The sequence below is a fragment of the Balaenoptera borealis genome, assembly GCF_965194805.1.
Source record: "Balaenoptera borealis genome assembly, chromosome: 6".
NCBI classification, from domain to species: domain Eukaryota; kingdom Metazoa; phylum Chordata; class Mammalia; order Artiodactyla; family Balaenopteridae; genus Balaenoptera; species Balaenoptera borealis.
This window is the reverse complement of record NC_138863.1, coordinates 99,805,669-99,949,847: the sequence shown is the minus strand read 5'-3', so window position 1 is coordinate 99,949,847 and position 144,179 is coordinate 99,805,669. Positions and strand designations below refer to the sequence as shown.

The window sequence follows — 144,179 nt, the reverse complement described above, 5'->3', positions numbered from 1 at the left end:
ACCGATGGGAAGCGAGACTTCTTTGTAGCGCTGATTTGCCTTTCCAGGTTGCTTGGTTGGCCAAAAAGGGCGTATGCGTTTTTTCCTGAATATATTCAGGAAAAAACGCATACGCCCTTTTTGGCCAAGGGCATCATTGTCGAGGTTTTGCCGCTTTTCCTGTGCTTTAAAGGCGATTCGACTCTACCTCCTGAAATCAGTTTCCTGCAATTCTGCTATGCTTTCAAATCCTCTTCGTTGCCTTCCCTCAATATATTTGTGGACGAGAGTTACCATTTATAACTCTGCAGGTTTGTGAATTGCAGTGCCCCTGAGCTCCATTTTTCAACTCGCTTTTTTGGGAGCTGGCCGCAAAAGCACAGGATTGCTTCAGGCCCTGTTCTGCTTCCGGGCGGCAGGCTGAGCCTGTGGTTAATCCTTCTTCCTGATGGGAAAATAGAGTGACATGTGGCTGTCCCAATACCTAGAGCTAGTCTCTCATTGGTTCCCCCTCTTCCCGTTTATCCTCAGGACAAATTGCAACCTGTAGGGAACAGAAGGTTAAAGGGGCTGATTCTCCAAGGAGGGAGATTGCTAGTAAAGCGGCTGTAATGGCCAACCCCAGCACAAGGAGATGAGAAATGAGGTGCGTTTTAGAAACCTTTCCCGATCACACGGTGTACCATCTTCTGGGTTTCTCATGCATGTTTTCGATGTAGGAAGATGCCCTTGAACCTGGAGATTTTGGACCCATGGGATGGATACCACGCAGTATTACTTTAAAGGGTCTGCGTTTGCTCACCCAACCTCACCAAACCTCTCAGCCCCAAGAGTGTCCACCCTTATGACTCAATCAGCTGTGGGTCTAGAGATGGTCAATAAAGGTGGCATCCCAGCCCCTGAACGAATTCTGTATGAATTTCTCTCTCTTTCACTGTCTTTGTTTCACGGGTTTTTAAAAGTAATTGATTATTATAATGGGGTTTAGCTGCTTTTCACTGCTGGGTTTATGCCGCTTTACACCCACTTGACTCACTTACAGAGGGATATCAATACATTGGTTTTAAGAGTCTTACTAGTCAGATATATTCTTGGGCGGTGAACAGGGGGTGTTGAGTCCAGTTCACTGAGCAAGGAGTAGGTCTTGTCTATTACATATTGGGTTTATGGAACGGTATCTGAGCTAATTTGAAACCCTTGTTTTATGCATCACCCCACCTCACCTTTCCCGTTAAGCAGCCATAGTGTGTCTTCTAAACGTGTGACGCTGTTCTGTTTTGTAATTCAGTTCAAGTGTAGCGGTTTTTACATTCCCTCTCTAAGTGATATCTTATGATAAGTGTCTTTTTCTGTGTGACTTATTTCACTTAGAATCGTCGTACCTAAATCCTCTCATCATGCTGCTACTAGCCTTATGACGTTGATTTCATGCCTGAGTGATATTCCATTGTACATAAGGACCACAACTTCTTTATCCATTTTTCTCTTTCCTGGGATATTTAAGGTGTAATGAAGTGGAGGTTCTTGTCAACAGAGCAGCCCTAAACTTTGGGGTGCCTGTGTCTTGCTGATTTTTAGTTTTCCCAATTTATACGCCCATGAGTGGAAGTGCCCTATGCTCTCTAAGCTGAGTGTTTTAGATGTTTCAAGACACACCGTACACTTCTCCAGAGTGGCTGTTGGCAATTTAAATCCCGCCCATCAGCGTAGCAAGGCTCCCGTTTCTCCATGGCCTGTCTTGCATTTCTGGTTTTGACACTTTATTCAGCATGGCCCTTTTGACCGATGGGAAGCGAGACTTCTTTGTAGCGCTGATTTGCCTTTCCAGGTTGCTTGGTTGGCCAAAAAGGGCGTATGCGTTTTTTCCTGAATATATTCAAGAAAAAACGCATATGCCCTTTTTGGCCAAGGGCATCATGGTCGAAGTTTTGCCGCTTTTCCTGTGCTTTAAAGGCGATTCGAATCTACCTCGTGAAATCTGTTTCCTGCAATTCTGCCTTGCTTTCAAATCCTCTTTGTTGCCTTCCCTCAATATATTTGTGGACGAGAGTTATCATTTCTAACTATGCAGGTTTGTGAATTGCAGTGCCCCTGAGCTCCACTTTTCAAATCGCTTTCTTGGGAGCTGGCCGCAAAAGCGCAGGATTGCTTCAGGCCTTATTGTGGTTCCGGGCGGCAGGCTGAGCCTGTGGTTAATTCTTTTTCCTGATGAGAAAATAGAGTGACCTGTGCCTGTCCCCACACCTAGACCTAGTCTCTCATTGGTTCCCCCTCTTCCCGTTCATCCTCAGGACAAATTTGCAACCTGTACAGAACAGGAGGTTAAAGGTGTTCATTCTCCAAGGAGGGAGATTGCTAGTAAAGCGGCTGGAATGGCGAGCCCGAGCACAAGGAGATGAGAAATGAGGTGCGTTTTAGAAACCTTTCCCGATCACACGGTGTACCATCTTCTGGGTTTCTCATGCATGTTTTCGATGTAGGAAGATGCCCTTGAACCTGGAGATTTTGGACCCATGGGATGGGTACCACGCAGTATTACTTTAAAGGGTCTGCGTTTGCTCACCCAACCTCACCAAACCTCTCAGCCCGAAGAGTGTCCACCCTTATGTCTCAATCAGCTGTGGGTCTAGAGATGGTTAATAAAGGTGGCATCCCAGCCCCTGAACGAATTCTGTATGAATTTCTCTCTCTTTCACTGTCTTTGTTTCACGGGTTTTTAAAAGTAATTGATTTTTATAATGGGGTTTAGCTGCTTTTCACTGCTGTGTTTATGCCGCTTTACACCCACTTGACTCACTTACAGAGAGATATCAATACATTGGTTTTAAGAGTCTTACTAGTCAGATATATTCTTGGGCGGTGAACAGGGGGTGTTGAATCCAGTTCACTGAGCAAGGAGTAGGTCTTGTCTGTTACATATTGGGTTTATGGAACAGTATCTGAGCTAATTTGAAACCCTTGTTTTATGCATCACACCACCTCACCTTTCCCGTTAAGCAGCCATAGTGTGTCTTCTAAACGTGTGACGCTGTTCTGTTTTGTAATTCAGTTCAAGTGTAGCGGTTTTTACATTCCCTCTCTAAGTGATATCTTATGATAAGTGTCTTTTTTTGTGTGACTTATTTCACTTAGAATCGTCGTACCTAAAACCTCTCATCATGCTGCTACTAGCCTTATGACGTTAATTTCATGGCTGAGTGATATGCCATTGTACATAAGGACCACAACTTCCTTATCCATTTTTCTCTTTCCTGGGATATTTAAGGTGTAACGAAGTGGAGGTTCTTGTCAACAGAGCAGCCCTAAACTTTGGGGTGCCTGTGTCTTGCTGATTTTTAGTTTTCCCAATTTATACGCCCATGAGTGGAAGTGCCCTATGCTCTCTAAGCTGAGTGTTTTAGATGTTTCAGGACACACTGTACACTTCTCCAGAGTGGCTGTTGGCAATTTAAATCCCGCCCATCAGTGTAGCAAGGCTCCCGTTTCTCCATGGCCTGTCCTGCATTTCTGGTTTTGACACTTTATTCAGCATGGCCCTTTTGACCGATGGGAAGCGAGACTTCATTGTAGCGCTGATTTGCCTTTCCAGGTTGCTTGGTTGGCCAAAAAGGGCGTATGCGTTTTTCCTGAATATATTCAGGAAAAAACGCATACGCCCTTTTTGGCCAAGGGCATCATGGTCGAGGTTTTGCCGCTTTTCCTGTGCTTTAAAGGCGATTCGAATCTACCTCCTGAAATCTGTTTCCTGCAATTCTGCCTTGCTTTCAAATCCTCTTTGTTGCCTTCCCTCAATATATTTGTGGACGAGAGTTATCATTTCTAACTCTGCAGGTTTGTGAATTGCAGTGCCCCTGAGCTCCATTTTTCAACTCGCTTTCTTGGGAGCTGGCCGCAAAAGCGCAGGATTGCTTCAGGCCCTATTGTGGTTCCGGGCGGCAGGCTGAGCCTGTGGTTAATTCTTCTTCCTGATGGGAAAATAGAGTGACCTGTGCCTGTCCCCACACCTAGACCTAGTCTCTCATTGGTTCCCCCTCTTCCCGTTCATCCTCAGGACAAATTTGCAACCTGTACAGAACAGGAGGTTAAAGGTGCTCATTCTCCAAGGAGGGAGATTGCTAGTAAAGCGGCTGGAATGGCGAGCCCGAGCACAAGGAGATGAGAAATGAGGTGCGTTTTAGAAACCTTTCCCGATCACACGGTGTACCATCTTCTGGGTTTCTCATGCATGTTTTCGATGTAGGAAGATGCCCTTGAACCTGGAGATTTTGGACCCATGGGATGGGTACCACGCAGTATTACTTTAAAGGGTCTGCGTTTGCTCACCCAACCTCACCAAACCTCTCAGCCCGAAGAGTGTCCACCCTTATGTCTCAATCAGCTGTGGGTCTAGAGATGGTTAATAAAGGTGGCATCCCAGCCCCTGAACGAATTCTGTATGAATTTCTCTCTCTTTCACTGTCTTTGTTTCACGGGTTTTTAAAAGTAATTGATTTTTATAATGGGGTTTAGCTGCTTTTCACTGCTGTGTTTATGCCGCTTTACACCCACTTGACTCACTTACAGAGAGATATCAATACATTGGTTTTAAGAGTCTTACTAGTCAGATATATTCTTGGGCGGTGAACAGGGGGTGTTGAATCCAGTTCACTGAGCAAGGAGTAGGTCTTGTCTGTTACATATTGGGTTTATGGAACAGTATCTGAGCTAATTTGAAACCCTTGTTTTATGCATCACACCACCTCACCTTTCCCGTTAAGCAGCCATAGTGTGTCTTCTAAACGTGTGACGCTGTTCTGTTTTGTAATTCAGTTCAAGTGTAGCGGTTTTTACATTCCCTCTCTAAGTGATATCTTATGATAAGTGTCTTTTTTTGTGTGACTTATTTCACTTAGAATCGTCGTACCTAAAACCTCTCATCATGCTGCTACTAGCCTTATGACGTTAATTTCATGGCTGAGTGATATGCCATTGTACATAAGGACCACAACTTCCTTATCCATTTTTCTCTTTCCTGGGATATTTAAGGTGTAACGAAGTGGAGGTTCTTGTCAACAGAGCAGCCCTAAACTTTGGGGTGCCTGTGTCTTGCTGATTTTTAGTTTTCCCAATTTATACACCCATGAGTGGAAGTGCCCTATGCTCTCTAAGCTGAGTTTTTTAGATGTTTCAGGACACACCGTACACTTCTCCAGAGTGGCTGTTGGCAATTTACATCCCGCCCATCAGCGTAGCAAGGCTCCCGTTTCTCCATGGCCTGTCCTACATTTCTGGTTTTGACACTTTATTCAGCATGGCCCTTTTGACCGATGGGAAGCGAGACTTCTTTGTAGCGCTGATTTGCCTTTCCAGGTTGCTTGGTTGGCCAAAAAGGGCGTATGCGTTTTTTCCTGAATATATTCAGGAAAAAACGCATACGCCCTTTTTGGCCAAGGGCATCATTGTCGAGGTTTTGCCGCCTTTCCTGTGCTTTAAAGGCGATTCGACTCTACCTCCTGAAATCTGTTTCCTGCAATTCTGCTATGCTTTCAAATCCTCTTCGTTGCCTTCCCTCAATATATTTGTGGACGAGAGTTATCATTTATAACTCTGCAGGTTTGTGAATTGCAGTGCCCCTGAGCGCGATTTTTCAACTCGCTTTTTTGGGAGCTGGCCGCAAAAGCACAGGATTGCTTCAGGCCCTCTTCTGCTTCCGGGCGGCAGGCTGAGCCTGTGGTTAATCCTTCTTCCTGATGGGAAAATAGAGTGACCTGTGGCTGTCCCAACACCTAGAGCTAGTCTCTCATTGGTTCCCCCTCTTCCCGTTTATCCTCAGGACAAATTGCAACCTGTACGGAACAGAAGGTTAAAGGGGCTGATTCTCCAAGGACGGAGATTGCTAGTAAAGCGGCTGTAATGGCCAACCCCAGCACAAGGAGATGAGAAATGAGGTGCGTTTTAGAAACCTTTCCCGATCACACGGTTTACCATCTTCTGGGTTTCTCATGCATGTTTTCGATGTAGGAAGATGCCCTTGAACCTGGAGATTTTGGACCCATGGGATGGGTACCACGCAATATTACTTTAAAGGGTCTCCGTTTTCTCACCCAACCTCAGCAAACCTCTCAGCCCCAAGAGTGTCCACCCTTATGACTCAATCAGCTGTGGGTCTAGAGATGGTCAATAAAGGTGGCATCCCAGCCCCTGAACGAATTCTGTATGAATTTCTCTCTCTTTCACTGTCTTTGTTTCACGGGTTTTTAAAAGTAATTGATTTTTATAATGGGGTTTAGCTGCTTTTCACTGCTGTGTTTATGCCTCTTTACACCCACTTGACTCACTTACAGAGAGATATCAATACATTGGTTTTAAGAGTCTTACTAGTCAGATATATTCTTGGGCGGTGAACAGGGGGTGTTGAATCCAGTTCACTGAGCAAGGAGTAGGTCTTGTCTGTTACATATTGGGTTTATGGAACGGTATCTGAGCTAATTTGAAACCCTTGTTTTATGCATCACCCACCTCACCTTTCCCGCTAAGCAGCCATAGTGTGTCTTCTAAACATGTGACGCTGTTCTGTTTTGTAATTCAGTTCAAGTGTAGCGGTTTTTACATTCCCTCTCTAAGTGATATCTTATGATAAGTGTCTTTTTCTGTGTGACTTATTTCACTTAGAATCGTCGTACCTAAATCCTCTCATCATGCTGCTACTAGCCTTATGACGTTAATTTCATGGCTGAGTGATATGCCATTGTACATAAGGACCACAACTTCCTTATCCATTTTTCTCTTTCCTGGGATATTTAAGGTGTAACGAAGTGGAGGTTCTTGTCAACAGAGCAGCCCTAAACTTTGGGGTGCCTGTGTCTTGCTGATTTTTAGTTTTCCCAATTTATACGCCCATGAGTGGAAGTGCCCTATGCTCTCTAAGCTGAGTTTTTTAGATGTTTCAGGACACACCGTACACTTCTCCAGAGTGGCTGTTGGCAATTTACATCCCGCCCATCAGCGTAGCAAGGCTCCCGTTTCTCCATGGCCTGTCCTACATTTCTGGTTTTGACACTTTATTCAGCATGGCCCTTTTGACCGATGGGAAGCGAGACTTCTTTGTAGCGCTGATTTGCCTTTCCAGGTTGCTTGGTTGGCCAAAAAGGGCGTATGCGTTTTTTCCTGAATATATTCAGGAAAAAACGCATACGCCCTTTTTGGCCAAGGGCATCATTGTCGAGGTTTTGCCGCCTTTCCTGTGCTTTAAAGGCGATTCGACTCTACCTCCTGAAATCTGTTTCCTGCAATTCTGCTATGCTTTCAAATCCTCTTCGTTGCCTTCCCTCAATATATTTGTGGACGAGAGTTATCATTTCTAACTCTGCAGGTTTGTGAATTGCAGTGCCGCTGAGCGCGACTTTTCAACTCGCTTTTTTGGGAGCTGGCCGCAAAAGCACAGGATTGCTTCAGGCCCTCTTCTGCTTCCGGGCGGCAGGCTGAGCCTGTGGTTAATCCTTCTTCCTGATGGGAAAATAGAGTGACCTGTGGCTGTCCCAACACCTAGAGCTAGTCTCTCATTGGTTCCCCCTCTTCCCGTTTATCCTCAGGACAAATTGCAACCTGTACGGAACAGAAGGTTAAAGGGGCTGATTCTCCAAGGACGGAGATTGCTAGTAAAGCGGCTGTAATGGCCAACCCGAGCACAAGGAGATGAGAAATGAGGTGCGTTTTAGAAACCTTTCCCGATCACACGGTGTACCATCTTCTGGGTTTCTCATGCATGTTTTCGATGTAGGAAGATGCCCTTGAACCTGGAGATTTTGGACCCATGGGATGGGTACCACGCAATATTACTTTAAAGGGTCTGCGTTTGCTCACCCAACCTCACCAAACCTCTCAGCCCCAAGAGTGTCCACCCTTATGACTCAATCAGCTGTGGGTCTAGAGATGGTCAATAAAGGTGGCATCACAGCCCCTGAACGAATTCTGTATGAATTTCTCTCTCTTTCACTGTCTTTGTTTCACGGGTTTTTAAAAGTAATTGATTTTTATAATGGGGTTTAGCTGCTTTTCACTGCTGGGTTTATGCCGCTTTACACCCACTTGACTCACTTACAGAGGGATATCAATACATTGGTTTTAAGAGTCTTACTAGTCAGATATATTCTTGGGCGGTGAACAGGGGGTGTTGAGTCCAGTTCACTGAGCAAGGAGTAGGTCTTGTCTATTACATATTGGGTTTATGGAACGGTATCTGAGCTAATTTGAAACCCTTGTTTTATGCATCACACCACCTCACCTTTCCCGTTAAGCAGCCATAGTGTGTCTTCTAAACGTGTGACGCTGTTCTGTTTTGTAATTCAGTTCAAGTGTAGCGGTTTTTACATTCCCTCTCTAAGTGATATCTTATGATAAGTGTCTTTTTCTGTGTGACTTATTTCACTTAGAATCGTCGTACCTAAATCCTCTCATCATGCTGCTACTAGCCTTATGACGTTGATTTCATGCCTGAGTGATATTCCATTGTACATAAGGACCACAACTTCTTTATCCATTTTTCTCTTTCCTGGGATATTTAAGGTGTAATGAAGTGGAGGTTCTTGTCAACAGAGCAGCCCTAAACTTTGGGGTGCCTGTGTCTTGCTGATTTTTAGTTTTCCCAATTTATACGCCCATGAGTGGAAGTGCCCTATGCTCTCTAAGCTGAGTTTTTTAGATGTTTCAGGACACACCGTACACTTCTCCAGAGTGGCTGTTGGCAATTTCCATCCCGCCCATCAGCGTAGCAAGGCTCCCGTTTCTCCATGGCCTGTCCTGCATTTCTGGTTTTGACACTTTATTCAGCATGGCCCTTTTGACCGATGGGAAGCGAGACTTCTTTGTAGCGCTGATTTGCCTTTCCAGGTTGCTTGGTTGGCCAAAAAGGGCGTATGCGTTTTTTCCTGAATATATTCAGGAAAAAACGCATACGCCCTTTTTGGCCAAGGGCATCATTGTCGAGGTTTTGCCGCCTTTCCTGTGCTTTAAAGGCGATTCGACTCTACCTCCTGAAATCTGTTTCCTGCAATTCTGCTATGCTTTCAAATCCTCTTCGTTGCCTTCCCTCAATATATTTGTGGACGAGAGTTATCATTTCTAACTCTGCAGGTTTGTGAATTGCAGTGCCCCTGAGCTCGATTTTTCAACTCGCTTTTTTGGGAGCTGGCCGCAAAAGCACAGGATTGCTTCAGGCCCTCTTCTGCTTCCGGGCGGCAGGCTGAGCCTGTGGTTAATCCTTCTTCCTGATGGGAAAATAGAGTGACCTGTGCCTGTCCCCACACCTAGACCTAGTCTCTCATTGGTTCCCCCTCTTCCCGTTCATCCTCAGGACAAATTGCAACCTGTTCGGAACAGGAGGTTAAAGGTGCTGATTCTCCAAGGAGGGAGATTGCTAGTAAAGTGGCTGTAATGGCGAGCCCGAGCACAAGGAGATGAGAAATGAGGTGCGTTTTAGAAACCTTTCCCGATCACACGGTGTACCGTCTTCTGGGTTTCTCATGCATGTTTTCGATGTAGGAAGATGCCCTTGAACCTGGAGATTTTGGACCCATGGGATGGGTACCACGCAGTATTACTTTAAAGGGTCTGCGTTTGCTCACCCAACCTCACCAAACCTCTCAGCCCCAAGAGTGTCCACCCTTATGTCTCAATCAGCTGTGGGTCTAGAGATGGTCAATAAAGGTGGCATCCCAGCCCCTGAACGAATTCTGTATGAATTTCTCTCTGTTTCACTGTCTTTGTTTCACGGGCTTTTAAAAGTAATTGACTTTTATAATGGGGTTTAGCTGCTTTTCACTGCTGTGTTTATGCCGATTTACACCCACTTGACTCACTTACAGAGAGATATCAATACATTGGTTTTAAGAGTCTTACTAGTCAGATATATTCTTGGGCGGTGAACAGGGGGTATTGAGTCCAGTTCACTGAGCAAGGAGTAGGTCTTGTCTGTTACATATTGGGTTTATGGAACAGTATCTGAGCTAATTTGATACCCTTGTTTTATGCATCACCCCACCTCACCTTTCCCGTTAAGCAGCCATAGTGTGTTTTCTAAACGTGTGACGCTGTTCTGTTTTGTAATTCAGTTCAAGTGTAGCGGATTTTACATTCCCTCTATAAGTGATATCTTACGATAAGTGTCTTTCTCTGTGACTTATTTCACTTAGAATCGTCGTACCTAAATCCACTCATCATGCTGCTTCCAGCCTTATGACGTTGATTTCATGCCTGAGTGATATTCCATTGTACATAAGGACCACAACTTCTTTATCCATTTTTCTCTTTCCTGGGATATTTAAGGTGTAATGAAGTGGAGGTTCTTGTCAACAGAGCAGCCCTAAACTTTGGGGTGCCTGTGTCTTGCTGATTTTTAGTTTTCCCAATTTATACGCCCATGAGTGGAAGTGCCCTATGCTCTCTAAGCTGAGTTTTTTAGGTGTTTCAGGACACACCGTACACTTCTCCAGATTGGCTGTTGGCAATTTACATCCCGCCCATCAGCGTAGCAAGGCTCCCGTTTCTCCATGGCCTGTCCTGCATTTCTGGTTTTGACACTTTATTCAGCATGGCCCTTTTGACCGATGGGAAGCGAGACTTCTTTGTAGCGCTAATTTGCCTTTCCAGGTTGCTTGGTTGGCCAAAAAGGGCGTATGCGTTTTTTCCTGAATATATTCAGGAAAAAACGCATACGCCCTTTTTGGCCAAGGGCATCATTGTCGAGGTTTTGCCGCTTTTCCTGTGCTTTAAAGGCGATTCGACTCTACCTCCTGAAATCAGTTTCCTGCAATTCTGCTATGCTTTCAAATCCTCTTCGTTGCCTTCCCTCAATATATTTGTGGACGAGAGTTACCATTTATAACTCTGCAGGTTTGTGAATTGCAGTGCCCCTGAGCTCCATTTTTCAACTCGCTTTTTTGGGAGCTGGCCGCAAAAGCGCAGGATTGCTTCAGGCCTTATTGTGGTTCCGGGCGGCAGGCTGAGCCTGTGGTTAATTCTTTTTCCTGATGAGAAAATAGAGTGACCTGTGCCTGTCCCCACACCTAGACCTAGTCTCTCATTGGTTCCCCCTCTTCCCGTTCATCCTCAGGACAAATTTGCAACCTGTACAGAACAGGAGGTTAAAGGTGTTCATTCTCCAAGGAGGGAGATTGCTAGTAAAGCGGCTGGAATGGCGAGCCCGAGCACAAGGAGATGAGAAATGAGGTGCGTTTTAGAAACCTTTCCCGATCACACGGTGTACCATCTTCTGGGTTTCTCATGCATGTTTTCGATGTAGGAAGATGCCCTTGAACCTGGAGATTTTGGACCCATGGGATGGGTACCACGCAGTATTACTTTAAAGGGTCTGCGTTTGCTCACCCAACCTCACCAAACCTCTCAGCCCGAAGAGTGTCCACCCTTATGTCTCAATCAGCTGTGGGTCTAGAGATGGTTAATAAAGGTGGCATCCCAGCCCCTGAACGAATTCTGTATGAATTTCTCTCTCTTTCACTGTCTTTGTTTCACGGGTTTTTAAAAGTAATTGATTTTTATAATGGGGTTTAGCTGCTTTTCACTGCTGTGTTTATGCCGCTTTACACCCACTTGACTCACTTACAGAGAGATATCAATACATTGGTTTTAAGAGTCTTACTAGTCAGATATATTCTTGGGCGGTGAACAGGGGGTGTTGAATCCAGTTCACTGAGCAAGGAGTAGGTCTTGTCTGTTACATATTGGGTTTATGGAACAGTATCTGAGCTAATTTGAAACCCTTGTTTTATGCATCACACCACCTCACCTTTCCCGTTAAGCAGCCATAGTGTGTCTTCTAAACGTGTGACGCTGTTCTGTTTTGTAATTCAGTTCAAGTGTAGCGGTTTTTACATTCCCTCTCTAAGTGATATCTTATGATAAGTGTCTTTTTTTGTGTGACTTATTTCACTTAGAATCGTCGTACCTAAAACCTCTCATCATGCTGCTACTAGCCTTATGACGTTAATTTCATGGCTGAGTGATATGCCATTGTACATAAGGACCACAACTTCCTTATCCATTTTTCTCTTTCCTGGGATATTTAAGGTGTAACGAAGTGGAGGTTCTTGTCAACAGAGCAGCCCTAAACTTTGGGGTGCCTGTGTCTTGCTGATTTTTAGTTTTCCCAATTTATACGCCCATGAGTGGAAGTGCCCTATGCTCTCTAAGCTGAGTGTTTTAGATGTTTCAGGACACACTGTACACTTCTCCAGAGTGGCTGTTGGCAATTTAAATCCCGCCCATCAGTGTAGCAAGGCTCCCGTTTCTCCATGGCCTGTCCTGCATTTCTGGTTTTGACACTTTATTCAGCATGGCCCTTTTGACCGATGGGAAGCGAGACTTCATTGTAGCGCTGATTTGCCTTTCCAGGTTGCTTGGTTGGCCAAAAAGGGCGTATGCGTTTTTCCTGAATATATTCAGGAAAAAACGCATACGCCCTTTTTGGCCAAGGGCATCATGGTCGAGGTTTTGCCGCTTTTCCTGTGCTTTAAAGGCGATTCGAATCTACCTCCTGAAATCTGTTTCCTGCAATTCTGCCTTGCTTTCAAATCCTCTTTGTTGCCTTCCCTCAATATATTTGTGGACGAGAGTTATCATTTCTAACTCTGCAGGTTTGTGAATTGCAGTGCCCCTGAGCTCCATTTTTCAACTCGCTTTCTTGGGAGCTGGCCGCAAAAGCGCAGGATTGCTTCAGGCCCTATTGTGGTTCCGGGCGGCAGGCTGAGCCTGTGGTTAATTCTTCTTCCTGATGGGAAAATAGAGTGACCTGTGCCTGTCCCCACACCTAGACCTAGTCTCTCATTGGTTCCCCCTCTTCCCGTTCATCCTCAGGACAAATTTGCAACCTGTACAGAACAGGAGGTTAAAGGTGCTCATTCTCCAAGGAGGGAGATTGCTAGTAAAGCGGCTGGAATGGCGAGCCCGAGCACAAGGAGATGAGAAATGAGGTGCGTTTTAGAAACCTTTCCCGATCACACGGTGTACCATCTTCTGGGTTTCTCATGCATGTTTTCGATGTAGGAAGATGCCCTTGAACCTGGAGATTTTGGACCCATGGGATGGGTACCACGCAGTATTACTTTAAAGGGTCTGCGTTTGCTCACCCAACCTCACCAAACCTCTCAGCCCGAAGAGTGTCCACCCTTATGTCTCAATCAGCTGTGGGTCTAGAGATGGTTAATAAAGGTGGCATCCCAGCCCCTGAACGAATTCTGTATGAATTTCTCTCTCTTTCACTGTCTTTGTTTCACGGGTTTTTAAAAGTAATTGATTTTTATAATGGGGTTTAGCTGCTTTTCACTGCTGTGTTTATGCCGCTTTACACCCACTTGACTCACTTACAGAGAGATATCAATACATTGGTTTTAAGAGTCTTACTAGTCAGATATATTCTTGGGCGGTGAACAGGGGGTGTTGAATCCAGTTCACTGAGCAAGGAGTAGGTCTTGTCTGTTACATATTGGGTTTATGGAACAGTATCTGAGCTAATTTGAAACCCTTGTTTTATGCATCACACCACCTCACCTTTCCCGTTAAGCAGCCATAGTGTGTCTTCTAAACGTGTGACGCTGTTCTGTTTTGTAATTCAGTTCAAGTGTAGCGGTTTTTACATTCCCTCTCTAAGTGATATCTTATGATAAGTGTCTTTTTTTGTGTGACTTATTTCACTTAGAATCGTCGTACCTAAAACCTCTCATCATGCTGCTACTAGCCTTATGACGTTAATTTCATGGCTGAGTGATATGCCATTGTACATAAGGACCACAACTTCCTTATCCATTTTTCTCTTTCCTGGGATATTTAAGGTGTAACGAAGTGGAGGTTCTTGTCAACAGAGCAGCCCTAAACTTTGGGGTGCCTGTGTCTTGCTGATTTTTAGTTTTCCCAATTTATACACCCATGAGTGGAAGTGCCCTATGCTCTCTAAGCTGAGTTTTTTAGATGTTTCAGGACACACCGTACACTTCTCCAGAGTGGCTGTTGGCAATTTACATCCCGCCCATCAGCGTAGCAAGGCTCCCGTTTCTCCATGGCCTGTCCTACATTTCTGGTTTTGACACTTTATTCAGCATGGCCCTTTTGACCGATGGGAAGCGAGACTTCTTTGTAGCGCTGATTTGCCTTTCCAGGTTGCTTGGTTGGCCAAAAAGGGCGTATGCGTTTTTTCCTGAATATATTCAGGAAAAAACGCATACGCCCTTTTTGGCCAAGGGCATCATTGTCGAGGTTTTGCCGCCTTTCCTGTGCTTTAAAGGCGATTCGACTCTACCTCCTGAAATCTGTTTCCTGCAATTCTGCTATGCTTTCAAATCCTCTTCGTTGCCTTCCCTCAATATATTTGTGGACGAGAGTTATCATTTATAACTCTGCAGGTTTGTGAATTGCAGTGCCCCTGAGCGCGATTTTTCAACTCGCTTTTTTGGGAGCTGGCCGCAAAAGCACAGGATTGCTTCAGGCCCTCTTCTGCTTCCGGGCGGCAGGCTGAGCCTGTGGTTAATCCTTCTTCCTGATGGGAAAATAGAGTGACCTGTGGCTGTCCCAACACCTAGAGCTAGTCTCTCATTGGTTCCCCCTCTTCCCGTTTATCCTCAGGACAAATTGCAACCTGTACGGAACAGAAGGTTAAAGGGGCTGATTCTCCAAGGACGGAGATTGCTAGTAAAGCGGCTGTAATGGCCAACCCCAGCACAAGGAGATGAGAAATGAGGTGCGTTTTAGAAACCTTTCCCGATCACACGGTTTACCATCTTCTGGGTTTCTCATGCATGTTTTCGATGTAGGAAGATGCCCTTGAACCTGGAGATTTTGGACCCATGGGATGGGTACCACGCAATATTACTTTAAAGGGTCTCCGTTTTCTCACCCAACCTCAGCAAACCTCTCAGCCCCAAGAGTGTCCACCCTTATGACTCAATCAGCTGTGGGTCTAGAGATGGTCAATAAAGGTGGCATCCCAGCCCCTGAACGAATTCTGTATGAATTTCTCTCTCTTTCACTGTCTTTGTTTCACGGGTTTTTAAAAGTAATTGATTTTTATAATGGGGTTTAGCTGCTTTTCACTGCTGTGTTTATGCCTCTTTACACCCACTTGACTCACTTACAGAGAGATATCAATACATTGGTTTTAAGAGTCTTACTAGTCAGATATATTCTTGGGCGGTGAACAGGGGGTGTTGAATCCAGTTCACTGAGCAAGGAGTAGGTCTTGTCTGTTACATATTGGGTTTATGGAACGGTATCTGAGCTAATTTGAAACCCTTGTTTTATGCATCACCCACCTCACCTTTCCCGCTAAGCAGCCATAGTGTGTCTTCTAAACATGTGACGCTGTTCTGTTTTGTAATTCAGTTCAAGTGTAGCGGTTTTTACATTCCCTCTCTAAGTGATATCTTATGATAAGTGTCTTTTTCTGTGTGACTTATTTCACTTAGAATCGTCGTACCTAAATCCTCTCATCATGCTGCTACTAGCCTTATGACGTTAATTTCATGGCTGAGTGATATGCCATTGTACATAAGGACCACAACTTCCTTATCCATTTTTCTCTTTCCTGGGATATTTAAGGTGTAACGAAGTGGAGGTTCTTGTCAACAGAGCAGCCCTAAACTTTGGGGTGCCTGTGTCTTGCTGATTTTTAGTTTTCCCAATTTATACGCCCATGAGTGGAAGTGCCCTATGCTCTCTAAGCTGAGTTTTTTAGATGTTTCAGGACACACCGTACACTTCTCCAGAGTGGCTGTTGGCAATTTACATCCCGCCCATCAGCGTAGCAAGGCTCCCGTTTCTCCATGGCCTGTCCTACATTTCTGGTTTTGACACTTTATTCAGCATGGCCCTTTTGACCGATGGGAAGCGAGACTTCTTTGTAGCGCTGATTTGCCTTTCCAGGTTGCTTGGTTGGCCAAAAAGGGCGTATGCGTTTTTTCCTGAATATATTCAGGAAAAAACGCATACGCCCTTTTTGGCCAAGGGCATCATTGTCGAGGTTTTGCCGCCTTTCCTGTGCTTTAAAGGCGATTCGACTCTACCTCCTGAAATCTGTTTCCTGCAATTCTGCTATGCTTTCAAATCCTCTTCGTTGCCTTCCCTCAATATATTTGTGGACGAGAGTTATCATTTCTAACTCTGCAGGTTTGTGAATTGCAGTGCCCCTGAGCGCGACTTTTCAACTCGCTTTTTTGGGAGCTGGCCGCAAAAGCACAGGATTGCTTCAGGCCCTCTTCTGCTTCCGGGCGGCAGGCTGAGCCTGTGGTTAATCCTTCTTCCTGATGGGAAAATAGAGTGACCTGTGGCTGTCCCAACACCTAGAGCTAGTCTCTCATTGGTTCCCCCTCTTCCCGTTTATCCTCAGGACAAATTGCAACCTGTACGGAACAGAAGGTTAAAGGGGCTGATTCTCCAAGGACGGAGATTGCTAGTAAAGCGGCTGTAATGGCCAACCCGAGCACAAGGAGATGAGAAATGAGGTGCGTTTTAGAAACCTTTCCCGATCACACGGTGTACCATCTTCTGGGTTTCTCATGCATGTTTTCGATGTAGGAAGATGCCCTTGAACCTGGAGATTTTGGACCCATGGGATGGGTACCACGCAATATTACTTTAAAGGGTCTGCGTTTGCTCACCCAACCTCACCAAACCTCTCAGCCCCAAGAGTGTCCACCCTTATGACTCAATCAGCTGTGGGTCTAGAGATGGTCAATAAAGGTGGCATCACAGCCCCTGAACGAATTCTGTATGAATTTCTCTCTGTTTCACTGTCTTTGTTTCACGGGTTTTTAAAAGTAATTGATTTTTATAATGGGGTTTAGCTGCTTTTCACTGCTGGGTTTATGCCGCTTTACACCCACTTGACTCACTTACAGAGGGATATCAATACATTGGTTTTAAGAGTCTTACTAGTCAGATATATTCTTGGGCGGTGAACAGGGGGTGTTGAGTCCAGTTCACTGAGCAAGGAGTAGGTCTTGTCTATTACATATTGGGTTTATGGAACGGTATCTGAGCTAATTTGAAACCCTTGTTTTATGCATCACACCACCTCACCTTTCCCGTTAAGCAGCCATAGTGTGTCTTCTAAACGTGTGACGCTGTTCTGTTTTGTAATTCAGTTCAAGTGTAGCGGTTTTTACATTCCCTCTCTAAGTGATATCTTATGATAAGTGTCTTTTTCTGTGTGACTTATTTCACTTAGAATCGTCGTACCTAAATCCTCTCATCATGCTGCTACTAGCCTTATGACGTTGATTTCATGCCTGAGTGATATTCCATTGTACATAAGGACCACAACTTCTTTATCCATTTTTCTCTTTCCTGGGATATTTAAGGTGTAATGAAGTGGAGGTTCTTGTCAACAGAGCAGCCCTAAACTTTGGGGTGCCTGTGTCTTGCTGATTTTTAGTTTTCCCAATTTATACGCCCATGAGTGGAAGTGCCCTATGCTCTCTAAGCTGAGTTTTTTAGATGTTTCAGGACACACCGTACACTTCTCCAGAGTGGCTGTTGGCAATTTCCATCCCGCCCATCAGCGTAGCAAGGCTCCCGTTTCTCCATGGCCTGTCCTGCATTTCTGGTTTTGACACTTTATTCAGCATGGCCCTTTTGACCGATGGGAAGCGAGACTTCTTTGTAGCGCTGATTTGCCTTTCCAGGTTGCTTGGTTGGCCAAAAAGGGCGTATGCGTTTTTTCCTGAATATATTCAGGAAAAAACGCATACGCCCTTTTTGGCCAAGGGCATCATTGTCGAGGTTTTGCCGCCTTTCCTGTGCTTTAAAGGCGATTCGACTCTACCTCCTGAAATCTGTTTCCTGCAATTCTGCTATGCTTTCAAATCCTCTTCGTTGCCTTCCCTCAATATATTTGTGGACGAGAGTTATCATTTCTAACTCTGCAGGTTTGTGAATTGCAGTGCCCCTGAGCTCGATTTTTCAACTCGCTTTTTTGGGAGCTGGCCGCAAAAGCACAGGATTGCTTCAGGCCCTCTTCTGCTTCCGGGCGGCAGGCTGAGCCTGTGGTTAATCCTTCTTCCTGATGGGAAAATAGAGTGACCTGTGCCTGTCCCCACACCTAGACCTAGTCTCTCATTGGTTCCCCCTCTTCCCGTTCATCCTCAGGACAAATTGCAACCTGTTCGGAACAGGAGGTTAAAGGTGCTGATTCTCCAAGGAGGGAGATTGCTAGTAAAGTGGCTGTAATGGCGAGCCCGAGCACAAGGAGATGAGAAATGAGGTGCGTTTTAGAAACCTTTCCCGATCACACGGTGTACCGTCTTCTGGGTTTCTCATGCATGTTTTCGATGTAGGAAGATGCCCTTGAACCTGGAGATTTTGGACCCATGGGATGGGTACCACGCAGTATTACTTTAAAGGGTCTGCGTTTGCTCACCCAACCTCACCAAACCTCTCAGCCCCAAGAGTGTCCACCCTTATGTCTCAATCAGCTGTGGGTCTAGAGATGGTCAATAAAGGTGGCATCCCAGCCCCTGAACGAATTCTGTATGAATTTCTCTCTGTTTCACTGTCTTTGTTTCACGGGCTTTTAAAAGTAATTGACTTTTATAATGGGGTTTAGCTGCTTTTCACTGCTGTGTTTATGCCGATTTACACCCACTTGACTCACTTACAGAGAGATATCAATACATTGGTTTTAAGAGTCTTACTAGTCAGATATATTCTTGGGCGGTGAACAGGGGGTATTGAGTCCAGTTCACTGAGCAAGGAGTAGGTCTTGTCTGTTACATATTGGGTTTATGGAACAGTATCTGAGCTAATTTGATACCCTTGTTTTATGCATCACCCCACCTCACCTTTCCCGTTAAGCAGCCATAGTGTGTTTTCTAAACGTGTGACGCTGTTCTGTTTTGTAATTCAGTTCAAGTGTAGCGGATTTTACATTCCCTCTATAAGTGATATCTTACGATAAGTGTCTTTCTCTGTGACTTATTTCACTTAGAATCGTCGTACCTAAATCCACTCATCATGCTGCTTCCAGCCTTATGACGTTGATTTCATGCCTGAGTGATATTCCATTGTACATAAGGACCACAACTTCTTTATCCATTTTTCTCTTTCCTGGGATATTTAAGGTGTAATGAAGTGGAGGTTCTTGTCAACAGAGCAGCCCTAAACTTTGGGGTGCCTGTGTCTTGCTGATTTTTAGTTTTCCCAATTTATACGCCCATGAGTGGAAGTGCCCTATGCTCTCTAAGCTGAGTTTTTTAGGTGTTTCAGGACACACCGTACACTTCTCCAGATTGGCTGTTGGCAATTTACATCCCGCCCATCAGCGTAGCAAGGCTCCCGTTTCTCCATGGCCTGTCCTGCATTTCTGGTTTTGACACTTTATTCAGCATGGCCCTTTTGACCGATGGGAAGCGAGACTTCTTTGTAGCGCTAATTTGCCTTTCCAGGTTGCTTGGTTGGCCAAAAAGGGCGTATGCGTTTTTTCCTGAATATATTCAGGAAAAAACGCATACGCCCTTTTTGGCCAAGGGCATCATTGTCGAGGTTTTGCCGCTTTTCCTGTGCTTTAAAGGCGATTCGACTCTACCTCCTGAAATCAGTTTCCTGCAATTCTGCTATGCTTTCAAATCCTCTTCGTTGCCTTCCCTCAATATATTTGTGGACGAGAGTTACCATTTATAACTCTGCAGGTTTGTGAATTGCAGTGCCCCTGAGCTCCATTTTTCAACTCGCTTTTTTGGGAGCTGGCCGCAAAAGCACAGGATTGCTTCAGGCCCTGTTCTGCTTCCGGGCGGCAGGCTGAGCCTGTGGTTAATCCTTCTTCCTGATGGGAAAATAGAGTGACATGTGGCTGTCCCAATACCTAGAGCTAGTCTCTCATTGGTTCCCCCTCTTCCCGTTTATCCTCAGGACAAATTGCAACCTGTAGGGAACAGAAGGTTAAAGGGGCTGATTCTCCAAGGAGGGAGATTGCTAGTAAAGCGGCTGTAATGGCCAACCCCAGCACAAGGAGATGAGAAATGAGGTGCGTTTTAGAAACCTTTCCCGATCACACGGTGTACCATCTTCTGGGTTTCTCATGCATGTTTTCGATGTAGGAAGATGCCCTTGAACCTGGAGATTTTGGACCCATGGGATGGATACCACGCAGTATTACTTTAAAGGGTCTGCGTTTGCTCACCCAACCTCACCAAACCTCTCAGCCCCAAGAGTGTCCACCCTTATGACTCAATCAGCTGTGGGTCTAGAGATGGTCAATAAAGGTGGCATCCCAGCCCCTGAACGAATTCTGTATGAATTTCTCTCTCTTTCACTGTCTTTGTTTCACGGGTTTTTAAAAGTAATTGATTTTTATAATGGGGTTTAGCTGCTTTTCACTGCTGGGTTTATGCCGCTTTACACCCACTTGACTCACTTACAGAGGGATATCAATACATTGGTTTTAAGAGTCTTACTAGTCAGATATATTCTTGGGCGGTGAACAGGGGGTGTTGAGTCCAGTTCACTGAGCAAGGAGTAGGTCTTGTCTATTACATATTGGGTTTATGGAACGGTATCTGAGCTAATTTGAAACCCTTGTTTTATGCATCACCCCACCTCACCTTTCCCGTTAAGCAGCCATAGTGTGTCTTCTAAACGTGTGACGCTGTTCTGTTTTGTAATTCAGTTCAAGTGTAGCGGTTTTTACATTCCCTCTCTAAGTGATATCTTATGATAAGTGTCTTTTTCTGTGTGACTTATTTCACTTAGAATCGTCGTACCTAAATCCTCTCATCATGCTGCTACTAGCCTTATGACGTTGATTTCATGCCTGAGTGATATTCCATTGTACATAAGGACCACAACTTCTTTATCCATTTTTCTCTTTCCTGGGATATTTAAGGTGTAATGAAGTGGAGGTTCTTGTCAACAGAGCAGCCCTAAACTTTGGGGTGCCTGTGTCTTGCTGATTTTTAGTTTTCCCAATTTATACGCCCATGAGTGGAAGTGCCCTATGCTCTCTAAGCTGAGTGTTTTAGATGTTTCAAGACACACCGTACACTTCTCCAGAGTGGCTGTTGGCAATTTAAATCCCGCCCATCAGCGTAGCAAGGCTCCCGTTTCTCCATGGCCTGTCTTGCATTTCTGGTTTTGACACTTTATTCAGCATGGCCCTTTTGACCGATGGGAAGCGAGACTTCTTTGTAGCGCTGATTTGCCTTTCCAGGTTGCTTGGTTGGCCAAAAAGGGCGTATGCGTTTTTTCCTGAATATATTCAAGAAAAAACGCATATGCCCTTTTTGGCCAAGGGCATCATGGTCGAAGTTTTGCCGCTTTTCCTGTGCTTTAAAGGCGATTCGAATCTACCTCGTGAAATCTGTTTCCTGCAATTCTGCCTTGCTTTCAAATCCTCTTTGTTGCCTTCCCTCAATATATTTGTGGACGAGAGTTATCATTTCTAACTATGCAGGTTTGTGAATTGCAGTGCCCCTGAGCTCCACTTTTCAAATCGCTTTCTTGGGAGCTGGCCGCAAAAGCGCAGGATTGCTTCAGGCCTTATTGTGGTTCCGGGCGGCAGGCTGAGCCTGTGGTTAATTCTTTTTCCTGATGAGAAAATAGAGTGACCTGTGCCTGTCCCCACACCTAGACCTAGTCTCTCATTGGTTCCCCCTCTTCCCGTTCATCCTCAGGACAAATTTGCAACCTGTACAGAACAGGAGGTTAAAGGTGTTCATTCTCCAAGGAGGGAGATTGCTAGTAAAGCGGCTGGAATGGCGAGCCCGAGCACAAGGAGATGAGAAATGAGGTGCGTTTTAGAAACCTTTCCCGATCACACGGTGTACCATCTTCTGGGTTTCTCATGCATGTTTTCGATGTAGGAAGATGCCCTTGAACCTGGAGATTTTGGACCCATGGGATGGGTACCACGCAGTATTACTTTAAAGGGTCTGCGTTTGCTCACCCAACCTCACCAAACCTCTCAGCCCGAAGAGTGTCCACCCTTATGTCTCAATCAGCTGTGGGTCTAGAGATGGTTAATAAAGGTGGCATCCCAGCCCCTGAACGAATTCTGTATGAATTTCTCTCTCTTTCACTGTCTTTGTTTCACGGGTTTTTAAAAGTAATTGATTTTTATAATGGGGTTTAGCTGCTTTTCACTGCTGTGTTTATGCCGCTTTACACCCACTTGACTCACTTACAGAGAGATATCAATACATTGGTTTTAAGAGTCTTACTAGTCAGATATATTCTTGGGCGGTGAACAGGGGGTGTTGAATCCAGTTCACTGAGCAAGGAGTAGGTCTTGTCTGTTACATATTGGGTTTATGGAACAGTATCTGAGCTAATTTGAAACCCTTGTTTTATGCATCACACCACCTCACCTTTCCCGTTAAGCAGCCATAGTGTGTCTTCTAAACGTGTGACGCTGTTCTGTTTTGTAATTCAGTTCAAGTGTAGCGGTTTTTACATTCCCTCTCTAAGTGATATCTTATGATAAGTGTCTTTTTTTGTGTGACTTATTTCACTTAGAATCGTCGTACCTAAAACCTCTCATCATGCTGCTACTAGCCTTATGACGTTAATTTCATGGCTGAGTGATATGCCATTGTACATAAGGACCACAACTTCCTTATCCATTTTTCTCTTTCCTGGGATATTTAAGGTGTAACGAAGTGGAGGTTCTTGTCAACAGAGCAGCCCTAAACTTTGGGGTGCCTGTGTCTTGCTGATTTTTAGTTTTCCCAATTTATACGCCCATGAGTGGAAGTGCCCTATGCTCTCTAAGCTGAGTTTTTTAGATGTTTCAGGACACACCGTACACTTCTCCAGAGTGGCTGTTGGCAATTTACATCCCGCCCATCAGCGTAGCAAGGCTCCCGTTTCTCCATGGCCTGTCCTACATTTCTGGTTTTGACACTTTATTCAGCATGGCCCTTTTGACCGATGGGAAGCGAGACTTCTTTGTAGCGCTGATTTGCCTTTCCAGGTTGCTTGGTTGGCCAAAAAGGGCGTATGCGTTTTTTCCTGAATATATTCAGGAAAAAACGCATACGCCCTTTTTGGCCAAGGGCATCATTGTCGAGGTTTTGCCGCCTTTCCTGTGCTTTAAAGGCGATTCGACTCTACCTCCTGAAATCTGTTTCCTGCAATTCTGCTATGCTTTCAAATCCTCTTCGTTGCCTTCCCTCAATATATTTGTGGACGAGAGTTATCATTTCTAACTCTGCAGGTTTGTGAATTGCAGTGCCCCTGAGCGCGATTTTTCAACTCGCTTTTTTGGGAGCTGGCCGCAAAAGCACAGGATTGCTTCAGGCCCTCTTCTGCTTCCGGGCGGCAGGCTGAGCCTGTGGTTAATCCTTCTTCCTGATGGGAAAATAGAGTGACCTGTGGCTGTCCCAACACCTAGAGCTAGTCTCTCATTGGTTCCCCCTCTTCCCGTTTATCCTCAGGACAAATTGCAACCTGTACGGAACAGAAGGTTAAAGGGGCTGATTCTCCAAGGACGGAGATTGCTAGTAAAGCGGCTGTAATGGCCAACCCGAGCACAAGGAGATGAGAAATGAGGTGCGTTTTAGAAACCTTTCCCGATCACACGGTTTACCATCTTCTGGGTTTCTCATGCATGTTTTCGATGTAGGAAGATGCCCTTGAACCTGGAGATTTTGGACCCATGGGATGGGTACCACGCAATATTACTTTAAAGGGTCTCCGTTTTCTCACCCAACCTCAGCAAACCTCTCAGCCCCAAGAGTGTCCACCCTTATGACTCAATCAGCTGTGGGTCTAGAGATGGTCAATAAAGGTGGCATCCCAGCCCCTGAACGAATTCTGTATGAATTTCTCTCTCTTTCACTGTCTTTGTTTCACGGGTTTTTAAAAGTAATTGATTTTTATAATGGGGTTTAGCTGCTTTTCACTGCTGTGTTTATGCCTCTTTACACCCACTTGACTCACTTACAGAGAGATATCAATACATTGGTTTTAAGAGTCTTACTAGTCAGATATATTCTTGGGCGGTGAACAGGGGGTGTTGAATCCAGTTCACTGAGCAAGGAGTAGGTCTTGTCTGTTACATATTGGGTTTATGGAACGGTATCTGAGCTAATTTGAAACCCTTGTTTTATGCATCACCCACCTCACCTTTCCCGTTAAGCAGCCATAGTGTGTCTTCTAAACATGTGACGCTGTTCTGTTTTGTAATTCAGTTCAAGTGTAGCGGTTTTTACATTCCCTCTCTAAGTGATATCTTATGATAAGTGTCTTTTTCTGTGTGACTTATTTCACTTAGAATCGTCGTACCTAAATCCTCTCATCATGCTGCTACTAGCCTTATGACGTTAATTTCATGGCTGAGTGATATGCCATTGTACATAAGGACCACAACTTCCTTATCCATTTTTCTCTTTCCTGGGATATTTAAGGTGTAACGAAGTGGAGGTTCTTGTCAACAGAGCAGCCCTAAACTTTGGGGTGCCTGTGTCTTGCTGATTTTTAGTTTTCCCAATTTATACGCCCATGAGTGGAAGTGCCCTATGCTCTCTAAGCTGAGTTTTTTAGATGTTTCAGGACACACCGTACACTTCTCCAGAGTGGCTGTTGGCAATTTCCATCCCGCCCATCAGCGTAGCAAGGCTCCCGTTTCTCCATGGCCTGTCCTGCGTTTCTGGTTTTGACACTTTATTCAGCATGGCCCTTTTGACCGATGGGAAGCGAGACTTCTTTGTAGCGCTGATTTGCCTTTCCAGGTTGCTTGGTTGGCCAAAAAGGGCGTATGCGTTTTTTCCTGAATATATTCAGGAAAAAACGCATACGCCCTTTTTGGCCAAGGGCATCATTGTCGAGGTTTTGCCGCCTTTCCTGTGCTTTAAAGGCGATTCGACTCTACCTCCTGAAATCTGTTTCCTGCAATTCTGCTATGCTTTCAAATCCTCTTCGTTGCCTTCCCTCAATATATTTGTGGACGAGAGTTATCATTTCTAACTCTGCAGGTTTGTGAATTGCAGTGCCCCTGAACTCGATTTTTCAACTCGCTTTTTTGGGAGCTGGCCGCAAAAGCACAGGATTGCTTCAGGCCCTCTTTTGCTTCCGGGCGGCAGGCTGAGCCTGTGGTTAATCCTTCTTCCTGATGGGAAAATAGAGTGACCTGTGCCTGTCCCCACACCTAGACCTAGTCTCTCATTGGTTCCCCCTCTTCCCGTTCATCCTCAGGACAAATTGCAACCTGTTCGGAAAAGGAGGTTAAAGGTGCTGATTCTCCAAGGAGGGAGATTGCTAGTAAAGTGGCTGTAATGGCGAGCCCGAGCACAAGGAGATGAGAAATGAGGTGCGTTTTAGAAACCTTTCCCGATCACACGGTGTACCGTCTTCTGGGTTTCTCATGCATGTTTTCGATGTAGGAAGATGCCCTTGAACCTGGAGATTTTGGACCCATGGGATGGGTACCACGCAGTATTACGTTAAAGGGTCTGCGTTTGCTCACCCAACCTCACCAAACCTCTCAGCCCCAAGAGTGTCCACCCTTATGTCTCAATCAGCTGTGGGTCTAGAGATGGTCAATAAAGGTGGCATCCCAGCCCCTGAACGAATTATGTATGAATTTCTCTCTCTTTCACTGTCTTTGTTTCACGGGTTTTTAAAAGTAATTGACTTTTATAATGGGGTTTAGCTGCTTTTCACTGCTGTGTTTATGCCGATTTACACCCACTTGACTCACTTACAGAGAGATATCAATACATTGGTTTTAAGAGTCTTACTAGTCAGATATATTCTTGGGCGGTGAACAGGGGGTATTGAGTCCAGTTCACTGAGCAAGGAGTAGGTCTTGTCTGTTACATATTGGGTTTATGGAACGGTATCTGAGCTAATTTGATACCCTTGTTTTATGCATCACCCCACCTCACCTTTCCCGTTAAGCAGCCATAGTGTGTTTTCTAAACGTGTGACGCTGTTCTGTTTTGTAATTCAGTTCAAGTGTAGCGGATTTTACATTCCCTCTATAAGTGATATCTTACGATAAGTGTCTTTCTCTGTGACTTATTTCACTTAGAATCGTCGTACCTAAATCCACTCATCATGCTGCTTCCAGCCTTATGACGTTGATTTCATGCCTGAGTGATATTCCATTGTACATAAGGACCACAACTTCTTTATCCATTTTTCTCTTTCCTGGGATATTTAAGGTGTAATGAAGTGGAGGTTCTTGTCAACAGAGCAGCCCTAAACTTTGGGGTGCCTGTGTCTTGCTGATTTTTAGTTTTCCCAATTTATACGCCCATGAGTGGAAGTGCCCTATGCTCTCTAAGCTGAGTTTTTTAGGTGTTTCAGGACACACCGTACACTTCTCCAGATTGGCTGTTGGCAATTTACATCCCGCCCATCAGCGTAGCAAGGCTCCCGTTTCTCCATGGCCTGTCCTGCATTTCTGGTTTTGACACTTTATTCAGCATGGCCCTTTTGACCGATGGGAAGCGAGACTTCTTTGTAGCGCTGATTTGCCTTTCCAGGTTGCTTGGTTGGCCAAAAAGGGCGTATGCGTTTTTTCCTGAATATATTCAGGAAAAAACGCATACGCCCTTTTTGGCCAAGGGCATCATTGTCGAGGTTTTGCCGCTTTTCCTGTGCTTTAAAGGCGATTCGACTCTACCTCCTGAAATCAGTTTCCTGCAATTCTGCTATGCTTTCAAATCCTCTTCGTTGCCTTCCCTCAATATATTTGTGGACGAGAGTTACCATTTATAACTCTGCAGGTTTGTGAATTGCAGTGCCCCTGAGCTCCATTTTTCAACTCGCTTTTTTGGGAGCTGGCCGCAAAAGCACAGGATTGCTTCAGGCCCTGTTCTGCTTCCGGGCGGCAGGCTGAGCCTGTGGTTAATCCTTCTTCCTGATGGGAAAATAGAGTGACATGTGGCTGTCCCAATACCTAGAGCTAGTCTCTCATTGGTTCCCCCTCTTCCCGTTTATCCTCAGGACAAATTGCAACCTGTAGGGAACAGAAGGTTAAAGGGGCTGATTCTCCAAGGAGGGAGATTGCTAGTAAAGCGGCTGTAATGGCCAACCCCAGCACAAGGAGATGAGAAATGAGGTGCGTTTTAGAAACCTTTCCCGATCACACGGTGTACCATCTTCTGGGTTTCTCATGCATGTTTTCGATGTAGGAAGATGCCCTTGAACCTGGAGATTTTGGACCCATGGGATGGATACCACGCAGTATTACTTTAAAGGGTCTGCGTTTGCTCACCCAACCTCACCAAACCTCTCAGCCCCAAGAGTGTCCACCCTTATGACTCAATCAGCTGTGGGTCTAGAGATGGTCAATAAAGGTGGCATCCCAGCCCCTGAACGAATTCTGTATGAATTTCTCTCTCTTTCACTGTCTTTGTTTCACGGGTTTTTAAAAGTAATTGATTATTATAATGGGGTTTAGCTGCTTTTCACTGCTGGGTTTATGCCGCTTTACACCCACTTGACTCACTTACAGAGGGATATCAATACATTGGTTTTAAGAGTCTTACTAGTCAGATATATTCTTGGGCGGTGAACAGGGGGTGTTGAGTCCAGTTCACTGAGCAAGGAGTAGGTCTTGTCTATTACATATTGGGTTTATGGAACGGTATCTGAGCTAATTTGAAACCCTTGTTTTATGCATCACCCCACCTCACCTTTCCCGTTAAGCAGCCATAGTGTGTCTTCTAAACGTGTGACGCTGTTCTGTTTTGTAATTCAGTTCAAGTGTAGCGGTTTTTACATTCCCTCTCTAAGTGATATCTTATGATAAGTGTCTTTTTCTGTGTGACTTATTTCACTTAGAATCGTCGTACCTAAATCCTCTCATCATGCTGCTACTAGCCTTATGACGTTGATTTCATGCCTGAGTGATATTCCATTGTACATAAGGACCACAACTTCTTTATCCATTTTTCTCTTTCCTGGGATATTTAAGGTGTAATGAAGTGGAGGTTCTTGTCAACAGAGCAGCCCTAAACTTTGGGGTGCCTGTGTCTTGCTGATTTTTAGTTTTCCCAATTTATACGCCCATGAGTGGAAGTGCCCTATGCTCTCTAAGCTGAGTTTTTTAGATGTTTCAGGACACACCGTACACTTCTCCAGAGTGGCTGTTGGCAATTTCCATCCCGCCCATCAGCGTAGCAAGGCTCCCGTTTCTCCATGGCCTGTCCTGCATTTCTGGTTTTGACACTTTATTCAGCATGGCCCTTTTGACCGATGGGAAGCGAGACTTCTTTGTAGCGCTGATTTGCCTTTCCAGGTTGCTTGGTTGGCCAAAAAGGGCGTATGCGTTTTTTCCTGAATATATTCAGGAAAAAACGCATACGCCCTTTTTGGCCAAGGGCATCATTGTCGAGGTTTTGCCGCCTTTCCTGTGCTTTAAAGGCGATTCGACTCTACCTCCTGAAATCTGTTTCCTGCAATTCTGCTATGCTTTCAAATCCTCTTCGTTGCCTTCCCTCAATATATTTGTGGACGAGAGTTATCATTTCTAACTCTGCAGGTTTGTGAATTGCAGTGCCCCTGAGCTCGATTTTTCAACTCGCTTTTTTGGGAGCTGGCCGCAAAAGCACAGGATTGCTTCAGGCCCTCTTCTGCTTCCGGGCGGCAGGCTGAGCCTGTGGTTAATCCTTCTTCCTGATGGGAAAATAGAGTGACCTGTGCCTGTCCCCACACCTAGACCTAGTCTCTCATTGGTTCCCCCTCTTCCCGTTCATCCTCAGGACAAATTGCAACCTGTTCGGAACAGGAGGTTAAAGGTGCTGATTCTCCAAGGAGGGAGATTGCTAGTAAAGTGGCTGTAATGGCGAGCCCGAGCACAAGGAGATGAGAAATGAGGTGCGTTTTAGAAACCTTTCCCGATCACACGGTGTACCATCTTCTGGGTTTCTCATGCATGTTTTCGATGTAGGAAGATGCCCTTGAACCTGGAGATTTTGGACCCATGGGATGGGTACCACGCAGTATTACTTTAAAGGGTCTGCGTTTGCTCACCCAACCTCACCAAACCTCTCAGCCCCAAGAGTGTCCACCCTTATGTCTCAATCAGCTGTGGGTCTAGAGATGGTCAATAAAGGTGGCATCCCAGCCCCTGAACGAATTCTGTATGAATTTCTCTCTGTTTCACTGTCTTTGTTTCACGGGCTTTTAAAAGTAATTGACTTTTATAATGGGGTTTAGCTGCTTTTCACTGCTGTGTTTATGCCGATTTACACCCACTTGACTCACTTACAGAGAGATATCAATACATTGGTTTTAAGAGTCTTACTAGTCAGATATATTCTTGGGCGGTGAACAGGGGGTATTGAGTCCAGTTCACTGAGCAAGGAGTAGGTCTTGTCTGTTACATATTGGGTTTATGGAACAGTATCTGAGCTAATTTGATACCCTTGTTTTATGCATCACCCCACCTCACCTTTCCCGTTAAGCAGCCATAGTGTGTTTTCTAAACGTGTGACGCTGTTCTGTTTTGTAATTCAGTTCAAGTGTAGCGGATTTTACATTCCCTCTATAAGTGATATCTTACGATAAGTGTCTTTCTCTGTGACTTATTTCACTTAGAATCGTCGTACCTAAATCCACTCATCATGCTGCTTCCAGCCTTATGACGTTGATTTCATGCCTGAGTGATATTCCATTGTACATAAGGACCACAACTTCTTTATCCATTTTTCTCTTTCCTGGGATATTTAAGGTGTAATGAAGTGGAGGTTCTTGTCAACAGAGCAGCCCTAAACTTTGGGGTGCCTGTGTCTTGCTGATTTTTAGTTTTCCCAATTTATACGCCCATGAGTGGAAGTGCCCTATGCTCTCTAAGCTGAGTTTTTTAGGTGTTTCAGGACACACCGTACACTTCTCCAGATTGGCTGTTGGCAATTTACATCCCGCCCATCAGCGTAGCAAGGCTCCCGTTTCTCCATGGCCTGTCCTGCATTTCTGGTTTTGACACTTTATTCAGCATGGCCCTTTTGACCGATGGGAAGCGAGACTTCTTTGTAGCGCTAATTTGCCTTTCCAGGTTGCTTGGTTGGCCAAAAAGGGCGTATGCGTTTTTTCCTGAATATATTCAGGAAAAAACGCATACGCCCTTTTTGGCCAAGGGCATCATTGTCGAGGTTTTGCCGCTTTTCCTGTGCTTTAAAGGCGATTCGACTCTACCTCCTGAAATCAGTTTCCTGCAATTCTGCTATGCTTTCAAATCCTCTTCGTTGCCTTCCCTCAATATATTTGTGGACGAGAGTTACCATTTATAACTCTGCAGGTTTGTGAATTGCAGTGCCCCTGAGCTCCATTTTTCAACTCGCTTTTTTGGGAGCTGGCCGCAAAAGCACAGGATTGCTTCAGGCCCTGTTCTGCTTCCGGGCGGCAGGCTGAGCCTGTGGTTAATCCTTCTTCCTGATGGGAAAATAGAGTGACATGTGGCTGTCCCAATACCTAGAGCTAGTCTCTCATTGGTTCCCCCTCTTCCCGTTTATCCTCAGGACAAATTGCAACCTGTAGGGAACAGAAGGTTAAAGGGGCTGATTCTCCAAGGAGGGAGATTGCTAGTAAAGCGGCTGTAATGGCCAACCCCAGCACAAGGAGATGAGAAATGAGGTGCGTTTTAGAAACCTTTCCCGATCACACGGTGTACCATCTTCTGGGTTTCTCATGCATGTTTTCGATGTAGGAAGATGCCCTTGAACCTGGAGATTTTGGACCCATGGGATGGATACCACGCAGTATTACTTTAAAGGGTCTGCGTTTGCTCACCCAACCTCACCAAACCTCTCAGCCCCAAGAGTGTCCACCCTTATGACTCAATCAGCTGTGGGTCTAGAGATGGTCAATAAAGGTGGCATTCCAGCCCCTGAACGAATTCTGTATGAATTTCTCTCTCTTTCACTGTCTTTGTTTCACGGGTTTTTAAAAGTAATTGATTTTTATAATGGGGTTTAGCTGCTTTTCACTGCTGGGTTTATGCCGCTTTACACCCACTTGACTCACTTACAGAGGGATATCAATACATTGGTTTTAAGAGTCTTACTAGTCAGATATATTCTTGGGCGGTGAACAGGGGGTGTTGAGTCCAGTTCACTGAGCAAGGAGTAGGTCTTGTCTATTACATATTGGGTTTATGGAACGGTATCTGAGCTAATTTGAAACCCTTGTTTTATGCATCACCCCACCTCACCTTTCCCGTTAAGCAGCCATAGTGTGTCTTCTAAACGTGTGACGCTGTTCTGTTTTGTAATTCAGTTCAAGTGTAGCGGTTTTTACATTCCCTCTCTAAGTGATATCTTATGATAAGTGTCTTTTTCTGTGTGACTTATTTCACTTAGAATCGTCGTACCTAAATCCTCTCATCATGCTGCTACTAGCCTTATGACGTTGATTTCATGCCTGAGTGATATTCCATTGTACATAAGGACCACAACTTCTTTATCCATTTTTCTCTTTCCTGGGATATTTAAGGTGTAATGAAGTGGAGGTTCTTGTCAACAGAGCAGCCCTAAACTTTGGGGTGCCTGTGTCTTGCTGATTTTTAGTTTTCCCAATTTATACGCCCATGAGTGGAAGTGCCCTATGCTCTCTAAGCTGAGTGTTTTAGATGTTTCAAGACACACCGTACACTTCTCCAGAGTGGCTGTTGGCAATTTAAATCCCGCCCATCAGCGTAGCAAGGCTCCCGTTTCTCCATGGCCTGTCTTGCATTTCTGGTTTTGACACTTTATTCAGCATGGCCCTTTTGACCGATGGGAAGCGAGACTTCTTTGTAGCGCTGATTTGCCTTTCCAGGTTGCTTGGTTGGCCAAAAAGGGCGTATGCGTTTTTTCCTGAATATATTCAAGAAAAAACGCATATGCCCTTTTTGGCCAAGGGCATCATGGTCGAAGTTTTGCCGCTTTTCCTGTGCTTTAAAGGCGATTCGAATCTACCTCGTGAAATCTGTTTCCTGCAATTCTGCCTTGCTTTCAAATCCTCTTTGTTGCCTTCCCTCAATATATTTGTGGACGAGAGTTATCATTTCTAACTATGCAGGTTTGTGAATTGCAGTGCCCCTGAGCTCCACTTTTCAAATCGCTTTCTTGGGAGCTGGCCGCAAAAGCGCAGGATTGCTTCAGGCCTTATTGTGGTTCCGGGCGGCAGGCTGAGCCTGTGGTTAATTCTTTTTCCTGATGAGAAAATAGAGTGACCTGTGCCTGTCCCCACACCTAGACCTAGTCTCTCATTGGTTCCCCCTCTTCCCGTTCATCCTCAGGACAAATTTGCAACCTGTACAGAACAGGAGGTTAAAGGTGTTCATTCTCCAAGGAGGGAGATTGCTAGTAAAGCGGCTGGAATGGCGAGCCCGAGCACAAGGAGATGAGAAATGAGGTGCGTTTTAGAAACCTTTCCCGATCACACGGTGTACCATCTTCTGGGTTTCTCATGCATGTTTTCGATGTAGGAAGATGCCCTTGAACCTGGAGATTTTGGACCCATGGGATGGGTACCACGCAGTATTACTTTAAAGGGTCTGCGTTTGCTCACCCAACCTCACCAAACCTCTCAGCCCGAAGAGTGTCCACCCTTATGTCTCAATCAGCTGTGGGTCTAGAGATGGTTAATAAAGGTGGCATCCCAGCCCCTGAACGAATTCTGTATGAATTTCTCTCTCTTTCACTGTCTTTGTTTCACGGGTTTTTAAAAGTAATTGATTTTTATAATGGGGTTTAGCTGCTTTTCACTGCTGTGTTTATGCCGCTTTACACCCACTTGACTCACTTACAGAGAGATATCAATACATTGGTTTTAAGAGTCTTACTAGTCAGATATATTCTTGGGCGGTGAACAGGGGGTGTTGAATCCAGTTCACTGAGCAAGGAGTAGGTCTTGTCTGTTACATATTGGGTTTATGGAACAGTATCTGAGCTAATTTGAAACCCTTGTTTTATGCATCACACCACCTCACCTTTCCCGTTAAGCAGCCATAGTGTGTCTTCTAAACGTGTGACGCTGTTCTGTTTTGTAATTCAGTTCAAGTGTAGCGGTTTTTACATTCCCTCTCTAAGTGATATCTTATGATAAGTGTCTTTTTTTGTGTGACTTATTTCACTTAGAATCGTCGTACCTAAAACCTCTCATCATGCTGCTACTAGCCTTATGACGTTAATTTCATGGCTGAGTGATATGCCATTGTACATAAGGACCACAACTTCCTTATCCATTTTTCTCTTTCCTGGGATATTTAAGGTGTAACGAAGTGGAGGTTCTTGTCAACAGAGCAGCCCTAAACTTTGGGGTGCCTGTGTCTTGCTGATTTTTAGTTTTCCCAATTTATACGCCCATGAGTGGAAGTGCCCTATGCTCTCTAAGCTGAGTTTTTTAGATGTTTCAGGACACACCGTACACTTCTCCAGAGTGGCTGTTGGCAATTTACATCCCGCCCATCAGCGTAGCAAGGCTCCCGTTTCTCCATGGCCTGTCCTACATTTCTGGTTTTGACACTTTATTCAGCATGGCCCTTTTGACCGATGGGAAGCGAGACTTCTTTGTAGCGCTGATTTGCCTTTCCAGGTTGCTTGGTTGGCCAAAAAGGGCGTATGCGTTTTTTCCTGAATATATTCAGGAAAAAACGCATACGCCCTTTTTGGCCAAGGGCATCATTGTCGAGGTTTTGCCGCCTTTCCTGTGCTTTAAAGGCGATTCGACTCTACCTCCTGAAATCTGTTTCCTGCAATTCTGCTATGCTTTCAAATCCTCTTCGTTGCCTTCCCTCAATATATTTGTGGACGAGAGTTATCATTTCTAACTCTGCAGGTTTGTGAATTGCAGTGCCCCTGAGCGCGATTTTTCAACTCGCTTTTTTGGGAGCTGGCCGCAAAAGCACAGGATTGCTTCAGGCCCTCTTCTGCTTCCGGGCGGCAGGCTGAGCCTGTGGTTAATCCTTCTTCCTGATGGGAAAATAGAGTGACCTGTGGCTGTCCCAACACCTAGAGCTAGTCTCTCATTGGTTCCCCCTCTTCCCGTTTATCCTCAGGACAAATTGCAACCTGTACGGAACAGAAGGTTAAAGGGGCTGATTCTCCAAGGACGGAGATTGCTAGTAAAGCGGCTGTAATGGCCAACCCGAGCACAAGGAGATGAGAAATGAGGTGCGTTTTAGAAACCTTTCCCGATCACACGGTTTACCATCTTCTGGGTTTCTCATGCATGTTTTCGATGTAGGAAGATGCCCTTGAACCTGGAGATTTTGGACCCATGGGATGGGTACCACGCAATATTACTTTAAAGGGTCTCCGTTTTCTCACCCAACCTCAGCAAACCTCTCAGCCCCAAGAGTGTCCACCCTTATGACTCAATCAGCTGTGGGTCTAGAGATGGTCAATAAAGGTGGCATCCCAGCCCCTGAACGAATTCTGTATGAATTTCTCTCTCTTTCACTGTCTTTGTTTCACGGGTTTTTAAAAGTAATTGATTTTTATAATGGGGTTTAGCTGCTTTTCACTGCTGTGTTTATGCCTCTTTACACCCACTTGACTCACTTACAGAGAGATATCAATACATTGGTTTTAAGAGTCTTACTAGTCAGATATATTCTTGGGCGGTGAACAGGGGGTGTTGAATCCAGTTCACTGAGCAAGGAGTAGGTCTTGTCTGTTACATATTGGGTTTATGGAACGGTATCTGAGCTAATTTGAAACCCTTGTTTTATGCATCACCCACCTCACCTTTCCCGTTAAGCAGCCATAGTGTGTCTTCTAAACATGTGACGCTGTTCTGTTTTGTAATTCAGTTCAAGTGTAGCGGTTTTTACATTCCCTCTCTAAGTGATATCTTATGATAAGTGTCTTTTTCTGTGTGACTTATTTCACTTAGAATCGTCGTACCTAAATCCTCTCATCATGCTGCTACTAGCCTTATGACGTTAATTTCATGGCTGAGTGATATGCCATTGTACATAAGGACCACAACTTCCTTATCCATTTTTCTCTTTCCTGGGATATTTAAGGTGTAACGAAGTGGAGGTTCTTGTCAACAGAGCAGCCCTAAACTTTGGGGTGCCTGTGTCTTGCTGATTTTTAGTTTTCCCAATTTATACGCCCATGAGTGGAAGTGCCCTATGCTCTCTAAGCTGAGTTTTTTAGATGTTTCAGGACACACCGTACACTTCTCCAGAGTGGCTGTTGGCAATTTCCATCCCGCCCATCAGCGTAGCAAGGCTCCCGTTTCTCCATGGCCTGTCCTGCGTTTCTGGTTTTGACACTTTATTCAGCATGGCCCTTTTGACCGATGGGAAGCGAGACTTCTTTGTAGCGCTGATTTGCCTTTCCAGGTTGCTTGGTTGGCCAAAAAGGGCGTATGCGTTTTTTCCTGAATATATTCAGGAAAAAACGCATACGCCCTTTTTGGCCAAGGGCATCATTGTCGAGGTTTTGCCGCCTTTCCTGTGCTTTAAAGGCGATTCGACTCTACCTCCTGAAATCTGTTTCCTGCAATTCTGCTATGCTTTCAAATCCTCTTCGTTGCCTTCCCTCAATATATTTGTGGACGAGAGTTATCATTTCTAACTCTGCAGGTTTGTGAATTGCAGTGCCCCTGAACTCGATTTTTCAACTCGCTTTTTTGGGAGCTGGCCGCAAAAGCACAGGATTGCTTCAGGCCCTCTTCTGCTTCCGGGCGGCAGGCTGAGCCTGTGGTTAATCCTTCTTCCTGATGGGAAAATAGAGTGACCTGTGCCTGTCCCCACACCTAGACCTAGTCTCTCATTGGTTCCCCCTCTTCCCGTTCATCCTCAGGACAAATTGCAACCTGTTCGGAAAAGGAGGTTAAAGGTGCTGATTCTCCAAGGAGGGAGATTGCTAGTAAAGTGGCTGTAATGGCGAGCCCGAGCACAAGGAGATGAGAAATGAGGTGCGTTTTAGAAACCTTTCCCGATCACACGGTGTACCGTCTTCTGGGTTTCTCATGCATGTTTTCGATGTAGGAAGATGCCCTTGAACCTGGAGATTTTGGACCCATGGGATGGGTACCACGCAGTATTACGTTAAAGGGTCTGCGTTTGCTCACCCAACCTCACCAAACCTCTCAGCCCCAAGAGTGTCCACCCTTATGTCTCAATCAGCTGTGGGTCTAGAGATGGTCAATAAAGGTGGCATCCCAGCCCCTGAACGAATTATGTATGAATTTCTCTCTCTTTCACTGTCTTTGTTTCACGGGTTTTTAAAAGTAATTGACTTTTATAATGGGGTTTAGCTGCTTTTCACTGCTGTGTTTATGCCGATTTACACCCACTTGACTCACTTACAGAGAGATATCAATACATTGGTTTTAAGAGTCTTACTAGTCAGATATATTCTTGGGCGGTGAACAGGGGGTATTGAGTCCAGTTCACTGAGCAAGGAGTAGGTCTTGTCTGTTACATATTGGGTTTATGGAACGGTATCTGAGCTAATTTGATACCCTTGTTTTATGCATCACCCCACCTCACCTTTCCCGTTAAGCAGCCATAGTGTGTTTTCTAAACGTGTGACGCTGTTCTGTTTTGTAATTCAGTTCAAGTGTAGCGGATTTTACATTCCCTCTATAAGTGATATCTTACGATAAGTGTCTTTCTCTGTGACTTATTTCACTTAGAATCGTCGTACCTAAATCCACTCATCATGCTGCTTCCAGCCTTATGACGTTGATTTCATGCCTGAGTGATATTCCATTGTACATAAGGACCACAACTTCTTTATCCATTTTTCTCTTTCCTGGGATATTTAAGGTGTAATGAAGTGGAGGTTCTTGTCAACAGAGCAGCCCTAAACTTTGGGGTGCCTGTGTCTTGCTGATTTTTAGTTTTCCCAATTTATACGCCCATGAGTGGAAGTGCCCTATGCTCTCTAAGCTGAGTTTTTTAGGTGTTTCAGGACACACCGTACACTTCTCCAGATTGGCTGTTGGCAATTTACATCCCGCCCATCAGCGTAGCAAGGCTCCCGTTTCTCCATGGCCTGTCCTGCATTTCTGGTTTTGACACTTTATTCAGCATGGCCCTTTTGACCGATGGGAAGCGAGACTTCTTTGTAGCGCTGATTTGCCTTTCCAGGTTGCTTGGTTGGCCAAAAAGGGCGTATGCGTTTTTTCCTGAATATATTCAGGAAAAAACGCATACGCCCTTTTTGGCCAAGGGCATCATTGTCGAGGTTTTGCCGCTTTTCCTGTGCTTTAAAGGCGATTCGACTCTACCTCCTGAAATCAGTTTCCTGCAATTCTGCTATGCTTTCAAATCCTCTTCGTTGCCTTCCCTCAATATATTTGTGGACGAGAGTTACCATTTATAACTCTGCAGGTTTGTGAATTGCAGTGCCCCTGAGCTCCATTTTTCAACTCGCTTTTTTGGGAGCTGGCCGCAAAAGCACAGGATTGCTTCAGGCCCTGTTCTGCTTCCGGGCGGCAGGCTGAGCCTGTGGTTAATCCTTCTTCCTGATGGGAAAATAGAGTGACATGTGGCTGTCCCAATACCTAGAGCTAGTCTCTCATTGGTTCCCCCTCTTCCCGTTTATCCTCAGGACAAATTGCAACCTGTAGGGAACAGAAGGTTAAAGGGGCTGATTCTCCAAGGAGGGAGATTGCTAGTAAAGCGGCTGTAATGGCCAACCCCAGCACAAGGAGATGAGAAATGAGGTGCGTTTTAGAAACCTTTCCCGATCACACGGTGTACCATCTTCTGGGTTTCTCATGCATGTTTTCGATGTAGGAAGATGCCCTTGAACCTGGAGATTTTGGACCCATGGGATGGATACCACGCAGTATTACTTTAAAGGGTCTGCGTTTGCTCACCCAACCTCACCAAACCTCTCAGCCCCAAGAGTGTCCACCCTTATGACTCAATCAGCTGTGGGTCTAGAGATGGTCAATAAAGGTGGCATCCCAGCCCCTGAACGAATTCTGTATGAATTTCTCTCTCTTTCACTGTCTTTGTTTCACGGGTTTTTAAAAGTAATTGATTATTATAATGGGGTTTAGCTGCTTTTCACTGCTGGGTTTATGCCGCTTTACACCCACTTGACTCACTTACAGAGGGATATCAATACATTGGTTTTAAGAGTCTTACTAGTCAGATATATTCTTGGGCGGTGAACAGGGGGTGTTGAGTCCAGTTCACTGAGCAAGGAGTAGGTCTTGTCTATTACATATTGGGTTTATGGAACGGTATCTGAGCTAATTTGAAACCCTTGTTTTATGCATCACCCCACCTCACCTTTCCCGTTAAGCAACCATAGTGTGTCTTCTAAACGTGTGACGCTGTTCTGTTTTGTAATTCAGTTCAAGTGTAGCGGTTTTTACATTCCCTCTCTAAGTGATATCTTATGATAAGTGTCTTTTTCTGTGTGACTTATTTCACTTAGAATCGTCGTACCTAAATCCTCTCATCATGCTGCTACTAGCCTTATGACGTTGATTTCATGCCTGAGTGATATTCCATTGTACATAAGGACCACAACTTCTTTATCCATTTTTCTCTTTCCTGGGATATTTAAGGTGTAATGAAGTGGAGGTTCTTGTCAACAGAGCAGCCCTAAACTTTGGGGTGCCTGTGTCTTGCTGATTTTTAGTTTTCCCAATTTATACGCCCATGAGTGGAAGTGCCCTATGCTCTCTAAGCTGAGTGTTTTAGATGTTTCAAGACACACCGTACACTTCTCCAGAGTGGCTGTTGGCAATTTAAATCCCGCCCATCAGCGTAGCAAGGCTCCCGTTTCTCCATGGCCTGTCTTGCATTTCTGGTTTTGACACTTTATTCAGCATGGCCCTTTTGACCGATGGGAAGCGAGACTTCTTTGTAGCGCTGATTTGCCTTTCCAGGTTGCTTGGTTGGCCAAAAAGGGCGTATGCGTTTTTTCCTGAATATATTCAAGAAAAAACGCATATGCCCTTTTTGGCCAAGGGCATCATGGTCGAAGTTTTGCCGCTTTTCCTGTGCTTTAAAGGCGATTCGAATCTACCTCGTGAAATCTGTTTCCTGCAATTCTGCCTTGCTTTCAAATCCTCTTTGTTGCCTTCCCTCAATATATTTGTGGACGAGAGTTATCATTTCTAACTATGCAGGTTTGTGAATTGCAGTGCCCCTGAGCTCCACTTTTCAAATCGCTTTCTTGGGAGCTGGCCGCAAAAGCGCAGGATTGCTTCAGGCCTTATTGTGGTTCCGGGCGGCAGGCTGAGCCTGTGGTTAATTCTTTTTCCTGATGAGAAAATAGAGTGACCTGTGCCTGTCCCCACACCTAGACCTAGTCTCTCATTGGTTCCCCCTCTTCCCGTTCATCCTCAGGACAAATTTGCAACCTGTACAGAACAGGAGGTTAAAGGTGTTCATTCTCCAAGGAGGGAGATTGCTAGTAAAGCGGCTGGAATGGCGAGCCCGAGCACAAGGAGATGAGAAATGAGGTGCGTTTTAGAAACCTTTCCCGATCACACGGTGTACCATCTTCTGGGTTTCTCATGCATGTTTTCGATGTAGGAAGATGCCCTTGAACCTGGAGATTTTGGACCCATGGGATGGGTACCACGCAGTATTACTTTAAAGGGTCTGCGTTTGCTCACCCAACCTCACCAAACCTCTCAGCCCGAAGAGTGTCCACCCTTATGTCTCAATCAGCTGTGGGTCTAGAGATGGTTAATAAAGGTGGCATCCCAGCCCCTGAACGAATTCTGTATGAATTTCTCTCTCTTTCACTGTCTTTGTTTCACGGGTTTTTAAAAGTAATTGATTTTTATAATGGGGTTTAGCTGCTTTTCACTGCTGTGTTTATGCCGCTTTACACCCACTTGACTCACTTACAGAGAGATATCAATACATTGGTTTTAAGAGTCTTACTAGTCAGATATATTCTTGGGCGGTGAACAGGGGGTGTTGAATCCAGTTCACTGAGCAAGGAGTAGGTCTTGTCTGTTACATATTGGGTTTATGGAACAGTATCTGAGCTAATTTGAAACCCTTGTTTTATGCATCACACCACCTCACCTTTCCCGTTAAGCAGCCATAGTGTGTCTTCTAAACGTGTGACGCTGTTCTGTTTTGTAATTCAGTTCAAGTGTAGCGGTTTTTACATTCCCTCTCTAAGTGATATCTTATGATAAGTGTCTTTTTTTGTGTGACTTATTTCACTTAGAATCGTCGTACCTAAAACCTCTCATCATGCTGCTACTAGCCTTATGACGTTAATTTCATGGCTGAGTGATATGCCATTGTACATAAGGACCACAACTTCCTTATCCATTTTTCTCTTTCCTGGGATATTTAAGGTGTAACGAAGTGGAGGTTCTTGTCAACAGAGCAGCCCTAAACTTTGGGGTGCCTGTGTCTTGCTGATTTTTAGTTTTCCCAATTTATACGCCCATGAGTGGAAGTGCCCTATGCTCTCTAAGCTGAGTTTTTTAGATGTTTCAGGACACACCGTACACTTCTCCAGAGTGGCTGTTGGCAATTTACATCCCGCCCATCAGCGTAGCAAGGCTCCCGTTTCTCCATGGCCTGTCCTACATTTCTGGTTTTGACACTTTATTCAGCATGGCCCTTTTGACCGATGGGAAGCGAGACTTCTTTGTAGCGCTGATTTGCCTTTCCAGGTTGCTTGGTTGGCCAAAAAGGGCGTATGCGTTTTTTCCTGAATATATTCAGGAAAAAACGCATACGCCCTTTTTGGCCAAGGGCATCATTGTCGAGGTTTTGCCGCCTTTCCTGTGCTTTAAAGGCGATTCGACTCTACCTCCTGAAATCTGTTTCCTGCAATTCTGCTATGCTTTCAAATCCTCTTCGTTGCCTTCCCTCAATATATTTGTGGACGAGAGTTATCATTTCTAACTCTGCAGGTTTGTGAATTGCAGTGCCCCTGAGCGCGATTTTTCAACTCGCTTTTTTGGGAGCTGGCCGCAAAAGCACAGGATTGCTTCAGGCCCTCTTCTGCTTCCGGGCGGCAGGCTGAGCCTGTGGTTAATCCTTCTTCCTGATGGGAAAATAGAGTGACCTGTGGCTGTCCCAACACCTAGAGCTAGTCTCTCATTGGTTCCCCCTCTTCCCGTTTATCCTCAGGACAAATTGCAACCTGTACGGAACAGAAGGTTAAAGGGGCTGATTCTCCAAGGACGGAGATTGCTAGTAAAGCGGCTGTAATGGCCAACCCGAGCACAAGGAGATGAGAAATGAGGTGCGTTTTAGAAACCTTTCCCGATCACACGGTTTACCATCTTCTGGGTTTCTCATGCATGTTTTCGATGTAGGAAGATGCCCTTGAACCTGGAGATTTTGGACCCATGGGATGGGTACCACGCAATATTACTTTAAAGGGTCTCCGTTTTCTCACCCAACCTCAGCAAACCTCTCAGCCCCAAGAGTGTCCACCCTTATGACTCAATCAGCTGTGGGTCTAGAGATGGTCAATAAAGGTGGCATCCCAGCCCCTGAACGAATTCTGTATGAATTTCTCTCTCTTTCACTGTCTTTGTTTCACGGGTTTTTAAAAGTAATTGATTTTTATAATGGGGTTTAGCTGCTTTTCACTGCTGTGTTTATGCCTCTTTACACCCACTTGACTCACTTACAGAGAGATATCAATACATTGGTTTTAAGAGTCTTACTAGTCAGATATATTCTTGGGCGGTGAACAGGGGGTGTTGAATCCAGTTCACTGAGCAAGGAGTAGGTCTTGTCTGTTACATATTGGGTTTATGGAACGGTATCTGAGCTAATTTGAAACCCTTGTTTTATGCATCACCCACCTCACCTTTCCCGTTAAGCAGCCATAGTGTGTCTTCTAAACATGTGACGCTGTTCTGTTTTGTAATTCAGTTCAAGTGTAGCGGTTTTTACATTCCCTCTCTAAGTGATATCTTATGATAAGTGTCTTTTTCTGTGTGACTTATTTCACTTAGAATCGTCGTACCTAAATCCTCTCATCATGCTGCTACTAGCCTTATGACGTTAATTTCATGGCTGAGTGATATGCCATTGTACATAAGGACCACAACTTCCTTATCCATTTTTCTCTTTCCTGGGATATTTAAGGTGTAACGAAGTGGAGGTTCTTGTCAACAGAGCAGCCCTAAACTTTGGGGTGCCTGTGTCTTGCTGATTTTTAGTTTTCCCAATTTATACGCCCATGAGTGGAAGTGCCCTATGCTCTCTAAGCTGAGTTTTTTAGATGTTTCAGGACACACCGTACACTTCTCCAGAGTGGCTGTTGGCAATTTCCATCCCGCCCATCAGCGTAGCAAGGCTCCCGTTTCTCCATGGCCTGTCCTGCGTTTCTGGTTTTGACACTTTATTCAGCATGGCCCTTTTGACCGATGGGAAGCGAGACTTCTTTGTAGCGCTGATTTGCCTTTCCAGGTTGCTTGGTTGGCCAAAAAGGGCGTATGCGTTTTTTCCTGAATATATTCAGGAAAAAACGCATACGCCCTTTTTGGCCAAGGGCATCATTGTCGAGGTTTTGCCGCCTTTCCTGTGCTTTAAAGGCGATTCGACTCTACCTCCTGAAATCTGTTTCCTGCAATTCTGCTATGCTTTCAAATCCTCTTCGTTGCCTTCCCTCAATATATTTGTGGACGAGAGTTATCATTTCTAACTCTGCAGGTTTGTGAATTGCAGTGCCCCTGAACTCGATTTTTCAACTCGCTTTTTTGGGAGCTGGCCGCAAAAGCACAGGATTGCTTCAGGCCCTCTTCTGCTTCCGGGCGGCAGGCTGAGCCTGTGGTTAATCCTTCTTCCTGATGGGAAAATAGAGTGACCTGTGCCTGTCCCCACACCTAGACCTAGTCTCTCATTGGTTCCCCCTCTTCCCGTTCATCCTCAGGACAAATTGCAACCTGTTCGGAAAAGGAGGTTAAAGGTGCTGATTCTCCAAGGAGGGAGATTGCTAGTAAAGTGGCTGTAATGGCGAGCCCGAGCACAAGGAGATGAGAAATGAGGTGCGTTTTAGAAACCTTTCCCGATCACACGGTGTACCGTCTTCTGGGTTTCTCATGCATGTTTTCGATGTAGGAAGATGCCCTTGAACCTGGAGATTTTGGACCCATGAGATGGGTACCACGCAGTATTACGTTAAAGGGTCTGCGTTTGCTCACCCAACCTCACCAAACCTCTCAGCCCCAAGAGTGTCCACCCTTATGTCTCAATCAGCTGTGGGTCTAGAGATGGTCAATAAAGGTGGCATCCCAGCCCCTGAACGAATTATGTATGAATTTCTCTCTCTTTCACTGTCTTTGTTTCACGGGTTTTTAAAAGTAATTGACTTTTATAATGGGGTTTAGCTGCTTTTCACTGCTGTGTTTATGCCGATTTACACCCACTTGACTCACTTACAGAGAGATATCAATACATTGGTTTTAAGAGTCTTACTAGTCAGATATATTCTTGGGCGGTGAACAGGGGGTATTGAGTCCAGTTCACTGAGCAAGGAGTAGGTCTTGTCTGTTACATATTGGGTTTATGGAACGGTATCTGAGCTAATTTGATACCCTTGTTTTATGCATCACCCCACCTCACCTTTCCCGTTAAGCAGCCATAGTGTGTTTTCTAAACGTGTGACGCTGTTCTGTTTTGTAATTCAGTTCAAGTGTAGCGGATTTTACATTCCCTCTATAAGTGATATCTTACGATAAGTGTCTTTCTCTGTGACTTATTTCACTTAGAATCGTCGTACCTAAATCCACTCATCATGCTGCTTCCAGCCTTATGACGTTGATTTCATGCCTGAGTGATATTCCATTGTACATAAGGACCACAACTTCTTTATCCATTTTTCTCTTTCCTGGGATATTTAAGGTGTAATGAAGTGGAGGTTCTTGTCAACAGAGCAGCCCTAAACTTTGGGGTGCCTGTGTCTTGCTGATTTTTAGTTTTCCCAATTTATACGCCCATGAGTGGAAGTGCCCTATGCTCTCTAAGCTGAGTTTTTTAGGTGTTTCAGGACACACCGTACACTTCTCCAGATTGGCTGTTGGCAATTTACATCCCGCCCATCAGCGTAGCAAGGCTCCCGTTTCTCCATGGCCTGTCCTGCATTTCTGGTTTTGACACTTTATTCAGCATGGCCCTTTTGACCGATGGGAAGCGAGACTTCTTTGTAGCGCTGATTTGCCTTTCCAGGTTGCTTGGTTGGCCAAAAAGGGCGTATGCGTTTTTTCCTGAATATATTCAGGAAAAAACGCATACGCCCTTTTTGGCCAAGGGCATCATTGTCGAGGTTTTGCCGCTTTTCCTGTGCTTTAAAGGCGATTCGACTCTACCTCCTGAAATCAGTTTCCTGCAATTCTGCTATGCTTTCAAATCCTCTTCGTTGCCTTCCCTCAATATATTTGTGGACGAGAGTTACCATTTATAACTCTGCAGGTTTGTGAATTGCAGTGCCCCTGAGCTCCATTTTTCAACTCGCTTTTTTGGGAGCTGGCCGCAAAAGCACAGGATTGCTTCAGGCCCTGTTCTGCTTCCGGGCGGCAGGCTGAGCCTGTGGTTAATCCTTCTTCCTGATGGGAAAATAGAGTGACATGTGGCTGTCCCAATACCTAGAGCTAGTCTCTCATTGGTTCCCCCTCTTCCCGTTTATCCTCAGGACAAATTGCAACCTGTAGGGAACAGAAGGTTAAAGGGGCTGATTCTCCAAGGAGGGAGATTGCTAGTAAAGCGGCTGTAATGGCCAACCCCAGCACAAGGAGATGAGAAATGAGGTGCGTTTTAGAAACCTTTCCCGATCACACGGTGTACCATCTTCTGGGTTTCTCATGCATGTTTTCGATGTAGGAAGATGCCCTTGAACCTGGAGATTTTGGACCCATGGGATGGATACCACGCAGTATTACTTTAAAGGGTCTGCGTTTGCTCACCCAACCTCACCAAACCTCTCAGCCCCAAGAGTGTCCACCCTTATGACTCAATCAGCTGTGGGTCTAGAGATGGTCAATAAAGGTGGCATCCCAGCCCCTGAACGAATTCTGTATGAATTTCTCTCTCTTTCACTGTCTTTGTTTCACGGGTTTTTAAAAGTAATTGATTATTATAATGGGGTTTAGCTGCTTTTCACTGCTGGGTTTATGCCGCTTTACACCCACTTGACTCACTTACAGAGGGATATCAATACATTGGTTTTAAGAGTCTTACTAGTCAGATATATTCTTGGGCGGTGAACAGGGGGTGTTGAGTCCAGTTCACTGAGCAAGGAGTAGGTCTTGTCTATTACATATTGGGTTTATGGAACGGTATCTGAGCTAATTTGAAACCCTTGTTTTATGCATCACCCCACCTCACCTTTCCCGTTAAGCAGCCATAGTGTGTCTTCTAAACGTGTGACGCTGTTCTGTTTTGTAATTCAGTTCAAGTGTAGCGGTTTTTACATTCCCTCTCTAAGTGATATCTTATGATAAGTGTCTTTTTCTGTGTGACTTATTTCACTTAGAATCGTCGTACCTAAATCCTCTCATCATGCTGCTACTAGCCTTATGACGTTGATTTCATGCCTGAGTGATATTCCATTGTACATAAGGACCACAACTTCTTTATCCATTTTTCTCTTTCCTGGGATATTTAAGGTGTAATGAAGTGGAGGTTCTTGTCAACAGAGCAGCCCTAAACTTTGGGGTGCCTGTGTCTTGCTGATTTTTAGTTTTCCCAATTTATACGCCCATGAGTGGAAGTGCCCTATGCTCTCTAAGCTGAGTGTTTTAGATGTTTCAAGACACACCGTACACTTCTCCAGAGTGGCTGTTGGCAATTTAAATCCCGCCCATCAGCGTAGCAAGGCTCCCGTTTCTCCATGGCCTGTCTTGCATTTCTGGTTTTGACACTTTATTCAGCATGGCCCTTTTGACCGATGGGAAGCGAGACTTCTTTGTAGCGCTGATTTGCCTTTCCAGGTTGCTTGGTTGGCCAAAAAGGGCGTATGCGTTTTTTCCTGAATATATTCAAGAAAAAACGCATACGCCCTTTTTGGCCAAGGGCATCATGGTCGAAGTTTTGCCGCTTTTCCTGTGCTTTAAAGGCGATTCGAATCTACCTCGTGAAATCTGTTTCCTGCAATTCTGCCTTGCTTTCAAATCCTCTTTGTTGCCTTCCCTCAATATATTTGTGGACGAGAGTTATCATTTCTAACTATGCAGGTTTGTGAATTGCAGTGCCCCTGAGCTCCACTTTTCAAATCGCTTTCTTGGGAGCTGGCCGCAAAAGCGCAGGATTGCTTCAGGCCTTATTGTGGTTCCGGGCGGCAGGCTGAGCCTGTGGTTAATTCTTTTTCCTGATGAGAAAATAGAGTGACCTGTGCCTGTCCCCACACCTAGACCTAGTCTCTCATTGGTTCCCCCTCTTCCCGTTCATCCTCAGGACAAATTTGCAACCTGTACAGAACAGGAGGTTAAAGGTGCTCATTCTCCAAGGAGGGAGATTGCTAGTAAAGCGGCTGGAATGGCGAGCCCGAGCACAAGGAGATGAGAAATGAGGTGCGTTTTAGAAACCTTTCCCGATCACACGGTGTACCATCTTCTGGGTTTCTCATGCATGTTTTCGATGTAGGAAGATGCCCTTGAACCTGGAGATTTTGGACCCATGGGATGGGTACCACGCAGTATTACTTTAAAGGGTCTGCGTTTGCTCACCCAACCTCACCAAACCTCTCAGCCCGAAGAGTGTCCACCCTTATGTCTCAATCAGCTGTGGGTCTAGAGATGGTTAATAAAGGTGGCATCCCAGCCCCTGAACGAATTCTGTATGAATTTCTCTCTCTTTCACTGTCTTTGTTTCACGGGTTTTTAAAAGTAATTGATTTTTATAATGGGGTTTAGCTGCTTTTCACTGCTGTGTTTATGCCGCTTTACACCCACTTGACTCACTTACAGAGAGATATCAATACATTGGTTTTAAGAGTCTTACTAGTCAGATATATTCTTGGGCGGTGAACAGGGGGTGTTGAATCCAGTTCACTGAGCAAGGAGTAGGTCTTGTCTGTTACATATTGGGTTTATGGAACAGTATCTGAGCTAATTTGAAACCCTTGTTTTATGCATCACACCACCTCACCTTTCCCGTTAAGCAGCCATAGTGTGTCTTCTAAACGTGTGACGCTGTTCTGTTTTGTAATTCAGTTCAAGTGTAGCGGTTTTTACATTCCCTCTCTAAGTGATATCTTATGATAAGTGTCTTTTTTTGTGTGACTTATTTCACTTAGAATCGTCGTACCTAAAACCTCTCATCATGCTGCTACTAGCCTTATGACGTTAATTTCATGGCTGAGTGATATTCCATTATACATAAGGACCACAACTTCTTTATCCATTTTTTTCTTTCCTGGGATATTTAAGGTGTAACGAAGTGGAGGTTCTTGTCAAGAGAGCAGCCCTAAACTTTGGGGTGCCTGTGTCTTGCTGATTTTTACTTTTCCCAATTTATACACCCATGAGTGGAAGTGCCCTATGCTCTCTAAGCTGAGTTTTTTAGAGGTTTCAGGACACACCGTACACTTCTCCAGAGTGGCTGTTGGCAATTTACATCACGCCCATCAGCGTAGCAAGGCTCCCGTTTCTCCATGGCCTGTCCTGCATTTCTGGTTTTGACACTTTATTCAGCATGGCCCTTTTGACCGATGGGAAGCGAGACTTCTTTGTAGCGCTGATTTGCCTTTCCAGGTTGCTTGGTTGGCCAAAAAGGGCGTATGCGTTTTTTCCTGAATATATTCAGGAAAAAACGCATACGCCCTTTTTGGCCAAGGGCATCATGGTCGAGGTTTTGCCGCCTTTCCTGTGCTTTAAAGGCGATTCGAATCTACCTCCTGAAATCTGTGTCCTGCAATTCTGCCTTGCTTTCAAATCCTCCTCGTTGCCTTCCCTCAATATATTTGTGGACGAGAGTTATCATTTCTAACTCTGCAGGTTTGTGAATTGCAGTGCCCCTGAGCTCCATTTTTCAACTCGCTTTCTTCGGAGCTGGCCGCAAAAGCGCCGGATTGCTTCAGGCCCTATTCTGGTTCCGGGCGGCAGGCTGAGCCTGTGGTTAATTCTTCTTCCTGATGGGAAAATAGAGTGACCTGTGCCTGTCCCAACACCTAGAGCTAGTCTCTCATTGGTTCCCCCTCTTCCCGTTCATCCTCAGGACAAATTGCAACCTGTACGGAACAGGAGGTTAAAGGTGCTGATTCTCCACGGAGGGAGATTGCTACTAACGCGGCTGGAATGGCGAACCCGAGCACAAGGAGATGAGAAATGAGGTGCGTTTTAGAAACCTTTCCCGATCACACGGTGTACCATCTTCTGGGTTTCTCATGCATGTTTTCGATGTAGGAAGATGCCCTTGAACCTGGAGATTTGGGACCCATGGGATGGGTACCACGCAGTATTACTTTAAAGGGTGTGCGTTTGCTCACCCAACCTCACCAAACCTCTCAGCCCCAAGAGTGTCCACCCTTATGTCTCAATCAGCTGTGGGTCTAGAGATGGTCAATCCAGGTGGCATCACAGCCCCTGAACGAATTTTGTAAGAATTTCTCTCTCTTTCACTGTCTTTGTTTCACGGGATTTTAAAAGTAATTGATTTTTATAATGGGGTTTAGCTGCTTTTCACTGCTGTGTTTATGCCGCTTTACACCCACTTGACTCACTTACAGAGGGATATCAATACATTGGTTTTAAGATTCTTACTAGTCAGATATATTCTTGGGCGGTGAACAGGGGGTGTTTAGTCCACTTCACTGAGCAAGGAGTAGGTCTTGTCTATTACATATTGGGTGTATGGAACGGTATCTGAGCCTATTTGAAACCCTTGTTTTATGCATCACCCCACCTCACCTTTTCCGTTAAGCAGCCATAGTGTGTCTTCTTAACGTGTGACGCTCTTCTGTTTTGTAATTCAGTTCAAGTGTAGCGGTTTTTACATTCCCTCTCTAAGTGATATCTTATGATAAGTGTCTTTTTCTGTGTGACTTATTTCACTTAGAATCGTCGTACCTAAATCCTCTCATCATGCTGCTACTAGCCTTATGACGTTAATTTCATGGCTGAGTGATATGCCATTGTACATAAGGACCACAACTTCCTTATCCATTTTCCTCTTTCCTGGGATATTTAAGGTGTAACGAAGTGGAGGTTCTTGTCAACAGAGGAGCCCTAAACTTTGGGGTGCCTGTGTCTTGCTGATTTTTAGTTTTCCCAATTTATACGCCCATGAGTGGAAGTGCCCTATGCTCTCTAAGCTGAGTTTTTTAGATGTTTCAGGACACCCCGTACTCTTCTCCAGAGTAGCTGTTGGCAATTTACATCCCGCCCATCAGCGTAGCAAGGCTCCCGTTTCTCCATGGCCTGTCCTGCATTTCTGGTTTTGACACTTTATTCAGCATGGCCCTTTTGACCGATGGGAAGCGAGACTTCTTTGTAGCGCTGATTTGCCTTTCCAGGTTGCTTGGTTGGCCAAAAAGGGCGTATGCGTTTTTTCCTGAATATATTCAGGAAAAAACGCATACGCCCTTTTTGGCCAAGGGCATCATGGTCGAGGTTTTGCCGCCTTTCCTGTGCTTTAAAGGCGATTCGACTCTACCTCCTGAAATCTGTTTCCTGCAATTCTGCCTTGCTTTCAAATCCTCCTCGTTGCCTTCCCTCAATATATTTGTGGACGAGAGTTATCATTTCTAACTCTGCAGGTTTGTGAATTGCAGTGCCCCTGAGCTCCATTTTTCAACTCGCTTTCTTCGGAGCTGGCCGCAAAAGCGCCGGATTGCTTCAGGCCCTATTCTGGTTCCGGGCGGCAGGCTGAGCCTGTGGTTAATTCTTCTTCCTGATGGGAAAATAGAGTGACCTGTGCCTGTCCCAACACCTAGAGCTAGTCTCTCATTGGTTCCCCCTCTTCCCGTTCATCCTCAGGACAAATTGCAACCTGTACGGAACAGGAGGTTAAAGGTGCTGATTCTCCACGGAGGGAGATTGCTACTAACGCGGCTGGAATGGCGAACCCGAGCACAAGGAGATGAGAAATGAGGTGCGTTTTAGAAACCTTTCCCGATCACACGGTGTACCATCTTCTGGGTTTCTCATGCATGTTTTCGATGTAGGAAGATGCCCTTGAACCTGGAGATTTGGGACCCATGGGATGGGTACCACGCAGTATTACTTTAAAGGGTGTGCGTTTGCTCACCCAACCTCACCAAACCTCTCAGCCCCAAGAGTGTCCACCCTTATGTCTCAATCAGCTGTGGGTCTAGAGATGGTCAATCCAGGTGGCATCACAGCCCCTGAACGAATTTTGTAAGAATTTCTCTCTCTTTCACTGTCTTTGTTTCACGGGATTTTAAAAGTAATTGATTTTTATAATGGGGTTTAGCTGCTTTTCACTGCTGTGTTTATGCCGCTTTACACCCACTTGACTCACTTACAGAGGGATATCAATACATTGGTTTTAAGATTCTTACTAGTCAGATATATTCTTGGGCGGTGAACAGGGGGTGTTTAGTCCACTTCACTGAGCAAGGAGTAGGTCTTGTCTATTACATATTGGGTGTATGGAACGGTATCTGAGCCTATTTGAAACCCTTGTTTTATGCATCACCCCACCTCACCTTTTCCGTTAAGCAGCCATAGTGTGTCTTCTTAACGTGTGACGCTCTTCTGTTTTGTAATTCAGTTCAAGTGTAGCGGTTTTTACATTCCCTCTCTAAGTGATATCTTATGATAAGTGTCTTTTTCTGTGTGACTTATTTCACTTAGAATCGTCGTACCTAAATCCTCTCATCATGCTGCTACTAGCCTTATGACGTTAATTTCATGGCTGAGTGATATGCCATTGTACATAAGGACCACAACTTCCTTATCCATTTTCCTCTTTCCTGGGATATTTAAGGTGTAACGAAGTGGAGGTTCTTGTCAACAGAGGAGCCCTAAACTTTGGGGTGCCTGTGTCTTGCTGATTTTTAGTTTTCCCAATTTATACGCCCATGAGTGGAAGTGCCCTATGCTCTCTAAGCTGAGTTTTTTAGATGTTTCAGGACACCCCGTACTCTTCTCCAGAGTAGCTGTTGGCAATTTACATCCCGCCCATCAGCGTAGCAAGGCTCCCGTTTCTCCATGGCCTGTCCTGCATTTCTGGTTTTGACACTTTATTCAGCATGGCCCTTTTGACCGATGGGAAGCGAGACTTCTTTGTAGCGCTGATTTGCCTTTCCAGGTTGCTTGGTTGGCCAAAAAGGGCGTATGCGTTTTTTCCTGAATATATTCAGGAAAAAACGCATACGCCCTTTTTGGCCAAGGGCATCATGGTCGAGGTTTTGCCGCCTTTCCTGTGCTTTAAAGGCGATTCGACTCTACCTCCTGAAATCTGTTTCCTGCAATTCTGCCTTGCTTTCAAATCCTCCTCGTTGCCTTCCCTCAATATATTTGTGGACGAGAGTTATCATTTCTAACTCTGCAGGTTTGTGAATTGCAGTGCCCCTGAGCTCCATTTTTCAACTCGCTTTCTTCGGAGCTGGCCGCAAAAGCGCAGGATTGCTTCAGGCCCTATTCTGGTTCCGGGCGGCAGGCTGAGCCTGTGGTTAATTCTTCTTCCTGATGGGAAAATAGAGTGACCTGTGCCTGTCCCAAAACCTAGAGCTAGTCTCTCATTGGTTCCCCCTCTTCCCGTTCATCCTCAGGACAAATTGCAACCTGTACGGAACAGGAGGTTAAAGGTGCTGATTCTCCACGGAGGGAGATTGCTACTAACGCGGCTGTAATGGCGAACCCGAGCACAAGGAGATGAGAAATGAGGTGCGTTTTAGAAACCTTTCCCGATCACACGGTGTACCATCTTCTGGGTTTCTCATGCATGTTTTCGATGTAGGAAGATGCCCTTGAACCTGGAGATTTGGGACCCATGGGAATGGTACCACGCAGTATTACTTTAAAGGGTGTGCGTTTGCTCACCCAACCTCACCAAACCTCTCAGCCCCAAGAGTGTCCACCCTTATGTCTCAATCAGCTGTGGGTCTAGAGATGGTCAATCCAGGTGGCATCACAGCCCCTGAACGAATTTTGTAAGAATTTCTCTCTCTTTCACTGTCTTTGTTTCACGGGTTTTTAAAAGTAATTGATTTTTATAATGGGGTTTAGCTGCTTTTCACTGCTGTTTTTATGCTGCTTTACACCCACTTGACTCACTTACAGAGAGATATCAATACATAGCTTTGAAGATTCTTCCTAGTCAGATATATTCTTGGGCGGTGAATAGGGGGTTTTTGCGTCCAGTTCACTGAGCAAGGAGTAGGTCTTGTCTATTACATATTGGGTTTATTGAACGGTATCTGAGCTAATTTGAAACCCTTGTTTTCTGCCTCACCCGACCTCACCTTTCCCGTTAAGCAGCCATAGTGTGTTTTGTAAACGTGTGTCTCTGTTCTGTTTTGTAATTCAGTTCAAGTGTAGCGGTTTTTACATTCCCTCTATAAGTGATATCTTATGATAAGTGTCGTTTTCTGGTTGACTTATTTCACTTAGAATCGTCGTACCTAAATCCACTCATCATGCTGCTACTAGCCTTATGACGTTGATTTCCTGGCTGAGTGATATTCCATTGTACATAAGGACCACAACTTCTTTATCCATTTTTTTCTTTCCTGGGATATTTAAGGTGTAACGAAGTGGAGGTTCTTGTCAAGAGAGCAGCCCTAAACTTTGGGTTGCCTGTGTCTTGCTGATTTTTACTTTTCCCAATTTATACACCCATGAGTGGAAGTGCCCTATGCTCTCTAAGCTGAGTTTTTTAGAGGTTTCAGGACACACCGTACACTTCTCCAGAGTGGCTGTTGGCAATTTACATCACGCCCATCAGCGTAGCAAGGCTCCCGTTTCTCCATGGCCTGTCCTGCATTTCTGGTTTTGACACTTTATTCAGCATGGCCCTTTTGACCGATGGGAAGCGAGACTTCTTTGTAGCGCTGATTTGCCTTTCCAGGTTGCTTGGTTGGCCAAAAAGGGCGTATGCGTTTTTTCCTGAATATATTCAGGAAAAAACGCATACGCCCTTTTTGGCCAAGGGCATCATGGTCGAGGTTTTGCCGCCTTTCCTGTGCTTTAAAGGCGATTCGAATCTACCTCCTGAAATCTGTGTCCTGCAATTCTGCCTTGCTTTCAAATACTCTTCGTTGCCTTCCCTCAATATATTTGTGGACGAGAGTTATCATTTCTAACTCTGCAGGTTTGTGAATTGCAGTGCCCCTGAGCTCCATTTTTCAACTCGCTTTCTTTGGAGCTGGCCGCAAAAGCGCAGGATTGCTTCAGGCCCTATTCTGGTTCCGGGCGGCAGGCTGAGCCTGTGGTTAATTCTTCTTCCTGATGGGAAAATAGAGTGACCTGTGCCTGTCCCAACACCTAGAGCTAGTCTCTCATTGGTTCCCCCTCTTCCCGTTCATCCTCAGGACAAATTGCAACCTGTACGGAACAGGAGGTTAAAGGTGCTGATTCTCCACGGAGGGAGATTGCTACTAACGCGGCTGGAATGGCGAACCCGAGCACAAGGAGATGAGAAATGAGGTGCGTTTTCGAAACCTTTCCCGATCACACGGTGTACCATCTTCTGGGTTTCTCATGCATGTTTTCGATGTAGGAAGATGCCCTTGAACCTGGAGATTTGGGACCCATGGGATGGGTACCACGCAGTATTACTTTAAAGGGTCTGCGTTTGCTCACCCAACCTCACCAAACCTCTCAGCCCCAAGAGTGTCCACCCTTATGTCTCAATCAGCTGTGGGTCTAGAGATGGTCAATCCAGGTGGCATCACAGCCCCTGAACGAATTTTGTAAGAATTTCTCTCCCTTTCACTGTCTTTGTTTCACGGGATTTTAAAAGTAATTGATTTTTATAATGGGGTTTAGCTGCTTTTCACTGCTGTGTTTATGCCGCTTTACACCCACTTGACTCACTTACAGAGGGATATCAATACATTGGTTTTAAGATTCTTACTAGTCAGATATATTCTTGGGCGGTGAACAGGGGGTGTTTAGTCCACTTCACTGAGCAAGGAGTAGGTCTTGTCTATTACATATTGGGTGTATGGAACGGTATCTGAGCCTATTTGAAACCCTTGTTTTATGCATCACCCCACCTCACCTTTCCCGTTAAGCAGCCATAGTGTGTCTTCTTAACGTGTGACGCTCTTCTGTTTTGTAATTCAGTTCAAGTGTAGCGGTTTTTACATTCCCTCTCTAAGTGATATCTTATGATAAGTGTCTTTTTCTGTGTGACTTATTTCACTTAGAATCGTCGTACCTAAATCCTCTCATCATGCTGCTACTAGCCTTATGACGTTAATTTCATGGCTGAGTGATATGCCATTGTACATAAGGACCACAACTTCCTTATCCATTTTCCTCTTTCCTGGGATATTTAAGGTGTAACGAAGTGGAGGTTCTTGTCAACAGAGCAGCCCTAAACTTTGGGGTGCCTGTGTCTTGCTGATTTTTAGTTTTCCCAATTTATACGCCCATGAGTGGAAGTGCCCTATGCTCTCTAAGCTGAGTTTTTTAGATGTTTCAGGACACCCCGTACTCTTCTCCAGAGTGGCTGTTGGCAATTTACATCCCGCCCATCAGCGTAGCAAGGCTCCCGTTTCTCCATGGCCTGTCCTGCATTTCTGGTTTTGACACTTTATTCAGCATGGCCCTTTTGACCGATGGGAAGCGAGACTTCTTTGTAGCGCTGATTTGCCTTTCCAGGTTGCTTGGTTGGCCAAAAAGGGCGTATGCGTTTTTTCCTGAATATATTCAGGAAAAAACGCATACGCCCTTTTTGGCCAAGGGCATCATGGCCGAGGTTTTGCCGCTTTTCCTGTGCTTTAAAGGCGATTCGACTCTACCTCCTGAAATCTGTTTCCTGCAATTCTGCCTTGCTTTCAAATCCTCCTCGTTGCCTTCCCTCAATATATTTGTGGACGAGAGTTATCATTTCTAACTCTGCAGGTTTGTGAATTGCAGTGCCCCTGAGCTCCATTTTTCAACTCGCTTTCTTCGGAGCTGGCCGCAAAAGCGCAGGATTGCTTCAGGCCCTATTCTGGTTCCGGGCGGCAGGCTGAGCCTGTGGTTAATTCTTCTTCCTGATGGGAAAATAGAGTGACCTGTGCCTGTCCCAAAACCTAGAGCTAGTCTCTCATTGGTTCCCCCTCTTCCCGTTCATCCTCAGGACAAATTGCACCCTGTACGGAACAGGAGGTTAAAGGTGCTGATTCTCCACGGAGGGAGATTGCTACTAACGCGGCTGTAATGGCGAACCCGAGCACAAGGAGATGAGAAATGAGGTGCGTTTTAGAAACCTTTCCCGATCACACGGTGTACCATCTTCTGGGTTTCTCATGCATGTTTTCGATGTAGGAAGATGCCCTTGAACCTGGAGATTTGGGACCCATGGGATGGATACCACGCAGTATTACTTTAAAGGGTCTGCGTTTGCTCACCCAACCTCACCAAACCTCTCAGCCCCAAGAGTATCCACCCTTATGTCTCAATCAGCTGTGGGTCTAGATATGGTCAATCCAGGTGGCATCACAGCCCCTGAACGAATTTTGTAAGAATTTCTCTCTTTTTCACTGTCTTTGTTTCACGGAATTTTAAAAGTAATTGATTTTTGTAATGGGGTTTAGCTGCTTTTTACTGCTGTGTTTATGCTGCTTTACACCCACTTGACTCATTTACAGAGGGATATCAATACATAGCTTTGAAGATTCTTCCTAGTCAGATATATTCTTGGGCGGTGAATAGGGGGTGTCGAGTCCAGTTCACTGAGCAAGGAGTAGGTCTTGTCTATTACATATTGGGTTTATGGAACGGTATCTGAGCTAATTTGAAACCCTTGTTTTCTACCTCACCCGACCTCACCTTTCCCGTTAAGCAGCCATAGTGTGTTTTGTAAACGTGTGTCTCTGTTCTGTTTTGTAATTCAGTTCAAGTGTAGCGGTTTTTACATTCCCTCTATAAGTCATATCTTATGATAAGTGTTGTTTTCTGGTTGACTTATTTCACTTAGAATCGTCGTACCTAAATCCACTCATCATGCTGCTACTAGCCTTATGACGTTGATTTCATGGCTGAGTGATATGCCATTGTACATAAGGACCACAACCTCCTTATCCATTTTTCGCTTTCCTGGGATATTTAAGGTGTAACGAAGTGGAGGTTCTTGTCAACAGAGCAGCCCTAAACTTTGGGGTGCCTGTGTCTTGCTGATTTTTAGTTTTCCCAATTTATACGCCCATGAGTGGAAGTGCCTTATGCTCTCTATGCTGAGTTCTTTAGATGTTTCAGGAAACACAGTACACTTCTCCAGAGTGGCTGTTGGCAATTTACATCCCGCCCATCAGCGTAGTAAGGCTCCCGTTTCTCCATGGCCTGTCCTGCATTTCTGGTTTTGACACTTTATTCAGCATGGCCCTTTTGACCGATGGGAAGCGAGACTTCTCTGTAGCGCTGATTTGCCTTTCCAGGTTGCTTGGTTGGCCAAAAAGGGCGTATGCGTTTTTTCCTGAATATATTCAGGAAAAAACGCATACGCCCTTTTCGGCCAAGGGCATCATGGTCGAGGTTTTGCCGCTTTTCCTGTGCTTTAAAGGCGATTCGACTCTACCTCCTGAATTCTGTTTCCTGCAACTCTGCCTTGCTTTCAAATCCTCCTCGTTGCCTTCCCTCAATATATTTGTGGACGAGAGTTATCATTTCTAACTCTGCAGGTTTGTGAATTGCAGTGCCCCTGAGCTCGATTTTTCAACTCGCTTTTTTGGGAGCTGGCCTTAAAAGCACAGGATTGCTTCAGAGCCTGTTCTGCTTCCGGGCGGCAGGCTGAGCCTGTGGTTAATTCTTCTTCCTGATGGGAAAATAGAGTGACCTGTGCCTGTACCAAAAACTAGAGGTAGTCTCTCACTGGTTCCCCCTCTTCCCGTTCATCCTCAGGACAAATTGCAACCTGTACGGAACAGGAGGTTAAAGGTGCTGATTCTCGAAGGAGGGAGATTGCTAGTAAAGCGGCTGTAATGGCCAACCCGAGCACAAGGAGATGAGAAATGAGGTGCGTTTTAGAAACCTTTCCCGATCACACCGTGTACCATCATCTGGGTTTCTCATGCATGTTTTCGATGTAGGAAGATGCCCTTGAACCTGGAGATTTTGGACCCATGGGATGGATACCACGCAGTATTACTTTAAAGGGTCTGCGTTTGCTCACCCAATCTCAACAAACCTCTCAGCCCCAAGAGTGTCCACCCTTATGTCTCAATCAGCTGTGGGTCTAGAGATGGTCAATCCAGGTGGCATCACAGCCCCTGAACGAATTTTGTAAGAATTTCTCTCTCTTTCACTGTCTTTGTTTCACGGGTTTTTAAAAGTAATTGATTTTTATAATGGGGTTTAGCTGCTTTTCACTGCTGTGTTTATGCCGCTTTACACCCACTTGACTCACTTACAGAGGGATATCAATACATTGGTTTTAAGATTCTTACTAGTCAGATATATTCTTGGGCGGTGAACAGGGGGTGTTTAGTCCACTTTACTGAGCAAGGAGTAGGTCTTGTCTATTACATATTGGGTATATGGAACGGTATCTCAGCCTATTTGCAACCCTTGTTTTATGCATCACCCCACCTCACCTTTCCCGTTAAGCAGCCATAGTGTGTCTTCTAAACGTGTGACGCTGTTCTGTTTTGTAATTCAGTTCAAGTGTAGCGGTTTTTACATTCCCTCTATAAGTGATATCTTATGATAAGTGTCTTTTTCTGTGTGACTTATTTCACTTAGAATCGTCATACCTAAATCCTCTCATCATGCTGCTACTAGCCTTATGACGTTAATTTCATGGCTGAGTGATATGCCATTGTACATAAGGACCACAACATCCTTATCCATTTTCCTCTTTCCTGGGATATTTAAGGTGTAACGAAGTGGAGGTTCTTGTCAACAGAGCAGCCTTAAACTTTGGGGTGCCTGTGTCTTGCTGATTTTTAGTTTTCCCAATTTATACGCCCATGAGTGGAAGTGCCCTATGCTCTCTAAGCTGAGTTTTTTAGATGTTTCAGGACACACCGTACACTTCTCCAGAGTGGCTGTTGGCAATTTACATCCCGCCCATCAGCGTAGCAAGGCTCCCGTTTCTCCATGGCCTGTCCTGCATTTCTGGTTTTGACACTTTATTCAGCATGGCCCTTTTGACCGATGGGAAGCGAGACTTCTTTGTAGCGCTGATTTGCCTTTCCAGGTTGCTTGCTTGGCCAAAAAGGGCGTATGCGTTTTTTCCTGAATATATTCAGGAAAAAACGCATACGCCCTTTTTGGCCAAGGGCATCATTGTCGAGGTTTTGCCGCTTTTCCTGAGCTTTAAAGGCGATTCGACTCTACCTCCTGAAATCTGTTTCCTGCTATTCTGCCTTGCTTTCAAATCCTCTTCGTTGCCTTCCCTCAATATATTTGTGGACGAGAGTTATCATTTATAACTCTGCAGGTTTGTGAATTGCAGTGCCCCTGAGCTCGATTTTTCAACTCGCTTTTTTGGGAGCTGGCGGCAAAAGCACAGGATTGCTTCAGGCCCTGTTCTGCTTCCGGGCGGCAGGCTGAGCCTGTGGTTAATTCTTCTTCCTGATGGGAAAATAGAGTGACCTGTGCCTGTCCCAACACCTAGAGCTAGTCTCTTACTGGTTCCACCTCTTCCCGTTCATCCTCAGGACAAATTGCAACCTGTACGGAACAGGAGGTTAAAGGTGCTGATTCTCGAAGGAGGGAGATTGCTAGTAAAGCGGCTGTAATGGCCAACCCGAGCACAAGGAGATGAGAAATGAGGTGCGTTTTAGAAACGTTTCCCGATCACACCGTGTACCATCTTCCGAGTTTCTCATGCATGTTTTCGATGTAGGAAGATGCCCTTGAACCTGGAGATTTTGGACCCATGGGATGGGTACCAGGCAGTATTACTTTAAAGGGTCTGCGTTTGCTCACCCAACCTCACCAAACCTCTCAGCCCCAAGAGTGTCCACCCTTATGTCTCAATCTGCTGTGGGTCTAGAGATGGTCTATCCAGGTGGCATCACAGCCCCTGAACGAATTTTGTAAGAATTTCTCTCTCTTTCACTGTCTTTGTTTCACGGGTTTTTAAAAGTCATTGATTTTTATAATGGGGTTTAGCTGCTTTTCACTGGTGTGTTTATGCCGCTTTACACCCACTTCACTCACTTACAGAGGGATATCAATACATTGGTTTTAAGATTCTTACTAGTCAGATATATTCTTGGGCGGTGAACAGGGGGTGTTTAGTCCACTTCACTGAGCAAGGAGTAGGTCTTGTCTATTACATATTGGGTTTATGGAACGGTATCTGAGCTAATTTGAAACCCTTGTTTTATGCATCACCCCACCTCACCTTTCCCGTTAAGCAGCCATAGTGTGTCTTCTAAACGTGTGACGCTGTTCTGTTTTGTAATTCAGTTCAAGTGTAGCGGTTTTTACATTCCCTCTCTAAGTGATATCTTATGATAAGTGTCTTTTTCTGTGTGACTTATTTCACTTAGAATCGTCATACCTAAATCCTCTCATCATGCTGCTACTAGCCTTATGACGTTAATTTCATGGCTGAGTGATATGCCATTGTACAGAAGGACCACAACTTCCTTATCCATTTTTCTCTTTACTGGGATATTTAAGGTGTAACGAAGTGGAGGTTCTTGTCAACAGAGCAGCCCTAAACTTTGGGGTGCCTGTGTCTTGCTGATTTTTAGTTTTCCCAATTTATACGCCCATGAGTGGAAGTGCCCTATGCTCTCTAAGCTGAGTTTTTTAGATGTTTCAGGACACACCGTACACTTCTCCAGAGTGGCTGTTTGCAATTTACATCGCGCCTATCAGCGAAGCAAGGCTCCCGTTTCTCCATGGCCTGTCCTGCATTTCTGGTTTTGACACTTTATTCAGCATGACCCTTTTGACCGATGGGAAGCGAGACTTCTTTGTAGCGCTGATTTGCCTTTCCAGGTTGCTTGGTTGGCCAAAAAGGGCGTATGCGTTTTTTCCTGAATATATTCAGGAAAAAACGCATACGCCCTTTTTGGCCAAGGGCATCATGGTCGAGGTTTTGCCGCTTTTCCTGTGCTTTAAAGGCGATTCGACTCTACCTCCTGAAATCTGTTTCCAGCAATTCTGACTTGCTTTCAAATCCTCCTCGTTGCCTTCCCTCAATATATTTGTGGACGAGAGTTATCATTTATAACTCTGCAGGTTTGTGAATTGCAGTGCCCCTGAGCTCGATTTTTCAACTCGCTTTTTTGGGAGCTGGCGGCAAAAGCACAGGATTGCTTCAGGCCCTGTTCTGCTTCCGGGCGGCAGGCTGAACCTGTGGTTAATTCTTCTTCCTGATGGGAAAATAGAGTGACCTGTGCCTGTCCCAACACCTAGAGCTAGTCTCTCACTGGTTCCCCCTCTTCCCGTTCATCCTGAGGACAAATTGCAACCTGTACGGAACAGGAGGTTAAAGGTGCTGATTCTCGAAGGAGGGAGATTGCTAGTAAAGTGGCTGTAATGGCCAACCCGAGCACAAGGAGATGAGAAATGAGGTGCGTTTTCGAAACCTTTCCCGATCACACGGTGTACCATCTTCTGGGTTTCTCATGCATGTTTTCGATGTAGGAAGATGCCCTTGAACCTGGAGATTTTGGACCCATGGGATGGGTACCACGCAGTATTACTTTAAAGGGTCTGCCTTTTCTCACCGAACCTAACCAAACCTCTCAGCCCCAAGAGTGTCCACCCTTATGTCTCAATCAGCTGTGGGTCTAGAGATGGTCAATCCAGGTGGCATCACAGCCCCTGAACGAATTTTGTAAGAATTTCTCTCTCTTTCACTGTCTTTGTTTCACGGGTTTTTAAAAGTAATTGATTTTTATAATGGGGTTTAGCTGCTTTTCACTGCTGTGTTTATGCCGCTTTACACCCACTTGACTCACTTACAGAGGGATATCAATACATTGGTTTTAAGATTCTTACTAGTCAGATATATTCTTGGGCGGTGAACAGGGGGTGTTTAGTCCACTTTACTGAGCAAGGAGTAGGTCTTGTCTATTACATATTGGGTGTATGGAACGGTATCTCAGCCTATTTGCAACCCTTGTTTTATGCATCACCCCACCTCACCTTTCCCGTTAAGCAGCCATAGTGTGTCTTCTAAACGTGTGACGCTGTTCTGTTTTGTAATTCAGTTCAAGTGTAGCGGTTTTTACATTCCCTCTATAAGTGATATCTTATGATAAGTGTCTTTTTCTGTGTGACTTATTTCACTTAGAATCGTCATACCTAAATCCTCTCATCATGCTGCTACTAGCCTTATGACGTTAATTTCATGGCTGAGTGATATGCCATTGTACATAAGGACCACAACATCCTTATCCATTTTCCTCTTTCCTGGGATATTTAAGGTGTAACGAAGTGGAGGTTCTTGTCAACAGAGCAGCCTTAAACTTTGGGGTGCCTGTGTCTTGCTGATTTTTAGTTTTCCCAATTTATACGCCCATGAGTGGAAGTGCCCTATGCTCTCTAAGCTGAGTTTTTTAGATGTTTCAGGACACACCGTACACTTCTCCAGAGTGGCTGTTGGCAATTTACATCCCGCCCATCAGCGTAGCAAGGCTCCCGTTTCTCCATGGCCTGTCCTGCATTTCTGGTTTTGACACTTTATTCAGCATGGCCCTTTTGACCGATGGGAAGCGAGACTTCTTTGTAGCGCTGATTTGCCTTTCCAGGTTGCTTGCTTGGCCAAAAAGGGCGTATGCGTTTTTTCCTGAATATATTCAGGAAAAAACGCATACGCCCTTTTTGGCCAAGGGCATCATTGTCGAGGTTTTGCCGCTTTTCCTGAGCTTTAAAGGCGATTCGACTCTACCTCCTGAAATCTGTTTCCTGCTATTCTGCCTTGCTTTCAAATCCTCTTCGTTGCCTTCCCTCAATATATTTGTGGACGAGAGTTATCATTTATAACTCTGCAGGTTTGTGAATTGCAGTGCCCCTGAGCTCGATTTTTCAACTCGCTTTTTTGGGAGCTGGCGGCAAAAGCACAGGATTGCTTCAGGCCCTGTTCTGCTTCCGGGCGGCAGGCTGAGCCTGTGGTTAATTCTTCTTCCTGATGGGAAAATAGAGTGACCTGTGCCTGTCCCAACACCTAGAGCTAGTCTCTTACTGGTTCCACCTCTTCCCGTTCATCCTCAGGACAAATTGCAACCTGTACGGAACAGGAGGTTAAAGGTGCTGATTCTCGAAGGAGGGAGATTGCTAGTAAAGCGGCTGTAATGGCCAACCCGAGCACAAGGAGATGAGAAATGAGGTGCGTTTTAGAAACGTTTCCCGATCACACCGTGTACCATCTTCCGAGTTTCTCATGCATGTTTTCGATGTAGGAAGATGCCCTTGAACCTGGAGATTTTGGACCCATGGGATGGGTACCAGGCAGTATTACTTTAAAGGGTCTGCGTTTGCTCACCCAACCTCACCAAACCTCTCAGCCCCAAGAGTGTCCACCCTTATGTCTCAATCTGCTGTGGGTCTAGAGATGGTCTATCCAGGTGGCATCACAGCCCCTGAACGAATTTTGTAAGAATTTCTCTCTCTTTCACTGTCTTTGTTTCACGGGTTTTTAAAAGTCATTGATTTTTATAATGGGGTTTAGCTGCTTTTCACTGGTGTGTTTATGCCGCTTTACACCCACTTCACTCACTTACAGAGGGATATCAATACATTGGTTTTAAGATTCTTACTAGTCAGATATATTCTTGGGCGGTGAACAGGGGGTGTTTAGTCCACTTCACTGAGCAAGGAGTAGGTCTTGTCTATTACATATTGGGTTTATGGAACGGTATCTGAGCTAATTTGAAACCCTTGTTTTATGCATCACCCCACCTCACCTTTCCCGTTAAGCAGCCATAGTGTGTCTTCTAAACGTGTGACGCTGTTCTGTTTTGTAATTCAGTTCAAGTGTAGCGGTTTTTACATTCCCTCTCTAAGTGATATCTTATGATAAGTGTCTTTTTCTGTGTGACTTATTTCACTTAGAATCGTCATACCTAAATCCTCTCATCATGCTGCTACTAGCCTTATGACGTTAATTTCATGGCTGAGTGATATGCCATTGTACAGAAGGACCACAACTTCCTTATCCATTTTTCTCTTTACTGGGATATTTAAGGTGTAACGAAGTGGAGGTTCTTGTCAACAGAGCAGCCCTAAACTTTGGGGTGCCTGTGTCTTGCTGATTTTTAGTTTTCCCAATTTATACGCCCATGAGTGGAAGTGCCCTATGCTCTCTAAGCTGAGTTTTTTAGATGTTTCAGGACACACCGTACACTTCTCCAGAGTGGCTGTTTGCAATTTACATCGCGCCTATCAGCGAAGCAAGGCTCCCGTTTCTCCATGGCCTGTCCTGCATTTCTGGTTTTGACACTTTATTCAGCATGACCCTTTTGACCGATGGGAAGCGAGACTTCTTTGTAGCGCTGATTTGCCTTTCCAGGTTGCTTGGTTGGCCAAAAAGGGCGTATGCGTTTTTTCCTGAATATATTCAGGAAAAAACGCATACGCCCTTTTTGGCCAAGGGCATCATGGTCGAGGTTTTGCCGCTTTTCCTGTGCTTTAAAGGCGATTCGACTCTACCTCCTGAAATCTGTTTCCAGCAATTCTGCCTTGCTTTCAAATCCTCCTCGTTGCCTTCCCTCAATATATTTGTGGACGAGAGTTATCATTTATAACTCTGCAGGTTTGTGAATTGCAGTGCCCCTGAGCTCGATTTTTCAACTCGCTTTTTTGGGAGCTGGCGGCAAAAGCACAGGATTGCTTCAGGCCCTGTTCTGCTTCCGGGCGGCAGGCTGAACCTGTGGTTAATTCTTCTTCCTGATGGGAAAATAGAGTGACCTGTGCCTGTCCCAACACCTAGAGCTAGTCTCTCACTGGTTCCCCCTCTTCCCGTTCATCCTGAGGACAAATTGCAACCTGTACGGAACAGGAGGTTAAAGGTGCTGATTCTCGAAGGAGGGAGATTGCTAGTAAAGTGGCTGTAATGGCCAACCCGAGCACAAGGAGATGAGAAATGAGGTGCGTTTTCGAAACCTTTCCCGATCACACGGTGTACCATCTTCTGGGTTTCTCATGCATGTTTTCGATGTAGGAAGATGCCCTTGAACCTGGAGATTTTGGACCCATGGGATGGGTACCACGCAGTATTACTTTAAAGGGTCTGCCTTTTCTCACCGAACCTAACCAAACCTCTCAGCCCCAAGAGTGTCCACCCTTATGTCTCAATCAGCTGTGGGTCTAGAGATGGTCAATCCAGGTGGCATCACAGCCCCTGAACGAATTTTGTAAGAATTTCTCTCTCTTTCACTGTCTTTGTTTCACGGGTTTTTAAAAGTAATTGATTTTTATAATGGGGTTTAGCTGCTTTTCACTGCTGTGTTTATGCCGCTTTACACCCACTTGACTCACTTACAGAGGGATATCAATACTTTGGTTTTAAGATTCTTACTAGTCAGATATATTATTGGGCGGTGAACAGGGGGTGTTGAGTCCAGTTCACTGAGCAAGGAGTAGGTCTTGTCTATTACATATTGGGTTCATGGAACGGTATCTGAGCTAATTTGAAACCCTTGTTTTATGCATCACCCCACCTCACCTTTCCCGTTAAGCAGCCATAGTGTGTCTTCTAAACGTGTGACGCTGTTCTGTTTTGTAATTCAGTTCAAGTGTAGCGGTTTTTACATTCCCTCTCTAAGTGATATCTTATGATAAGTGTCTTTTTCTGTGTGACTTATTTCACTTAGAATCGTCGTACCTAAATCCTCTCATCATGCTGCTACTAGCCTTATGACGTTAATTTCATGGCTGAGTGATATGCCATTGTACATATGGACAACAACTTCCTTATCCATTTTTCTCTTTCCTGCGATATTTAAGGTGTAACGAAGTGGAGGTTTTGTCAACAGAGCAACCCTAAACTTTGGGGTGCCTGTGTCCTACTGATTTTTAGTTTTCCCAATTTATACGCCCATGAGTGGAAGTGCCCTATGCTCTCTAAGCTGAGTTTTTTAGATGTTTCAGGACACCCCGTACCCTTCTCCAGAGTGGCTGTTGGCAATTTACATCCCGCCCATCAGCGTAGCAAGGCTCCCGTTTCTCCATGGCCTGTCCTGCATTTCTGGTTTTGACACTTTATTCAGCATGGCCCTTTTGACCGATGGGAAGCGAGACTTCTTTGTAGCGCTGATTTGCCTTTCCAGGTTGCTTGCTTGGCCAAAAAGGGCGTATGCGTTTTTTCCTGAATATATTCAGGAAAAAACGCATACGCCCTTTTTGGCCAAGGGCATCATTGTCGAGGTTTTGCCGCTTTTCCTGAGCTTTAAAGGCGATTCGACTCTACCTCCTGAAATCTGTTTCCTGCTATTCTGCCTTGCTTTCAAATCCTCTTCGTTGCCTTCCCTCAATATATTTGTGGACGAGAGTTATCATTTATAACTCTGCAGGTTTGTGAATTGCAGTGCCCCTGAGCTCGATTTTTCAACTCGCTTTTTTGGGAGCTGGCGGCAAAAGCACAGGATTGCTTCAGGCCCTGTTCTGCTTCCGGGCGGCAGGCTGAGCCTGTGGTTAATTCTTCTTCCTGATGGGAAAATAGAGTGACCTGTGCCTGTCCCAACACCTAGAGCTAGTCTCTTACTGGTTCCACCTCTTCCCGTTCATCCTCAGGACAAATTGCAACCTGTACGGAACAGGAGGTTAAAGGTGCTGATTCTCGAAGGAGGGAGATTGCTAGTAAAGCGGCTGTAATGGCCAACCCGAGCACAAGGAGATGAGAAATGAGGTGCGTTTTAGAAACCTTTCCCGATCACACCGTGTACCATCTTCCGAGTTTCTCATGCATGTTTTCCATGTAGGGAGATGCCCTTGAACCTGGAGATTTTGGACCCATGGGATGGGTACCACGCAGTATTACTTTAAAGGGTCTGCGTTTGCTCACCCAACCTCACCAAACCTCTCAGCCCCAAGAGTGTCCACCCTTATGTCTCAATCTGCTGTGGGTCTAGAGATGGTCTATCCAGGTGGCATCACAGCCCCTGAACGAATTTTGTAAGAATTTCTCTCTCTTTCACTGTCTTTGTTTCACGGGTTTTTAAAAGTCATTGATTTTTATAATGGGGTTTAGCTGCTTTTCACTGGTGTGTTTATGCCGCTTTACACCCACTTGACTCACTTACAGAGGGATATCAATACATTGGTTTTAAGATTCTTACTAGTCAGATATATTCTTGGGCGGTGAACAGGGGGTGTTTAGTCCACTTCACTGAGCAAGGAGTAGGTCTTGTCTATTACATATTGGGTTTATGGAACGGTATCTGAGCTAATTTGAAACCCTTGTTTTATGCATCACCCCACCTCACCTTTCCCGTTAAGCAGCCATAGTGTGTCTTCTAAACGTGTGACGCTGTTCTGTTTTGTAATTCTGTTCAAGTGTAGCGGTTTTTACATTCCCTCTCTAAGTGATATCTTATGATAAGTGTCTTTTTCTGTGTGACTTATTTCACTTAGAATCGTCGTACCTAAATCCTCTCATCATGCTGCTACTAGCCTTATGACGTTAATTTCATGGCTGAGTGATATGCCATTGTACATATGGACAACAACTTCCTTATCCATTTTTCTCTTTCCTGCGATATTTAAGGTGTAACGAAGTGGAGGTTTTGTCAACAGAGCAACCCTAAACTTTGGGGTGCCTGTGTCCTACTGATTTTTAGTTTTCCCAATTTATACGCCCATGAGTGGAAGTGCCCTATGCTCTCTAAGCTGAGTTTTTTAGATGTTTCAGGACACCCCGTACCCTTCTCCAGAGTGGCTGTTGGCAATTTACATCCCGCCCATCAGCGTAGCAAGGCTCCCGTTTCTCCATGGCCTGTCCTGCATTTCTGGTTTTGACACTTTATTCAGCATGGCCCTTTTGACCGATGGGAAGCGAGACTTCTTTGTAGCGCTGATTTGCCTTTCCAGGTTGCTTGCTTGGCCAAAAAGGGCGTATGCGTTTTTTCCTGAATATATTCAGGAAAAAACGCATACGCCCTTTTTGGCCAAGGGCATCATTGTCGAGGTTTTGCCGCTTTTCCTGAGCTTTAAAGGCGATTCGACTCTACCTCCTGAAATCTGTTTCCTGCTATTCTGCCTTGCTTTCAAATCCTCTTCGTTGCCTTCCCTCAATATATTTGTGGACGAGAGTTATCATTTATAACTCTGCAGGTTTGTGAATTGCAGTGCCCCTGAGCTCGATTTTTCAACTCGCTTTTTTGGGAGCTGGCGGCAAAAGCACAGGATTGCTTCAGGCCCTGTTCTGCTTCCGGGCGGCAGGCTGAGCCTGTGGTTAATTCTTCTTCCTGATGGGAAAATAGAGTGACCTGTGCCTGTCCCAACACCTAGAGCTAGTCTCTTACTGGTTCCACCTCTTCCCGTTCATCCTCAGGACAAATTGCAACCTGTACGGAACAGGAGGTTAAAGGTGCTGATTCTCGAAGGAGGGAGATTGCTAGTAAAGCGGCTGTAATGGCCAACCCGAGCACAAGGAGATGAGAAATGAGGTGCGTTTTAGAAACCTTTCCCGATCACACCGTGTACCATCTTCCGAGTTTCTCATGCATGTTTTCGATGTAGGAAGATGCCCTTGAACCTGGAGATTTTGGACCCATGGGATGGGTACCACGCAGTATTACTTTAAAGGGTCTGCGTTTGCTCACCCAACCTCACCAAACCTCTCAGCCCCAAGAGTGTCCACCCTTATGTCTCAATCTGCTGTGGGTCTAGAGATGGTCTATCCAGGTGGCATCACAGCCCCTGAACGAATTTTGTAAGAATTTCTCTCTCTTTCACTGTCTTTGTTTCACGGGTTTTTAAAAGTCATTGATTTTTATAATGGGGTTTAGCTGCTTTTCACTGGTGTGTTTATGCCGCTTTACACCCACTTGACTCACTTACAGAGGGATATCAATACATTGGTTTTAAGATTCTTACTAGTCAGATATATTCTTGGGCGGTGAACAGGGGGTGTTTAGTCCACTTCACTGAGCAAGGAGTAGGTCTTGTCTATTACATATTGGGTTTATGGAACGGTATCTGAGCTAATTTGAAACCCTTGTTTTATGCATCACCCCACCTCACCTTTCCCGTTAAGCAGCCATAGTGTGTCTTCTAAACGTGTGACGCTGTTCTGTTTTGTAATTCAGTTCAAGTGTAGCGGTTTTTACATTCCCTCTCTAAGTGATATCTTATGATAAGTGTCTTTTTCTGTGTGACTTATTTCACTTAGAATCGTCATACCTAAATCCTCTCATCATGCTGCTACTAGCCTTATGACGTTAATTTCATGGCTGAGTGATATGCCATTGTACAGAAGGACCACAACTTCCTTATCCATTTTTCTCTTTACTGGGATATTTAAGGTGTAACGAAGTGGAGGTTCTTGTCAACAGAGCAGCCCTAAACTTTGGGGTGCCTGTGTCTTGCTGATTTTTAGTTTTCCCAATTTATACGCCCATGAGTGGAAGTGCCCTATGCTCTCTAAGCTGAGTTTTTTAGATGTTTCAGGACACACCGTACACTTCTCCAGAGTGGCTGTTTGCAATTTACATCGCGCCTATCAGCGAAGCAAGGCTCCCGTTTCTCCATGGCCTGTCCTGCATTTCTGGTTTTGACACTTTATTCAGCATGGCCCTTTTGACCGATGGGAAGCGAGACTTCTTTGTAGCGCTGATTTGCCTTTCCAGGTTGCTTGCTTGGCCAAAAAGGGCGTATGCGTTTTTTCCTGAATATATTCAGGAAAAAACGCATACGCCCTTTTTGGCCAAGGGCATCATGGTCGAGGTTTTGCCGCTTTTCCTGTGCTTTAAAGGCGATTCGACTCTACCTCCTGAAATCTGTTTCCAGCAATTCTGCCTTGCTTTCAAATCCTCCTCGTTGCCTTCCCTCAATATATTTGTGGACGAGAGTTATCATTTATAACTCTGCAGGTTTGTGAATTGCAGTGCCCCTGAGCTCGATTTTTCAACTCGCTTTTTTGGGAGCTGGCGGCAAAAGCACAGGATTGCTTCAGGCCCTGTTCTGCTTCCGGGCGGCAGGCTGAACCTGTGGTTAATTCTTCTTCCTGATGGGAAAATAGAGTGACCTGTGCCTGTCCCAACACCTAGAGCTAGTCTCTCACTGGTTCCCCCTCTTCCCGTTCATCCTGAGGACAAATTGCAACCTGTACGGAACAGGAGGTTAAAGGTGCTGATTCTCGAAGGAGGGAGATTGCTAGTAAAGTGGCTGTAATGGCCAACCCGAGCACAAGGAGATGAGAAATGAGGTGCGTTTTTGAAACCTTTCCCGATCACACGGTGTACCATCTTCTGGGTTTCTCATGCATGTTTTCGATGTAGGAAGATGCCCTTGAACCTGGAGATTTTGGACCCATGGGATGGGTACCACGCAGTATTACTTTAAAGGGTCTGCCTTTTCTCACCGAACCTAACCAAACCTCTCAGCCCCAAGAGTGTCCACCCTTATGTCTCAATCAGCTGTGGGTCTAGAGATGGTCAATCCAGGTGGCATCACAGCCCCTGAACGAATTTTGTAAGAATTTCTCTCTCTTTCACTTTCTTTGTTTCACGGGTTTTTAAAAGTAATTGATTTTTATAATGGGGTTTAGCTGCTTTTCACTGCTGTGTTTATGCCGCTTTACACCCACTTGACTCAGTTACAGAGGGATATCAATACTTTGGTTTTAAGATTCTTACTAGTCAGATATATTATTGGGCGGTGAACAGGGGGTGTTGAGTCCAGTTCACTGAGCAAGGAGTAGGTCTTGTCTATTACATATTGGGTTCATGGAACGGTATCTGAGCTAATTTGAAACCCTTGTTTTATGCATCACCCCACCTCACCTTTCCCGTTAAGCAGCCATAGTGTGTCTTCTAAACGTGTGACGCTGTTCTGTTTTGTAATTCAGTTCAAGTGTAGCGGTTTTTACATTCCCTCTCTAAGTGATATCTTATGATAAGTGTCTTTTTCTGTGTGACTTATTTCACTTAGAATCGTCGTACCTAAATCCTCTCATCATGCTGCTACTAGCCTTATGACGTTAATTTCATGGCTGAGTGATATGCCATTGTACATATGGACAACAACTTCCTTATCCATTTTTCTCTTTCCTGCGATATTTAAGGTGTAACGAAGTGGAGGTTTTGTCAACAGAGCAACCCTAAACTTTGGGGTGCCTGTGTCCTACTGATTTTTAGTTTTCCCAATTTATACGCCCATGAGTGGAAGTGCCCTATGCTCTCTAAGCTGAGTTTTTTAGATGTTTCAGGACACCCCGTACCCTTCTCCAGAGTGGCTGTTGGCAATTTACATCCCGCCCATCAGCGTAGCAAGGCTCCCGTTTCTCCATGGCCTGTCCTGCATTTCTGGTTTTGACACTTTATTCAGCATGGCCCTTTTGACCGATGGGAAGCGAGACTTCTTTGTAGCGCTGATTTGCCTTTCCAGGTTGCTTGCTTGGCCAAAAAGGGCGTATGCGTTTTTTCCTGAATATATTCAGGAAAAAACGCATACGCCCTTTTTGGCCAAGGGCATCATTGTCGAGGTTTTGCCGCTTTTCCTGAGCTTTAAAGGCGATTCGACTCTACCTCCTGAAATCTGTTTCCTGCTATTCTGCCTTGCTTTCAAATCCTCTTCGTTGCCTTCCCTCAATATATTTGTGGACGAGAGTTATCATTTATAACTCTGCAGGTTTGTGAATTGCAGTGCCCCTGAGCTCGATTTTTCAACTCGCTTTTTTGGGAGCTGGCGGCAAAAGCACAGGATTGCTTCAGGCCCTGTTCTGCTTCCGGGCGGCAGGCTGAGCCTGTGGTTAATTCTTCTTCCTGATGGGAAAATAGAGTGACCTGTGCCTGTCCCAACACCTAGAGCTAGTCTCTTACTGGTTCCACCTCTTCCCGTTCATCCTCAGGACAAATTGCAACCTGTACGGAACAGGAGGTTAAAGGTGCTGATTCTCGAAGGAGGGAGATTGCTAGTAAAGCGGCTGTAATGGCCAACCCGAGCACAAGGAGATGAGAAATGAGGTGCGTTTTAGAAACCTTTCCCGATCACACCGTGTACCATCTTCCGAGTTTCTCATGCATGTTTTCGATGTAGGAAGATGCCCTTGAACCTGGAGATTTTGGACCCATGGGATGGGTACCACGCAGTATTACTTTAAAGGGTCTGCGTTTGCTCACCCAACCTCACCAAACCTCTCAGCCCCAAGAGTGTCCACCCTTATGTCTCAATCTGCTGTGGGTCTAGAGATGGTGTATCCAGGTGGCATCACAGCCCCTGAACGAATTTTGTAAGAATTTCTCTCTCTTTCACTGTCTTTGTTTCACGGGTTTTTAAAAGTCATTGATTTTTATAATGGGGTTTAGCTGCTTTTCACTGGTGTGTTTATGCCGCTTTACACCCACTTGACTCACTTACAGAGGGATATCAATACATTGGTTTTAAGATTCTTACTAGTCAGATATATTCTTGGGCGGTGAACAGGGGGTGTTTAGCCCACTTCACTGAGCAAGGAGTAGGTCTTGTCTATTACATATTGGGTTTATGGAACGGTATCTGAGCTAATTTGAAACCCTTGTTTTATGCATCACCCCACCTCACCTTTCCCGTTAAGCAGCCATAGTGTGTCTTCTAAACGTGTGACGCTGTTCTGTTTTGTAATTCAGTTCAAGTGTAGCGGTTTTTACATTCCCTCTCTAAGTGATATCTTATGATAAGTGTCTTTTTCTGTGTGACTTATTTCACTTAGAATCGTCATACCTAAATCCTCTCATCATGCTGCTACTAGCCTTATGACGTTAATTTCATGGCTGAGTGATATGCCCTTGTACAGAAGGACCACAACTTCCTTATCCATTTTTCTCTTTACTGGGATATTTAAGGTGTAACGAAGTGGAGGTTCTTGTCAACAGAGCAGCCCTAAACTTTGGGGTGCCTGTGTCTTGCTGATTTTTAGTTTTCCCAATTTATACGCCCATGAGTGGAAGTGCCCTATGCTCTCTAAGCTGAGTTTTTTAGATGTTTCAGGACACACCGTACACTTCTCCAGAGTGGCTGTTTGCAATTTACATCGCGCCTATCAGCGAAGCAAGGCTCCCGTTTCTCCATGGCCTGTCCTGCATTTCTGGTTTTGACACTTTATTCAGCATGGCCCTTTTGACCGATGGGAAGCGAGACTTCTTTGTAGCGCTGATTTGCCTTTCCAGGTTGCTTGCTTGGCCAAAAAGGGCGTATGCGTTTTTTCCTGAATATATTCAGGAAAAAACGCATACGCCCTTTTTGGCCAAGGGCATCATGGTCGAGGTTTTGCCGCTTTTCCTGTGCTTTAAAGGCGATTCGACTCTACCTCCTGAAATCTGTTTCCAGCAATTCTGCCTTGCTTTCAAATCCTCCTCGTTGCCTTCCCTCAATATATTTGTGGACGAGAGTTATCATTTATAACTCTGCAGGTTTGTGAATTGCAGTGCCCCTGAGCTCGATTTTTCAACTCGCTTTTTTGGGAGCTGGCGGCAAAAGCACAGGATTGCTTCAGGCCCTGTTCTGCTTCCGGGCGGCAGGCTGAACCTGTGGTTAATTCTTCTTCCTGATGGGAAAATAGAGTGACCTGTGCCTGTCCCAACACCTAGAGCTAGTCTCTCACTGGTTCCCCCTCTTCCCGTTCATCCTGAGGACAAATTGCAACCTGTACGGAACAGGAGGTTAAAGGTGCTGATTCTCGAAGGAGGGAGATTGCTAGTAAAGTGGCTGTAATGGCCAACCCGAGCACAAGGAGATGAGAAATGAGGTGCGTTTTAGAAATCTGTCCCGATCACACGGTGTACCATCTTCTGGGTTTCTCATGCATGTTTTCGATGTAGGAAGATGCCCTTGAACCTGGAGATTTTGGACCCATGGGATGGGTACCACGCAGTATTACTTTAAAGGGTCTGCCTTTTCTCACCGAACCTAACCAAACCTCTCAGCCCCAAGAGTGTCCACCCTTATGTCTCAATCAGCTGTGGGTCTAGAGATGGTCAATCCAGGTGGCATCACAGCCCCTGAACGAATTTTGTAAGAATTTCTCTCTCTTTCACTGTCTTTGTTTCACGGGTTTTTAAAAGTAATTGATTTTTATAATGGGGTTTAGCTGCTTTTCACTGCTGTGTTTATGCCGCTTTACACCCACTTGACTCACTTACAGAGGGATATCAATACTTTGGTTTTAAGATTCTTACTAGTCAGATATATTCTTGGGCGGTGAACAGGGGGTGTTGAGTCCATTTCACTGAGCAAGGAGTAGGTCTTGTCTATTACATATTGGGTTTATGGAACGGTATCTGAGCTCATTTGAAACCCTTGTTTTATGCATCACCCACCTCACCTTTCCTGTTAAGCAGCCATAGTGTGTCTTCTAAACGTGTGACGCTGTTCTGTTTTGTAATTCAGTTCAAGTGTAGCGGTTTTTACATTCCCTCTCTAAGTGATATCTTATGATAAGTGTCTTTTTCTGTGTGACTTATTTCACTTAGAATCGTCGTACCTAAATCCTCTCATCATGCTGCTACTAGCCTTATGACGTTAATTTCATGGCTGAGTGATATGCCATTGTACATATGGACAACAACTTCCTTATCCATTTTTCTCTTTCCTGCGATATTTAAGGTGTAACGAAGTGGAGGTTTTGTCAACAGAGCAACCCTAAACTTTGGGGTGCCTGTGTCCTACTGATTTTTAGTTTTCCCAATTTATACGCCCATGAGTGGAAGTGCCCTATGCTCTCTAAGCTGAGTTTTTTAGATGTTTCAGGACACACCGTACCCTTCTCCAGAGTGGCTGTTTGCAATTTACATCCCACCCATCAGCATAGCAAGGCTCCCGTTTCTCCATGGCCTGTCCTGCATTTCTGGTTTTGACACTTTATTCAGCATGGCCCTTTTGACCGATGGGAAGCGAGACTTCTTTGTAGCGCTGATTTGCCTTTCCAGGTTGCTTGCTTGGCCAAAAAGGGCGTATGCGTTTTTTCCTGAATATATTCAGGAAAAAACGCATACGCCCTTTTTGGCCAAGGGCATCATGGTCGAGGTTTTGCCGCTTTTCCTGAGCTTTAAAGGCGATTCGACTCTACCTCCTGAAATCTGTTTCCTGCTATTCTGCCTTGCTTTCAAATCCTCTTCGTTGCCTTCCCTCAATATATTTGTGGACGAGAGTTATCATTTCTAACTCTGCAGGTTTGTGAATTGCAGTGCCCCTGAGCTCCATTTTTCAACTCGCTTTCTTCGGAGCTGGCCGCAAAAACGCAGGATTGCTTCAGGCCCTATTCTGGTTCCGGGCGGCAGGCTGAGCCTGTGGTTAATTCTTCTTCCTGATGGGAAAATAGAGTGACCTGTGCCTGTCCCAACACCTAGAGCTAGTCTCTCACTGGTTCCCCCTCTTCCCGTTCATCCTCAGGACAAATTGCAACCTGTACGGAGCAGGAGGTTAAAGGTGCTGATTCTCGAAGGAGGGAGATTGCTAGTAAAGCGGCTGTAATGGCCAACCCGAGCACAAGGAGATGAGAAATGAGGTGCGTTTTAGAAACCTTTCCCGATCACACCGTGTACCATCTTCCGAGTTTCTCATGCATGTTTTCGATGTAGGAAGATGGCCTTGAACCTGGAGATTTTGGACCCATGGGATGGGTACCACGCAGTATTACTTTAAAGGGTCTGCGTTTGCTCACCCAACCTCACCAAACCTCTCAGCCCCAAGAGTGTCCACCCTTATGTCTCAATCTGCTGTCGGTCTAGAGATGGTGTATCCAGGTGGCATCACAGCCCCTAAACGAATTTTGTAAGAATTTCTCTCTCTTTCACTGTCTTTGTTTCACGGGTTTTTAAAAGTCATTGATTTTTATAATGGGGTTTAGCTGCTTTTCACTGGTGTGTTTATGCCGCTTTACACCCACTTGACTCACTTACAGAGGGATATCAATACATTGGTTTTAAGATTCTTACTAGTCAGATATATTCTTGGGCGGTGAACAGGGGGTGTTTAGTCCACTTCACTGAGCAAGGAGTAGGTCTTGTCTATTACATATTGGGTTTATGGAACGGTATCTGAGCTAATTTGAAACCCTTGTTTTATGCATCACCCCACCTCACCTTTCCCGTTAAGCAGCCATAGTGTGTCTTCTAAACGTGTGACGCTGTTCTGTTTTGTAATTCAGTTCAAGTGTAGCGGTTTTTACATTCCCTCTCTAAGTGATATCTTATGATAAGTGTCTTTTTCTGTGTGACTTATTTCACTTAGAATCGTCGTACCTAAATACTCTCATCATGCTGCTAGTAGCCTTATGACGTTAATTTCATGGCTGAGTGATATGCCATTGTACATAAGGACCACAACTTCCTTATCCATTTTTCTCTTTCCTGGGATATTTAAGGTGTAACGAAGTGGAGGTTCTTGTCAACAGAGCAGCCCTAAACTTTGGGGTGCCTGTGTCTTGCTGATTTTTAGTTTTCCCAATTTATACGCCCATGAGTGGAAGTGCCCTATGCTCTCTAAGCTGAGTTTTTTAGATGTTTCAGGACACCCTGTACTCTTCTCCAGAGTGGCTGTTGGCAATTTCCATCCCGCCCATCAGCGTAGCAAGGCTCCCGTTTCTCCATGGCCTGTCCTGCATTTCTGGTTTTGACACTTTATTCAGCATGGCCCTTTTGACCGATGGGAAGCGAGACTTCTTTGTAGCGCTGATTTGCCTTTCCAGGTTGCTTGCTTGGCCAAAAAGGGCGTATGCGTTTTTTCCTGAATATATTCAGGAAAAAACGCATACGCCCTTTTTGGCCAAGGGCATCATTGTCGAGGTTTTGCCGCTTTTCCTGAGCTTTAAAGGCGATTCGACTCTACCTCCTGAAATCTGTTTCCTGCAATTCTGCCTTGCTTTCAAATCCTCTTCGTTGCCTTCCCTCAATATATTTGTGGACGAGAGTTATCATTTATAACTCTGCAGGTTTGTGAATTTCAGTGCCCCTGAGCTCGATTTTTCAACTCGCTTTTTTGGGAGCTGGCGGCAAAACCACAGGATTGCTTCAGGCCCTGTTCTGCTTCCGGGCGGCAGGCTGAACCTGTGGTTAATTCTTCTTCCTGATGGGAAAATAGAGTGACCTGTGCCTGTCCCAACACCTAGAGATAGTCTCTCACTGGTTCCCCCTCTTCCCGTTCATCCTCAGGACAAATTGCAACCTGTACGGAACAGGAGGTTAAAGGTGCTGATTCTCGAAGGAGGGAGATTGCTAGTAAAGTGGCTGTAATGGCCAACCCGAGCACAAGGAGATGAGAAATGAGGTGCGTTTTAGAAACCTTTCCCGATCACACGGTGTACCATCTTCTGGGTTTCTCATGCATGTTTTCGATGTAGTAAGATGCCCTTGAACCTGGAGATTTTGGACCCATGGGATGGGTACCACGCAGTATTACTTTAAAGGGTCTGCCTTTTCTCACCGAACCTAACCAAACCTCTCAGCCCCAAGAGTGTCCACCCTTATGTCTCAATCAGCTGTGGGTCTAGAGACGGTCAATCCAGGTGGCATCACAGCCCCTGAACGAATTTTGTAAGAATTTCTCTCTCTTTCACTGTCTTTGTTTCACGGGGTTTTAAAAGTCATTGATTTTTATAATGGGGTTTAGCTGCTTTTCACTGCTGTGTTTATGCCGCTTTACACCCACTTGACTCACTTACAGAGGGATATCAATACATTGGTTTTAAGATTCTTACTAGTCAGATATATTCTTGGGTGGTGAACAGGGGGTGTTGAGTCCATTTCACTGAGCAAGGAGTAGGTCTTGTCTATTACATATTGGGTTTATGGAACGGTATCTGAGCTCATTTGAAACCCTTGTTTTATGCATCACCCACCTCACCTTTCCTGTTAAGCAGCCATAGTGTGTCTTCTAAACGTGTGACGCTGTTCTGTTTTGTAATTCAGTTCAAGTGTAGCGGTTTTTACATTCCCTCTATAAGTGATATCTTATGATAAGTGTCTTTTTCTGTGTGACTTATTTCACTTAGAATCGTCGTACCTAAATCCTCTCATCATGCTGCTACTAGCCTTATGACGTTAATTTCATGGCTGAGTGATATGCCATTGTACATATGGACAACAACTTCCTTATCCATTTTTCTCTTTCCTGCGATATTTAAGGTGTAACGAAGTGGAGGTTTTGTCAACAGAGCAACCCTAAACTTTGGGGTGCCTGTGTCCTACTGATTTTTAGTTTTCCCAATTTATACGCCCATGAGTGGAAGTGCCCTATGCTCTAAGCTGAGTTTTTTAGATGTTTCAGGACACCCCGTACCCTTCTCCAGAGTGGCTGTTGGCAATTTACATCCCGCCCATCAGCGTAGCAAGGCTCCCGTTTCTCCATGGCCTGTCCTGCATTTCTGGTTTTGACACTTTATTCAGCATGGCCCTTTTGACCGATGGGAAGCGAGACTTCTTTGTAGCGCTGATTTGCCTTTCCAGGTTGCTTGGTTGGCCAAAAAGGGCGTATGCGTTTTTTCCTGAATATATTCAGGAAAAAACGCATACGCCCTTTTTCGCCAAGGGCATCATTGTCGAGGTTTTGCCGCTTTTCCTGAGCTTTAAAGGCGATTCGACTCTACCTCCTGAAATCTGTTTCCTGCTATTCTGCCTTGCTTTCAAATCCTCTTCGTTGCCTTCCCTCAATATATTTGTGGACGAGAGTTATCATTTCTAACTCTGCAGGTTTGTGAATTGCAGTGCCCCTGAGCTCGATTTTTCAACTCGCTTTTTTGGGAGCTGGCGGCAAAAGCACAGGATTGCTTCAGGCCCTGTTCTGCTTCCGGGCGGCAGGCTGAACCTGTGGTTAATTCTTCTTCCTGATGGGAAAATAGAGTGACCTGTGCCTGTCCCAACACCTAGAGCTAGTCTCTCACTGGTTCCCCCTCTTCCCGTTCATCCTGAGGACAAATTGCAACCTGTACGGAACAGGAGGTTAAAGGTGCTGATTCTCGAAGGAGGGAGATTGCTAGTAAAGTGGCTGTAATGGCCAACCCGAGCACAAGGAGATGAGAAATGAGGTGCGTTTTAGAAACCTTTCCCGATCACACGGTGTACCATCTTCTGGGTTTCTCATGCATGTTTTCGATGTAGGAAGATGCCCTTGAACCTGGAGATTTTGGACCCATGGGATGGGTACCACGCAGTATTACTTTAAAGGGTCTGCCTTTTCTCACCGAACCTAACCAAACCTCTCAGCCCCAAGAGTGTCCACCCTTATGTCTCAATCAGCTGTGGGTCTAGAGATGGTCAATCCAGGTGGCATCACAGCCCCTGAACGAATTTTGTAAGAATTTCTCTCTCTTTCACTGTCTTTGTTTCACGGGTTTTTAAAAGTAAGTGATTTTTATAATGGGGTTTAGCTGCTTTTCACTGCTGTGTTTATGCCGCTTTACACCCACTTGACTCACTTACAGAGGGATATCAATACTTTGGTTTTAAGATTCTTACTAGTCAGATATATTCTTGGGCGGTGAACAGGGGGTGTTGAGTCCAGTTCACTGAGCAAGGAGTAGGTCTTGTCTATTATATATTGGGTTCATGGAACGGTATCTGAGCTAATTTGAAACCCTTGTTTTATGCATCACCCCACCTCACCTTTCCCGTTAAGCAGCCATAGTGTGTCTTCTAAACGTGTGACGCTGTTCTGTTTTGTAATTCAGTTCAAGTGTAGCGGTTTTTACATTCCCTCTCTAAGTGATATCTTATGATAAGTGATTTTTTCTGTGTGACTTATTTCACTTAGAATCGTCGTACCTAAATCCTCTAATCATGCTACTACTAGCCTTATGACGTTAATTTCATGGCTGAGTGATATGCCATTGTACATATGGACAACAACTTCCTTATCCATTTTTCTCTTTCCTGCGATATTTAAGGTGTAACGAAGTGGAGGTTTTGTCAACAGAGCAACCCTAAACTTTGGGGTGCCTGTGTCCTACTGATTTTTAGTTTTCCCAATTTATACGCCCATGAGTGGAAGTGCCCTATGCTCTCTAAGCTGAGTTTTTTAGATGTTTCAGGACACCCCGTACCCTTCTCGAGAGTGGCTGTTGGCAATTTACATCCCGCCCATCAGCGTAGCAAGGCTCCCGTTTCTCCATGGCCTGTCCTGCATTTCTGGTTTTGACACTTTATTCAGCATGGCCCTTTTGACCGATGGGAAGCGGGACTTCTTTGTAGCGCTGATTTGCCTTTCCAGGTTGCTTGGTTGGCCAAAAAGGGCGTATGCGTTTTTTCCTGAATATATTCAGGAAAAAACGCATACGCCCTTTTTGGCCAAGGGCATCATGGTCGAGGTTTTGCCGCTTTTCCTGAGCTTTAAAGGCGATTCGACTCTACCTCCTGAAATCTGTTTCCTGCAATTCTGCCTTGCTTTCAAATCCTCTTCGTTGCCTTCCCTCAATATATTTGTGGACGAGAGTTATCATTTATAACTCTGCAGGTTTGTGAATTTCAGTGCCCCTGAGCTCGATTTTTCAACTCGCTTTTTTGGGAGCTGGCGGCAAAACCACAGGATTGCTTCAGGCCCTGTTCTGCTTCCGGGCGGCAGGCTGAACCTGTGGTTAATTCTTCTTCCTGATGGGAAAATAGAGTGACCTGTGCCTGTCCCAACACCTAGAGCTAGTCTCTCACTGGTTCCCCCTCTTCCCGTTCATCCTCAGGACAAATTGCAACCTGTACGAAACAGGAGGTTAAAGGTGCTGATTCTCGAAGGAGGGAGATTGCTAGTAAAGTGGCTGTAATGGCCAACCCGAGCACAAGGAGATGAGAAATGAGGTGCGTTTTAGAAACCTTTCCCGATCACACGGTGTACCATCTTCTGGGTTTCTCATGCATGTTTTCGATGTAGTAAGATGCCCTTGAACCTGGAGATTTTGGACCCATGGGATGGGTACCACGCAGTATTACTTTAAAGGGTCTGCCTTTTCTCACCGAACCTAACCAAACCTCTCAGCCCCAAGAGTGTCCACCCTTATGTCTCAATCAGCTGTGGGTCTAGAGATGGTCAATCCAGGTGGCATCACAGCCCCTGAACGAATTTTGTAAGAATTTCTCTCTCTTTCACTGTCTTTGTTTCACGGGGTTTTAAAAGTCATTGATTTTTATAATGGGGTTTAGCTGCTTTTCACTGCTGTGTTTATGCCGCTTTACACCCACTTGACTCACTTACAGAGGGATATCAATACATTGGTTTTAAGATTCTTACTAGTCAGATATATTCTTGGGCGGTGAACAGGGGGTGTTGAGTCCATTTCACTGAGCAAGGAGTAGGTCTTGTCTATTACATATTGGGTTTATGGAACGGTATCTGAGCTCATTTGAAACCCTTGTTTTATGCATCACCCACCTCACCTTTCCTGTTAAGCAGCCATAGTGTGTCTTCTAAACGTGTGACGCTGTTCTGTTTTGTAATTCAGTTCAAGTGTAGCGGTTTTTACATTCCCTCTCTAAGTGATATCTTATGATAAGTGTCTTTTTCTGTGTGACTTATTTCACTTAGAATCGTCGTACCTAAATCCTCTCATCATGCTGCTACTAGCCTTATGACGTTAATTTCATGGCTGAGTGATATGCCATTGTACATAAGGACCACAACTTCCTTATCCATTTTTCTCTTTCCTTTGAGATTTAAGGTGTAACGAAGTGGAGGTTCTTGTCAACAGAGCAGCGCTAAACTTTGGGGTGCCTATGTCTTGCTGATTTTTAGTTTTCCCAATTTATACGCCCATGAGTGGAAGTGCCCTATGCTCTCTAAGCTGAGTTTTTTAGATGTTTCAGGACACCCCGTACTCTTCTCCAGAGTGGCTGTTGGCAATTTACATCCCGCCCATCAGCGTAGCAAGGCTCCGGTTTCTCCATGGCCTGTCCTGCATTTCTCGTTTTGACACTTTATTCAGCATGGCCCTTTTGACCGATGGGAAGCGAGACTTCTTTGTAGCGCTGATTTGCCTTTCCAGGTTGCTTGGTTGGCCAAAAAGGGCGTATGCGTTTTTTCCTGAATATATTCAGGAAAAAACGCATACGCCCTTTTTGGCCAAGGGCATCATGGTCGAGGTTTTGCCGCTTTTCCTGTGCTTTAAAGGCGATTCGATTCTACCTCCTGAAATCTGTTTCCTGCAATTCGGCCTTGCTTTCAAATCCTCTTCGTTGCCTTCCCTCAATATATTTGTGGACGAGAGTTATCATTTATAACTCTGCAGGTTCGTGAATTGCAGTGCCCCTGAGCTCGATTTTTCAACTCGCTTTTTTGGGAGCTGGCGGCAAAAGCACAGGATTGCTTCAGGCCCTGTTCTGCTTCCGGGCGGCAGGCTGAACCTGTGGTTATTTCTTCTTCCTGATGGGAAAATAGAGTGACCTGTGCCTGTCCCAACACCTAGAGCTAGTCTCTCACTGGTTCCACCTCTTCCCGTTCATCCTCAGGACAAATTGCAACCTGTACGGAACAGGAGGTTAAAGGTGCTCATTCTCCAAGGAGGGAGATTGCTAGTAAAGTGGCTGTAATGGCCAACCCGAGCACAAGGAGATGAGAAATGAGGTGCGTTTTAGAAACCTTTCCCGATCACACGGTGTACCATCTTCTGGGTTTCTCATGCATGTTTTCGATGTAGGAAGATACCCTTGAACCTGGAAATTTTGGACCCATGGGATGGGTACCACGCAGTATTACTTTAATGGGTCTGCGTTTGCTCACCCAACCTCACCAAACCTCTCAGCCCCAAGAGTGTCGACCCTTATGTCTCAATCAGCTGTGGGTCTAGAGATGGTCAATCCAGGTGGCATCACAGCCCCTGAACGAATTTTGTAAGAATTTCTCTCTCTTTCACTGTCTTTCTTTCACGGGTTTTTAAAAGTAATTGATTTTTATAATGGGGTTTAGCTGCTTTTCACTGCTGTGTTTATGCCGCTTTACACCCACTTGACTCACTTACAGAGGGATATCAATACATTGGTTTTAAAATTCTTACTAGTCATATATATTCTTGGGCGGTGAACAGGGGGTGTTGAGTCCAGTTCACTGAGCAAGGAGTAGGTCTTGTCTATTACATATTGGGTTTATGGAACGGTATCTGAGCTAATTTAAACCCTTGTTTTATGCATCACCCCACCTCACCTTTCCCGTTAAGCAGCCATAGTGTGTCTTCTAAACGTGTGACGCTGTTCTGTTTTGTAATTCAGTTTAAGTGTAGCGGTTTTTACATTCCCTCTCTAAGTGATATCTTATGATAAGTGTCTTTTTCTGTGTGACTTATTTCACTTAGAATCGTCGTAACTAAATCCTCTCATCATGCTGCTACTAGCCTTAAGACGTTAATTTCATGGCTCAGTGATATGCCATTGTACATAAGGACCACAACTTCCTTATCCATTTTTCTCTTTCCTGTGATATTTAAGGTGTAACGAAGTGGAGGTTCTTGTCAACAGAGCAGCCCTAAACTTTGGGGTGCCTGTGTCTTGCTGATTTTTAGTTTTCCCAATTTATACGCCCATGAGTGGAAGTGCCCTATGCTCTCTAAGCTGAGTTTTTTAGATGTTTCAGGACACCCCGTACTCTTCTCCAGAGTGGCTGTTGGCAATTTACATCCCGCCCATCAGCGTAGCAAGGCTCCCGTTTCTCCATGGCCTGTCCTGCATTTCTGGTTTTGACACTTTATTCAGCATGGCCCTTTTGACCGATGGGAAGCGAGACTTCTTTGTAGCGCTGATTTGCCTTTCCAGGTTGCTTGGTTGGCCAAAAAGGGCGTATGCGTTTTTTCCTGAATATATTCAGGAAAAAACGCATACGCCCTTTTTGGCCAAGGGCATCATGGTCGAGGTTTTGCCGCTTTTCCTGTGCTTTAAAGGCGATTCGAATCTACCTCCTGAAATCTGTTTCCTGCAATTCTGCCTTGCTTTCAAATCCTCTTCGTTGCCTTCCCTCAATATATTTGTGGACGAGAGTTATCATTTATAACTCTGCAGGTTCGTGAATTGCAGTGCCCCTGAGCTCGATTTTTCAACTCGCTTTTTTGGGAGCTGGCGGCAAAAGCACAGGATTGCTTCAGGCCCTGTTCTGCTTCCGGGCGGCAGGCTGAACCTGTGGTTATTTCTTCTTCCTGATGGGAAAATAGAGTGACCTGTGCCTTTCCCAACACCTAGAGCTAGTCTCTCACTGGTTCCACCTCTTCCCGTTCATCCTCAGGACAAATTGCAACCTGTACGGAACAGGAGGTTGAAGGTGCTGATTCTCGAAGGAGGGAGATTGCTAGTAAAGCTGCTGTAATGGCCAACCCGAGCACAAGGAGATGAGAAATGAGGTGCGTTTTAGAAACCTTTCCCGATCACACGGTGTACCATCTTCTGGGTTTCTCATGCATGTTTTCGATGTAGGAAGATGCCCTTGAACCTGGAGATTTTGGACCCATGGGATGGGTACCACGCAGTATTACTTTAAAGGGTCTGCCTTTTCTCACCGAACCTAACCAAACCTCTCAGCCCCAAGAGTGTCCACCCTTATGTCTCAATCAGCTGTGGGTCTAGAGATGGTCAATCCAGGTGGCATCACAGCCCCTGAACGAATTTTGTAAGAATTTTTCTCTCTTTCACTGTCTTTGTTTCACGGGTTTTTAAAAGTAATTGATTTTTATAATGGGATTTAGCTGCTTTTCACTGCTGTGTTTATGCCGCTTTACACCCACTTGACTCACTTACAGAGGGATATCAATACATTGGTTTTAAGATTCTTACTAGTCAGATATATTCTTGGGCGGTGAACAGGGGGTGTTGAGTCCATTTCACTGAGCAAGGAGTAGGTCTTGTCTATTACATATTGGGTTTATGGAACGGTATCTGAGCTCATTTGAAACCCTTGTTTTATGCATCACCCACCTCACCTTTCCTGTTAAGCAGCCATAGTGTGTCTTCTAAACGTGTGACGCTGTTCTGTTTTGTAATTCAGTTCAAGTGTAGCGGTTTTTACATTCCCTCTCTAAGTGATATCTTATGATAAGTGTCTTTTTCTGTGTGACTTATTTCACTTAGAATCGTCGTACCTAAATCCGCTCATCATGCTGCTACTAGCCTTATGACGTTAATTTCATGGCTGAGTGATATGCCATTGTACATAAGGACCACAACTTCCTTATCCATTTTTCTCTTTCCTTTGAGATTTAAGGTGTAACGAAGTGGAGGTTCTTGTCAACAGAGCAGCCCTAAACTTTGGGGTGCCTGTGTCTTGCTGATTTTTAGTTTTCCCAATTTATACGCCCATGAGTGGAAGTGCCCTATGCTCTCTAAGCTGAGTTTTTTAGATGTTTCAGGACACCCCGTACTCTTCTCCAGAGTGGCTGTTGGCAATTTACATCCCGCCCATCAGCGTAGCAAGGCTCCCGTTTCTCCATGGCCTGTCCTGCATTTCTGGTTTTGACACTTTATTCAGCATGGCCCTTTTGACCGATGGGAAGCGAGACTTCTTTGTAGCGCTGATTTGCCTTTCCAGGTTGCTTGGTTGGCCAAAAAGGGCGTATGCGTTTTTTCCTGAATATATTCAGGAAAAAACGCATACGCCCTTTTTGGCCAAGGGCATCATGGTCGAGGTTTTGCCGCTTTTCCTGTGCTTTAAAGGCGATTCGAATCTACCTCCTGAAATCTGTTTCCTGCAATTCTGCCTTGCTTTCAAATCCTCTTCGTTGCCTTCCCTCAATATATTTGTGGACGAGAGTTATCATTTATAACTCTGCAGGTTCGTGAATTGCAGTGCCCCTGAGCTCGATTTTTCAACTCGCTTTTTTGGGAGCTGGCGGCAAAAGCACAGGATTGCTTCAGGCCCTGTTCTGCTTCCGGGCGGCAGGCTGAACCTGTGGTTAATTCTTCTTCCTGATGGGAAAATAGAGTGACCTGTGCCTGTCCCCACACCTACACCTAGTCTCTCATTGGTTCCCCCTCTTCCCGTTCATCCTCAGGACAAATTTGCAACCTGTACAGAACAGGAGGTTAAAGGTGCTCATTCTCCAAGGAGGGAGATTGCTAGTAAAGCTGCTGTAATGGCGAGCCCGAGCACAAGGAGATGAGAAATGAGGTGCGATTTAGAAATCTGTCCCGATCACACGGTGTACCATCTTCTGGGTTTCTCATGCATGTTTGCGATGTAGGAAGATGCCCTTGAACCTGGAGATTTTGGACCCATGGGATGGGTACCACGCAGTATTACTTTAAAGGGTCTGCATTTGCTCACCCAACCTCACCAAACCTCTCAGCCCGAAGAGTGTCCACCCTTTTGTCTCAATCAGCTGTGGGTCTAGAGATGGTCAATAAAGGTGGCATCCCAGCCCCTGAACGAATTTTGTAAGAATTTCTCTCTCTTTCACTGTCTTTGTTTCACGGGTTTTTAAAAGTAATTGATTTTTATAATGGGGTTTAGCTGCCTTTCACTGCTGTGTTTATGCCGCTTTACACCCACTTGACTCACTTACAGAGGGATATCAATACATTGGTTTTAAGATTCTTACTAGTCAGATATATTCTTGGGCGGTGAACAGGGGGTGTTTAGTCCACTTCACTGAGCAAGGAGTAGGTCTTGTCTATTACATATTGGGTTTATGGAACGGTATCTGAGCTAATTTGAAACCCTTGTTTTATGCATCACCCCACCTCACCTTTCCCGTTAAGCAGCCATAGTGTGTCTTCTAAACGTGTGACGCTGTTCTGTTTTGTAATTCAGTTCAAGTGTAGCGGTTTTTACATTCCCTCTCTAAGTGATATCTTATGATAAGTGTCTTTTTCTGTGTGACTTATTTCACATAGAATCGTCATACCTAAATCCTCTCATCATGCTGCTACTAGCCTTATGACGTTAATTTCATGGCTGAGTGATATGCCATTGTACAGAAGGACCACAACTTCCTTATCCATTTTTCTCTTTACTGGGATATTTAAGGTGTAACGAAGTGGAGGTTCTTGTCAACAGAGCAGCCCTAAACTTTGGGGTGCCTGTGTCTTGCTGATTTTTAGTTTTCCCAATTTATACGCCCATGAGTGGAAGTGCCCTATGCTCTCTAAGCTGAGTTTTTTAGATGTTTCAGGACACACCGTACACTTCTCCAGAGTGGCTGTTTGCAATTTACATCGCGCCTATCAGCGAAGCAAGGCTCCCGTTTCTCCATGGCCTGTCCTGCATTTCTGGTTTTGACACTTTATTCAGCATGGCCCTTTTGACCGATGGGAAGCGAGACTTCTTTGTAGCGCTGATTTGCCTTTCCAGGTTGCTTGGTTGGCCAAAAAGGGCGTATGCGTTTTTTCCTGAATATATTCAGGAAAAAACGCATACGCCCTTTTTGGCCAAGGGCATCATGGTCGAGGTTTTGCCCCTTTTCCTGTGCTTTAAAGGCGATTCGACTCTACCTCCTGAAATCTGTTTCCAGCAATTCTGCCTTGCTTTCAAATCCTCCTCGTTGCCTTCCCTCAATATATTTGTGGACGAGAGTTATCATTTATAACTCTGCAGGTTTGTGAATTGCAGTGCCCCTGAGCTCGATTTTTCAACTCGCTTTTTTGGGAGCTGGCGGCAAAAGCACAGGATTGCTTCAGGCCCTGTTCTGCTTCCGGGCGGCAGGCTGAACCTGTGGTTAATTCTTCTTCCTGATGGGAAAATAGAGTGACCTGTGCCTGTCCCAACACCTAGAGCTAGTCTCTCATTGGTTCCCCCTCTTCCCGTTTATCCTCAGGACAAATTGCAACCTGTTCGGAACAGAAGGTTAAAGGGGCTGATTCTCCAAGGAGGGAGATTGCTCGTAAAGCGGCTGTAATGGCCAACCCGAGCACAAGGAGATGAGAAATGAGGTGCGTTTTAGAAACCTTTCCCGATCACACGGTGTACCATCTTCTGGGTTTCTCATGCATGTTTTCGATGTAGGAAGATGCCCTTGAACCTGGAGATTTTGGACCCATGGGATGGGTACCACGCAGTATTACTTTAAAGCGTCTGCCTTTTCTCACCGAACCTAACCAAACCTCTCAGCCCCAAGAGTGTCCACCCTTATGTCTCAATCAGCTGTGGGTCTAGAGATGGTCAATCCAGGTGGCATCACAGCCCCTGAACGAATTTTGTAAGAATTTCTCTCTCTTTCACTGTCTTTGTTTCACGGGTTTTTAAAAGTAATTGATTTTTATAATGGGGTTTAGCTGCTTTTCACTGCTGTGTTTATGCCGCTTTACACCCACTTGACTCACTTACAGAGGGATATCAATACTTTGGTTTTAAGATTCTTACTAGTCAGATATATTCTTGGGCGGTGAACAGGGGATGTTGAGTCCAGTTCACTGAGCAAGGAGTAGGTCTTGTCTATTACATATTGGGTTCATGGAACGGTATCTGAGCTAATTTGAAACCCTTGTTTTATGCATCACCCCACCTCACCTTTCCCGTTAAGCAGCCATAGTGTGTCTTCTAAACGTGTGACGCTGTTCTGTTTTGTAATTCAGTTCAAGTGTAGCGGTTTTTACATTCCCTCTCTAAGTGATATCTTATGATAAGTGATTTTTTCTGTGTGACTTATTTCACTTAGAATCGTCGTACCTAAATCCTCTCATCATGCTGCTACTAGCCTTATGACGTTAATTTCATGGCTGAGTGATATGCCATTGTACATAAGGACCACAACTTCCTTATCCATTTTTCTCTTTCCTTTGAGATTTAAGGTGTAACGAAGTGGAGGTTCTTGTCAACAGAGCAGCCCTAAACTTTGGGGTGCCTGTGTCTTGCTGATTTTTAGTTTTCCCAATTTATACGCCCATGAGTGGAAGTGCCCTATGCTCTCTAAGCTGAGTTTTTTAGATGTTTCAGGACACCCCGTACTCTTCTCCAGAGTGGCTGTTGGCAATTTACATCCCGCCCATCAGCGTAGCAAGGCTCCCGTTTCTCCATGGCCTGTCCTGCATTTCTGGTTTTGACACTTTATTCAGCATGGCCCTTTTGACCGATGGGAAGCGAGACTTCTTTGTAGCGCTGATTTGCCTTTCCAGGTTGCTTGGTTGGCCAAAAAGGGCGTATGCGTTTTTTCCTGAATATATTCAGGAAAAAACGCATACGCCCTTTTTGGCCAAGGGCATCATGGTCGAGGTTTTGCCGCTTTTCCTGTGCTTTAAAGGCGATTCGAATCTACCTCCTGAAATCTGTTTCCTGCAATTCTGCCTTGCTTTCAAATCCTCTTCGTTGCCTTCCCTCAATATATTTGTGGACGAGAGTTATCATTTATAACTCTGCAGGTTCGTGAATTGCAGTGCCCCTGAGCTCGATTTTTCAACTCGCTTTTTTGGGAGCTGGCGGCAAAAGCACAGGATTGCTTCAGGCCCTGTTCTGCTTCCGGGCGGCAGGCTGAACCTGTGGTTAATTCTTCTTCCTGATGGGAAAATAGAGTGACCTGTGCCTGTCCCCACACCTACACCTAGTCTCTCATTGGTTCCCCCTCTTCCCGTTCATCCTCAGGACAAATTTGCAACCTGTACAGAACAGGAGGTTAAAGGTGCTCATTCTCCAAGGAGGGAGATTGCTAGTAAAGCTGCTGTAATGGCGAGCCCGAGCACAAGGAGATGAGAAATGAGGTGCGATTTAGAAATCTGTCCCGATCACACGGTGTACCATCTTCTGGGTTTCTCATGCATGTTTGCGATGTAGGAAGATGCCCTTGAACCTGGAGATTTTGGACCCATGGGATGGGTACCACGCAGTATTACTTTAAAGGGTCTGCATTTGCTCACCCAACCTCACCAAACCTCTCAGCCCGAAGAGTGTCCACCCTTTTGTCTCAATCAGCTGTGGGTCTAGAGATGGTCAATAAAGGTGGCATCCCAGCCCCTGAACGAATTTTGTAAGAATTTCTCTCTCTTTCACTGTCTTTGTTTCACGGGTTTTTAAAAGTAATTGATTTTTATAATGGGGTTTAGCTGCCTTTCACTGCTGTGTTTATGCCGCTTTACACCCACTTGACTCACTTACAGAGGGATATCAATACATTGGTTTTAAGATTCTTACTAGTCAGATATATTCTTGGGCGGTGAACAGGGGGTGTTTAGTCCACTTCACTGAGCAAGGAGTAGGTCTTGTCTATTACATATTGGGTTTATGGAACGGTATCTGAGCTAATTTGAAACCCTTGTTTTATGCATCACCCCACCTCACCTTTCCCGTTAAGCAGCCATAGTGTGTCTTCTAAACGTGTGACGCTGTTCTGTTTTGTAATTCAGTTCAAGTGTAGCGGTTTTTACATTCCCTCTCTAAGTGATATCTTATGATAAGTGTCTTTTTCTGTGTGACTTATTTCACTTAGAATCGTCATACCTAAATCCTCTCATCATGCTGCTACTAGCCTTATGACGTTAATTTCATGGCTGAGTGATATGCCATTGTACAGAAGGACCACAACTTCCTTATCCATTTTTCTCTTTACTGGGATATTTAAGGTGTAACGAAGTGGAGGTTCTTGTCAACAGAGCAGCCCTAAACTTTGGGGTGCCTGTGTCTTGCTGATTTTTAGTTTTCCCAATTTATACGCCCATGAGTGGAAGTGCCCTATGCTCTCTAAGCTGAGTTTTTTAGATGTTTCAGGACACACCGTACACTTCTCCAGAGTGGCTGTTTGCAATTTACATCGCGCCTATCAGCGAAGCAAGGCTCCCGTTTCTCCATGGCCTGTCCTGCATTTCTGGTTTTGACACTTTATTCAGCATGGCCCTTTTGACCGATGGGAAGCGAGACTTCTTTGTAGCGCTGATTTGCCTTTCCAGGTTGCTTGGTTGGCCAAAAAGGGCGTATGCGTTTTTTCCTGAATATATTCAGGAAAAAACGCATACGCCCTTTTTGGCCAAGGGCATCATGGTCGAGGTTTTGCCCCTTTTCCTGTGCTTTAAAGGCGATTCGACTCTACCTCCTGAAATCTGTTTCCAGCAATTCTGCCTTGCTTTCAAATCCTCCTCGTTGCCTTCCCTCAATATATTTGTGGACGAGAGTTATCATTTATAACTCTGCAGGTTTGTGAATTGCAGTGCCCCTGAGCTCGATTTTTCAACTCGCTTTTTTTGGAGCTGGCGGCAAAAGCACAGGATTGCTTCAGGCCCTGTTCTGCTTCCGGGCGGCAGGCTGAACCTGTGGTTAATTCTTCTTCCTGATGGGAAAATAGAGTGACCTGTGCCTGTCCCAACACCTAGAGCTAGTCTCTCATTGGTTCCCCCTCTTCCCGTTTATCCTCAGGACAAATTGCAACCTGTTCGGAACAGAAGGTTAAAGGGGCTGATTCTCCAAGGAGGGAGATTGCTCGTAAAGCGGCTGTAATGGCCAACCCGAGCACAAGGAGATGAGAAATGAGGTGCGTTTTAGAAACCTTTCCCGATCACACGGTGTACCATCTTCTGGGTTTCTCATGCATGTTTTCGATGTAGGAAGATGCCCTTGAACCTGGAGATTTTGGACCCATGGGATGGGTACCACGCAGTATTACTTTAAAGCGTCTGCCTTTTCTCACCGAACCTAACCAAACCTCTCAGCCCCAAGAGTGTCCACCCTTATGTCTCAATCAGCTGTGGGTCTAGAGATGGTCAATCCAGGTGGCATCACAGCCCCTGAACGAATTTTGTAAGAATTTCTCTCTCTTTCACTGTCTTTGTTTCACGGGTTTTTAAAAGTAATTGATTTTTATAATGGGGTTTAGCTGCTTTTCACTGCTGTGTTTATGCCGCTTTACACCCACTTGACTCACTTACAGAGGGATATCAATACTTTGGTTTTAAGATTCTTACTAGTCAGATATATTCTTGGGCGGTGAACAGGGGATGTTGAGTCCAGTTCACTGAGCAAGGAGTAGGTCTTGTCTATTACATATTGGGTTCATGGAACGGTATCTGAGCTAATTTGAAACCCTTGTTTTATGCATCACCCCACCTCACCTTTCCCGTTAAGCAGCCATAGTGTGTCTTCTAAACGTGTGACGCTGTTCTGTTTTGTAATTCAGTTCAAGTGTAGCGGTTTTTACATTCCCTCTCTAAGTGATATCTTATGATAAGTGATTTTTTCTGTGTGACTTATTTCACTTAGAATCGTCGTACCTAAATCCTCTAATCATGCTGCTACTAGCCTTATGACGTTAATTTCATGGCTGAGTGATATGCCATTGTACATATGGACAACAACTTCCTTATCCATTTTTCTCTTTCCTGCGATATTTAAGGTGTAACGAAGTGGAGGTTTTGTCAACAGAGCAACCCTAAACTTTGGGGTGCCTGTGTCCTACTGATTTTTAGTTTTCCCAATTTATACGCCCATGAGTGGAAGTGCCCTATGCTCTCTAAGCTGAGTTTTTTAGATATTTCAGGACACCCCGTACCCTTCTCCAGAGTGGCTGTTGGCAATTTACATCCCGCCCATCAGCGTAGCAAGGCTCCCGTTTCTCCATGGCCTGTCCTGCATTTCTGGTTTTGACACTTTATTCAGCATGGCCCTTTTGACCGATGGGAAGCGAGACTTCTTTGTAGCGCTGATTTGCCTTTCCAGGTTGCTTGCTTGGCCGAAAAGGGCGTATGCGTTTTTTCCTGAATATATTCAGGAAAAAACGCATACGCCCTTTTTGGCCAAGGGCATCATGGTCGAGGTTTTGCCGCTTTTCCTGAGCTTTAAAGGCGATTCGACTCTACCTCCTGAAATCTGTTTCCTGCTATTCTGCCTTGCTTTCAAATCCTCTTCGTTGCCTTCCCTCAATATATTTGTGGACGAGAGTTATCATTTCTAACTCTGCAGGTTTGTGAATTGCAGTGCCCCTGAGCTCCATTTTTCAACTCGCTTTCTTCGGAGCTGGCCGCAAAAGCGCAGGATTGCTTCAGGCCCTATTCTGGTTCCGGGCGGCAGGCTGAGCCTGTGGTTAATTCTTCTTCCTGATGGGAAAATAGAGTGACCTGTGCCTGTCCCAACACCTAGAGCTAGTCTCTCACTGGTTCCCCCTCTTCCCGTTCATCCTCAGGACAAATTGCAACCTGTACGGAACAGGAGGTTAAAGGTGCTGATTCTCGAAGGAGGGAGATTGCTAGTAAAGCGACTGTAATGGCCAACCCGAGCACAAGGAGATGAGAAATGAGGTGCGTTTTAGAAACCTTTCCCGATCACACCGTGTACCATCTTCCGAGTTTCTCATGCATGTTTTCGATGTAGGAAGATGCCCTTGAACCTGGAGATTTTGGACCCATGGGATGGGTACCACGCAGTATTACTTTAAAGGGTCTGCGTTTGCTCACCCAACCTCACCAAACCTCTCAGCCCCAAGAGTGTCCACCCTTATGTCTCAATCTGCTGTGGGTCTAGAGATGGTCTATCCAGGTGGCATCACAGCCCCTGAACGAATTTTGTAAGAATTTCTCTCTCTTTCACTGTCTTTGTTTCACGGGTTTTTAAAAGTCATTGATTTTTATAATGGGGTTTAGCTGCTTTTCACTGGTGTGTTTATGCCGCTTTACACCCACTTGACTCACTTACAGAGGGATATCAATACATTGGTTTTAAGATTCTTACTAGTCAGATATATTCTTGGGCGGTGAACAGGGGGTGTTTAGTCCACTTCACTGAGCAAGGAGTAGGTTTTGTCTATTACATATTGGGTTTATGGAACGGTATCTGAGCTAATTTGAAACCCTTGTTTTATGCATCACCCCACCTCACCTTTCCCGTTAAGCAGCCATAGTGTGTCTTCTAAACGTGTGACGCTGTTCTGTTTTGTAATTCAGTTCAAGTGTAGCGGTTTTTACATTCCCTCTATAAGTGATATCTTATGATAAGTGTCTTTTTCTGTGTGACTTATTTCACTTAGAATCGTCGTACCTAAATCCTCTCATCATGCTGCTACTAGCCTTATGACGTTAATTTCATGGCTGAGTGATATGCCATTGTACATAAGGACCACAACTTCCTTATCCATTTTTCTCTTTCCTTTGAGATTTAAGGTGTAACGAAGTGGAGGTTCTTGTCAACAGAGCAGCCCTAAACTTTGGGGTGCCTGTGTCTTGCTGATTTTTAGTTTTCCCAATTTATACGCCCATGAGTGGAAGTGCCCTATGCTCTCTAAGCTGAGTTTTTTAGATGTTTCAGGACACCCCGTACTCTTCTCCAGAGTGGCTGTTGGCAATTTACATCCCGCCCATCAGCGTAGCAAGGCTCCCGTTTCTCCATGGCCTGTCCTGCATTTCTGGTTTTGACACTTTATTCAGCATGGCCCTTTTGACCGATGGGAAGCGAGACTTCTTTGTAGCGCTGATTTGCCTTTCCAGGTTGCTTGGTTGGCCAAAAAGGGCGTATGCGTTTTTTCCTGAATATATTCAGGAAAAAACGCATACGCCCTTTTTGGCCAAGGGCATCATGGTCGAGGTTTTGCCGCTTTTCCTGTGCTTTAAAGGCGATTCGAATCTACCTCCTGAAATCTGTTTCCTGCAATTCTGCCTTGCTTTCAAATCCTCTTCGTTGCCTTCCCTCAATATATTTGTGGACGAGAGTTATCATTTCTAACTCTGCAGGTTCGTGAATTGCAGTGCCCCTGAGCTCGATTTTTCAACTCGCTTTTTTGGGAGCTGGCGGCAAAAGCACAGGATTGCTTCAGGCCCTGTTCTGCTTCCGGGCGGCAGGCTGAACCTGTGGTTATTTCTTCTTCCTGATGGGAAAATAGAGTGACCTGTGCCTGTCCCCACACCTACACCTAGTCTCTCATTGGTTCCCCCTCTTCCCGTTCATCCTCAGGACAAATTTGCAACCTGTACAGAACAGGAGGTTAAAGGTGCTCATTCTCCAAGGAGGGAGATTGCTAGTAAAGCTGCTGTAATGGTGAGCCCGAGCACAAGGAGATGAGAAATGAGGTGCGATTTAGAAATCTGTCCCGATCACACGGTGTACCATCTTCTGGGTTTCTCATGCATGTTTTCGATGTAGGAAGATGCCCTTGAACCTGGAGATTTTGGACCCATGGGATGGGTACCACGCAGTATTACTTTAAAGGGTCTGCATTTGCTCACCCAACCTCACCAAACCTCTCAGCCCGAAGAGTGTCCACCCTTTTGTCTCAATCAGCTGTGGGTCTAGAGATGGTCAATAAAGGTGGCATCCCAGCCCCTGAACGAATTTTGTAAGAATTTCTCTCTCTTTCACTGTCTTTGTTTCACGGGATTTTAAAAGTAATTGATTTTTATAATGGGGTTTAGCTGCTTTTCACTGCTGTGTTTATGCCGCTTTACACCCACTTGACTCACTTACAGAGGGATATCAATACATTGGTTTTAAGATTCTTACTAGTCAGATATATTCTTGGGCGGTGAACAGGGGGTGTTGAGTCCAGTTCACTGAGCAAGGAGTAGGTCTTGTCTATTACATATTGGGTTTATGGAACGATATCTGAGCTAATTTGAAACCCTTGTTTTATGCATCACCCCACCTCACCTTTCCCTTTAAGCAGCCATAGTGTGTCTTCTAAACGTGTGACGCTGTTCTGTTTTGTAATTCAGTTCAAGTGTAGCGGTTTTTACATTCCCTCTCTAAGTGATATCTTATGATAAGTGTCTTTTTCTGTGTGACTTATTTCACTTAGAATCGTCGTACCTAAATCCTCTCATCATGCTGCTACTAGCCTTATGACGTTAATTTCATGGCTGAGTGATATGCCATTGTACATAAGGACCACAACTTCCTTATCCATTTTTCTCTTTCCTGGGATATTTAAGGTGTAACGAAGTGGAGGTTCTTGTCAACAGAGCAGCCCTAAACTTTGGGGTGCCTGTGTCTTGCTGATTTTTAGTTTTCCCAATTTATACGCCCATGAGTGGAAGTGCCCTATGCTCTCTAAGCTGAGTTTTTTAGGTGTTTCAGGACACACCGTACACTTCTCCAGAGTGGCTGTTGGCAATTTACATCCCGCCCATCAGCGTAGCAAGGCTCCCGTTTCTCCATGGCCTGTCCTGCATTTCTGGTTTTGACACTTTATTCAGCATGGCCCTTTTGACCGATGGGAAGCGAGACTTCTTTGTAGCACTGATTTGCCTTTCCAGGTTGCTTGGTTGGCCAAAAAGGGCGTATGCGTTTTTTCCTGAATATATTCAGGAAAAAACGCATACGCCCTTTTTGGCCAAGGGCATCATGGTAGAGGTTTTGCCGCTTTTCCTGTGCTTTAAACGCGATTCGACTCTACCTCCTGAAATCAGTTTCCTGCAATTCTGCTATGCTTTCAAATCCTCTTCGTTGCCTTCCCTCAATATATTTGTGGACGAGAGTTATCATTTATAACTCTGCAGGTTTGTGAATTGCAGTGACCCTGAGCTCGATTTTTCAACTCGCTTTTTTGGGAGCTGGCGGCAAAAGCACAGGATTGCTTCAGGCCCTGTTCTGCTTCCGGGCGGCAGGCTGAGCCTGTCGTTAATCCGTCTTCCTGATGGGAAAATAGAGTGACATGTGGCTGTCCCAACACCTAGAGCTAGTCTCTCATTGGTTCCCCCTCTTCCCGTTTATCCTCAGGACAAATTGCAACCTGTTCGGAACAGAAGGTTAAAGGGGCTGATTCTCCAAGGAGGGAGATTTCTAGTAAAGCGGCTGTAATGGCCAACCCGAGCACAAGGAGATGAGAAATGAGGTGCGTTTTAGAAACCTTTCCCGATCACACGGTGTACCATCTTCTGGGTTTCTCATGCATGTTTTCGATGTAGGAAGATGCCCTTGAACCTGGAGATTTTGGACCCATGGGATGGGTACCACGCAATATTACGTTAAAGGGTCTGCGTTTTCTCACCCAACCTCAGCAAACCTCTCAGCCCCAAGAGTGTCCACCCTTATGACTCAATCAGCTGTGGGTCTAGAGATGGTCAATAAAGGTGGCATCCCAGCCCCTGAACGAATTCTGTATGAATTTCTCTCTCTTTCACTGTCTTTGTTTCACGGGTTTTTAAAAGTAATTGATTTTTATAATGGGGTTTAGCTGCTTTTCACTGCTGTGTTTATGCCGCTTTACACCCACTTGACTCACTTACAGAGAGATATCAATACATTGGTTTTAAGAGTCTTACTAGTCAGATATATTCTTGGGCGGTGAACAGGGGGTGTTGAATCCAGTTCACTGAGCAAGGAGTAGGTCTTGTCTATTACATATTGGGTTTATGGAACAGTATCTGAGCTAATTTGGAAGCCTTGTTTTATGCATCACCCCTCCTCACCTTTCCCGTTAAGCAGCCATAATGTGTTTTCTAAACGTGTGACGCTGTTCTGTTTTGTAATTCAGTTCAAGTGTAGCGGTTTTTACTTTCCCTGTATTAGTGATATCTTATGATAAGTGCCTTTTTCTGTGTGACTTATTTCACTTAGAATCGTCGTACCTAAATCTTCTCATCATGCTGCTACTAGCCTTATGATGTTGATTTCATTGCTGAGTGATATGCCATTATACATATGGACCACAACTTCTTTATCCATTTTTCTATTGCCTGGGATATTTAAGGTGTAACGAAGTGGAGGTTCTTGTCAACAGAGCAGCCCTAAACTTTGGGGTGCCTGTGTCTTGCTGATTTTTAATTTTCCCAATTTATACGCCCATGAGTGGAAGTGCCCTATGCTCTCTAAGCTGAGTTTTTTAGATGTTTCAGGACACACCGTACACTTCTCCAGAGTGGCTGTTGGCAATTTACCTCCCGCCCATCAGCGTAGCAAGGCTCCCGTTTCTCCATGGCCTGTCCTGCATTTCTGGTTTTGACACTTTATTCAGCATGGCCCTTTTGACCGATGGGAAGCGAGACTTCTTTGTAGCGCTGATTTGCCTTTCCAGGTTGCTTGGTTGGCCAAAAAGGGCGTATGCGTTTTTTCCTGAATATATTCAGGAAAAAACGCATACGCCCTTTTTGGCCAAGGGCATCATGGTCGAGGTTTTGCCGCTTTTCCTGTGCTTTAAAGGCGATTCGAACCTACCTCCTGAAATCTGTTTCCTGCAATTCTGCCTTGCTTTCAAATCCTCTTCATTGCCTTCCCTCAATATATTTGTGGACGAGAGTTATCATTTATAACTCTGCAGGTTTGTGAATTGCAGTGCCCCTGAGCTCCATTTTTCAACTCGCTTTCTTGGGAGCTGGCCCCAAAAGCGCAGGATTGCTTCAGGCCCTATTGTGGTTCCGGGCGGCAGGCTGAGCCTGTGGTTAATTCTTCTTCCTGATGGGAAAATAGAGTGACCTGTGCCTGTCCCCACACCTAGACCTAGTCTCTCATTGGTTCCCCCTCTTCACGTTCATCCTCAGGACAAATTGCAACCTGTACGGAACAGGAGGTTAAAGGTGCTCATTCTACAAGGAGGGAGATTGCTAGTAAAGTCGCTGGAATGGCGAGCCCGAGCACAAGGAGATGAGAAATGAGGTGCGTTTTAGAAACCTTTCCCGATCACATGGTGTACCATCTTCTGGGTTTCTCATGCATGTTTTCGATGTAGGAAGATGCCCTTGAAGCTGGAGATTTGGGACCTATGGGATGGGTACCACGCAGTATTACTTTAAGGGGTCTGCGTTTGCTCACCCAACCTCACCAAACCTCTCAGCCCCAAGAGTGTCCACCCTTATGTCTCAATCTGCTGTGGGTCTAGAGATGGTCAATAAAGGTGGCATCCCAGCCCCTGAACGAATTCTGTATGAATTTCTCTCTGTTTCACTGTCTTTGTTTCACGGGTTTTTAAAAGTAATTGACTTTTATAATGGGGTTTAGCTGCTTTTCACTGCTGCGTTTATGCCAATTTACACCCACTTGACTCACTTACAGAGAGATATCAATACATTGATTTTAAGAGCCTTACTAGTCAGATATATTCTTGGGCGGTGAACAGGGGGTATTGAGTCCAGTTCACTGAGCAAGGAGTAGGTCTTGTCTGTTACATATTGGGTTTATGGAACAGTATCTGAGCTAATTTGAAACCCTTGTTTTATGCATCACCCCACCTCACCTTTCCCGTTAAGCAGCCATAGTGTGTTTTCTAAACGTGTGACGCTGTTCTGTTTTGTAATTCAGTTCAAGTGTAGCGGATTTTACATTCCCTCTATAAATGATATCTTACGATAAGTGTCTTTTTCTGTGACTTATTTCACTTAGAATCGTCGTACCTAAATCCACTCATCATGCTGCTACTAGCCTTATGACGTTGATTTCATGCCTGAGTGATATTCCATTGTACATAAGGACCACAACTTCTTTATCCATTTTTCTCTTTCCTGGGATATTTAAGGTGTAATGAAGTGGAGGTTCTTGTCAACAGAGCAGCCCTAAACTTTGGGGTGCCTGTGTCTTGCTGATTTTTAGTTTTCCCAATTTATACGCCCATGAGTGGAAGTGCCCTATGCTCTCTAATCTGAGTTTTTTAGATGTTTCAGGACACACCGTACACTTCTCCAGAGTGGCTGTTGGCAATTTACATCCCGCCCATCCGCGTAGCAAGGCTCCCGTTTCTCCATGGCCTGTCCTGCATTTCTGGTTTTGACACTTTATTCAGCATGGCCCTTTTGACCGATGGGAAGCGAGACTTCTTTGTAGCGCTGATTTGCCTTTCCAGGTTGCTTGGTTGGCCAAAAAGGGCGTATGCGTATTTTCCTGAATATATTCAGGAAAAAACGCATACGCCCTTTTTGGCCAAGGGCATCATGGTCGAGGTTTTGCCGCTTTTCCTGTGCTTTAAAGGCGATTCGAATCTACCTCCTGAAATCTGTTTCCTGCTATTCTGCCTTGCTTTCAAATCCTCTTCGTTGCCTTCCCTCAATATATTTGTGGACGAGAGTTATCATTTCTAACTCTGCAGGTTTGTGAATTGCAGTGCCCCTGAGCTCCATTTTTCAACTCGCTTTCTTGGGAGCTGGCCGCAAAAGCACAGGATTGCTTCAGGCGCTGTTCTGCTTCCGGGCGGCAGGCTGAGCCTGTGGTTAATCCTTCTTCCTGATGGGAAAATAGAGTGACATGTGGCTGTCCCAACACCTAGAGCTAGTCTCTCATTGGTTCCCCCTCTTCCCGTTCATCCTCAGGACAAATTGCAACCTGTACGGAACAGAAGGTTAAAGGGGCTGATTCTCCAAGGAGGGAGATTGCTAGTAAAGCGGCTGTAATGGCCAACCCCAGCACAAGGAGATGAGAAATGAGGTGCGTTTTAGAAACCTTTCCCGATCACACGGTGTACCATCGTCTGGGTTTCTCATGCATGTTTTCGATGTAGGAAGATGCCCTTGAACCTGGAGATTTTGGACCCATGGGATGGATACCACGCAGTATTACTTTAAAGGGTCTGCGTTTGCTCACCCAACCTCACCAAACCTCTCAGCCCCAAGAGTGTCCACCCTTATGACTCAATCAGCTGTGGGTCTAGAGATGGTCAATAAAGGTGGCATCCCAGCCCCTGAACGAATTCTGTATGAATTTCTCTCTCTTTCACTGTCTTTGTTTCACGGGTTTTTAAAAGTAATTGATTTTTATAATGGGGTTTAGCTGCTTTTCACTGCTGTGTTTATGCCGCTTTACACCCACTTGACTCACTTACAGAGGGATATCAATACATTGGTTTTAAGAGTCTTACTAGTCAGATATATTCTTGGGCGGTGAACAGGGGGTGTTGAGTCCAGTTCACTGAGCAAGGAGTAGGTCTTGTCTATTACATATTGGGTTTATGGAACGGTATCTGAGCTAATTTGAAACCCTTGTTTTATGCATCACACCACCTCACCTTTCCCGTTAAGCAGCCATAGTGTGTCTTCTAAACGTGTGACGCTGTTCTGTTTTGTAATTCAGTTCAAGTGTAGCGGTTTTTACATTCCCTCTCTAAGTGATATCTTATGATAAGTGTCTTTTTCTGTGTGACTTATTTCACTTAGAATCGTCGTACCTAAATCCTCTCATCATGCTGCTACTAGCCTTATGACGTTGATTTCATGCCTGAGTGATATTCCATTGTACATAAGGACCACAACTTCTTTATCCATTTTTCTCTTTCCTGGGATATTTAAGGTGTAATGAAGTGGAGGTTCTTGTCATCAGAGCAGCCCTAAACTTTGGGGTGCCTGTGTCTTGCTGATTTTTAGTTTTCCCAATTTATACGCCCATGAGTGGAAGTGCCCTATGCTCTCTAAGCTGAGTGTTTTAGATGTTTCAGGACACACCGTACACTTCTCCAGAGTGGCTGTTGGCAATTTACATCCCGCCCATCAGCGTAGCAAGGCTCCCGTTTCTCCATGGCCTGTCCTGCATTTCTGGTTTTGACACTTTATTCAGCATGGCCCTTTTGACCGATGGGAAGCGAGACTTCTTTGTAGCGCTGATTTGCCTTTCCAGGTTGCTTGGTTGGCCAAAAAGGGCGTATGCGTTTTTTCCTGAATATATTCAGGAAAAAACGCATACGCCCTTTTTGGCCAAGGGCATCATGGTCGAGGTTTTGCCGCTTTTCCTGTGCTTTAAAGGCGATTCGAATCTACCTCCTGAAATCTGTTTCCTGCAATTCTGCCTTGCTTTCAAATCCTCTTCGTTGCCTTCCCTCAATATATTTGTGGACGAGAGTTATCATTTCTAACTCTGCAGGTTTGTGAATTGCAGTGCCCCTGAGCTCCATTTTTCAACTCGCTTTCTTGGGAGCTGGCCGCAAAAGCGCAGGATTGCTTCAGGCCCTATTGTGGTTCTGGGCGGCAGGCTGAGCCTGTGGTTAATTCTTCTTCCTGATGGGAAAATAGAGTGACCTGTGCCTGTCCCCACACCTAGACCTAGTCTCTCATTGGTTCCCCCTCTTCCCGTTCATCCTCAGGACAAATTTGCAACCTGTACAGAACAGGAGGTTAAAGGTGCTCATTCTCCAAGGAGGGAGATTGCTAGTAAAGCGGCTGGAATGGCGAGCCCGAGCACAAGGAGATGAGAAATGAGGTGCGTTTTAGAAACCTTTCCCGATCACACGGTGTACCGTCTTCTGGGTTTCTCATGCATGTTTTCGATGTAGGAAGATGCCCTTGAACCTGGAGATTTTGGACCCATGGGATGGGTACCACGCAGTATTACTTTAAAGGGCCTGCGTTTGCTCACCCAACCTCACCAAACCTCTCAGCCCGAAGAGTGTCCACCCTTATGTCTCAATCAGCTGTGGGTCTAGAGATGGTCAATCCAGGTGGCATCACAGCCCCTGAACGAATTTTGTAAGAATTTCTCTCTCTTTCACTGTCTTTGTTTCACGGGTTTTTAAAAGTAATTGATTTTTATAATGGGGTTTAGCTGCTTTTCACTGCTGTGTTTATGCCGGTTTACACCCACTTGACTCACTTACAGAGGGATATCAATACATTGGTTTTAAGAGTCTTACTAGTCAGATATATTCTTGGGCGGTGAACAGGGGGTGTTGAATCCAGTTCACTGAGCAAGGAGTAGGTCTTGTCTGTTACATATTGGGTTTATGGAACAGTATCTGAGCTAATTTGGAAGCCTTGTTTTATGCATCACCCCTCCTCACCTTTCCCGTTAAGCAGCCATAATGTGTTTTCTAAACGTGTGACGCTGTTCTGTTTTGTAATTCATTTCAAGTGTAGCGGTTTTTACATTCCCTCTATAAGTGATATGTTACGATAAGTGTCTTTCTGTGTGACTTATTTCACTTAGAATCGTCGTACATAAATCCACTCATCATGCTGCTACTAGCCTTATGACGTTGATTTCATGCCTGAGTGATATTCCATTGTACATAAGGACCACAACTTCTTTATCCATTTTTCTCTTTCCTGGGATATTTAAGGTGTAATGAAGTGGAGGTTCTTGTCAACAGAGCAGCCCTAAACTTTGGGGTGCCTGTGTCTTGCTGATTTTTAGTTTTCCCAATTTATACGCCCATGAGTGGAAGTGCCCTATGCTCTCTAAGCTGAGTTTTTTAGATGTTTCAGGACACCCCGTACTCTTCTTCAGAGGGGCTGTTGGCAATTTACATCCCGCCCATCAGCGTAGCAAGGCTCCCGTTTCTCCATGGCCTGTCCTGCATTTCTGGTTTTGACACTTTATTCAGCATGGCCCTTTTGACCGATGGGAAGCGAGACTTCTTTGTAGCGCTGATTTGCCTTTCCAGGTTGCTTGGTTGGCCAAAAAGGGCGTATGCGTTTTTTCCTGAATATATTCAGGAAAAAACGCATACGCCCTTTTTGGCCAAGGGCATCATGGTCGAGGTTTTGCCGCTTTTCCTGTGCTTTAAAGGCGATTCGACTCTACCTCCTGAAATCTGTTTCCTGCAATTCTGCGTTGCTTTCAAATCCTCTTCGTTGCCTTCCCTCAATATATTTGTGGACGAGAGTTATCATTTATAACTCTGCAGGTTCGTGAATTGCAGTGCCCCTGAGCTCGATTTTTCAACTCGCTTTTTTGGGAGCTGGCGGCAAAAGCACAGGATTGCTTCAGGCCCTGTTCTGCTTCCGGGCGGCAGGGTGAACCTGTGGTTATTTCTTCTTCCTGATGGGAAAATAGAGTGACCTGTGCCTGTCCCAACACCTAGAGCTAGTCTCTCACTGGTTCCACCTCTTCCCGTTCATCCTCAGGACAAATTGCAACCTGTACGGAACAGGAGGTTAAAGGTGCTGATTCTCGAAGGAGGGAGATTGCTAGTAAAGCGGCTGTAATGGCCAACTCGAGCACAAGGAGATGAGAAATGAGGTGCGATTTAGAAATCTGTCCCGATCACACGGTGTACCATCTTCTGGGTTTCTCATGCATGTTTTCGATGTAGGAAGATGCCCTTGAACCTGGAGATTTTGGACCCATGGGATGGATACCACGCAGTATTACTTTAAAGGGTCTGCATTTGCTCACCCAACCTCACCAAACCTCTCAGCCCGAAGAGTGTCCACCCTTTTGTCTCAATCAGCTGTGTGTCTAGAGATGGTCAATAAAGGTGGCATCCCAGCCCCTGAACGAATTTTGTAAGAATTTCTCTCTCTTTCACTCTCTTTGTTTCACGGGTTTTTAAAAGTAATTGATTTTTATAATGGGGTTTAGCTGCCTTTCACTGCTGTGTTTATGCCGCTTTACACCCACTTGACTCACTTACAGAGGGATATCAATACATTGGTTTTAAGATTCTTACTAGTCAGATATATTCTTGGGCGGTGAACAGGGGGTGTTGAGTCCAGTTCACTGAGCAAGGAGTAGGTCTTGTCTATTACATATTGGGTTTATGGAACGATATCTGAGCTAATTTGAAACCCTTGTTTTATGCATCACCCCACCTCACCTTTCCCTTTAAGCAGCCATAGTGTGTCTTCTAAACGTGTGACGCTGTTCTGTTTTGTAATTCAGTTCAAGTGTAGCGGTTTTTACATTCCCTCTCTAAGTGATATCTTATGATAAGTGTCTTTTTCTGTGTGACTTATTTCACTTAGAATCGTCATACCTAAATCTTCTCATCATGCTGCTACTAGCCTTATGACGTTAATTTCATGGCTGAGTGATATGCCATTGTACATAAGGACCACAACTTCCTTATCCATTTTTCTCTTTCCTGGGATATTTAAGGTGTAACGAAGTGGAGGTTCTTGTCAACAGAGCAGCCCTAAACTTTGGGGTGCCTGTGTCTTGCTGATTTTTAGTTTTCCCAATTTATACGCCCATGAGTGGAAGTGCCCTATGCTCTCTAAGCTGAGTTTTTTAGGTGTTTCAGGACACACCGTACACTTCTCCAGAGTGGCTGTTGGCAATTTACATCCCGCCCATCAGCGTAGCAAGGCTCCCGTTTCTCCATGGCCTGTCCTGCATTTCTGGTTTTGACACTTTATTCAGCATGGCCCTTTTGACCGATGGGAAGCGAGACTTCTTTGTAGCACTGATTTGCCTTTCCAGGTTGCTTGGTTGGCCAAAAAGGGCGTATGCGTTTTTTCCTGAATATATTCAGGAAAAAACGCATACGCCCTTTTTGGCCAAGGGCATCATGGTAGAGGTTTTGCCGCTTTTCCTGTGCTTTAAACGCGATTCGACTCTACCTCCTGAAATCAGTTTCCTGCAATTCTGCTATGCTTTCAAATCCTCTTCGTTGCCTTCCCTCAATATATTTGTGGACGAGAGTTATCATTTATAACTCTGCAGGTTTGTGAATTGCAGTGACCCTGAGCTCGATTTTTCAACTCGCTTTTTTGGGAGCTGGCCGCAAAAGCACAGGATTGCTTCAGGCCCTGTTCTGCTTCCGGGCGGCAGGCTGAGCCTGTCGTTAATCCGTCTTCCTGATGGGAAAATAGAGTGACATGTGGCTGTCCCAACACCTAGAGCTAGTCTCTCATTGGTTCCCCCTCTTCCCGTTTATCCTCAGGACAAATTGCAACCTGTTCGGAACAGAAGGTTAAAGGGGCTGATTCTCCAAGGAGGGAGATTTCTAGTAAAGCGGCTGTAATGGCCAACCCGAGCACAAGGAGATGAGAAATGAGGTGCGTTTTAGAAACCTTTCCCGATCACACGGTGTACCATCTTCTGGGTTTCTCATGCATGTTTTCGATGTAGGAAGATGCCCTTGAACCTGGAGATTTTGGACCCATGGGATGGGTACCACGCAATATTACGTTAAAGGGTCTGCGTTTTCTCACCCAACCTCAGCAAACCTCTCAGCCCCAAGAGTGTCCACCCTTATGACTCAATCAGCTGTGGGTCTAGAGATGGTCAATAAAGGTGGCATCCCAGCCCCTGAACGAATTCTGTATGAATTTCTCTCTCTTTCACTGTCTTTGTTTCACGGGTTTTTAAAAGTAATTGATTTTTATAATGGGGTTTAGCTGCTTTTCACTGCTGTGTTTATGCCGCTTTACACCCACTTGACTCACTTACAGAGAGATATCAATACATTGGTTTTAAGAGTCTTACTAGTCAGATATATTCTTGGGCGGTGAACAGGGGGTGTTGAATCCAGTTCACTGAGCAAGGAGTAGGTCTTGTCTATTACATATTGGGTTTATGGAACAGTATCTGAGCTAATTTGGAAGCCTTGTTTTATGCATCACCCCTCCTCACCTTTCCCGTTAAGCAGCCATAATGTGTTTTCTAAACGTGTGACGCTGTTCTGTTTTGTAATTCAGTTCAAGTGTAGCGGTTTTTACTTTCCCTGTATTAGTGATATCTTATGATAAGTGCCTTTTTCTGTGTGACTTATTTCACTTAGAATCGTCGTACCTAAATCTTCTCATCATGCTGCTACTAGCCTTATGATGTTGATTTCATTGCTGAGTGATATGCCATTATACATATGGACCACAACTTCTTTATCCATTTTTCTATTGCCTGGGATATTTAAGGTGTAACGAAGTGGAGGTTCTTGTCAACAGAGCAGCCCTAAACTTTGGGGTGCCTGTGTCTTGCTGATTTTTAATTTTCCCAATTTATACGCCCATGAGTGGAAGTGCCCTATGCTCTCTAAGCTGAGTTTTTTAGATGTTTCAGGACACACCGTACACTTCTCCAGAGTGGCTGTTGGCAATTTACCTCCCGCCCATCAGCGTAGCAAGGCTCCCGTTTCTCCATGGCCTGTCCTGCATTTCTGGTTTTGACACTTTATTCAGCATGGCCCTTTTGACCGATGGGAAGCGAGACTTCTTTGTAGCGCTGATTTGCCTTTCCAGGTTGCTTGGTTGGCCAAAAAGGGCGTATGCGTTTTTTCCTGAATATATTCAGGAAAAAACGCATACGCCCTTTTTGGCCAAGGGCATCATGGTCGAGGTTTTGCCGCTTTTCCTGTGCTTTAAAGGCGATTCGAACCTACCTCCTGAAATCTGTTTCCTGCAATTCTGCCTTGCTTTCAAATCCTCTTCATTGCCTTCCCTCAATATATTTGTGGACGAGAGTTATCATTTATAACTCTGCAGGTTTGTGAATTGCAGTGCCCCTGAGCTCCATTTTTCAACTCGCTTTCTTGGGAGCTGGCCCCAAAAGCGCAGGATTGCTTCAGGCCCTATTGTGGTTCCGGGCGGCAGGCTGAGCCTGTGGTTAATTCTTCTTCCTGATGGGAAAATAGAGTGACCTGTGCCTGTCCCCACACCTAGACCTAGTCTCTCATTGGTTCCCCCTCTTCACGTTCATCCTCAGGACAAATTGCAACCTGTACGGAACAGGAGGTTAAAGGTGCTCATTCTACAAGGAGGGAGATTGCTAGTAAAGTCGCTGGAATGGCGAGCCCGAGCACAAGGAGATGAGAAATGAGGTGCGTTTTAGAAACCTTTCCCGATCACATGGTGTACCATCTTCTGGGTTTCTCATGCATGTTTTCGATGTAGGAAGATGCCCTTGAAGCTGGAGATTTGGGACCTATGGGATGGGTACCACGCAGTATTACTTTAAGGGGTCTGCGTTTGCTCACCCAACCTCACCAAACCTCTCAGCCCCAAGAGTGTCCACCCTTATGTCTCAATCTGCTGTGGGTCTAGAGATGGTCAATAAAGGTGGCATCCCAGCCCCTGAACGAATTCTGTATGAATTTCTCTCTGTTTCACTGTCTTTGTTTCACGGGTTTTTAAAAGTAATTGACTTTTATAATGGGGTTTAGCTGCTTTTCACTGCTGCGTTTATGCCAATTTACACCCACTTGACTCACTTACAGAGAGATATCAATACATTGATTTTAAGAGCCTTACTAGTCAGATATATTCTTGGGCGGTGAACAGGGGGTATTGAGTCCAGTTCACTGAGCAAGGAGTAGGTCTTGTCTGTTACATATTGGGTTTATGGAACAGTATCTGAGCTAATTTGATACCCTTGTTTTATGCATCACCCCACCTCACCTTTCCCGTTAAGCAGCCATAGTGTGTTTTCTAAACGTGTGACGCTGTTCGGTTTTGTAATTCAGTTCAAGTGTAGCGGATTTTACATTCCCTCTATAAATGATATCTTACGATAAGTGTCTTTTTCTGTGACTTATTTCACTTAGAATCGTCGTACCTAAATCCACTCATCATGCTGCTACTAGCCTTATGACGTTGATTTCATGCCTGAGTGATATTCCATTGTACATAAGGACCACAACTTCTTTATCCATTTTTCTCTTTCCTGGGATATTTAAGGTGTAATGAAGTGGAGGTTCTTGTCAACAGAGCAGCCCTAAACTTTGGGGTGCCTGTGTCTTGCTGATTTTTAGTTTTCCCAATTTATACGCCCATGAGTGGAAGTGCCCTATGCTCTCTAATCTGAGTTTTTTAGATGTTTCAGGACACACCGTACACTTCTCCAGAGTGGCTGTTGGCAATTTACATCCCGCCCATCCGCGTAGCAAGGCTCCCGTTTCTCCATGGCCTGTCCTGCATTTCTGGTTTTGACACTTTATTCAGCATGGCCCTTTTGACCGATGGGAAGCGAGACTTCTTTGTAGCGCTGATTTGCCTTTCCAGGTTGCTTGGTTGGCCAAAAAGGGCGTATGCGTATTTTCCTGAATATATTCAGGAAAAAACGCATACGCCCTTTTTGGCCAAGGGCATCATGGTCGAGGTTTTGCCGCTTTTCCTGTGCTTTAAAGGCGATTCGAATCTACCTCCTGAAATCTGTTTCCTGCTATTCTGCCTTGCTTTCAAATCCTCTTCGTTGCCTTCCCTCAATATATTTGTGGACGAGAGTTATCATTTCTAACTCTGCAGGTTTGTGAATTGCAGTGCCCCTGAGCTCCATTTTTCAACTCGCTTTCTTGGGAGCTGGCCGCAAAAGCACAGGATTGCTTCAGGCGCTGTTCTGCTTCCGGGCGGCAGGCTGAGCCTGTGGTTAATCCTTCTTCCTGATGGGAAAATAGAGTGACATGTGGCTGTCCCAACACCTAGAGCTAGTCTCTCATTGGTTCCCCCTCTTCCCGTTCATCCTCAGGACAAATTGCAACCTGTACGGAACAGAAGGTTAAAGGGGCTGATTCTCCAAGGAGGGAGATTGCTAGTAAAGCGGCTGTAATGGCCAACCCCAGCACAAGGAGATGAGAAATGAGGTGCGTTTTAGAAACCTTTCCCGATCACACGGTGTACCATCTTCTGGGTTTCTCATGCATGTTTTCGATGTAGGAAGATGCCCTTGAACCTGGAGATTTTGGACCCATGGGATGGATACCACGCAGTATTACTTTAAAGGGTCTGCGTTTCCTCACCCAACCTCACCAAACCTCTCAGCCCCAAGAGTGTCCACCCTTATGACTCAATCAGCTGTGGGTCTAGAGATGGTCAATAAAGGTGGCATCCCAGCCCCTGAACGAATTCTGTATGAATTTCTCTCTCTTTCACTGTCTTTGTTTCACGGGTTTTTAAAAGTAATTGATTTTTATAATGGGGTTTAGCTGCTTTTCACTGCTGGGTTTATGCCGCTTTACACCCACTTGACTCACTTACAGAGGGATATCAATACATTGGTTTTAAGATTCTTACTAGTCAGATATATTCTTGGGCGGTGAACAGGGGGTGTTTAGTCCACTTCACTGAGCAAGGAGTAGGTTTTGTCTATTACATATTGGGTTTATGGAACGGTATCTGAGCTAATTTGAAACCCTTGTTTTATGCATCACCCCACCTCACCTTTCCCGTTAAGCAGCCATAGTGTGTCTTCTAAACGTGTGACGCTGTTCTGTTTTGTAATTCAGTTCAAGTGTAGCGGTTTTTACATTCCCTCTATAAGTGATATCTTATGATAAGTGTCTTTTTCTGTGTGACTTATTTCACTTAGAATCGTCGTACCTAAATCCTCTCATCATGCTGCTACTAGCCTTATGACGTTAATTTCATGGCTGAGTGATATGCCATTGTACATAAGGACCACAACTTCCTTATCCATTTTTCTCTTTCCTTTGAGATTTAAGGTGTAACGAAGTGGAGGTTCTTGTCAACAGAGCAGCCCTAAACTTTGGGGTGCCTGTGTCTTGCTGATTTTTAGTTTTCCCAATTTATACGCCCATGAGTGGAAGTGCCCTATGCTCTCTAAGCTGAGTTTTTTAGATGTTTCAGGACACCCCGTACTCTTCTCCAGAGTGGCTGTTGGCAATTTACATCCCGCCCATCAGCGTAGCAAGGCTCCCGTTTCTCCATGGCCTGTCCTGCATTTCTGGTTTTGACACTTTATTCAGCATGGCCCTTTTGACCGATGGGAAGCGAGACTTCTTTGTAGCGCTGATTTGCCTTTCCAGGTTGCTTGGTTGGCCAAAAAGGGCGTATGCGTTTTTTCCTGAATATATTCAGGAAAAAACGCATACGCCCTTTTTGGCCAAGGGCATCATGGTCGAGGTTTTGCCGCTTTTCCTGTGCTTTAAAGGCGATTCGAATCTACCTCCTGAAATCTGTTTCCTGCAATTCTGCCTTGCTTTCAAATCCTCTTCGTTGCCTTCCCTCAATATATTTGTGGACGAGAGTTATCATTTCTAACTCTGCAGGTTCGTGAATTGCAGTGCCCCTGAGCTCGATTTTTCAACTCGCTTTTTTGGGAGCTGGCGGCAAAAGCACAGGATTGCTTCAGGCCCTGTTCTGCTTCCGGGCGGCAGGCTGAACCTGTGGTTATTTCTTCTTCCTGATGGGAAAATAGAGTGACCTGTGCCTGTCCCCACACCTACACCTAGTCTCTCATTGGTTCCCCCTCTTCCCGTTCATCCTCAGGACAAATTTGCAACCTGTACAGAACAGGAGGTTAAAGGTGCTCATTCTCCAAGGAGGGAGATTGCTAGTAAAGCTGCTGTAATGGTGAGCCCGAGCACAAGGAGATGAGAAATGAGGTGCGATTTAGAAATCTGTCCCGATCACACGGTGTACCATCTTCTGGGTTTCTCATGCATGTTTTCGATGTAGGAAGATGCCCTTGAACCTGGAGATTTTGGACCCATGGGATGGGTACCACGCAGTATTACTTTAAAGGGTCTGCATTTGCTCACCCAACCTCACCAAACCTCTCAGCCCGAAGAGTGTCCACCCTTTTGTCTCAATCAGCTGTGGGTCTAGAGATGGTCAATAAAGGTGGCATCCCAGCCCCTGAACGAATTTTGTAAGAATTTCTCTCTCTTTCACTGTCTTTGTTTCACGGGATTTTAAAAGTAATTGATTTTTATAATGGGGTTTAGCTGCTTTTCAATGCTGTGTTTATGCCGCTTTACACCCACTTGACTCACTTACAGAGGGATATCAATACATTGGTTTTAAGATTCTTACTAGTCAGATATATTCTTGGGCGGTGAACAGGGGGTGTTGAGTCCAGTTCACTGAGCAAGGAGTAGGTCTTGTCTATTACATATTGGGTTTATGGAACGATATCTGAGCTAATTTGAAACCCTTGTTTTATGCATCACCCCACCTCACCTTTCCCTTTAAGCAGCCATAGTGTGTCTTCTAAACGTGTGACGCTGTTCTGTTTTGTAATTCAGTTCAAGTGTAGCGGTTTTTACATTCCCTCTCTAAGTGATATCTTATGATAAGTGTCTTTTTCTGTGTGACTTATTTCACTTAGAATCGTCGTACCTAAATCCTCTCATCATGCTGCTACTAGCCTTATGACGTTAATTTCATGGCTGAGTGATATGCCATTGTACATAAGGACCACAACTTCCTTGTCCATTTTTCTCTTTCCTGGGATATTTAAGGTGTAACGAAGTGGAGGTTCTTGTCAACAGAGCAGCCCTAAACTTTGGGGTGCCTGTGTCTTGCTGATTTTTAGTTTTCCCAATTTATACGCCCATGAGTGGAAGTGCCCTATGCTCTCTAAGCTGAGTGTTTTAGATGTTTCAGGACACACCGTACACTTCTCCAGAGTGGCTGTTGGCAATTTACATCCCGCCCATCAGCGTAGCAAGGCTCCCGTTTCTCCATGGCCTGTCCTGCATTTCTGGTTTTGACACTTTATTCAGCATGGCCCTTTTGACCGATGGGAAGCGAGACTTCTTTGTAGCGCTGATTTGCCTTTCCAGGTTGCTTGGTTGGCCAAAAAGGGCGTATGCGTTTTTTCCTGAATATATTCAGGAAAAAACGCATACGCCCTTTTTGGCCAAGGGCATCATGGTCGAGGTTTTGCCGCTTTTCCTGTGCTTTAAAGGCGATTCGAATCTACCTCCTGAAATCTGTTTCCTGCAATTCTGCCTTGCTTTCAAATCCTCTTCGTTGCCTTCCCTCAATATATTTGTGGACGAGAGTTATCATTTCTAACTCTGCAGGTTTGTGAATTGCAGTGCCCCTGAGCTCCATTTTTCAACTCGCTTTCTTGGGAGCTGGCCGCAAAAGCGCAGGATTGCTTCAGGCCCTATTGTGGTTCTGGGCGGCAGGCTGAGCCTGTGGTTAATTCTTCTTCCTGATGGGAAAATAGAGTGACCTGTGCCTGTCCCCACACCTAGACCTAGTCTCTCATTGGTTCCCCCTCTTCCCGTTCATCCTCAGGACAAATTTGCAACCTGTACGGAACAGGAGGTTAAAGGTGCTCATTCTCCAAGGAGGGAGATTGCTAGTAAAGCGGCTGGAATGGCGAGCCTGAGCACAAGGAGATGAGAAATGAGGTGCGTTTTAGAAACCTTTCCCGATCACACGGTGTACCGTCTTCTGGGTTTCTCATGCATGTTTTCGATGTAGGAAGATGCCCTTGAACCTGGAGATTTTGGACCCATGGGATGGGTACCACGCAGTATTACTTTAAAGGGCCTGCGTTTGCTCACCCAACCTCACCAAACCTCTCAGCCCGAAGAGTGTCCACCCTTATGTCTCAATCAGCTGTGGGTCTAGAGATGGTCAATCCAGGTGGCATCACAGCCCCTGAACGAATTTTGTAAGAATTTCTCTCTCTTTCACTGTCTTTGTTTCACGGGTTTTTAAAAGTAATTGATTTTTATAATGGGGTTTAGCTGCTTTTCACTGCTGTGTTTATGCCGGTTTACACCCACTTGACTCACTTACAGAGGGATATCAATACATTGGTTTTAAGAGTCTTACTAGTCAGATATATTCTTGGGCGGTGAACAGGGGGTGTTGAATCCAGTTCACTGAGCAAGGAGTAGGTCTTGTCTGTTACATATTGGGTTTATGGAACAGTATCTGAGCTAATTTGGAAGCCTTGTTTTATGCATCACCCCTCCTCACCTTTCCCGTTAAGCAGCCATAATGTGTTTTCTAAACGTGTGACGCTGTTCTGTTTTGTAATTCATTTCAAGTGTAGCGGTTTTTACATTCCCTCTATAAGTGATATGTTACGATAAGTGTCTTTCTGTGTGACTTATTTCACTTAGAATCGTCGTACATAAATCCACTCATCATGCTGCTACTAGCCTTATGACGTTGATTTCATGCCTGAGTGATATTCCATTGTACATAAGGACCACAACTTCTTTATCCATTTTTCTCTTTCCTGGGATATTTAAGGTGTAATGAAGTGGAGGTTCTTGTCAACAGAGCAGCCCTAAACTTTGGGGTGCCTGTGTCTTGCTGATTTTTAGTTTTCCCAATTTATACGCCCATGAGTGGAAGTGCCCTATGCTCTCTAAGCTGAGTTTTTTAGATGTTTCAGGACACCCCGTACTCTTCTTCAGAGGGGCTGTTGGCAATTTACATCCCGCCCATCAGCGTAGCAAGGCTCCCGTTTCTCCATGGCCTGTCCTGCATTTCTGGTTTTGACACTTTATTCAGCATGGCCCTTTTGACCGATGGGAAGCGAGACTTCTTTGTAGCGCTGATTTGCCTTTCCAGGTTGCTTGGTTGGCCAAAAAGGGCGTATGCGTTTTTTCCTGAATATATTCAGGAAAAAACGCATACGCCCTTTTTGGCCAAGGGCATCATGGTCGAGGTTTTGCCGCTTTTCCTGTGCTTTAAAGGCGATTCGACTCTACCTCCTGAAATCTGTTTCCTGCAATTCTGCGTTGCTTTCAAATCCTCTTCGTTGCCTTCCCTCAATATATTTGTGGACGAGAGTTATCATTTATAACTCTGCAGGTTCGTGAATTGCAGTGCCCCTGAGCTCGATTTTTCAACTCGCTTTTTTGGGAGCTGGCGGCAAAAGCACAGGATTGCTTCAGGCCCTGTTCTGCTTCCGGGCGGCAGGGTGAACCTGTGGTTATTTCTTCTTCCTGATGGGAAAATAGAGTGACCTGTGCCTGTCCCAACACCTAGAGCTAGTCTCTCACTGGTTCCACCTCTTCCCGTTCATCCTCAGGACAAATTGCAACCTGTACGGAACAGGAGGTTAAAGGTGCTGATTCTCGAAGGAGGGAGATTGCTAGTAAAGCGGCTGTAATGGCCAACTCGAGCACAAGGAGATGAGAAATGAGGTGCGATTTAGAAATCTGTCCCGATCACACGGTGTACCATCTTCTGGGTTTCTCATGCATGTTTTCGATGTAGGAAGATGCCCTTGAACCTGGAGATTTTGGACCCATGGGATGGATACCACGCAGTATTACTTTAAAGGGTCTGCGTTTGCTCACCCAACCTCACCAAACCTCTCAGCCCGAAGAGTGTCCACCCTTTTGTCTCAATCAGCTGTGTGTCTAGAGATGGTCAATAAAGGTGGCATCCCAGCCCCTGAACGAATTTTGTAAGAATTTCTCTCTCTTTCACTCTCTTTGTTTCACGGGTTTTTAAAAGTAATTGATTTTTATAATGGGGTTTAGCTGCCTTTCACTGCTGTGTTTATGCCGCTTTACACCCACTTGACTCACTTACAGAGGGATATCAATACATTGGTTTTAAGATTCTTACTAGTCAGATATATTCTTGGGCGGTGAACAGGGGGTGTTGAGTCCAGTTCACTGAGCAAGGAGTAGGTCTTGTCTATTACATATTGGGTTTATGGAACGATATCTGAGCTAATTTGAAACCCTTGTTTTATGCATCACCCCACCTCACCTTTCCCTTTAAGCAGCCATAGTGTGTCTTCTAAACGTGTGACGCTGTTCTGTTTTGTAATTCAGTTCAAGTGTAGCGGTTTTTACATTCCCTCTCTAAGTGATATCTTATGATAAGTGTCTTTTTCTGTGTGACTTATTTCACTTAGAATCGTCATACCTAAATCTTCTCATCATGCTGCTACTAGCCTTATGACGTTAATTTCATGGCTGAGTGATATGCCATTGTACATAAGGACCACAACTTCCTTATCCATTTTTCTCTTTCCTGGGATATTTAAGGTGTAACGAAGTGGAGGTTCTTGTCAACAGAGCAGCCCTAAACTTTGGGGTGCCTGTGTCTTGCTGATTTTTAGTTTTCCCAATTTATACGCCCATGAGTGGAAGTGCCCTATGCTCTCTAAGCTGAGTTTTTTAGGTGTTTCAGGACACACCGTACACTTCTCCAGAGTGGCTGTTGGCAATTTACATCCCGCCCATCAGCGTAGCAAGGCTCCCGTTTCTCCATGGCCTGTCCTGCATTTCTGGTTTTGACACTTTATTCAGCATGGCCCTTTTGACCGATGGGAAGCGAGACTTCTTTGTAGCACTGATTTGCCTTTCCAGGTTGCTTGGTTGGCCAAAAAGGGCGTATGCGTTTTTTCCTGAATATATTCAGGAAAAAACGCATACGCCCTTTTTGGCCAAGGGCATCATGGTAGAGGTTTTGCCGCTTTTCCTGTGCTTTAAACGCGATTCGACTCTACCTCCTGAAATCAGTTTCCTGCAATTCTGCTATGCTTTCAAATCCTCTTCGTTGCCTTCCCTCAATATATTTGTGGACGAGAGTTATCATTTATAACTCTGCAGGTTTGTGAATTGCAGTGACCCTGAGCTCGATTTTTCAACTCGCTTTTTTGGGAGCTGGCCGCAAAAGCACAGGATTGCTTCAGGCCCTGTTCTGCTTCCGGGCGGCAGGCTGAGCCTGTCGTTAATCCGTCTTCCTGATGGGAAAATAGAGTGACATGTGGCTGTCCCAACACCTAGAGCTAGTCTCTCATTGGTTCCCCCTCTTCCCGTTTATCCTCAGGACAAATTGCAACCTGTTCGGAACAGAAGGTTAAAGGGGCTGATTCTCCAAGGAGGGAGATTTCTAGTAAAGCGGCTGTAATGGCCAACCCGAGCACAAGGAGATGAGAAATGAGGTGCGTTTTAGAAACCTTTCCCGATCACACGGTGTACCATCTTCTGGGTTTCTCATGCATGTTTTCGATGTAGGAAGATGCCCTTGAACCTGGAGATTTTGGACCCATGGGATGGGTACCACGCAATATTACGTTAAAGGGTCTGCGTTTTCTCACCCAACCTCAGCAAACCTCTCAGCCCCAAGAGTGTCCACCCTTATGACTCAATCAGCTGTGGGTCTAGAGATGGTCAATAAAGGTGGCATCCCAGCCCCTGAACGAATTCTGTATGAATTTCTCTCTCTTTCACTGTCTTTGTTTCACGGGTTTTTAAAAGTAATTGATTTTTATAATGGGGTTTAGCTGCTTTTCACTGCTGTGTTTATGCCGCTTTACACCCACTTGACTCACTTACAGAGAGATATCAATACATTGGTTTTAAGAGTCTTACTAGTCAGATATATTCTTGGGCGGTGAACAGGGGGTGTTGAATCCAGTTCACTGAGCAAGGAGTAGGTCTTGTCTATTACATATTGGGTTTATGGAACAGTATCTGAGCTAATTTGGAAGCCTTGTTTTATGCATCACCCCTCCTCACCTTTCCCGTTAAGCAGCCATAATGTGTTTTCTAAACGTGTGACGCTGTTCTGTTTTGTAATTCAGTTCAAGTGTAGCGGTTTTTACTTTCCCTGTATTAGTGATATCTTATGATAAGTGCCTTTTTCTGTGTGACTTATTTCACTTAGAATCGTCGTACCTAAATCTTCTCATCATGCTGCTACTAGCCTTATGATGTTGATTTCATTGCTGAGTGATATGCCATTATACATATGGACCACAACTTCTTTATCCATTTTTCTATTGCCTGGGATATTTAAGGTGTAACGAAGTGGAGGTTCTTGTCAACAGAGCAGCCCTAAACTTTGGGGTGCCTGTGTCTTGCTGATTTTTAATTTTCCCAATTTATACGCCCATGAGTGGAAGTGCCCTATGCTCTCTAAGCTGAGTTTTTTAGATGTTTCAGGACACACCGTACACTTCTCCAGAGTGGCTGTTGGCAATTTACCTCCCGCCCATCAGCGTAGCAAGGCTCCCGTTTCTCCATGGCCTGTCCTGCATTTCTGGTTTTGACACTTTATTCAGCATGGCCCTTTTGACCGATGGGAAGCGAGACTTCTTTGTAGCGCTGATTTGCCTTTCCAGGTTGCTTGGTTGGCCAAAAAGGGCGTATGCGTTTTTTCCTGAATATATTCAGGAAAAAACGCATACGCCCTTTTTGGCCAAGGGCATCATGGTCGAGGTTTTGCCGCTTTTCCTGTGCTTTAAAGGCGATTCGAACCTACCTCCTGAAATCTGTTTCCTGCAATTCTGCCTTGCTTTCAAATCCTCTTCATTGCCTTCCCTCAATATATTTGTGGACGAGAGTTATCATTTATAACTCTGCAGGTTTGTGAATTGCAGTGCCCCTGAGCTCCATTTTTCAACTCGCTTTCTTGGGAGCTGGCCCCAAAAGCGCAGGATTGCTTCAGGCCCTATTGTGGTTCCGGGCGGCAGGCTGAGCCTGTGGTTAATTCTTCTTCCTGATGGGAAAATAGAGTGACCTGTGCCTGTCCCCACACCTAGACCTAGTCTCTCATTGGTTCCCCCTCTTCACGTTCATCCTCAGGACAAATTGCAACCTGTACGGAACAGGAGGTTAAAGGTGCTCATTCTACAAGGAGGGAGATTGCTAGTAAAGTCGCTGGAATGGCGAGCCCGAGCACAAGGAGATGAGAAATGAGGTGCGTTTTAGAAACCTTTCCCGATCACATGGTGTACCATCTTCTGGGTTTCTCATGCATGTTTTCGATGTAGGAAGATGCCCTTGAAGCTGGAGATTTGGGACCTATGGGATGGGTACCACGCAGTATTACTTTAAGGGGTCTGCGTTTGCTCACCCAACCTCACCAAACCTCTCAGCCCCAAGAGTGTCCACCCTTATGTCTCAATCTGCTGTGGGTCTAGAGATGGTCAATAAAGGTGGCATCCCAGCCCCTGAACGAATTCTGTATGAATTTCTCTCTGTTTCACTGTCTTTGTTTCACGGGTTTTTAAAAGTAATTGACTTTTATAATGGGGTTTAGCTGCTTTTCACTGCTGCGTTTATGCCAATTTACACCCACTTGACTCACTTACAGAGAGATATCAATACATTGATTTTAAGAGCCTTACTAGTCAGATATATTCTTGGGCGGTGAACAGGGGGTATTGAGTCCAGTTCACTGAGCAAGGAGTAGGTCTTGTCTGTTACATATTGGGTTTATGGAACAGTATCTGAGCTAATTTGAAACCCTTGTTTTATGCATCACCCCACCTCACCTTTCCCGTTAAGCAGCCATAGTGTGTTTTCTAAACGTGTGACGCTGTTCTGTTTTGTAATTCAGTTCAAGTGTAGCGGATTTTACATTCCCTCTATAAATGATATCTTACGATAAGTGTCTTTTTCTGTGACTTATTTCACTTAGAATCGTCGTACCTAAATCCACTCATCATGCTGCTACTAGCCTTATGACGTTGATTTCATGCCTGAGTGATATTCCATTGTACATAAGGACCACAACTTCTTTATCCATTTTTCTCTTTCCTGGGATATTTAAGGTGTAATGAAGTGGAGGTTCTTGTCAACAGAGCAGCCCTAAACTTTGGGGTGCCTGTGTCTTGCTGATTTTTAGTTTTCCCAATTTATACGCCCATGAGTGGAAGTGCCCTATGCTCTCTAATCTGAGTTTTTTAGATGTTTCAGGACACACCGTACACTTCTCCAGAGTGGCTGTTGGCAATTTACATCCCGCCCATCCGCGTAGCAAGGCTCCCGTTTCTCCATGGCCTGTCCTGCATTTCTGGTTTTGACACTTTATTCAGCATGGCCCTTTTGACCGATGGGAAGCGAGACTTCTTTGTAGCGCTGATTTGCCTTTCCAGGTTGCTTGGTTGGCCAAAAAGGGCGTATGCGTATTTTCCTGAATATATTCAGGAAAAAACGCATACGCCCTTTTTGGCCAAGGGCATCATGGTCGAGGTTTTGCCGCTTTTCCTGTGCTTTAAAGGCGATTCGAATCTACCTCCTGAAATCTGTTTCCTGCTATTCTGCCTTGCTTTCAAATCCTCTTCGTTGCCTTCCCTCAATATATTTGTGGACGAGAGTTATCATTTCTAACTCTGCAGGTTTGTGAATTGCAGTGCCCCTGAGCTCCATTTTTCAACTCGCTTTCTTGGGAGCTGGCCGCAAAAGCACAGGATTGCTTCAGGCGCTGTTCTGCTTCCGGGCGGCAGGCTGAGCCTGTGGTTAATCCTTCTTCCTGATGGGAAAATAGAGTGACATGTGGCTGTCCCAACACCTAGAGCTAGTCTCTCATTGGTTCCCCCTCTTCCCGTTCATCCTCAGGACAAATTGCAACCTGTACGGAACAGAAGGTTAAAGGGGCTGATTCTCCAAGGAGGGAGATTGCTAGTAAAGCGGCTGTAATGGCCAACCCCAGCACAAGGAGATGAGAAATGAGGTGCGTTTTAGAAACCTTTCCCGATCACACGGTGTACCATCGTCTGGGTTTCTCATGCATGTTTTCGATGTAGGAAGATGCCCTTGAACCTGGAGATTTTGGACCCATGGGATGGATACCACGCAGTATTACTTTAAAGGGTCTGCGTTTGCTCACCCAACCTCACCAAACCTCTCAGCCCCAAGAGTGTCCACCCTTATGACTCAATCAGCTGTGGGTCTAGAGATGGTCAATAAAGGTGGCATCCCAGCCCCTGAACGAATTCTGTATGAATTTCTCTCTCTTTCACTGTCTTTGTTTCACGGGTTTTTAAAAGTAATTGATTTTTATAATGGGGTTTAGCTGCTTTTCACTGCTGTGTTTATGCCGCTTTACACCCACTTGACTCACTTACAGAGGGATATCAATACATTGGTTTTAAGAGTCTTACTAGTCAGATATATTCTTGGGCGGTGAACAGGGGGTGTTGAGTCCAGTTCACTGAGCAAGGAGTAGGTCTTGTCTATTACATATTGGGTTTATGGAACGGTATCTGAGCTAATTTGAAACCCTTGTTTTATGCATCACACCACCTCACCTTTCCCGTTAAGCAGCCATAGTGTGTCTTCTAAACGTGTGACGCTGTTCTGTTTTGTAATTCAGTTCAAGTGTAGCGGTTTTTACATTCCCTCTCTAAGTGATATCTTATGATAAGTGTCTTTTTCTGTGTGACTTATTTCACTTAGAATCGTCGTACCTAAATCCTCTCATCATGCTGCTACTAGCCTTATGACGTTGATTTCATGCCTGAGTGATATTCCATTGTACATAAGGACCACAACTTCTTTATCCATTTTTCTCTTTCCTGGGATATTTAAGGTGTAATGAAGTGGAGGTTCTTGTCATCAGAGCAGCCCTAAACTTTGGGGTGCCTGTGTCTTGCTGATTTTTAGTTTTCCCAATTTATACGCCCATGAGTGGAAGTGCCCTATGCTCTCTAAGCTGAGTGTTTTAGATGTTTCAGGACACACCGTACACTTCTCCAGAGTGGCTGTTGGCAATTTACATCCCGCCCATCAGCGTAGCAAGGCTCCCGTTTCTCCATGGCCTGTCCTGCATTTCTGGTTTTGACACTTTATTCAGCATGGCCCTTTTGACCGATGGGAAGCGAGACTTCTTTGTAGCGCTGATTTGCCTTTCCAGGTTGCTTGGTTGGCCAAAAAGGGCGTATGCGTTTTTTCCTGAATATATTCAGGAAAAAACGCATACGCCCTTTTTGGCCAAGGGCATCATGGTCGAGGTTTTGCCGCTTTTCCTGTGCTTTAAAGGCGATTCGAATCTACCTCCTGAAATCTGTTTCCTGCAATTCTGCCTTGCTTTCAAATCCTCTTCGTTGCCTTCCCTCAATATATTTGTGGACGAGAGTTATCATTTCTAACTCTGCAGGTTTGTGAATTGCAGTGCCCCTGAGCTCCATTTTTCAACTCGCTTTCTTGGGAGCTGGCCGCAAAAGCGCAGGATTGCTTCAGGCCCTATTGTGGTTCTGGGCGGCAGGCTGAGCCTGTGGTTAATTCTTCTTCCTGATGGGAAAATAGAGTGACCTGTGCCTGTCCCCACACCTAGACCTAGTCTCTCATTGGTTCCCCCTCTTCCCGTTTATCCTCAGGACAAATTGCAACCTGTTCGGAACAGAAGGTTAAAGGGGCTGATTCTCCAAGGAGGGAGATTTCTAGTAAAGCGGCTGTAATGGCCAACCCGAGCACAAGGAGATGAGAAATGAGGTGCGTTTTAGAAACCTTTCCCGATCACACGGTGTACCATCTTCTGGGTTTCTCATGCATGTTTTCGATGTAGGAAGATGCCCTTGAACCTGGAGATTTTGGACCCATGGGATGGGTACCACGCAATATTACGTTAAAGGGTCTGCGTTTTCTCACCCAACCTCAGCAAACCTCTCAGCCCCAAGAGTGTCCACCCTTATGACTCAATCAGCTGTGGGTCTAGAGATGGTCAATAAAGGTGGCATCCCAGCCCCTGAACGAATTCTGTATGAATTTCTCTCTCTTTCACTGTCTTTGTTTCACGGGTTTTTAAAAGTAATTGATTTTTATAATGGGGTTTAGCTGCTTTTCACTGCTGTGTTTATGCCGCTTTACACCCACTTGACTCACTTACAGAGAGATATCAATACATTGGTTTTAAGAGTCTTACTAGTCAGATATATTCTTGGGCGGTGAACAGGGGGTGTTGAATCCAGTTCACTGAGCAAGGAGTAGGTCTTGTCTATTACATATTGGGTTTATGGAACAGTATCTGAGCTAATTTGGAAGCCTTGTTTTATGCATCACCCCTCCTCACCTTTCCCGTTAAGCAGCCATAATGTGTTTTCTAAACGTGTGACGCTGTTCTGTTTTGTAATTCAGTTCAAGTGTAGCGGTTTTTACTTTCCCTGTATTAGTGATATCTTATGATAAGTGCCTTTTTCTGTGTGACTTATTTCACTTAGAATCGTCGTACCTAAATCTTCTCATCATGCTGCTACTAGCCTTATGATGTTGATTTCATTGCTGAGTGATATGCCATTATACATATGGACCACAACTTCTTTATCCATTTTTCTATTGCCTGGGATATTTAAGGTGTAACGAAGTGGAGGTTCTTGTCAACAGAGCAGCCCTAAACTTTGGGGTGCCTGTGTCTTGCTGATTTTTAATTTTCCCAATTTATACGCCCATGAGTGGAAGTGCCCTATGCTCTCTAAGCTGAGTTTTTTAGATGTTTCAGGACACACCGTACACTTCTCCAGAGTGGCTGTTGGCAATTTACCTCCCGCCCATCAGCGTAGCAAGGCTCCCGTTTCTCCATGGCCTGTCCTGCATTTCTGGTTTTGACACTTTATTCAGCATGGCCCTTTTGACCGATGGGAAGCGAGACTTCTTTGTAGCGCTGATTTGCCTTTCCAGGTTGCTTGGTTGGCCAAAAAGGGCGTATGCGTTTTTTCCTGAATATATTCAGGAAAAAACGCATACGCCCTTTTTGGCCAAGGGCATCATGGTCGAGGTTTTGCCGCTTTTCCTGTGCTTTAAAGGCGATTCGAACCTACCTCCTGAAATCTGTTTCCTGCAATTCTGCCTTGCTTTCAAATCCTCTTCATTGCCTTCCCTCAATATATTTGTGGACGAGAGTTATCATTTATAACTCTGCAGGTTTGTGAATTGCAGTGCCCCTGAGCTCCATTTTTCAACTCGCTTTCTTGGGAGCTGGCCCCAAAAGCGCAGGATTGCTTCAGGCCCTATTGTGGTTCCGGGCGGCAGGCTGAGCCTGTGGTTAATTCTTCTTCCTGATGGGAAAATAGAGTGACCTGTGCCTGTCCCCACACCTAGACCTAGTCTCTCATTGGTTCCCCCTCTTCACGTTCATCCTCAGGACAAATTGCAACCTGTACGGAACAGGAGGTTAAAGGTGCTCATTCTACAAGGAGGGAGATTGCTAGTAAAGTCGCTGGAATGGCGAGCCCGAGCACAAGGAGATGAGAAATGAGGTGCGTTTTAGAAACCTTTCCCGATCACATGGTGTACCATCTTCTGGGTTTCTCATGCATGTTTTCGATGTAGGAAGATGCCCTTGAAGCTGGAGATTTGGGACCTATGGGATGGGTACCACGCAGTATTACTTTAAGGGGTCTGCGTTTGCTCACCCAACCTCACCAAACCTCTCAGCCCCAAGAGTGTCCACCCTTATGTCTCAATCTGCTGTGGGTCTAGAGATGGTCAATAAAGGTGGCATCCCAGCCCCTGAACGAATTCTGTATGAATTTCTCTCTGTTTCACTGTCTTTGTTTCACGGGTTTTTAAAAGTAATTGACTTTTATAATGGGGTTTAGCTGCTTTTCACTGCTGCGTTTATGCCAATTTACACCCACTTGACTCACTTACAGAGAGATATCAATACATTGATTTTAAGAGCCTTACTAGTCAGATATATTCTTGGGCGGTGAACAGGGGGTATTGAGTCCAGTTCACTGAGCAAGGAGTAGGTCTTGTCTGTTACATATTGGGTTTATGGAACAGTATCTGAGCTAATTTGAAACCCTTGTTTTATGCATCACCCCACCTCACCTTTCCCGTTAAGCAGCCATAGTGTGTTTTCTAAACGTGTGACGCTGTTCTGTTTTGTAATTCAGTTCAAGTGTAGCGGATTTTACATTCCCTCTATAAATGATATCTTACGATAAGTGTCTTTTTCTGTGACTTATTTCACTTAGAATCGTCGTACCTAAATCCACTCATCATGCTGCTACTAGCCTTATGACGTTGATTTCATGCCTGAGTGATATTCCATTGTACATAAGGACCACAACTTCTTTATCCATTTTTCTCTTTCCTGGGATATTTAAGGTGTAATGAAGTGGAGGTTCTTGTCAACAGAGCAGCCCTAAACTTTGGGGTGCCTGTGTCTTGCTGATTTTTAGTTTTCCCAATTTATACGCCCATGAGTGGAAGTGCCCTATGCTCTCTAATCTGAGTTTTTTAGATGTTTCAGGACACACCGTACACTTCTCCAGAGTGGCTGTTGGCAATTTACATCCCGCCCATCCGCGTAGCAAGGCTCCCGTTTCTCCATGGCCTGTCCTGCATTTCTGGTTTTGACACTTTATTCAGCATGGCCCTTTTGACCGATGGGAAGCGAGACTTCTTTGTAGCGCTGATTTGCCTTTCCAGGTTGCTTGGTTGGCCAAAAAGGGCGTATGCGTATTTTCCTGAATATATTCAGGAAAAAACGCATACGCCCTTTTTGGCCAAGGGCATCATGGTCGAGGTTTTGCCGCTTTTCCTGTGCTTTAAAGGCGATTCGAATCTACCTCCTGAAATCTGTTTCCTGCTATTCTGCCTTGCTTTCAAATCCTCTTCGTTGCCTTCCCTCAATATATTTGTGGACGAGAGTTATCATTTCTAACTCTGCAGGTTTGTGAATTGCAGTGCCCCTGAGCTCCATTTTTCAACTCGCTTTCTTGGGAGCTGGCCGCAAAAGCACAGGATTGCTTCAGGCGCTGTTCTGCTTCCGGGCGGCAGGCTGAGCCTGTGGTTAATCCTTCTTCCTGATGGGAAAATAGAGTGACATGTGGCTGTCCCAACACCTAGAGCTAGTCTCTCATTGGTTCCCCCTCTTCCCGTTCATCCTCAGGACAAATTGCAACCTGTACGGAACAGAAGGTTAAAGGGGCTGATTCTCCAAGGAGGGAGATTGCTAGTAAAGCGGCTGTAATGGCCAACCCCAGCACAAGGAGATGAGAAATGAGGTGCGTTTTAGAAACCTTTCCCGATCACACGGTGTACCATCGTCTGGGTTTCTCATGCATGTTTTCGATGTAGGAAGATGCCCTTGAACCTGGAGATTTTGGACCCATGGGATGGATACCACGCAGTATTACTTTAAAGGGTCTGCGTTTGCTCACCCAACCTCACCAAACCTCTCAGCCCCAAGAGTGTCCACCCTTATGACTCAATCAGCTGTGGGTCTAGAGATGGTCAATAAAGGTGGCATCCCAGCCCCTGAACGAATTCTGTATGAATTTCTCTCTCTTTCACTGTCTTTGTTTCACGGGTTTTTAAAAGTAATTGATTTTTATAATGGGGTTTAGCTGCTTTTCACTGCTGTGTTTATGCCGCTTTACACCCACTTGACTCACTTACAGAGGGATATCAATACATTGGTTTTAAGAGTCTTACTAGTCAGATATATTCTTGGGCGGTGAACAGGGGGTGTTGAGTCCAGTTCACTGAGCAAGGAGTAGGTCTTGTCTATTACATATTGGGTTTATGGAACGGTATCTGAGCTAATTTGAAACCCTTGTTTTATGCATCACACCACCTCACCTTTCCCGTTAAGCAGCCATAGTGTGTCTTCTAAACGTGTGACGCTGTTCTGTTTTGTAATTCAGTTCAAGTGTAGCGGTTTTTACATTCCCTCTCTAAGTGATATCTTATGATAAGTGTCTTTTTCTGTGTGACTTATTTCACTTAGAATCGTCGTACCTAAATCCTCTCATCATGCTGCTACTAGCCTTATGACGTTGATTTCATGCCTGAGTGATATTCCATTGTACATAAGGACCACAACTTCTTTATCCATTTTTCTCTTTCCTGGGATATTTAAGGTGTAATGAAGTGGAGGTTCTTGTCATCAGAGCAGCCCTAAACTTTGGGGTGCCTGTGTCTTGCTGATTTTTAGTTTTCCCAATTTATACGCCCATGAGTGGAAGTGCCCTATGCTCTCTAAGCTGAGTGTTTTAGATGTTTCAGGACACACCGTACACTTCTCCAGAGTGGCTGTTGGCAATTTACATCCCGCCCATCAGCGTAGCAAGGCTCCCGTTTCTCCATGGCCTGTCCTGCATTTCTGGTTTTGACACTTTATTCAGCATGGCCCTTTTGACCGATGGGAAGCGAGACTTCTTTGTAGCGCTGATTTGCCTTTCCAGGTTGCTTGGTTGGCCAAAAAGGGCGTATGCGTTTTTTCCTGAATATATTCAGGAAAAAACGCATACGCCCTTTTTGGCCAAGGGCATCATGGTCGAGGTTTTGCCGCTTTTCCTGTGCTTTAAAGGCGATTCGAATCTACCTCCTGAAATCTGTTTCCTGCAATTCTGCCTTGCTTTCAAATCCTCTTCGTTGCCTTCCCTCAATATATTTGTGGACGAGAGTTATCATTTCTAACTCTGCAGGTTTGTGAATTGCAGTGCCCCTGAGCTCCATTTTTCAACTCGCTTTCTTGGGAGCTGGCCGCAAAAGCGCAGGATTGCTTCAGGCCCTATTGTGGTTCTGGGCGGCAGGCTGAGCCTGTGGTTAATTCTTCTTCCTGATGGGAAAATAGAGTGACCTGTGCCTGTCCCCACACCTAGACCTAGTCTCTCATTGGTTCCCCCTCTTCCCGTTCATCCTCAGGACAAATTTGCAACCTGTACAGAACAGGAGGTTAAAGGTGCTCATTCTCCAAGGAGGGAGATTGCTAGTAAAGCGGCTGGAATGGCGAGCCCGAGCACAAGGAGATGAGAAATGAGGTGCGTTTTAGAAACCTTTCCCGATCACACGGTGTACCGTCTTCTGGGTTTCTCATGCATGTTTTCGATGTAGGAAGATGCCCTTGAACCTGGAGATTTTGGACCCATGGGATGGGTACCACGCAGTATTACTTTAAAGGGCCTGCGTTTGCTCACCCAACCTCACCAAACCTCTCAGCCCGAAGAGTGTCCACCCTTATGTCTCAATCAGCTGTGGGTCTAGAGATGGTCAATCCAGGTGGCATCACAGCCCCTGAACGAATTTTGTAAGAATTTCTCTCTCTTTCACTGTCTTTGTTTCACGGGTTTTTAAAAGTAATTGATTTTTATAATGGGGTTTAGCTGCTTTTCACTGCTGTGTTTATGCCGGTTTACACCCACTTGACTCACTTACAGAGGGATATCAATACATTGGTTTTAAGAGTCTTACTAGTCAGATATATTCTTGGGCGGTGAACAGGGGGTGTTGAATCCAGTTCACTGAGCAAGGAGTAGGTCTTGTCTGTTACATATTGGGTTTATGGAACAGTATCTGAGCTAATTTGGAAGCCTTGTTTTATGCATCACCCCTCCTCACCTTTCCCGTTAAGCAGCCATAATGTGTTTTCTAAACGTGTGACGCTGTTCTGTTTTGTAATTCATTTCAAGTGTAGCGGTTTTTACATTCCCTCTATAAGTGATATGTTACGATAAGTGTCTTTCTGTGTGACTTATTTCACTTAGAATCGTCGTACATAAATCCACTCATCATGCTGCTACTAGCCTTATGACGTTGATTTCATGCCTGAGTGATATTCCATTGTACATAAGGACCACAACTTCTTTATCCATTTTTCTCTTTCCTGGGATATTTAAGGTGTAATGAAGTGGAGGTTCTTGTCAACAGAGCAGCCCTAAACTTTGGGGTGCCTGTGTCTTGCTGATTTTTAGTTTTCCCAATTTATACGCCCATGAGTGGAAGTGCCCTATGCTCTCTAAGCTGAGTTTTTTAGATGTTTCAGGACACCCCGTACTCTTCTTCAGAGGGGCTGTTGGCAATTTACATCCCGCCCATCAGCGTAGCAAGGCTCCCGTTTCTCCATGGCCTGTCCTGCATTTCTGGTTTTGACACTTTATTCAGCATGGCCCTTTTGACCGATGGGAAGCGAGACTTCTTTGTAGCGCTGATTTGCCTTTCCAGGTTGCTTGGTTGGCCAAAAAGGGCGTATGCGTTTTTTCCTGAATATATTCAGGAAAAAACGCATACGCCCTTTTTGGCCAAGGGCATCATGGTCGAGGTTTTGCCGCTTTTCCTGTGCTTTAAAGGCGATTCGACTCTACCTCCTGAAATCTGTTTCCTGCAATTCTGCGTTGCTTTCAAATCCTCTTCGTTGCCTTCCCTCAATATATTTGTGGACGAGAGTTATCATTTATAACTCTGCAGGTTCGTGAATTGCAGTGCCCCTGAGCTCGATTTTTCAACTCGCTTTTTTGGGAGCTGGCGGCAAAAGCACAGGATTGCTTCAGGCCCTGTTCTGCTTCCGGGCGGCAGGGTGAACCTGTGGTTATTTCTTCTTCCTGATGGGAAAATAGAGTGACCTGTGCCTGTCCCAACACCTAGAGCTAGTCTCTCACTGGTTCCACCTCTTCCCGTTCATCCTCAGGACAAATTGCAACCTGTACGGAACAGGAGGTTAAAGGTGCTGATTCTCGAAGGAGGGAGATTGCTAGTAAAGCGGCTGTAATGGCCAACTCGAGCACAAGGAGATGAGAAATGAGGTGCGATTTAGAAATCTGTCCCGATCACACGGTGTACCATCTTCTGGGTTTCTCATGCATGTTTTCGATGTAGGAAGATGCCCTTGAACCTGGAGATTTTGGACCCATGGGATGGATACCACGCAGTATTACTTTAAAGGGTCTGCATTTGCTCACCCAACCTCACCAAACCTCTCAGCCCGAAGAGTGTCCACCCTTTTGTCTCAATCAGCTGTGTGTCTAGAGATGGTCAATAAAGGTGGCATCCCAGCCCCTGAACGAATTTTGTAAGAATTTCTCTCTCTTTCACTCTCTTTGTTTCACGGGTTTTTAAAAGTAATTGATTTTTATAATGGGGTTTAGCTGCCTTTCACTGCTGTGTTTATGCCGCTTTACACCCACTTGACTCACTTACAGAGGGATATCAATACATTGGTTTTAAGATTCTTACTAGTCAGATATATTCTTGGGCGGTGAACAGGGGGTGTTGAGTCCAGTTCACTGAGCAAGGAGTAGGTCTTGTCTATTACATATTGGGTTTATGGAACGATATCTGAGCTAATTTGAAACCCTTGTTTTATGCATCACCCCACCTCACCTTTCCCTTTAAGCAGCCATAGTGTGTCTTCTAAACGTGTGACGCTGTTCTGTTTTGTAATTCAGTTCAAGTGTAGCGGTTTTTACATTCCCTCTCTAAGTGATATCTTATGATAAGTGTCTTTTTCTGTGTGACTTATTTCACTTAGAATCGTCATACCTAAATCTTCTCATCATGCTGCTACTAGCCTTATGACGTTAATTTCATGGCTGAGTGATATGCCATTGTACATAAGGACCACAACTTCCTTATCCATTTTTCTCTTTCCTGGGATATTTAAGGTGTAACGAAGTGGAGGTTCTTGTCAACAGAGCAGCCCTAAACTTTGGGGTGCCTGTGTCTTGCTGATTTTTAGTTTTCCCAATTTATACGCCCATGAGTGGAAGTGCCCTATGCTCTCTAAGCTGAGTTTTTTAGGTGTTTCAGGACACACCGTACACTTCTCCAGAGTGGCTGTTGGCAATTTACATCCCGCCCATCAGCGTAGCAAGGCTCCCGTTTCTCCATGGCCTGTCCTGCATTTCTGGTTTTGACACTTTATTCAGCATGGCCCTTTTGACCGATGGGAAGCGAGACTTCTTTGTAGCACTGATTTGCCTTTCCAGGTTGCTTGGTTGGCCAAAAAGGGCGTATGCGTTTTTTCCTGAATATATTCAGGAAAAAACGCATACGCCCTTTTTGGCCAAGGGCATCATGGTAGAGGTTTTGCCGCTTTTCCTGTGCTTTAAACGCGATTCGACTCTACCTCCTGAAATCAGTTTCCTGCAATTCTGCTATGCTTTCAAATCCTCTTCGTTGCCTTCCCTCAATATATTTGTGGACGAGAGTTATCATTTATAACTCTGCAGGTTTGTGAATTGCAGTGACCCTGAGCTCGATTTTTCAACTCGCTTTTTTGGGAGCTGGCCGCAAAAGCACAGGATTGCTTCAGGCCCTGTTCTGCTTCCGGGCGGCAGGCTGAGCCTGTCGTTAATCCGTCTTCCTGATGGGAAAATAGAGTGACATGTGGCTGTCCCAACACCTAGAGCTAGTCTCTCATTGGTTCCCCCTCTTCCCGTTTATCCTCAGGACAAATTGCAACCTGTTCGGAACAGAAGGTTAAAGGGGCTGATTCTCCAAGGAGGGAGATTTCTAGTAAAGCGGCTGTAATGGCCAACCCGAGCACAAGGAGATGAGAAATGAGGTGCGTTTTAGAAACCTTTCCCGATCACACGGTGTACCATCTTCTGGGTTTCTCATGCATGTTTTCGATGTAGGAAGATGCCCTTGAACCTGGAGATTTTGGACCCATGGGATGGGTACCACGCAATATTACGTTAAAGGGTCTGCGTTTTCTCACCCAACCTCAGCAAACCTCTCAGCCCCAAGAGTGTCCACCCTTATGACTCAATCAGCTGTGGGTCTAGAGATGGTCAATAAAGGTGGCATCCCAGCCCCTGAACGAATTCTGTATGAATTTCTCTCTCTTTCACTGTCTTTGTTTCACGGGTTTTTAAAAGTAATTGATTTTTATAATGGGGTTTAGCTGCTTTTCACTGCTGTGTTTATGCCGCTTTACACCCACTTGACTCACTTACAGAGAGATATCAATACATTGGTTTTAAGAGTCTTACTAGTCAGATATATTCTTGGGCGGTGAACAGGGGGTGTTGAATCCAGTTCACTGAGCAAGGAGTAGGTCTTGTCTATTACATATTGGGTTTATGGAACAGTATCTGAGCTAATTTGGAAGCCTTGTTTTATGCATCACCCCTCCTCACCTTTCCCGTTAAGCAGCCATAATGTGTTTTCTAAACGTGTGACGCTGTTCTGTTTTGTAATTCAGTTCAAGTGTAGCGGTTTTTACTTTCCCTGTATTAGTGATATCTTATGATAAGTGCCTTTTTCTGTGTGACTTATTTCACTTAGAATCGTCGTACCTAAATCTTCTCATCATGCTGCTACTAGCCTTATGATGTTGATTTCATTGCTGAGTGATATGCCATTATACATATGGACCACAACTTCTTTATCCATTTTTCTATTGCCTGGGATATTTAAGGTGTAACGAAGTGGAGGTTCTTGTCAACAGAGCAGCCCTAAACTTTGGGGTGCCTGTGTCTTGCTGATTTTTAATTTTCCCAATTTATACGCCCATGAGTGGAAGTGCCCTATGCTCTCTAAGCTGAGTTTTTTAGATGTTTCAGGACACACCGTACACTTCTCCAGAGTGGCTGTTGGCAATTTACCTCCCGCCCATCAGCGTAGCAAGGCTCCCGTTTCTCCATGGCCTGTCCTGCATTTCTGGTTTTGACACTTTATTCAGCATGGCCCTTTTGACCGATGGGAAGCGAGACTTCTTTGTAGCGCTGATTTGCCTTTCCAGGTTGCTTGGTTGGCCAAAAAGGGCGTATGCGTTTTTTCCTGAATATATTCAGGAAAAAACGCATACGCCCTTTTTGGCCAAGGGCATCATGGTCGAGGTTTTGCCGCTTTTCCTGTGCTTTAAAGGCGATTCGAACCTACCTCCTGAAATCTGTTTCCTGCAATTCTGCCTTGCTTTCAAATCCTCTTCATTGCCTTCCCTCAATATATTTGTGGACAAGAGTTATCATTTATAACTCTGCAGGTTTGTGAATTGCAGTGCCCCTGAGCTCCATTTTTCAACTCGCTTTCTTGGGAGCTGGCCCCAAAAGCGCAGGATTGCTTCAGGCCCTATTGTGGTTCCGGGCGGCAGGCTGAGCCTGTGGTTAATTCTTCTTCCTGATGGGAAAATAGAGTGACCTGTGCCTGTCCCCACACCTAGACCTAGTCTCTCATTGGTTCCCCCTCTTCACGTTCATCCTCAGGACAAATTGCAACCTGTACGGAACAGGAGGTTAAAGGTGCTCATTCTACAAGGAGGGAGATTGCTAGTAAAGTCGCTGGAATGGCGAGCCCGAGCACAAGGAGATGAGAAATGAGGTGCGTTTTAGAAACCTTTCCCGATCACATGGTGTACCATCTTCTGGGTTTCTCATGCATGTTTTCGATGTAGGAAGATGCCCTTGAAGCTGGAGATTTGGGACCTATGGGATGGGTACCACGCAGTATTACTTTAAGGGGTCTGCGTTTGCTCACCCAACCTCACCAAACCTCTCAGCCCCAAGAGTGTCCACCCTTATGTCTCAATCTGCTGTGGGTCTAGAGATGGTCAATAAAGGTGGCATCCCAGCCCCTGAACGAATTCTGTATGAATTTCTCTCTGTTTCACTGTCTTTGTTTCACGGGTTTTTAAAAGTAATTGACTTTTATAATGGGGTTTAGCTGCTTTTCACTGCTGCGTTTATGCCAATTTACACCCACTTGACTCACTTACAGAGAGATATCAATACATTGATTTTAAGAGCCTTACTAGTCAGATATATTCTTGGGCGGTGAACAGGGGGTATTGAGTCCAGTTCACTGAGCAAGGAGTAGGTCTTGTCTGTTACATATTGGGTTTATGGAACAGTATCTGAGCTAATTTGATACCCTTGTTTTATGCATCACCCCACCTCACCTTTCCCGTTAAGCAGCCATAGTGTGTTTTCTAAACGTGTGACGCTGTTCGGTTTTGTAATTCAGTTCAAGTGTAGCGGATTTTACATTCCCTCTATAAATGATATCTTACGATAAGTGTCTTTTTCTGTGACTTATTTCACTTAGAATCGTCGTACCTAAATCCACTCATCATGCTGCTACTAGCCTTATGACGTTGATTTCATGCCTGAGTGATATTCCATTGTACATAAGGACCACAACTTCTTTATCCATTTTTCTCTTTCCTGGGATATTTAAGGTGTAATGAAGTGGAGGTTCTTGTCAACAGAGCAGCCCTAAACTTTGGGGTGCCTGTGTCTTGCTGATTTTTAGTTTTCCCAATTTATACGCCCATGAGTGGAAGTGCCCTATGCTCTCTAATCTGAGTTTTTTAGATGTTTCAGGACACACCGTACACTTCTCCAGAGTGGCTGTTGGCAATTTACATCCCGCCCATCCGCGTAGCAAGGCTCCCGTTTCTCCATGGCCTGTCCTGCATTTCTGGTTTTGACACTTTATTCAGCATGGCCCTTTTGACCGATGGGAAGCGAGACTTCTTTGTAGCGCTGATTTGCCTTTCCAGGTTGCTTGGTTGGCCAAAAAGGGCGTATGCGTATTTTCCTGAATATATTCAGGAAAAAACGCATACGCCCTTTTTGGCCAAGGGCATCATGGTCGAGGTTTTGCCGCTTTTCCTGTGCTTTAAAGGCGATTCGAATCTACCTCCTGAAATCTGTTTCCTGCTATTCTGCCTTGCTTTCAAATCCTCTTCGTTGCCTTCCCTCAATATATTTGTGGACGAGAGTTATCATTTCTAACTCTGCAGGTTTGTGAATTGCAGTGCCCCTGAGCTCCATTTTTCAACTCGCTTTCTTGGGAGCTGGCCGCAAAAGCACAGGATTGCTTCAGGCGCTGTTCTGCTTCCGGGCGGCAGGCTGAGCCTGTGGTTAATCCTTCTTCCTGATGGGAAAATAGAGTGACATGTGGCTGTCCCAACACCTAGAGCTAGTCTCTCATTGGTTCCCCCTCTTCCCGTTCATCCTCAGGACAAATTGCAACCTGTACGGAACAGAAGGTTAAAGGGGCTGATTCTCCAAGGAGGGAGATTGCTAGTAAAGCGGCTGTAATGGCCAACCCCAGCACAAGGAGATGAGAAATGAGGTGCGTTTTAGAAACCTTTCCCGATCACACGGTGTACCATCTTCTGGGTTTCTCATGCATGTTTTCGATGTAGGAAGATGCCCTTGAACCTGGAGATTTTGGACCCATGGGATGGATACCACGCAGTATTACTTTAAAGGGTCTGCGTTTGCTCACCCAACCTCACCAAACCTCTCAGCCCCAAGAGTGTCCACCCTTATGACTCAATCAGCTGTGGGTCTAGAGATGGTCAATAAAGGTGGCATCCCAGCCCCTGAACGAATTCTGTATGAATTTCTCTCTCTTTCACTGTCTTTGTTTCACGGGTTTTTAAAAGTAATTGATTTTTATAATGGGGTTTAGCTGCTTTTCACTGCTGGGTTTATGCCGCTTTACACCCACTTGACTCACTTACAGAGGGATATCAATACATTGGTTTTAAGATTCTTACTAGTCAGATATATTCTTGGGCGGTGAACAGGGGGTGTTTAGTCCACTTCACTGAGCAAGGAGTAGGTTTTGTCTATTACATATTGGGTTTATGGAACGGTATCTGAGCTAATTTGAAACCCTTGTTTTATGCATCACCCCACCTCACCTTTCCCGTTAAGCAGCCATAGTGTGTCTTCTAAACGTGTGACGCTGTTCTGTTTTGTAATTCAGTTCAAGTGTAGCGGTTTTTACATTCCCTCTATAAGTGATATCTTATGATAAGTGTCTTTTTCTGTGTGACTTATTTCACTTAGAATCGTCGTACCTAAATCCTCTCATCATGCTGCTACTAGCCTTATGACGTTAATTTCATGGCTGAGTGATATGCCATTGTACATAAGGACCACAACTTCCTTATCCATTTTTCTCTTTCCTTTGAGATTTAAGGTGTAACGAAGTGGAGGTTCTTGTCAACAGAGCAGCCCTAAACTTTGGGGTGCCTGTGTCTTGCTGATTTTTAGTTTTCCCAATTTATACGCCCATGAGTGGAAGTGCCCTATGCTCTCTAAGCTGAGTTTTTTAGATGTTTCAGGACACCCCGTACTCCTCTCCAGAGTGGCTGTTGGCAATTTACATCCCGCCCATCAGCGTAGCAAGGCTCCCGTTTCTCCATGGCCTGTCCTGCATTTCTGGTTTTGACACTTTATTCAGCATGGCCCTTTTGACCGATGGGAAGCGAGACTTCTTTGTAGCGCTGATTTGCCTTTCCAGGTTGCTTGGTTGGCCAAAAAGGGCGTATGCGTTTTTTCCTGAATATATTCAGGAAAAAACGCATACGCCCTTTTTGGCCAAGGGCATCATGGTCGAGGTTTTGCCGCTTTTCCTGTGCTTTAAAGGCGATTCGAATCTACCTCCTGAAATCTGTTTCCTGCAATTCTGCCTTGCTTTCAAATCCTCTTCGTTGCCTTCCCTCAATATATTTGTGGACGAGAGTTATCATTTCTAACTCTGCAGGTTCGTGAATTGCAGTGCCCCTGAGCTCGATTTTTCAACTCGCTTTTTTGGGAGCTGGCGGCAAAAGCACAGGATTGCTTCAGGCCCTGTTCTGCTTCCGGGCGGCAGGCTGAACCTGTGGTTATTTCTTCTTCCTGATGGGAAAATAGAGTGACCTGTGCCTGTCCCCACACCTACACCTAGTCTCTCATTGGTTCCCCCTCTTCCCGTTCATCCTCAGGACAAATTTGCAACCTGTACAGAACAGGAGGTTAAAGGTGCTCATTCTCCAAGGAGGGAGATTGCTAGTAAAGCTGCTGTAATGGTGAGCCCGAGCACAAGGAGATGAGAAATGAGGTGCGATTTAGAAATCTGTCCCGATCACACGGTGTACCATCTTCTGGGTTTCTCATGCATGTTTTCGATGTAGGAAGATGCCCTTGAACCTGGAGATTTTGGACCCATGGGATGGGTACCACGCAGTATTACTTTAAAGGGTCTGCATTTGCTCACCCAACCTCACCAAACCTCTCAGCCCGAAGAGTGTCCACCCTTTTGTCTCAATCAGCTGTGGGTCTAGAGATGGTCAATAAAGGTGGCATCCCAGCCCCTGAACGAATTTTGTAAGAATTTCTCTCTCTTTCACTGTCTTTGTTTCACGGGATTTTAAAAGTAATTGATTTTTATAATGGGGTTTAGCTGCTTTTCACTGCTGTGTTTATGCCGCTTTACACCCACTTGACTCACTTACAGAGGGATATCAATACATTGGTTTTAAGATTCTTACTAGTCAGATATATTCTTGGGCGGTGAACAGGGGGTGTTGAGTCCAGTTCACTGAGCAAGGAGTAGGTCTTGTCTATTACATATTGGGTTTATGGAACGATATCTGAGCTAATTTGAAACCCTTGTTTTATGCATCACCCCACCTCACCTTTCCCTTTAAGCAGCCATAGTGTGTCTTCTAAACGTGTGACGCTGTTCTGTTTTGTAATTCAGTTCAAGTGTAGCGGTTTTTACATTCCCTCTCTAAGTGATATCTTATGATAAGTGTCTTTTTCTGTGTGACTTATTTCACTTAGAATCGTCGTACCTAAATCCTCTCATCATGCTGCTACTAGCCTTATGACGTTAATTTCATGGCTGAGTGATATGCCATTGTACATAAGGACCACAACTTCCTTATCCATTTTTCTCTTTCCTGGGATATTTAAGGTGTAACGAAGTGGAGGTTCTTGTCAACAGAGCAGCCCTAAACTTTGGGGTGCCTGTGTCTTGCTGATTTTTAGTTTTCCCAATTTATACGCCCATGAGTGGAAGTGCCCTATGCTCTCTAAGCTGAGTTTTTTAGGTGTTTCAGGACACACCGTACACTTCTCCAGAGTGGCTGTTGGCAATTTACATCCCGCCCATCAGCGTAGCAAGGCTCCCGTTTCTCCATGGCCTGTCCTGCATTTCTGGTTTTGACACTTTATTCAGCATGGCCCTTTTGACCGATGGGAAGCGAGACTTCTTTGTAGCACTGATTTGCCTTTCCAGGTTGCTTGGTTGGCCAAAAAGGGCGTATGCGTTTTTTCCTGAATATATTCAGGAAAAAACGCATACGCCCTTTTTGGCCAAGGGCATCATGGTAGAGGTTTTGCCGCTTTTCCTGTGCTTTAAACGCGATTCGACTCTACCTCCTGAAATCAGTTTCCTGCAATTCTGCTATGCTTTCAAATCCTCTTCGTTGCCTTCCCTCAATATATTTGTGGACGAGAGTTATCATTTATAACTCTGCAGGTTTGTGAATTGCAGTGACCCTGAGCTCGATTTTTCAACTCGCTTTTTTGGGAGCTGGCGGCAAAAGCACAGGATTGCTTCAGGCCCTGTTCTGCTTCCGGGCGGCAGGCTGAGCCTGTCGTTAATCCGTCTTCCTGATGGGAAAATAGAGTGACATGTGGCTGTCCCAACACCTAGAGCTAGTCTCTCATTGGTTCCCCCTCTTCCCGTTTATCCTCAGGACAAATTGCAACCTGTTCGGAACAGAAGGTTAAAGGGGCTGATTCTCCAAGGAGGGAGATTTCTAGTAAAGCGGCTGTAATGGCCAACCCGAGCACAAGGAGATGAGAAATGAGGTGCGTTTTAGAAACCTTTCCCGATCACACGGTGTACCATCTTCTGGGTTTCTCATGCATGTTTTCGATGTAGGAAGATGCCCTTGAACCTGGAGATTTTGGACCCATGGGATGGGTACCACGCAATATTACGTTAAAGGGTCTGCGTTTTCTCACCCAACCTCAGCAAACCTCTCAGCCCCAAGAGTGTCCACCCTTATGACTCAATCAGCTGTGGGTCTAGAGATGGTCAATAAAGGTGGCATCCCAGCCCCTGAACGAATTCTGTATGAATTTCTCTCTCTTTCACTGTCTTTGTTTCACGGGTTTTTAAAAGTAATTGATTTTTATAATGGGGTTTAGCTGCTTTTCACTGCTGTGTTTATGCCGCTTTACACCCACTTGACTCACTTACAGAGAGATATCAATACATTGGTTTTAAGAGTCTTACTAGTCAGATATATTCTTGGGCGGTGAACAGGGGGTGTTGAATCCAGTTCACTGAGCAAGGAGTAGGTCTTGTCTATTACATATTGGGTTTATGGAACAGTATCTGAGCTAATTTGGAAGCCTTGTTTTATGCATCACCCCTCCTCACCTTTCCCGTTAAGCAGCCATAATGTGTTTTCTAAACGTGTGACGCTGTTCTGTTTTGTAATTCAGTTCAAGTGTAGCGGTTTTTACTTTCCCTGTATTAGTGATATCTTATGATAAGTGCCTTTTTCTGTGTGACTTATTTCACTTAGAATCGTCGTACCTAAATCTTCTCATCATGCTGCTACTAGCCTTATGATGTTGATTTCATTGCTGAGTGATATGCCATTATACATATGGACCACAACTTCTTTATCCATTTTTCTATTGCCTGGGATATTTAAGGTGTAACGAAGTGGAGGTTCTTGTCAACAGAGCAGCCCTAAACTTTGGGGTGCCTGTGTCTTGCTGATTTTTAATTTTCCCAATTTATACGCCCATGAGTGGAAGTGCCCTATGCTCTCTAAGCTGAGTTTTTTAGATGTTTCAGGACACACCGTACACTTCTCCAGAGTGGCTGTTGGCAATTTACCTCCCGCCCATCAGCGTAGCAAGGCTCCCGTTTCTCCATGGCCTGTCCTGCATTTCTGGTTTTGACACTTTATTCAGCATGGCCCTTTTGACCGATGGGAAGCGAGACTTCTTTGTAGCGCTGATTTGCCTTTCCAGGTTGCTTGGTTGGCCAAAAAGGGCGTATGCGTTTTTTCCTGAATATATTCAGGAAAAAACGCATACGCCCTTTTTGGCCAAGGGCATCATGGTCGAGGTTTTGCCGCTTTTCCTGTGCTTTAAAGGCGATTCGAACCTACCTCCTGAAATCTGTTTCCTGCAATTCTGCCTTGCTTTCAAATCCTCTTCATTGCCTTCCCTCAATATATTTGTGGACGAGAGTTATCATTTATAACTCTGCAGGTTTGTGAATTGCAGTGCCCCTGAGCTCCATTTTTCAACTCGCTTTCTTGGGAGCTGGCCCCAAAAGCGCAGGATTGCTTCAGGCCCTATTGTGGTTCCGGGCGGCAGGCTGAGCCTGTGGTTAATTCTTCTTCCTGATGGGAAAATAGAGTGACCTGTGCCTGTCCCCACACCTAGACCTAGTCTCTCATTGGTTCCCCCTCTTCACGTTCATCCTCAGGACAAATTGCAACCTGTACGGAACAGGAGGTTAAAGGTGCTCATTCTACAAGGAGGGAGATTGCTAGTAAAGTCGCTGGAATGGCGAGCCCGAGCACAAGGAGATGAGAAATGAGGTGCGTTTTAGAAACCTTTCCCGATCACATGGTGTACCATCTTCTGGGTTTCTCATGCATGTTTTCGATGTAGGAAGATGCCCTTGAAGCTGGAGATTTGGGACCTATGGGATGGGTACCACGCAGTATTACTTTAAGGGGTCTGCGTTTGCTCACCCAACCTCACCAAACCTCTCAGCCCCAAGAGTGTCCACCCTTATGTCTCAATCTGCTGTGGGTCTAGAGATGGTCAATAAAGGTGGCATCCCAGCCCCTGAACGAATTCTGTATGAATTTCTCTCTGTTTCACTGTCTTTGTTTCACGGGTTTTTAAAAGTAATTGACTTTTATAATGGGGTTTAGCTGCTTTTCACTGCTGCGTTTATGCCAATTTACACCCACTTGACTCACTTACAGAGAGATATCAATACATTGATTTTAAGAGCCTTACTAGTCAGATATATTCTTGGGCGGTGAACAGGGGGTATTGAGTCCAGTTCACTGAGCAAGGAGTAGGTCTTGTCTGTTACATATTGGGTTTATGGAACAGTATCTGAGCTAATTTGAAACCCTTGTTTTATGCATCACCCCACCTCACCTTTCCCGTTAAGCAGCCATAGTGTGTTTTCTAAACGTGTGACGCTGTTCTGTTTTGTAATTCAGTTCAAGTGTAGCGGATTTTACATTCCCTCTATAAATGATATCTTACGATAAGTGTCTTTTTCTGTGACTTATTTCACTTAGAATCGTCGTACCTAAATCCACTCATCATGCTGCTACTAGCCTTATGACGTTGATTTCATGCCTGAGTGATATTCCATTGTACATAAGGACCACAACTTCTTTATCCATTTTTCTCTTTCCTGGGATATTTAAGGTGTAATGAAGTGGAGGTTCTTGTCAACAGAGCAGCCCTAAACTTTGGGGTGCCTGTGTCTTGCTGATTTTTAGTTTTCCCAATTTATACGCCCATGAGTGGAAGTGCCCTATGCTCTCTAATCTGAGTTTTTTAGATGTTTCAGGACACACCGTACACTTCTCCAGAGTGGCTGTTGGCAATTTACATCCCGCCCATCCGCGTAGCAAGGCTCCCGTTTCTCCATGGCCTGTCCTGCATTTCTGGTTTTGACACTTTATTCAGCATGGCCCTTTTGACCGATGGGAAGCGAGACTTCTTTGTAGCGCTGATTTGCCTTTCCAGGTTGCTTGGTTGGCCAAAAAGGGCGTATGCGTATTTTCCTGAATATATTCAGGAAAAAACGCATACGCCCTTTTTGGCCAAGGGCATCATGGTCGAGGTTTTGCCGCTTTTCCTGTGCTTTAAAGGCGATTCGAATCTACCTCCTGAAATCTGTTTCCTGCTATTCTGCCTTGCTTTCAAATCCTCTTCGTTGCCTTCCCTCAATATATTTGTGGACGAGAGTTATCATTTCTAACTCTGCAGGTTTGTGAATTGCAGTGCCCCTGAGCTCCATTTTTCAACTCGCTTTCTTGGGAGCTGGCCGCAAAAGCACAGGATTGCTTCAGGCGCTGTTCTGCTTCCGGGCGGCAGGCTGAGCCTGTGGTTAATCCTTCTTCCTGATGGGAAAATAGAGTGACATGTGGCTGTCCCAACACCTAGAGCTAGTCTCTCATTGGTTCCCCCTCTTCCCGTTCATCCTCAGGACAAATTGCAACCTGTACGGAACAGAAGGTTAAAGGGGCTGATTCTCCAAGGAGGGAGATTGCTAGTAAAGCGGCTGTAATGGCCAACCCCAGCACAAGGAGATGAGAAATGAGGTGCGTTTTAGAAACCTTTCCCGATCACACGGTGTACCATCGTCTGGGTTTCTCATGCATGTTTTCGATGTAGGAAGATGCCCTTGAACCTGGAGATTTTGGACCCATGGGATGGATACCACGCAGTATTACTTTAAAGGGTCTGCGTTTGCTCACCCAACCTCACCAAACCTCTCAGCCCCAAGAGTGTCCACCCTTATGACTCAATCAGCTGTGGGTCTAGAGATGGTCAATAAAGGTGGCATCCCAGCCCCTGAACGAATTCTGTATGAATTTCTCTCTCTTTCACTGTCTTTGTTTCACGGGTTTTTAAAAGTAATTGATTTTTATAATGGGGTTTAGCTGCTTTTCACTGCTGTGTTTATGCCGCTTTACACCCACTTGACTCACTTACAGAGGGATATCAATACATTGGTTTTAAGAGTCTTACTAGTCAGATATATTCTTGGGCGGTGAACAGGGGGTGTTGAGTCCAGTTCACTGAGCAAGGAGTAGGTCTTGTCTATTACATATTGGGTTTATGGAACGGTATCTGAGCTAATTTGAAACCCTTGTTTTATGCATCACACCACCTCACCTTTCCCGTTAAGCAGCCATAGTGTGTCTTCTAAACGTGTGACGCTGTTCTGTTTTGTAATTCAGTTCAAGTGTAGCGGTTTTTACATTCCCTCTCTAAGTGATATCTTATGATAAGTGTCTTTTTCTGTGTGACTTATTTCACTTAGAATCGTCGTACCTAAATCCTCTCATCATGCTGCTACTAGCCTTATGACGTTGATTTCATGCCTGAGTGATATTCCATTGTACATAAGGACCACAACTTCTTTATCCATTTTTCTCTTTCCTGGGATATTTAAGGTGTAATGAAGTGGAGGTTCTTGTCATCAGAGCAGCCCTAAACTTTGGGGTGCCTGTGTCTTGCTGATTTTTAGTTTTCCCAATTTATACGCCCATGAGTGGAAGTGCCCTATGCTCTCTAAGCTGAGTGTTTTAGATGTTTCAGGACACACCGTACACTTCTCCAGAGTGGCTGTTGGCAATTTACATCCCGCCCATCAGCGTAGCAAGGCTCCCGTTTCTCCATGGCCTGTCCTGCATTTCTGGTTTTGACACTTTATTCAGCATGGCCCTTTTGACCGATGGGAAGCGAGACTTCTTTGTAGCGCTGATTTGCCTTTCCAGGTTGCTTGGTTGGCCAAAAAGGGCGTATGCGTTTTTTCCTGAATATATTCAGGAAAAAACGCATACGCCCTTTTTGGCCAAGGGCATCATGGTCGAGGTTTTGCCGCTTTTCCTGTGCTTTAAAGGCGATTCGAATCTACCTCCTGAAATCTGTTTCCTGCAATTCTGCCTTGCTTTCAAATCCTCTTCGTTGCCTTCCCTCAATATATTTGTGGACGAGAGTTATCATTTCTAACTCTGCAGGTTTGTGAATTGCAGTGCCCCTGAGCTCCATTTTTCAACTCGCTTTCTTGGGAGCTGGCCGCAAAAGCGCAGGATTGCTTCAGGCCCTATTGTGGTTCTGGGCGGCAGGCTGAGCCTGTGGTTAATTCTTCTTCCTGATGGGAAAATAGAGTGACCTGTGCCTGTCCCCACACCTAGACCTAGTCTCTCATTGGTTCCCCCTCTTCCCGTTCATCCTCAGGACAAATTTGCAACCTGTACAGAACAGGAGGTTAAAGGTGCTCATTCTCCAAGGAGGGAGATTGCTAGTAAAGCGGCTGGAATGGCGAGCCTGAGCACAAGGAGATGAGAAATGAGGTGCGTTTTAGAAACCTTTCCCGATCACACGGTGTACCGTCTTCTGGGTTTCTCATGCATGTTTTCGATGTAGGAAGATGCCCTTGAACCTGGAGATTTTGGACCCATGGGATGGGTACCACGCAGTATTACTTTAAAGGGCCTGCGTTTGCTCACCCAACCTCACCAAACCTCTCAGCCCGAAGAGTGTCCACCCTTATGTCTCAATCAGCTGTGGGTCTAGAGATGGTCAATCCAGGTGGCATCACAGCCCCTGAACGAATTTTGTAAGAATTTCTCTCTCTTTCACTGTCTTTGTTTCACGGGTTTTTAAAAGTAATTGATTTTTATAATGGGGTTTAGCTGCTTTTCACTGCTGTGTTTATGCCGGTTTACACCCACTTGACTCACTTACAGAGGGATATCAATACATTGGTTTTAAGAGTCTTACTAGTCAGATATATTCTTGGGCGGTGAACAGGGGGTGTTGAATCCAGTTCACTGAGCAAGGAGTAGGTCTTGTCTGTTACATATTGGGTTTATGGAACAGTATCTGAGCTAATTTGGAAGCCTTGTTTTATGCATCACCCCTCCTCACCTTTCCCGTTAAGCAGCCATAATGTGTTTTCTAAACGTGTGACGCTGTTCTGTTTTGTAATTCATTTCAAGTGTAGCGGTTTTTACATTCCCTCTATAAGTGATATGTTACGATAAGTGTCTTTCTGTGTGACTTATTTCACTTAGAATCGTCGTACATAAATCCACTCATCATGCTGCTACTAGCCTTATGACGTTGATTTCATGCCTGAGTGATATTCCATTGTACATAAGGACCACAACTTCTTTATCCATTTTTCTCTTTCCTGGGATATTTAAGGTGTAATGAAGTGGAGGTTCTTGTCAACAGAGCAGCCCTAAACTTTGGGGTGCCTGTGTCTTGCTGATTTTTAGTTTTCCCAATTTATACGCCCATGAGTGGAAGTGCCCTATGCTCTCTAAGCTGAGTTTTTTAGATGTTTCAGGACACCCCGTACTCTTCTTCAGAGGGGCTGTTGGCAATTTACATCCCGCCCATCAGCGTAGCAAGGCTCCCGTTTCTCCATGGCCTGTCCTGCATTTCTGGTTTTGACACTTTATTCAGCATGGCCCTTTTGACCGATGGGAAGCGAGACTTCTTTGTAGCGCTGATTTGCCTTTCCAGGTTGCTTGGTTGGCCAAAAAGGGCGTATGCGTTTTTTCCTGAATATATTCAGGAAAAAACGCATACGCCCTTTTTGGCCAAGGGCATCATGGTCGAGGTTTTGCCGCTTTTCCTGTGCTTTAAAGGCGATTCGACTCTACCTCCTGAAATCTGTTTCCTGCAATTCTGCGTTGCTTTCAAATCCTCTTCGTTGCCTTCCCTCAATATATTTGTGGACGAGAGTTATCATTTATAACTCTGCAGGTTCGTGAATTGCAGTGCCCCTGAGCTCGATTTTTCAACTCGCTTTTTTGGGAGCTGGCGGCAAAAGCACAGGATTGCTTCAGGCCCTGTTCTGCTTCCGGGCGGCAGGGTGAACCTGTGGTTATTTCTTCTTCCTGATGGGAAAATAGAGTGACCTGTGCCTGTCCCAACACCTAGAGCTAGTCTCTCACTGGTTCCACCTCATCCCGTTCATCCTCAGGACAAATTGCAACCTGTACGGAACAGGAGGTTAAAGGTGCTGATTCTCGAAGGAGGGAGATTGCTAGTAAAGCGGCTGTAATGGCCAACTCGAGCACAAGGAGATGAGAAATGAGGTGCGATTTAGAAATCTGTCCCGATCACACGGTGTACCATCTTCTGGGTTTCTCATGCATGTTTTCGATGTAGGAAGATGCCCTTGAACCTGGAGATTTTGGACCCATGGGATGGATACCACGCAGTATTACTTTAAAGGGTCTGCATTTGCTCACCCAACCTCACCAAACCTCTCAGCCCGAAGAGTGTCCACCCTTTTGTCTCAATCAGCTGTGTGTCTAGAGATGGTCAATAAAGGTGGCATCCCAGCCCCTGAACGAATTTTGTAAGAATTTCTCTCTCTTTCACTCTCTTTGTTTCACGGGTTTTTAAAAGTAATTGATTTTTATAATGGGGTTTAGCTGCCTTTCACTGCTGTGTTTATGCCGCTTTACACCCACTTGACTCACTTACAGAGGGATATCAATACATTGGTTTTAAGATTCTTACTAGTCAGATATATTCTTGGGCGGTGAACAGGGGGTGTTGAGTCCAGTTCACTGAGCAAGGAGTAGGTCTTGTCTATTACATATTGGGTTTATGGAACGATATCTGAGCTAATTTGAAACCCTTGTTTTATGCATCACCCCACCTCACCTTTCCCTTTAAGCAGCCATAGTGTGTCTTCTAAACGTGTGACGCTGTTCTGTTTTGTAATTCAGTTCAAGTGTAGCGGTTTTTACATTCCCTCTCTAAGTGATATCTTATGATAAGTGTCTTTTTCTGTGTGACTTATTTCACTTAGAATCGTCATACCTAAATCTTCTCATCATGCTGCTACTAGCCTTATGACGTTAATTTCATGGCTGAGTGATATGCCATTGTACATAAGGACCACAACTTCCTTATCCATTTTTCTCTTTCCTGGGATATTTAAGGTGTAACGAAGTGGAGGTTCTTGTCAACAGAGCAGCCCTAAACTTTGGGGTGCCTGTGTCTTGCTGATTTTTAGTTTTCCCAATTTATACGCCCATGAGTGGAAGTGCCCTATGCTCTCTAAGCTGAGTTTTTTAGGTGTTTCAGGACACACCGTACACTTCTCCAGAGTG

General features: G+C 45.0%; 1 long non-coding RNA gene across 1 annotated transcript; it reads right to left on the bottom strand.

The window, feature by feature from the left end:
• Nucleotides 1-40,860: 40,860 nt before the first annotated feature.
• On the bottom strand, nt 40,861-99,115 carry LOC309630577. The gene is made up of 2 exons (XR_014245765.1): nt 99,001-99,115; nt 40,861-40,934 (listed from the first exon to the last, which is right to left on the bottom strand). It is a non-coding gene; the product is annotated as an uncharacterized lncRNA (long non-coding RNA).
• Nucleotides 99,116-144,179: the final 45,064 nt, after the last annotated feature.